This window comes from Anabrus simplex, chromosome 5, assembly GCF_040414725.1.
Source record: "Anabrus simplex isolate iqAnaSimp1 chromosome 5, ASM4041472v1, whole genome shotgun sequence".
NCBI classification, from domain to species: domain Eukaryota; kingdom Metazoa; phylum Arthropoda; class Insecta; order Orthoptera; family Tettigoniidae; genus Anabrus; species Anabrus simplex.
The window spans coordinates 101452918-101597096 of record NC_090269.1 but is presented as its reverse complement, the minus strand read 5'-3'; the positions used below and the strand labels follow the sequence as shown (position 1 = coordinate 101597096).

The following is a 144179-nucleotide window of genomic DNA, read 5'->3' as shown; positions in this document are numbered from 1 at the left end:
AGTAAGCTGTTTGCGCGTACAGTGTGCCGCTAACAAGTATAGTAGGAACGGTACGAAACCGTGATGATCGCTGTCCGTGTGACGAAGAGGTCGTGCATAGAGCCTCATATATGCCAAAACTAATTCGGCTAAATTAACATGAATAGGCACGTATTTAACTAAGTGCGTGGAGCGAGTGTATTCGATATGAACGTGAACTATTAGGAAAGTGAATGAACGGCTCATTGTCGGCATGATTAAGGGCAGTGCCACGTTAGATCAATCCCTAACGCAGTAGAGAGCTCAACTTACGTATGACTTAAGTGCAGTAATGTATGCCTGAGTTATTGTTATGTAATACGAGAGTGCTAACACATTACTAGCGTATCCAGTGACGTTTCTAAGTGAACCAGTGGAGCTTCAGGGCCAAGAGTAGCTGTCAATAAGGATAGGTAGATGAGGAGGGAATAATGTCGGGCTTCAGAGACATAACCGTCAAAGGCTGGGGGTGCTTGTATTATTGAACAAATGCAACCATATATTTAATCTGTGATGTGTAATATAAACTAACGCATTCACATGAAATAACTTCCCCTCATTTACGTAAGGAGTCTGCAAGAACGTCGGAGTGAACGAGATATCTAGCTGTCTGCCGGAATTTCGCTCTGTGTAGCAGAGAGAACGAGACATCTAGCTGCATGCCGGAATTTCGCCTGGTGAAGCAGAGATCGTCCAGAACTTCGCACGAGATCAAGCCATCATGTTCGTGATCAAAGGACTTCACATCGCTGATGGCATCATGAAGCCCGAGTAAATACATGGGTGTGCCCTCCTGTAAAGCTGTCTTCGTGGTTCCTAAAGGATGAGTGCATTTTCAGTTAGTAACTTTGAACATCGTATCCTAGTGTGAATAGGGCCCTATTGAGGTGGCTGAGTTTCTCGTTTAAGTGCTGAGGTTGACGAATTCTCTTAGCACGGTCGGCTAGTGTCTTAATCACCCCGTATTTTTGTCGTGGGTGGTGGTTGGACGTCTTCTGAAGATAGCGGTCTGTGTAGGTTGTCTTGCGGTATACTGTGTGTCCCAAGTTTAAATAGAAAGTCTTCATTACCACAATACAAGATGGCGTCAGTGAAGGATGTAAGTGAAGATAGCTCCCGGTTCTCTTGCGAAATAATCGGGAATAAATGTGGTGTAAACAAGAAGCGAGTGAAGAATGGTATCCAGTGTGAAAAGTGTTTAATTTGGTACAATTTTGAGTGTATATGTAGTGCTGGTTTTGCTAAAAATGAAGATACTTGGACTTGTGTTAGCTGTGGCGAGAGCAATTTGAATAGCGGTAGCAAACCTAGACCTACAACGGTCAACGAATCGCTGGCGTCTCATTTCTTGGAGGATGGAGGTAATGATAATGTACTTGTAATTCTCTCTTTATTGCAACAGGATTTACAAGCATTAAAAGCGGAGAATGAGATTTTAAAGGAAAAGGTACGTTTACTGGAATCGAAAGTACCGGTACCAGTAAACACTCAGAACACAGGTGGCTCCGAGAATTCTAGCGCGTGGTGTCAAGTTGCTTCAGATTCTAGGAGGAAAAGTGTACAGTTTAATGATGACAACTTTGTAATTGACACCAAAAATAGATTTTCAGCCCTGAGGGAAGTAAGCGATACGCGAATTGGCAAAGTTCGGCCTAAAATCCCACACAGTGCACCGGCGAAAGTGTCGAACATTCTTATGTTTGGTGATAGCTAGGCGAGGGGAATTGCGGAGAAAATGGTCAATGAAGATATTGCATCATCGGCAGTCATCTATCCTGGGGCCCCAATGAAGAAGGTATTGGAAAACACAGAGCAGGCGGCAAGAAATCTCGGAAGTCGTGATGCAGTAGTGATCATCGGCGGGACGAACGACGTAGCTCACAACGACGCTAAGAATGTTATTTCTGAACTTAAATGTACACTAGGTAAGCTGACTCACACTAAGATCTTTGTAGTGAACGTGCCCCACAGGCATGATTTGATTAGAGACTCGTGTGTGAACATTGAAGTGGACAAAGTTAATACAGATATGGTTAAAATTTCTAAACATTTTCGTAATACAGCAGCAGTTTCGAGAGACACTGTTACACAAAGCATGGCCTTCATCTAAACAATTCAGGTAAACGAAAGATAGCAAATATTGTTCTAGATTTTATTAATCATAAGATGTGTACTGTAAAAAAGGCAACTCCCTTGAGTTATAATACTGACCAGGAAAACTAGTAGAAAGAGCCAGCTGTACTTCAAGCTGGCTCAGCCAACTAGAAAATGAAACTCAGGAAATTAAGGAATTTCAAGTTACCCAATTGCAACAGTCAATTTTTAGGGAGGAAGGGGGTCTGAGACTGCTCTTGGTAAACTGTCAGAGTGTAGTAAATAAACAATTAAAATTCAGTACCTCGATGGAATCTTATGAGACTGATGTGGTGATAGGAATGGAATCGTGGTTGAGAGAAGGGGTGGGTAATAGAGAAGTATTTCCAGAAGGGTACACAGTCTATCGTAGAGACTGAGGAGATAAAAAGGGAGGGGGGGTGTTTATTCTGGTGAAGGAAACCTATTGTTCACATGAATGGTTTACCGATGAAAGGGATGAAATATTAGGGATAAAATTAATTTGTGATAATATGAAGGAGGTGGGAATTATAGGAACATACAGGCCTGGAAGAGAGGAGAGAGACATGGAAATCTTTGAGAAAATAATAGATTATACTCATAAAAACAATAATAATGATGTGGTAATAATTGGGGGAGATCTAAACTTGCCTGAGGTTGAATGGAATGGAGCTGCAAGTGAAGCCCATGAACAGAAACTGGCAAATAAGTTAATTTGGGAGGGAGGATTTACACAAGTAGTACAAGAACCGACTCATCTCAATAACTTACTAGATGTATTCTTGGTTAAACCATGGGAAATTGTTGATAAAACTGAGGTAATTGGAGGAATAGGTGACCATAAGGCTGTAATAATGGATGTAGGACTGGTACCAAAAAGGCTTAATAAGAGGGTCACACAAGGCAAGAAATTGTACAGAAAAACTAAAGTTGATGAATTTGGGACTTACCTTAAATCACAATTCAGTTGTTGGATAAGTGAAGGGAGTAATGTGGATACACTTTGGGCTAAATTCAAAGGAATCGTTTGGGAAGGAGAGAAGAGATTTGTACCTGTTAAGAAGGGTAAAATGACCTCAGACCCTGTTTATTATACAAGGGAAATAAGAAAATTAAAAAGAAAATGTAGAATAGTAAACAGGAAAATCAAAGAAGGTAGGGAGAGTAGAGAAAGTAGAAAACAGCTAATGAGGGAACTGAATAGAGTGAAAAAGGAAGCAAAAGAGAATTATATGAATGGCATTCTTCAAGAGCGTCATGACCACAAAGGGAAATGGAAAAAGCTGTATTCATACATCAGGAATCAAAAAGGAAAAGGAATCCAAATTCCTACAATGGTGGGAGAAGGGGGTGAACACTATTTAACAGATACTGAGAAAGCAAACCTCTTTAGTAGGGAATTTAGAGATTCAGTAGATGATTATCAGGAGCTGCATATCGAAACAGAAGTTACAGAGGGAAACAAGAAGCTTCTCGTTCACAAATGAAGATATTTTCAGAGAAATCCAACTGCATCAGCAAGGAAAAGCAGCAGGAAGTGATCAAATTACTGGGGAGGTGATAAAGACAATGGGGTGGTACATAGTGCCTTATTTTTCTCTTTGACTAGGTCATAAATAATAGTGTAATACCAAAGGAATGGAAGGAATCTATAATAATACCAATTTATAAAGGAAAGGGTGATAAAAGGAAACCAGAGAACTACAGACTAGTCAGCCTGACCAGTATAGTTTTTAAAATACTGGAGAGTTTAATATCAAAGTACATCAGAGGTATATGTGATGATAAAAATTGGTTCATGAGGAGCCAGTATGGATTTAGAAAGAAATTTTCTTGTGAGGCACAACTGGTGGGATTTCAGCAGGACATATCAGATCAGTTAGATTCAGGAGGCCAGTTAGATTGCATAGCCATAGATCTTTCCAAAGCCTTTGATAGAGTGGAACATGGAATATTATTAAAGAAATTGGAGGGAATAGGATTGGACGTAAGGGTTACACGTTGGGTAAAAACATTTCTAAATTCAAGGGTTCAGAAAGTCAAAGTAGGAATTAACGTATCGCAGGAAAAGAAAGTTTGGAAGGGAATTGCACAGGGTAGTACAATCGGTCCGTTACTTTTCTCAATATACGTAAATGATTTAGGGAACAATATAACATCAAAAATAAGATTGTATGCAGATGACACAATTGTTTATAGGGAAATAAACAACATTGAGGATTGTTCAGAATTACAAAGGGACCTTGAGAGTATCCAACAATGGGTTGAAGAGAATAATATGAAGGTTAATGGAGGCAAATCAACTGTTACAACATTTACAAACAGGAGTTTTAAAACTGAATTTGAATATACTTTGGATGGGGTAGTTATCCCAAAAGATGGCAAGTGCAAATACTTAGGTGTATGATTTGAAAGTAATTTGCACTGGAAGGGTCATATTGATGACATTGCTGGGAAAGCATACAGATCGTTACATGTCATAATGAGGCTACTTAAAGGATGCAACAAAGAATTAAAAGAGAAAAGTTACTTAAGTATGGTTCATCCATTATTGGAATATGCAAACAGTGTTTGGGATCCTCACCAAGAATACCTAATAAAAGAAATAGATAGTGTGCAGAGGAAAGCAGCAAGATTTGTAACAGGGGATTTCAGGAGAAAGAGTAGTGTGTCAGAAATGTTAAAGAAACTAGGGTGGGAAACTAAGTAAGAGAAGGGAGAAAACTAGACTTATAGATTTATATAGAGCCTATACAGGAGAAGCAGCATGGGGAGATATTCGTGAGAGGCTTCAGTTGGAAAATAATTATATCGGCAGGACTGACCACAAATATAAAATTAGAAGGAATTTTAGCAGAAGCGATTGGGGTTAATTTTCATTCATTGGGAAGGGTGTGAAGGAGTGGAACAGTTTACCAGGGGTAGTGTTTGATCCTTTTCCAAAATCTGTACAGATATTCAAGAAGAGAATAAACAGCAACAGAGAAAATAAGTGAAATGTTAGAGGGCATTCGACCAGTGCAGGTTAATGTAAATAAAAAATGTGTGTGAATAAATTAATTCCATCCCCTGGTCAAAGGAGTTTGGATAGCCAAAGTAGGGGTCTGCCTGTAGGGGTGAAGTACAGTGGGGACTTCGAGGGCCCTGGGACCGCTACGGTAGCTGTGAAAGCCCTTCAGGAACTCTGAAAAGTGGTGGTAAAAGGGGCTCTGGTTAAGACGCAGCAGGTCGTTATGCTACTTAGGTTCCAGAATGGGTAAAGAAAAGAAGAAGTAAATAAATGCAATGTAAATTTTAATCTTATACCAGTTGTACAGTATAATTTGAAGTAATTCCACGTACTGTATATCAGATGACTGTATTTGTAAGTAGTACAGGAGATATAAGTAGAATTCTGTAAACAAGGTAAATTTATTAAGGATGAGCTGTGTGTTTAATAGAAAAAATTGTTAGCGTAAATTATATAATATTGTATTATAGGAAAATTTTATTCTCTTGTTAATTTAAAATGTAGTGCTTGACAATAATGTATTTTAGTGTACCATTTGCCACCGAGGTAAACACCACATTTGCAAATAAAGAGATTTTGATTTGACATCGAGGAAAGGGAGCTTTCCCTCGTCTGTCTCCATAGTGAACTGAATTTGGTGTTAATACTATTCAGATGCTGTATTAACAAGTGTAATTGTTCCTTCCCATGGCTCCAGATCACAAAGGTGTCATCTACGAAGCGCAGCCACGCCTTAGGTTTCAGTGGTGCAGTCTGGAGTGCTGTTTCTTCAAACTTTTCCATAAAGAAATTTGCTATCACCGGACTCAGAGGACTGCCCATGGCGACACCGTCCACTTGTTCATAGAAATTGTCATTCCACAGGAAAAAGCTTGTGGTGAGGCAATGTTTGAACAAGGTGGTAACGTCCTTGGGAAAAATATCGGCGATGTGGTCAAGGTCCTCATTCACAGGTACCTTAGGAAAGAGCGAGACCACGTGAAAGCTGACTAGCAGGTCTTCGGCTTCTAACTGGATGTTATTCAGCTTTTCTATGAAGTGGCCTGAATCCCTGACGTACGAGTGTGTGCCACTAATGTAAAGCTGTAGCAAGGTGGTTAGATGTTTAGCAATATAGTTCGGTGATACAATAGCACTCATGATGGGCCGTGGAGGTACGTTGTCCTTGTATATCTTGGGTAAGACATACAGTCTCGGAGGTAGAGCTTCACTTTTGGAGGTTTCCCTTTTCATATTGTCTGGCAATGAAGAGGCCTTAATAAGGCTGTTTGTGTTACGAATAATCCGATTGGTTGGATCTTTCGGTAGTCTGCGGTAGGTCTCTGGGTCCAAAATCTCCGACATCTTCGCAGTGTAATCATTGGTAGCCATGATGACAGTGGCGTTCCCTTTATCCGCGGGAAGAATGAGTACACTTGTCCATATTCAGAGTTTTGATGGCCTTCCTCTCGAGCCGTGAGGTTGCTCTTTGGTGCTGGTGCCTTTCTCAATATCCGTTAGGCTTCGTGGTGGATTTCTTCTGCTAGGTATACACATGCATTACCAAACGCAGCATCGCCACACGATTGAAGGAACATAACAGACATGGCCGGCTGGGACAAACAGATAGATCATCAGTCGCTGAACACTCCCTGCTAGCAGGCCATGACATACAGTACAGCGACACCGAAGTACTGTCAATTACTGTGTCTTTTCACTCCCGGCTACAGAGGGAAGTCATTGGAATCCTGAAGCACACCAACAGCTTCAACCGTAAGGATGAATCTGAATGGGTAAACAAAGCCTGGTTTCCAGTCCTGAAAGCTTTAAATCCTTACGGACACGATAGCTGCAGCAGACAAAAAAAAGCAACGGGTGATCAGTTACCTGTCTCCTCCAAGGCAGGTCGATGTACACCGGGCTCCCTAACACCTCAACCTTTAGCCGAAGAACAACCAATCAGCGATCGTCCCCTCACCATGATGGACCAATAGGCGAGCAGCCTACCGTATCCTGCACTATACAGTATAATGAGGTGGAATTACAACACTTCATTCCAATGAGAGCTTCGGTGCTATCGAAGTCAGTCTAAACCCTTGACAATACCGAACGCAGTCTAGGTGAAACGTCGAGACATTCACTCGCTTCTGGACCACGGCCTACAAGCCCGGAAAACACCAACGTGATTTGTAACGCTGGCCATGAAAGCCTCAATTGCTACATAAAATAAAGATGCTAAACGCAATCATAATGTGACGGCACTATTTGTGGGGTCGTCAAATTGTTAAATTCTAAATTTGAGCAAGGAGAGAGAAATTCAGGAGTGCACTGTTTTCATGAGTGTTGTTGATCACTTGTGATTGTGATCAGTGAAACAGTGCAGTACCATTACATTCTGGTTAGCATTAGCTGTTAGCCTGCTAATGTGTGTGCAGAAATGACTGTCTTTTCTTCTTCATCCATTCCCTTCTCCAGATTCTCTCTGGGTAGAGTAGTGTACCAAAGCCCTCCACCTTACTGGATCTTTCCACCATTCCTCTTCAAGTACTTTATTGCTATTGACTCCTCTAATTGCAATACAGTCCACAACAGAGCTCCTCCATCTTATTCTAGGACGTCCCCTAGGCCTTTCCAGTCTCTGTATCCATGAATTTTCTCTTTGGTATTCTCTCTCCTGGCATTCTCATCATGTGTCCAAACCATTTTAGAATTGCTATATCAATCTCTTCTTGAAGTTTACACACTCCCACGCTTCTCCTTATTTCCTCATTTCATATTATATCTCTTCTTGTCTTTCCCTGTATGCTCCTCAAGAACCTCATTTCAGCTGCGTGTATCTTACTTTGGTTCCACTTGGTTAATGTCCAGGCTGCTGAAGCATAGGTCAGTATAGGTTTATAATAGGACGAGTATAAAACCTTCTTACACTTCATTGGCACATCTTTGTTCCATACAATGTCTCTCTCACACACTGATAGAAACTTGCAGACTGCTGTATTCTTAAATCAATTTCTCCATCCAAATTTCAATCTTGTGAATCACGCTACCGAAATATTAAAAATTTTTCACTACTCCAAGAGGTTCATTTCCTATTTTTATCAATCCCCTGAATGTTTTGTTACCTCTTGTCATGATCAAAGTCTTACTTTTCGCAGTACTAATCATCATTCCATTCATGCCATTGTTGTCTTATTACTAAAGTATTGTGGTGCTGGTCAGTAAACACTGGACCGTTTAGGTAGGGGAAGGAGATGCGGCACAGCACCGCCAGAGTAAAATGTTACTAACTGCCACCGACTTCATATTATTAACTTTATTTCTGTTTACATCATTCACATTCTTTCAGAAGTGACTAACTCAAATACAGAGCCATTTCATAACACCAGGCAATGAAACACTATACCAGAAAGCACAGTAAAGCCTTATGTCAAATCTGGAATGGATACGGCCAGTGTCAGATGTCACCACTCATACACTTTTTCAATAAACAAACAAGACACATTATACAACAACAAGACTGTTAGTAAATTTGAATACCATTACAACTTCATCTTCAAATGTAAAATTATATTTTATAACTCAAATAACACTGACATAACAGGAATTTTCTTGCCAAATAACTTCAAGGGACTTTCCAGGGCTTATTTATAGCCATATAAATGTTACAGACATTGGTAAATATAAAAAAAAAATGAATACAAGCACATTCCTGGGAAACTTAATTCCACCAAAAAGGATAAAAAGAGGCCTAAGGACACTTGACATTTCCATTTTTTAATTAACTTTGGAAGTTAAAAATTTGCACATGCCAGTTTGTTACATTAATAACAAACATATACATATATTTGCTGTGTCCATCACTTAAGAGCACATTATAAACAGCGCATAATGCTGTTTTTTTTAATTCACCCCCATGCCAATGGCAGGAATCTTAAATTCACACTTATTTTTGACCAAATGGAAGAGAAACAGATTAAAAACTATATTCTAACCTACTTTCAATACTGGTGCCTCTTCATCAATTTCATATACAGTAGTAATAAGATATAGAAGCATTTCTATTCACCCCATTTTATGGTATCAGTCTTAACTTTAAGCCTAGGCATTACATTTTAAAATCTCTCTATAGGGGCATACCCAAGAAAAGTTATATTGTAATCTGAACGTACCATTCGCTGTAAAACTATTTGCCTTGATCATATTGTTTTTGTTCTGCATTTTAAGGTAAGTGTACCAGTACTGCAATCTGAATATCAACATTCACTCGTATAGAGCCCTTATGACACTCGTGCATGCATGCACCACACACGCACAAGCACCCTCATGACCCAATGTATCCACTATACAGTGCTCTTTTCAATAAGTGTCATACTCTGGAGTTGTCAGTGGTAGTAAATCCTTTTCTAAATTCAGCCTGTTCTACTGAGAAATAAAATTTGTTCTCCAAGCCTTTGTTTTCAGTGATACGAGGTTATAATTTACTACACTGCAATATCAGGTTTTGTTTTGAAGTGACAGGAAAATATTTAACATGTATCAGAAGTGAGACCTCTGAAACAAGGTTATAATTTACTACATCACAATATCAGGTCTTGTTTTGAAGTGATAGGAAAATATTCAACATGTATCAGAAGCGAGACCTCTGAAAAAACAAGCCAAATCAGAGTTAACAGAGCCAGGGCCATCACAGGAAAAATCATTTGGGCTATCCGCACATATTAAGGAGGAAATATTCATAAAACAACATACAGTTGTTCAGCTGGTACCATCATCAAAGAAGAAATAAAGTACGTACACCACAAACTCTATACAATACGGAATATGTTGTACCCATTCACTGTTGTGTTCAGTAGTGGGTGTTTGTTGTATCTCTCTAAACTGGCCATTTTCATCAATGTAATCCTTTCTTTACACTGTTACATTTAAACTCTTAATATCTTACAAACATATTGTTTAAAATTATCTAAAATGTTCAGATGGCAATACAAAATGATGATGATGGCGTCTGTTACTAGTTCCGAAACTCTGATCCACATAATTGGTAATTCTTGTAAAATATGTACAAAAGGGTGATGAAACGTATATTTTGTATAAACCGTTAACTTCTGGATATCTACATGAGAAATGTGCTAAGGTAAATGTGACCTACTTTATGGAGGGTGATTCTTACGTTTGGGAGTGGTGTACAAAAGATCAAATTAAACATCTTGAAAACTTACTTAAAATGAAAGATGAAATAATTAATGTGCTATGTCAGGATTTAGATAAACTCTCACAAAGGTTGTCTTTTTCCAGTGTGAGTACTAGTGCTGGTGTTATCGGGACATCAAGTGAATTTGGTGACTTAACCTCCAATTGTACGGACAATGCTGTGGACAGGCAATTCGCACCGCTCACATGGAGAACACAGAAACGCAAGGGGAGGCCTAAATCCCAGCTCCAAGAAAATTCAAATGTTGTGACATTAAATTTTCCATCCTAGTTGATAGTAGTGATAAGACAGAATGTACTTCAGAAGTAAATGTACCACAATTGCAAGTAACAAATACACCGAAAAGTAAGTACCAGTAACTTAATTTTCGTTGCTGGAAATTGTAGATATAAGTGTTTTCTCAGACAGTCATGGTCAGGGTGTAGCTATGAAAATTAATAAATTAAAATTTCATGGTTACTACTTTTGTAGTAAATTTCATTATGTCAAGGTAGTAGACCTAGTTAATGTTAAGAAACTTATTCACTAACCTTTACTTGAAGAATAGGATTGTGTGGGTAGTCTGGGAAACTTTGATGTGCAAGCAAAAACAGTTACTGTAAAAAATCATTATCTTGGCCACCATTCAAACAAGTGTTAACTCCACTACATCTTGCTCTAAACTTACAAGGTTTTTGTTACAACAACAAAGTTCCAAAAACTGAAAAGGGTAAGCTGTATGTAGCTCACCTTAATATACACTCTATAAGGACATCTTTCAATGAATTGGATATATTTTGTGCTGAATCTGCTCCACATATTATATCTATTAATGAACACTGGCTTACTTTTGCTGAGCTAACTTTCCATACTCCCTGTGGATATAAATTAGGCTCAGCATACTGTAGAATAAGCCGGCCCCGTGGTGTATGGGTAGCGTGCCTGTCTCTCACCCGGAGGCCCCGGGTTCGATTACCGGCCAGGTCAGGGATTTTTAACTGGACCTGAGGGCTAGTTCGAGGTCCACTCAGCCTATGTGATTAGAATTGAGGAGCTATCTGACGGTGAGATAGCGGCCCCGGTCTAGAAAGTCAAGAATAACAGCCGAGAGGATTTGTCGTGCTGACCACATGACACCTCGTAATCTGCAGGCCTTTGGGCTGAGCAGCGGTCGCTTGGTAGGCCAAGGCCCTTCAAGGGCTGTAGTGCCATGGGGTTTGGTTTGGTTTTTATACTGTAGATTATCAGGTTATGGCGGATCCTTGATCTTCGTAAAGGAAAACATCCCTTTTCGGAAAACTGAGGCTAAAATTTCTGGGATTGACATTGATTTTTTTTAGGTATGTGCAATTAAATTTCTAAAACATAGTTTAGAATCCTTGTTCAGCTGGTACCATCATCAAAGAAGAAACAAAGTATGTACACCACAAACTCTATACAATACAGAATATGTTGTACCCATTCACTGTTGTGTTCAGTAGTGGGTGTTTGTATCTCTCTAAACTGGCCATTTTCATCAATGTAATCCTTTCTTTACAGGTTACATTTAAACTCTTAATATCTTAAAAACATATTGTTTAAAATTATCTAAAATGTTCAGATGTAAATAGTAAAGTACAATTTTTTATCCTAGGAGACTAACATCGACATTAACCACCTGACGTACTTTGACGGATCTTTCCGTCCTGGCTCTCGATTGCACTCCGGTACAAAGACGGATCTCTCCGTCCGTGTGTAGTGCTTATTTCTGGACCTGCTCCAAGCCGGTTTCCTTTGTGAAAGGATTTGATATTAGTAAGTTAACCTCTTGACAGATGGAAGCACTGTTTCATTCCATTGATGTATTCGATAAACACTTCTGTGCAGTTATTCCATGGAAAGAATAACCTGTATCTTAGGAACCTCATCGTAAGCGAAATCATGGCTGCCCCCAAGTTGAGTGACGAAGCGATTATAAGGGAATTTTTAGAAGAGTGACGTTGATATAGAAATAAGCAACGAAGAATTTAGTGGAAGTGAAAGTAGTTCGTGTTACAGTGACGTAAGCGCTGGTAGGGGTGAACAAAGTGTTGTTTTGCTGTCAAAGGTGTCACTGAATTTTAGGCTTACACCTGATGCCACACTAATGGCTTCTAATAATATTTTACACAATAGGGAATGGAACTGGGAGCATGTAAGTAATATTCCAGAGTATTATTCATGCACTGCAACTGGTGAAATAAATTGTGTTGTTCAAAGGCGCCTAGGACAATGCCCAAACGAATTGCAAGTTGTGAACGAATTTCTAACAGCAGACTTCTAACCAAAGAGACAAATGCTTATGCAAGTAAATGTTTTGTATCAACTTCTGAGGATATAAACAGGGTAATGTCATATGAAAAGGAACACCGGTTTCCTGTATCTGTGGATGAAATGAAGGGCAGATACCTTGAAGTGGTGAAGTATGATGGCAAGAAGTTCAGACCCAATCTTGTTGATTACAACTGTGGAATGTGTGGTGTTGATTCCCATGACCAGAGACTCGCATCATTCCCCTTGAAGAGGATACCAAAAAAATATACTTCTACATGCCAGACATGACACTTCTGAATTCCAATATCATTTATCACCTCCTCAACCCTGACAAGAAGCGAGTAGGCTTTACCAGCTTCCGGATCAATTTGGCCAAACAGCTGTTGGCAAGTATGACTTTGCCTGACTATCCAAAACAAGGATGCCCAAGCCCTGGGGATACACCACTGAGACTTCAGGCGAGGCACTGGGGACACGTTCCAACCAAAATACCCTCAACAGCAAAGAAAGTCACTTCATCACGGACATGCAAAATCTGTGCGACACGGGGTCTGAGGAAGGAATCTACATTTGAATGACACCAGTGCAATGTGGCACTGCACGTAGATGACTTATGATATACCATACACATGAAGACTTTACAAAGTACATCTGATAGTAGTTTGGATATTTAGTTTTGCTGTAAAGCATGCTTTTTCAGTGTTGGTGATAATATGATGTAAATGAATGAAAATAAATGGTACATCAAGGCATCAATAAATTCAATTAAATGGTATGTGAATGGGTTAAGAAAGACATACCTGTAGTCCATGAATTTGTAAATCTAAGGTCATATAATGCCCATCATATTTTTTCTCAAAATACGACAAATAATGCTTGTATTGACGTTATAACTAATAAATGGACAAAGGGGTTATAAAAACGTGTATGTCTGACCATGATATATTGTGGTTAATCATTAAATCTACAGAGTGTACCAAAACTTGACAGCAAAAATTTAGGAGTGGATTCCTCACATAAAGAAAAAAAGGCTATGACAACATTGGTCTGGAAACTTATACTTACAGAGTTATTCAAACTTTGTGACACAAATTATTGTTAGCAATTTACATGTCCTGTTTGCTGCAAAAAATATTCGAGATACCAGTTATAATTGTTACATAAGTAATCGAGTTGTGAATGAATCTAATGCGAGTCTTAAAATACCTTAGCTGTCACACACGATATCCGATCATCTTTCAGCTTAGCCATTTCCGATAACACGTCTATGGGGCTAGAAGAACTTCATCGACCAGTGAGTAATGCTTGTCTTTGTTTTGTCATGTCCAATGGGAGCCCTACACTGTAAGCTGCCACGGCAATTGAAGGTTGCTTGAAAAGGTGGTCAGATAGATGGACGAAGTGCTCTGCGTGGGGTTTCACCCCTGGACTGTTTTCTCTATCTGTGTGTGTGAGTCTCTCGTGATCAAGACAAGGAGATCGCTTGTGCTGACTCCCGGACTTTCAGGGGTACCAAACCCTATATACTTTCACAAGTTATCAGTGAACATTGGAGTAGTGTAGTATAGTATAGTATAGTATAGTGAAGTGCTAGTGCCCAAAACAGTGACGTGTTGATGTGTTCACCTGGACCACAATGTACCCCATAAGTGCTGCCACCACCACCACCACCACCACCACAGCAACTCTGGCCAATACAGACTTCATGCTATATAGCATGGCCCACTCCAGCTCAGTGATGTGTACCAACACCAACCTCACATCAGTTGCCAGTAACCCGGCACCAACTCGGGATTCCTCTCGAGAGGTACCTAAGCGACCTATCACCAGCCCTGCAAAGAATGTCACTCACAGGACGAAGATTCCAGCAACTGAACAGACACCTGCCTTCGCTGGACCAGAGATAGCATAAGAACCCAACAACCCCCACCCCCACCTACACCTAACACCATCTCCATCATTGAATGCCCCCGACCATCTCAGGAGCTCGAAGACCCATTTCCAACCCCAGAACCCTCCAGAAAGGCCCCCCCCCCCCCCCCCTCGAGACCCATTCTTCCTTACTCCTCCAACCAGCCCCTGAGTATCGCAACCCCAGGACCATTTTCACAAAATTATTACAATTCAACTTCAAGCAGGAAGACATTGTAGATATTCGCCCCACTAATAATGAGGTAATTATTAAGATTAATGGTGAGGACATGGCCCGTCGACTTACAACTCAGTCGGTGCTTCCCAACTCGGCTCAGCTTCCCCCTTAAAACCCCTCTCACCCTTCCGCATCCAAAACCCCACCCCCGCAACTCAGCCTCTTTAGTTGCATTATCCGTGGGGTAGACCACGGCATTTCTGAGGAAACTATAATCCAAGAATTAAACGCGGAGGGCATTCTGGTAAGGAAGGCCTTCCGGATCAAGAACAACTCAGGCCCAACCTACATGGTCCGAATCCTCCTCCCCATAGAGGGGTATCTATATTCAAGCATCACCACCAAGTGGAACTGTTCCGTGCCCCTGCCCCCCAAACTATTTGATGCAAGCGCTGCCTATCTTATAACAAATATGATACTGAGCACTGCACTGCCGAACATCCGGTGTGCAGCCACCGCTTGCAGTCCAACACCACCTCCCGATGCCCCAACGTCCAGCTACCCCCCTGCCCCCCAAATGCAACACCTGCGGAGAATCCCACCCCACCTACTCCTTTAAGAGCAAAATCCGCCCCCAACCACCCGAGAACAGCCCTGCACTGGTCGCCCCGCCGCCTCCACTCCCCCCCCCCCCCCTCCCAATTCAAATTCTGGCCCAAACTTTCCACTGAAGATCAACTCCCCCGTCTCATCCAAACTACATCCAATAACTTTAACCGAGCTCGTCCCACGCTCCTAATTACCTTCGACTTCCAACTGGCTTTCGACTGTGTCTAGTACCCCGCACTCCTCTTTAAACTAAGGTTCTTTGTCTTCCCCATCTCCTACATCTGCCTGATATCCTCATACCTAACCAACCGCACTACCCAAATATCCATAAACAACACACTCCCCACCCTTTCCTCTCACTCTAGGAGTCCCCCAAGGAATCGCCCCTTTCCCCGTTACTCTTTATCCTCTTCATCGATGATATCCCACAACCCCCTGCCCCCACTCAACTCCTACAGTTTGCAGATGATACAGCTACCCTGGCCCCCCTATACTCAGTCCTGCCATCCAACTTTACCTCGGCACCATCTCCTGGTGCAATCGATGGCACCAAAATATAAACCCTGAAAAAACCCAAGCCATTGTCTTCTGCCGCAACCACTCGCAACCCCGACCACCTCAATCTCAAAGTTCGGGACAGCTGCAGCCGCATCCGCACCCAACCCACCTTAAAATACCTCTGCATCCTCTTTGACCAGCACCTAACGTTTCGCCTTCACTTCCAACATCTCAAGTCCAAGACGGCCTCCCATGCCCGACTGGTGCTCCGCCTGGCCGGCACACAGTGGGGTCTCCAATCTTCCCTCCTGCTCCTCCACACATACAAGACATTTGTCCGACCTCCCATTACCTATGGACTCACCACCTGGGCAGCTGTAGCTAAATCCAACCCTAACCTCTATTGCTCCCTCCTTTCCATAGAACGACACACCGTATGCCACGCCCTGCACCTCCCATTCCGCTATCCCACCTCGGACCTCCACGACATATTCCCATTCCCCAAACTTGACTCCTACGTGCTCGCCCAATTTAGCGCACCTACCGACGAGCCCTCGACCGCGACCACCCCTCGCTAAACCACCTCCTCAATGACCCCCCTCCCCACATTTCATCCAAATACCTTTCCACTTATACTGCTCCCTGCCCCCACCCTGAGGACTGTGACCACACTACACCATCTCCCACTCTCCAACCCCACCTCACCAACCACAATGCCCCCATCCCCCCATAGTAACAATACAACACATGACACAATTGGGAGCACGCACATGCATCCTCACCACTCCTTCAATCCGATGTCCTCCTGCCCTGCGTGCAGAATCCACATCACAGCCAAATATGTGTTATTTATCTATTTATTTTATTTGATTTACCACATTGTAACAACAAAAAAACCTGTGACTATGTTATTTTATTTTTCTAACCTATAAACAATTAAGTATTAAATTTGTATTAACCAGTAATAGAAACAACCAACATCTGTATATAGCTTAATATGTAATATAATGAAACCTTATGACCACACAGTATTTATTCCTCTACCCTATCAACAATTAAGTATTAATTCTGTATCAGTCCATAAATATTGTAATAGTTTTGTTAACCTGCTATAATTTACCTCCCCAACACCAATTTAAACTGTGTACTATTCATTGTAATTGTATTGTAAATATGGTAATAGCACACTGTACTGTAATATATTGTAGTAACGATTTGTTAACCTACTAATGTACCTCCCCAACACCAATTTGAACTGGGTACTATTAATTGTAATTGTACTGTAAATACTGTAATATAGCATACTACTGTAATATATTGTAATAACATTTTGTTAACCTACTAATGTACATCTCCAATAACAATTTAAACTGTGTACTATCAACTGTAAATAATGAAGGAGAAAATAAATGAGAGGTAAATACCCCTCCCCTCCCACTTCTACAAAGTCAAGCCACACTCCCCTGCAACCTACTCCCACAACCCACCAAACCACCACAAATCTCCCGGCCAGAGAGAAGGAGTCACCTGAGTGGCCCCCCCCCCTCCCCCCCCCCCATCGAGGAGGGGAATGAAACCTCTCAATTGGAATTGGACGTCCATGGTTTTCAGTCTGTTTAACAAGCCTGGTGTGGTTTGGCAGATGGTAATGTATTGAAGGCATGTTGCTTGTATCAGGAACGATACCAAAGGCACAGACTGCTGGACCGAAAGACATCGAAGGAATCCATCGCCGCCTCTGTGAACACGGGAGTTTCGCACGTCCACCAGGAACCGGGGGACGGTCAAGCAGTACAACCACTGAGGATGAGGAAGCTGTACTCAAAGCTGTGTATGAAAGTTCTGGAATCAGCTTGTCGTGAATGACGGCTCATGACACGCCTTCCGCGTATTAACGAGAGAGCAAACGGGTTACATAAAATCAGCTTCATAGTCCGTATCGCACTTCAATAGATTGACAATTAAGTATTTATTTATTTTCCACCTAGTCGATACATCTTCAGTCAATCTTATGTTAATTTTAAGGACAATTCCTCTAAAGCATTACTTTGTCAATTTATATATTTTTCATCTAAAAAGTGTTATGTGGCTGAAGATGTTGATAATATACGAAACATGTACCACTTTTAACCATTAACTTGCCTTAAGCAATCATTGTATCGACTAGGTGGAAAATAAATAAATACTTAATTGTGAATCGAGAGCAAACGGGCTCGAATGGGATTCGAATCCGCAAACTCCAGGGTAGAAAGCCTGTGATTTGAAAAGTAGCAGGCATATAAATGCATGTATATATGAAGGGAAATTACATGAGTTTGTGTATGTTCATGACTCATAATTCATAGATAGTAATAATAATAGTACCAGGAGGTACACCCTAACACCGCGCATTTAAATCTTGCACCTAAAAGAACTCCTTTATCTACCATAGGTGAAACCAATAATACAACAAGTTAGAATTTTACTCTGAAGATGTCACCACTAAATTTTGATGTAATTTTGTTATTGTGAAGTTTCCAGTACTGTGTGAATTTCTACATGCTTTGTTTACCCTTCATCAAGAAGTTTGGACATTCTTCAACAGATGTCACTAGAAAAACTATGATCATGCACCCTGGTGCGAAGTGGATGAACTTTGATTTAAAGAAGTTTTTAAAGAAGTGAAATATGTATTATATGCATTCTTGTGTGTGATAGGAAAAGACTCAAGGACTCTTAGCAAGATTTGAAAGAGATCTAAAGGGTAAATGGTGTCCAATATTTTGTGTTTAAAATTGCACATATTACTTGTCTATATTGGTGTGTGTGAATATTCTTGGTTTTAGAAAGTAATTAATTCTCAAACTTTGCCGATCTGACTATTCGCTCCCAGAACTCTGAACCCAAGTCCCCGGCCTGTTGATAATCCTTAGGGTCACGACAGGTGGACTTTATAAAAATTTGGTGTGCTTAGTGATCGGAAATAAAGTGAATAAAACTAATTGTGTCTGATAACTGTTCCAGGTACACTGAGAAGAAGGCAATGGGAAAGGAAGTTTGAGTCGCTTGGAGGCAGAGCCAGTAAGATGATGATGCTTGTTGTTTAAAGGGGCCTAACATCGAAGGTCATCGGCCCAAAGCCAGTAAGAAAGCAGAAAGCAGACAGTAGCAGTTGTTTGGGAACAGTCGATCCAGCTCGGAGTTCAGCGATTATCCAGAGGGCGAGTCAAAAGCCAACTTATAATGGAGGGTTCAGATAGAAATGCTAGTCCTATCCCTAGTAATGCAGAACTAATGTATGATGCCAGCGGAAGTGTGCATGCCCACTTTTTATCAGTAACAGAAGCTTTAAAACTCATAGGGGCTAAATTTGACGGCTTACACAAAGAGAGATTACAAGAATTTTGTGAAAATGTTGAAATGGAGATAGGGTTAGTTAGGCCAGAAAAGCGTGAACAATTTGATAAATTTGTACTCATGAAAATTACGAAAGATTTGTACGGGCAGATATTGAAACATGGGACGACATAAAGGGAGCCTTAAAAGAATACTATTCTGAGAGACGAACTGTAGACTTCTATGCATGTCAATTATTTGCCGCTAGACAGGATAAAACAGAAACCATAGCTCAATGGGCACATAGGATTGACCGTATGGGAACCGAACTACGGAACGCGATGGTGCAGGGCAAACCATTGCTCGCCAGAGAACACCAAGCTCGGGCAGTACGTAAACTAGTGAAGGCCAGCTTTGTACAGGGCATCAGAGATGAGAATACAATCTCTCATTAAGAGCCGGGACGCACAAACATTAGAACAGGCTGTCAACATTGCCACAGAAGAGGAAACAGCAATAGTTTCCACCCAAGCTAAGCAGCAACTCATGGGTCAAGCTAGGAAACCAGCCAAAACATACACGTACTCAAACAGTCACCGCGAATGACCGGGCAAACATCCGGTAAAGTAACAAGAGGGCGAACATTAGAATGATCTGTTATAACTGTAATTGTGAGGGGCATAAAGCTAGGGACTGTAGAAAACGGAAAACTACCAAGAAAGGTCAACCTACCTGCCAGTATTGTCAAAAGGTAGGCCGTATAGAAAAGGACTGTAAAAAGAAAGCTAGGGAAAAAGAAGAGGATAAGTCGCGGGAAATTCACATTTGTGCAATAATTCGATGTTATAATTGTGGCAGGACGGGGACACAAACAGTCCCATTGCCACGAAAAACCGAAGCAATTAAAGGAAAGAAAATGCTTCTTTTGCGGACGAAAGGGTCATTTACAAAAAGCCTGTTGGTTCAAAGACCAAAAAGAGAGTAGCGCAAGAGAAAACGGAAAATCCCAACCTCGTGAGTACGCAAAAAAGGACATGAAAGGGATAAAAAGTGCATAGGCAGGCCGAAACAGTATGCGAAAGGAAAAGGTTCTCGTAATAGAGATTTAAACTAATCAGGGACCACCATAACGGGCCTAAGGATAAGTCAATGCGAAGCAAAGGCCCATGCAGGAGCGCAACTCAAAAATGCGCAGTAAAGTCGTGTAGTTCCCCGCGACGACATAGAAAGGGATCAGTCATGAAGAGAACATGACAGAACAGGTTTGATACTCGTACACGCTAAGGAACGGGACAGACCCTTCAAATTTTTTATAGATATAGGGGCCGACATTAGCCTAGTTCGGGAGAAAAGTGTACCGAGGAAAGAGATCCACTATCGTAAACCGGTAGTAGAGCTCTCAAGTGTAACTGGAAAGACTTCACGCACTCGGGGATGCGTTATATTACATATAGGGGATTCTTCCCCTGAATTTCATGTTATCGGAGATGAATTTCGACTTTCGTCAGATGGCCTAATAGGGAGAGACCTTCTGCAAGAAAGCATAATTAATAACAGAGATGGGTATGTAGAGATTTTTGATCGAAGATACTCAATGGGCTTAAGTGTACGTGAAGTATGTCAAATAAGTGTCACTAACAGGGATAATTTGAGTGCACTAGAAGGCACCGTAGAAATTGGAATACAAGGTCAGGAGAACCTGCTTTGATTCCTACTAGATACCAGAAGCGAAGTACCCCTCATAAAAAGACAGGTAGTGCCAAGAGAAGCCGTGATCGCTAGGGAACCTGCCCCCAAATTAAAGGACGTAGGTTCAGAGAAAATCTGAACCAGGGCACCGTAAGACTTCCAATAGGAAAGTCAAATGCAGACTTGCACATAGTGGGTGATGATATACAGCCCATGTATGACGGGATTATAGGCAGAAACATACTTAAAGATAGTATAATAAATTTCAAAGAGGGTCATGTCATCCTAAAGGGTGAGCAACACCATATAACAATGAAAACCGCTCAGGTCCACACAATCTGTCTCAAACCTAGAACAGAGATGATTATTGAAATAAGAACGGACAAAAGAGTGGCAGGTGTGATCGACAAGAAGGAAATTTTACCAGGGGTGTACATAGAGAGTTGTCTAACGAAGGCACATAATCACAAGGCAATAGTGAGTGCTTAATACAAGGGAAACTGAAGTAAATTTTGAGAGCCCTGTACTTCGTATACAAGAGACTGAACCTATGACAATCCCAGAATGTACTGAACAAAAGAGAGTGAACCAAGTAACACAAGTAGAGCAGGGAAACACGAAATCTTGAGAACAAAGAGTGATAGAACAATTAAGGGTTGATCATTTAGCACTTAAAGACCGAGAAGAGTTGTATGCTATCTGTGCAGCATATAATGATATTTTTCACTTAGAAGAGGATAAATTAACTTACACCGATCTGTTACAAGATGAGATCAGAGTCAGGGAAAACCAACCTCCAGTTCATGTGAGACCTTACAGACTACCTGAGGCTCAAAAGGAGGAAATTCAAAGACAGATTGACAAAATGCTACAGGACAAAATAATTGTACCCAGTAAGAGTGCATGATCCGCGCCATTACTTCTTGTCCCCAAGAAAATGGACGCTTCTGGGAAACAGAAATACAGAGTGTGCATTGATTTTAGGGCTCTGAACAAAGTGACAATACGGACAGAATTCCCGATACCTCTCATATCAGAGCTCTTAGATGCTTTAGGGAAAGCACGGTATTTTTCTACCATGGATTTGGTGTCAGGGCATCATCAGGTGCTGATAAGGCCAGAGGACCGTGAGAAGACTGCATTCTCAGCCTTAGGACGGCATTATGAGTATTTACGTACGTCGATGGGTTTGAAAGACTGGCTGAGTACTTTGATGAGGCTCATGACAACAGCCATGTCGGGCCTAAATGGTGTTAAATGTCTTATTTATATGGATGACATTTTGGTGTATGCGAGCTCCATAGAAGACCATAATCAGAGATTATGAGAAGTATTCCAAAGATTCAGGGAGCACAGGCTAAAATTACAGCCAGATAAGTGCGAATTTTTGTGAACAGAGATAGCATTCCTAGGTCATATCATTATCGAGCATGGAGTGCAACCAGATGAGCGAAAGGTTGAAGCGGTAAGGAATTTTCTTAGGGCTCAAACCACAAAACAACTGAAGGGATTTCTAGGCTTAAGTAGGTATTATCGAAGATTCATACCTGAATACTGCAAGATCACAAAACCCCTGTACGAACTCCTGAAGAACAATGTCCCTTATGTATGGACAGACAAACAGGAGGCAGCCTTTAATATTTTGAAGCAGAAGTTAACTGAGAAGCCCATATTACAGTACCCAAATTTTGAAAAGCCATTCATCCTCACTACGGATGCAAGTGGCGAAGCCCTAGGCGCTATACTATCACACGGAGAATTAGGGAAAGATTTACTGGTGGCATATGCAAGTAGAACTCTGAATAAAGCAGAGAAAAACTACTCCGTCACAGAGAAGGAACTACTTGCAGTTGTATGGGGTGTAAAGTATATCAGGCCACACTTATTCGGGAAACATTTCACAGCAGTGACAGATCACAAGCCACTGAAGTGGGTATTTAATGTGCAAGACCCGTCATCCAGGTTAATAAAATTCAGATTGAAATTAGCCGAATATGATTTAACGATGGTGTACAAGACGGGCAAAACGAACATGAATGCAGATGCATTGAGTAGAATTCCCGCTGTACCTGAAAGAATGGTACAAGTGGTGAGTTCAGAGGGAACTATTCCCCAAGGGATAGGTGAAACAGGTGAAACCGAAAGAGTAGATAATGAGTGGAATGATCTCATAGACGCAAAAGCAGAGAGGTCAAGAAAAGAATTACGAACCAAAGACTAACTCCGAGGACGCAATAGCAGAGGAGAATGAGTCCGAAGAAGGTGAATCATCTGTTAAAGAGCGAAAAGACTTAACTGAGGAGGAAAAGTTAGCAATATTGCGTGATGCCCATACATCCCTTGTAGGCGGACACCAAGGGATCACAAGAATGTTAGCACGTATCAAAGATGTTATACAGTGGCCGAATATGAAGAGGATGTAGAAACATTTGTACGCTCTTGTCCTTTGTGTCAGAAGAAGGAAATTACGGGTCCAGAGGTTAGAGCGCCCATGATTTTAACGGACACCCCTAGTCAGGTATTTGAAAAAGTAGCAATCGACTCGTAGGACCCCTGCCGGTTACAGAGAGATAAATACATACTTACCTGTCCAGACCAGCTGTCAAAATATTTGATTGCCAGTCCAATGGTCAATCAGGAAGCTGAAACGGTAGCAAAAACACTAGTAATGAATGTAATTGCCATATTCGGGATTCCAAGGAAAATTCTAACAGATATGGTAAGTAATTAAACGAGTCAAACCTTTAAAAGATTATGTAAGATTTTAAGAATTGAAAAGATCCATACAACGGCATTCAGGCCGCAATCTAAACGGGAGTATCGAACGATCATACAGCGTGATCATAGAATATTTGCGTCATTACGTATGTAAAGAGCAGAATGACTGGGATGAATATCTGCCAATGGCTACTTTTGTGTATAAAACTTCCAAACACAGTAACACAGGGTTCACACCGTATGAATTAATATTTGGGTGAAAGGCTAACATACTGGGAATTTTGCAGAGAAAACCAGAGCCCACTTATAATGAGTATCAGAATGTTATCGAAGGCCTAACCCGTAGATTACAAGAAAACCATGAGATCGCACGCAAGACTCTGATTCAGAGCAAAGAGCGAGAGAAACAAAATTATGACAGAAAACAACGGGAAATAAATTTTCAAGTAGGGGACAAGGTATTGCTACGAGATTAAACCTTGAGACGAGGGAGGTCATCAAAATTTGAACCACCATATAGAGGACCTTATGAAATAGAGCGAATTGATGGTGTAAACTGCTTGTTGAAAATCAGCAAGAAAGGCAAATTAATTAATGTGCACAAAAAACGGTTGAAACTTTGTGTAGAGGGTCAAAGTACAGACCAAAGGGTTAAAAATTGGTTCCAATCTAGGCCGCAGTAAGATGACACTTCTCTTTACTCCAACGGCGCTTTGGAAATATCGATGATTGCTGGTAGGATTAGTTTGAAATATCCTGCCAAATCAGTCCTAAATTTCATAAGAAGGTCTTAGAGATTCAAACCTGGGTAATCTAGGGGCCAAGAAATAATTGGTGGAACACATTGCGTGTTATCGTGAAACCTTTCAGAAAGGCTATGGTTTGTGAGAGCCTAACCTAGTTGTCATCCCAAACATCGGGAGTCGAACCGAAATTCTGACTCCATAGAGTGACGATAGAGGTAAACAGGGAGATATAATAATGTAAAGTGTGCATACGACAAGGTGAACAGAAAACTCCAGCTTAATTAGAAAGAAAAGTTATAATACTACTACTACTACTAACAGAAAGTGAATTTACTGAACTGAGAAATACAATATTGGGAAGCGCGAAAGAATGTTTGAACTCGACCAGTCCAAGCTAACATAACGGCACTTAGGAGATAACGAGGCATAGTAGCCTGGTACAGTTGTAAACACGGCAAGCTTCTCCGCTGCCGCTGATAACACAAAGGGTCAAACTTCGGACTTGACCACAACAGTTGCGTATACGGGAGCAAAATGATCTAATAACTAAACAGCGGTACACAAATTAAGAGTTATATGAAATATGGTGGTGGCTACACTTAATAAAACCACATACAGGATATGAACTCCAACACGGAAAATATTAATTAGGGTGATACCATGCACATACCACATGACATGATGAACATAACTTGTATTAGAAGAGTTACTATGGGTTACTATGACAGTGTTTGAAACATTTGCAATTGAAAAATTTTGCATAAATGTAGTACTCCCACAGTACGGTACAGCAGAGACTTTTCTTTACAGGTCACCCATAAGGAAACAAAGAAGACGCATACTACATTGAAGATGTATTGTATAATTTATATAGTGTTTATAGTATATTTGCCGGGAGAAGTAATGGGAGACGGAATAGATTTTCAGATAACTCATATGAAAAAACCCCAGGGATATATTTTAAAGATGAGGGAAACTTACAGTTGTCTACTACTGAGTAGAGATTGGTCACATGTCAACTTAAGTAAATTAGCAGAGGCCTACACAGTAATTAGGGAGAACATACAGAAAAAACAGGTGTTATGTTATCAGTTACAGAGTGAACTGAATTTTACCTGCCAACTCGAAGTGCAGATGGAGATTAATCATTTACAAAAAGTACAGGAATTAAGGGACACTTTGAAACAAATTACTACGAATACAGTGAAACAAGAAAAGAGAGGTCTATTTAATTTTATAGGCACATTATCAAAAACATTGTTTGGGACACTCGACAATGATGATGCCGAGATGTATCAAAATAAAATTTCAGAATTAGAGAAAGAACAGCTTTCAACACAAACTCGCGAAGGAACATCTCACTGTCACACGGTCTACATTACAGTCATTGAACAATACTTTGTATGATGTAACAGCTAATGAGCTAAAATTAAACATGAATTTAGAACAGATAAAAGTTTTTGGGAAATGAAACAAGTCAGTTAAAACTTGAGTTCACTCAGATATTGAGATTGCCGTTAACTGACATTTAATAAAGATAGAAGATCTCATTTCACAAGTGTATGATCAATATAAAGTGATATCAGATGGGATAATGTATGCACAATTAGGGATTATTAATATGCAAATGTTGAGCCCTTCTGAGATATTAAAAGCTTATAGGAAATCCCAAGATCAGTTTCCACAAGGGATGACCCTCCCATTAGAGTTCGATATGGCTCGAGATTATTTAATTTACAGGATTGTAACTGTAAATGCATTCATAAATAATATGTTAGTATATCTGGTAAAAATGCCTCTAAGTGACAAGAAAAACTTTGTTATAAAAAATAATTCCTTTCTCTATGCTAATGAAAGACGGTGATAATGTAAATATTGTAAAAGAATATGTTCATATCAGGGTAGAAAAAGACTTTGTTATTATTGATTCAGAGCAGCAGTTATATGCATATTTAAGTAGAGAACAACTGAAAGACTGCAAACAGGTAGATGAAATTCACAGTGTGTGTATATCTAGTATTGTGCTAAAATTGGTACATGGACAAAAAGACTGCATTTTAACTCTACTGAAAGGGACAACAATAATGCAAAGTGAGTGTTTAAAAAAAAAAAAAAAAACATAATTAGTCAGCTTGTATGGTTACCTGTAAGTGACAAATATTTATATTTGACTCCATCACTTACAATGATAACAGTAGTTTGTGAGGAAACGTATAATGAAAACTTGGTAAATGTAGGGATAATTACAATGTATCAACCTTGTAGCATTTACGGACCAGATAGTAAGATACGGTCTACAGGTAGTGTTAACACCACCTATAGGAAAGATATAGTTCCTGACATTTTATTAGAATATGAATGTTGTGAATATCTTAATAGTGATATAAAACAAAATGATCTACCCGAGTTAAAAGAGGTACCACTACATAGGCTGCTCACACATATAGATGATGATAAAAATGCAGGTGTAAAAATAGAGGATGTGGAAAATTTAATATTGGAAAAGGAATTGTACACAAAACAATTACATGCTGATGTCAATGTGTATAAAAGCATAGTGTGGACGATAATGGCTATTGTGGCTCTAGCAATTTTGTTAACATGTTGCAAGTGGTGGTGTTTTTCGGGAGTTTTTAAGAAAAAGCATTGGGATCATGCTACTGCCTGCTGTACTCAAATATGCTTTAAGCAGAAAATCATTAATAAGAATAGGGTTAAAGAAAGGTCATCAGATGATGACTTAGTGGTCCATTTTGAGAGACCTAGGTTGAAATAATAACATTAAGTTATTTATTAGACCACCTAATCAATACAAAATCGTCTTGGATGATTTACATAAATTGATTATTGATTAGGTGGTCTAATAAATAACTTAATGTTATTATTTCAATCTAATATCATCAATACGGACCAAAAATGATATTTATTACATGTAAAGACCTAGGTTAGCGAGTAGTTGCGCCAGTATACATGATTGAAAAGTCAATGTAGTTGCGATTGAAGAGACAGCAACAGTACAAGCACCCAGCAGCTTGAGATATAAAGAAAGGGTAGAGTTTAAAGATAATAATGCCACACAGGGGAAACATTCCACATTCAGAGAAAGTGTAAGCAAAACACGAGTGTCTGACAGAAGTGTTTGTGTCAACTGGACGCAAAGCACTTCTTTCCAGGCGGGGGAGGTGTCGTGAACGGCAGCTCACGACGCACCTTCCGCGTATTAATGAGAGAGCGAACGGGTTTCAATGGGATTCGAATCCGCGAACTCCAGGGTAGAAAGCCTGCGATTTGAAAAGTAGCAGGCATATAAAAGCATGTATATATGAAGGGAAATTACAGGAGAGTGTGTATGTTCATAACTCATAATTCATAGATGATATTATTATTACTAATAATAATAATAATAATAATAATAATAATAATAATAATAATAATAATAATAATGCCGGGTTGAGTGGCTCAGACGGTTAAGGCGCTGGCCTTCTAACCCCAACTTGGCAGGTTCGATCCTGGCTCAGTCCAGTGGTATTTGAAGGTGCTCAAATACGACAGCCTCGTGTCGGTAGATTTACTGGCACGTAAAAGAACTCCTGCGGGACTAAATTCCGGCACCTCGGCATCTCCGAACACCTTAAAACAGTAGTAAGTGGGACGCAAAGCAAATAATAATAATAATAATAATAATAATAATAATAATAATGGGAATGACAGAATATTCCAAAGGAGGATTTAGAACATACGATGTTGCGTAGAACCTCATAAGCCAAGAGCTTTGTGTCTTAATATTGTGAAACATTGTGCAAGTTAAATGCGCACTTTTTCTGAGTTGGAAATATACAGAGTCACGTGTAAAGGACATAGAAACAGTTTCCAAAGTGTTCTGGAACAATGTGTGTAATGCAACGTGACAGGGAGATTCCATGCGAAGGAACCAATCAGAGAACAGTGCAGTCGTGACGTGAACTAGTGACTTGTGGTGGTGGTATATGAATCAGTAGGAGTATTCGAGAAAGCATAGAAAGAAACTATACAACTTGGTAACTGGTAAACAACAGGGCTTTTTGACTCGCAAACCTCGAAGAGGGCTTTTCGACTCTGAAACCTCAAAGACAGCAGTTGACCGTTAGCTCGTGTCGGCCTTATCGCGCAGAGAAGTGAATAATTAGGTCAGAGAACTGTTTTAGTGCTGGTAGACTTTGTACACAGTAAAGTAATAGCAAGTCAGAGGGATATTAGGCTCAGAAAGTAAGTGTGATTCGCCAGCAAGCGATCACAAGGGTTTACCACACCGATTGTCAAAGTGGGTGTTGGAAATTAATCGCATAAGTCAGCAACTCAATCTCATTTGGGAAAGTATCGCCTCGCCAGGTAAAACAACGGATTCCAGGGATCGCTACGCAGAGATAGAAGAGAAGAAAGAAGAACGAAGACTTCAGCTGTACAAGGATCAACTATATCCTGTAGTTAAGTATTCAACCAGTGAAATATGTATTATATGCATTCTTGTGTTTGATAGGAAAAGACTCAAGGACTCTTCGCAAGATTTGAAAGAGATCTGAAGGGTAAATGGTGTCCAAGATTTTGTGTTTAAAATTGTACATATTACTTGTATATATTGGTGTGTGAATATTCTTGGTTTTAGAATATAATTAATTCTCAAACATTGCCGCTCTGACTATACGCTCCCAGAACTCCGCACCCAAGTCCTCAGCCTGTTGATAATCCTTAGGGTCACAGTAGGCTTGCAAAGGAACAGGCCACAATTGACGATCTGGAGAATTCTACGAGAAAACCTGTTGTATCCGTACCATCTGCAGCGTGTACAAGCCTTGACTCCTGCGGATTATCCTGCAGGAGCAACGTTCTGCCAGTGGTTCCTAGAACAATGTGGCATGATGCCTAACTTCGCAGATTCTGTGTTGTTCACAGATGAAGCGACTATCACAAGAGACGGATTACAGAATTTCCATAATCAACACGTGTGGAGTGATGCAAGTCCTCATGCAATCATCCCATCTTCTCATCAAAAGAGGTTCGCCATTAACATCTGGGCAGGCATTGTCGGAGATTCCTTGTTGGGACCCTACGTTCTTCCGAATAGGCTTACTGGACAGAACTATACGGCTTTCTTGCGTACTACATTGCCCGATTACTTGAAAGACATGCCACTTGCAACCCGTTGACAAATTTTTTTCATGCATGATGGTGCTCCCGTACATTTCAGTCTGTCTGCTTGCAGGTACCTGAAAACCCATTTTCCTGAGCACTGGATAAGTAGAGGAGGACCGATTGCTTGGCCACCATGCTCTCCTGACTTGAATCCCCCGGGGACTTTTATTTGTGGGGACACATTAAATCTCTCGTGTATGCGACTCGTGTTCCTGATGAAGCAACTTTACGTGAGTGCATTGTGACAACCTGTCAGGCAGTACGCACTACACCAGGCATTTTTGATCGTGTACGTAACTCCATGCGACGATGAGCGGAGGCTTGTATTCAAGCTGAAGGTCACCACTTTGAACATTTCCTCTGATACATGCTCAAAGTGTTTCAGCTGCCATTACAGATGTACGGCATAAATATACAAAAGTTTGAATAAATCTGCAAGTATACGTTTCCAGACCCATGTTGTCATAACCTTTCTTTCCTTCTCTATACAGGAGGAATCCATTCCTAAATTTTTGCCGTCAAGTTTTGGTACACCCTGTATAATAAAAATCCAACTGGATGCAGCAATAAATTAAAGAATAGGCATAAATCTAGAAAAATTAGCCTGCAAAATATCTGATTTTACATATCAACTTTGGTTAGAAAAATGGGATACTATCTATCGAGAAAATTTTAGTGTAGATGAAATGTGTGGAGAATTTTTTAACTAATTACGCTATTATTTTAATGAAACATGTCCATATAAATCTGATGAGTATGTGCGTAAGAGTTTGAAACGAAAGAAGTGGTATACATTAGAGTTAGTTCAGCTAAGGAATCAAGTCCTAATGCTTGTCACGACTGCGTGTCGCGATGCGCCCCTTTCATGTCTCAGTGTCGAGCAAACGGACTCGAGCGAGTCTCGAATCTGCGACCTCCGAGACTAAGGATATTGAGTACTGATATAGAGTTACTATGATCATGTAACAGTGGCAAGGAGTTATGTTTCAAATACTGAATAATAATTTTATTAAGTGGAAGAAAGTTATAGGTATTCAAAGCATAAGACTTCATACAAGTTTTACTTGAAGCAGGGTGGTGCAACACAAGTGAGTAACATTGCGCAATAGTCAGCTATACGGTGTCAGTGTAAATCAGAGAACGTAAAAGAAGTTCTGAACGTGTTTTGAGAAGCAAATCGAAGCAAGTATCGCGTAGATTGTTGACGCAGTGAGAAGCGAATTTGTTCAAGTGAATTCTATGACACACCCCTTCAGTTAGTGGAAGAAACTTATGAACCAATCAGACTAAAAACATCTTATTCTACGGGAGTAGAGAGGGAAAAGATTTGAGAAACATCGAACGTAAGATATAGGGAATGTCACTTCGACAAATCAGGGAAAATCTGGTTGACTGCCGTGAACGCAACGTGTGTGAGCAGCTGAGCGCCACGAGCAAGAATCTGACCAACCTTCATGATAGAAACTTGTGTGTTTGTGGCTGAGCACCACAAGGGAGATAAATTGCCTAGTTTCAGTACAAGTAATGTGTGTATGGTTGAGAAACAGAATAGTTCAGAACTTGTAGGTTATGTATTGTCCCCTTCATGTTTGGCCTACAATAAGTATTATATTGTGTATTCAAATGAAAAGTTATTATTTCATTAGTAAGGGTGATACATTTCCAGTCCTGGGTTATAGAGACGTGTCCGCATGTACGGAACCAGTTCTCACCAGCAGAGAGAAATGTATTGATTTTCAATCGACCAGTCAGCTGTGTCACATGACCCACTGGGAATGTCCAAGGCCACTGCAAGGTGAAATACGCAAGCCAAAATCTTCGAGTGAGAGTTCTTTTGAGAATGGTAATGACCTACCATGTGCAAGACGATGGCCAATGTGGAGACACACCCTCCTTGAGAAATGCTTAAAAACCTGTTTTCAGAAGAAATGCTCTCTTATCCTTAATTATTCACGCTCTACGTATGTGTTCTACTGGCTCGTACTTGCATTTTTCGGGAATTTTACGACGCAGACACTCTGTCACTGGACTCTGCAATATTTCTACTCGACGGCAGTACAAATCAACTACCTTCTTATAGTACATTAGTCAATGAGTCTGGCAGATTTTCGCAGGCTAAGTTACGTGTTATTAATCTCTAAAACTCGATGTAGTTGTGTGTGGAATATCTTCTAAAAATTTGTGTCAGTTACAGCCTTCACTGTACTAGAAGAAAGAAGAGGATTGCCACGTGGTTATTGGAGTTCGTCAAGATGTGTCAACGAACTGAAGAGGAGACCTGCAGTATTTCTACATTGGACCTCACTGCTGCGATGGTGTACTAAAATTGTCGTGTACCGACCTCCCCAGGGGCTCGAACCAGCGGACTGTCAGATGACGGCAGCTGGGATTCGCAGCCGAGATTCAATCTCAAGGTGTCAAGGGATATAAACCAATATTAGAGTAATAACCAGTAATACAGGACACCTTGTAGTATCAGAATATTTGTATGGTAATTATAGTCAGATTTAATAATTGAAAAGAAGAAGGAACATTTCAGTGAAGTCTCAAGTAGTAGAGTCAGACAGAGAATGGCGAAATGCGCCTACAATAACATGTTGACAACAAGCGGATCTTTGCTTGTTTGATATTGACAAACAGAGTTGGTATGCGAGCCAGGCGGCGCGCAGACAAAGGAGACAAAGCCAGTACAGTTGCACTCTAAGAGAGACGAAGAAACAAGAAGTGCAAAGTAGGACAGAGACAGTAGTGCTCAGAGGGCAGCATCTACTGTGACAATTAGTTGAGAATAGTAGTTGAGGGCGCCACCTACAAGGTGAGCAGCTAAGTAACGCCCGTAAGACCCAACCCTAAGGTAGTGGGAAGGGATCGACCTTTGCTTCAAGGAGAGCAGATATAACCCTAAGCCAAGATGGCGCGGGGCTCTCTCTCGACCACTAATTCGTACTCTCAAGACCAGGCTCTTTCGAGCAGTTAATCGTGTCGGTAAAATTGTACATACGTGCCGCAGTGCAGAATTTGGATATATCGCGTAGCCGAAGGGTAGGCGCGTGAAACAAGCTCTCTCTTCAGATCGACATATTCAAAATTTAAATATACTGTATATATTAGACATAGTCGTCCTGGTTAATAAAGGACAGTAAAGTTAAATTATCTTTTATTTTGGGACAGAGTCGCACCTACAATTACCTCCCTACTTTCCGCTCGGCAGGACAGGTAATACGTCAACTCCAACGGCCTGGTGACCAACCTACTAGAACGTCTCACAGGACAGGTAGGTCACGACAGGCATATAAATTTTGGTGTCAGGTAGTGCAGGGTCCCGAGTTTGATTCTCGAACAGAGCCAACTCACCGAAATAACGTGAGAGAACCGCGACTTCGTTGAAGATTTCCGTGTGAGAAAACTGCGACTTCGCAGAAGATTGTCCGAACCGTGCTACCGTGTATCTTTCGTTCGAGTACCGCGCATCGCAGAAGAGGAACATCACTACCGCAGCCTACTAAGCCAGCTCAGCAGAGGGGTAGCAGTCCAGCAGCAGACGACGCCATCCGGTGGACGACCAGCACTACAGCCGACTATTCATCCAGCCCAGCAGTGAAGCAGCATTGAAGATTTAAGGTAAGCTGAACATTATTTCAAATGGCACGACAGAATAGTTCAGTACCAGCAGACCAAGGCACTGAGATGCTTGACGAAGTGGAATCAGCAAGTATGAGTGGGCCTTTTGTAACAGTAGTAGGACATTGCCTCATTGGACGAGAGTTTGATGGCAGTCAACCAGATAGATTGCATGAGTTTATAGCAAACGTAGATGCTGCTGTTCTTATGATTAAGGGTGAAGATCAAGAGTTGTTTTTTAAGTATATTTTAACAAAGGTTACGGCCCGAGATAAATTATTGGTTAGACGTGATATATATAATTGGGAGAGAGCCAACAGAATATTATGGCCAACTAGGCACACTAGATTTGTACATGTCAAATGTTCCAAACAGCGCAGGACCCGCGAGAGACAGTCGCAAATTGGGCACATAAAATAGAAACATTGTCAGCTTCTTTTAGAGAGGCAATACTTGAACTATAGGAAGATCGCGACGCACAGTTAAAAATTACGAGAAAAATATGTGCAGCTAGTTTCATACAAGGGTTAGTCAATCCTAGAATACAAGCCAGAGTACAGTCAAAAAAGGGCATCAATTTTGAAAAGGCAGTTGCACTTACACAGCAGAAAGAAACCGTAATAATGTCAAAGAGGGCCTACAACACAAACATAGCTCAGGGTTTAGCAAGCGCAGACCAGAACACGAGCACAGTGCAGCACCAAAGTGGCATACTAAGCAAACACATGCTAGTGTTAGGATGGTCTGCTACAATTGTAACAAAGGAGGCCACATAGCAAAGAATTGTAAGAATTGTAAGGGGCTCACACTACACAGACCGCTAGTTCCAACACAGCTACAGGGGCCACAACCAGTAAATTAAAATGTCGCTATTGTGGGAAGACAGGGCATATTGAACTTGAATGTAGAAAGAAACAAAGGGATAAGGAAACAGAGGTACGAGAGAGAGTGTGCATAGTACACACACAACCAAACCCAGTGACAGATGAAAACAGAACTTGTTATCGTTGCGGACGAAAAGGGCATATACAGGTGAATTGTCGACAAGGTGCACGCACTCCGGTTATGCGAACGGATGGCCACAGGTGCTATTCTTGTGGCCAACAGGGCCATATTCAGAGAAATTGTCGAAAAGCCCAAGGCAAGTCCACGGGCAACAGAGCCATGAAAGGCCAAACTCAGGGTGATCGCATAGGGGGCAGGGCCGTAAGATACCAAGCCAACGCGAACATTATTATACGTGGTCACACCGAACCCAAGACTGTTGGTTCAGAAAGGGGGGTGGCAGTACGCACGTCACAAAGGCGGCAAACTAGAACGGGCCCGTAGCAAGGGGACAGTTACGGAGGCCCGCAGACCAAAAGGTCCCAAGAATACTGACATAGAAGGCACAGTGCTGATCCAGGTCACAAACCAAGGAAAACTGTTGATATTTTTGATAGATACTGGGTCTGATGTCATCCTAGTGAAGAGGCAATCGGTACCCAAGGAAACCCTGATTGACAGGAACGAACCAATTGAATTAATGGGTGTAAGTAAAGGGATAATTTACACCCAGGGTACTGTGCGATTTACCGTTGGAAATACAAGTCACACATTTCATGTCGTAGGGAATGACTTTCAATTGACGCAGGATGGTATAGTTGGACGAAACACCCTAACAGATAGTGTGATTAACTATAAGGAAGGTCATGTCACCATAAGAGGGAGATAATACCCTATGGGGGAGCGAGAGACAAAGGTAATCCGCCTCGAACCAAGGACACAAAAGGTCATCATAGAAGTAGATTGAAATCTACCTTTAGGAATTATTGAGAAGGAAGAGGTGATAGCAGGGGTGTACCTTGCAGGGTGCCTGACCAAATCAGAGCACAACGAAGCAGTGGTTTGCATGATGAATACCACTGAAAAGGTGACTTTACGCAGCCCATGAGTGCATAAGGTCGAGCAGAAGAGTACAGTGGCAAAAGAGAACCGACCACGCAAAAGCCCCGATCACACCGGGTGATAGACTGTCTGCGAGTTGATCACCTCACGCAGGTAGATAAAGAAGGGATATACGCCATTTGTGCTGAGTACAATGATATCTTCCATCTTGATGGAGACTACTTAACTCACACTGACGTACTACAACACGAGATCCCTACACCCCAAGATCAACCTCCAATTAATGTACGACCATATAGACTTCCCGAAGCACAGAAGGGGGAGATACAAGCTCCGATAGACAAACTGTTAAGTGATGAGATTATCACACCGAGCATATCAGGTTGGAATGCACCTTTACTTTTAATACCCAAGAAATTAGATGCCTCAGGGAAACAGAAATGGCGGGTCGTGATAGATTTTAGAAAATTGAACGAGATAACGACAGGAACCAGTTATCCCCTTCCATTAATTTCAGAACTGTTAGACGCCCTTGGCAAGGAGAAATATTTTTCGACCTTAGATCTCGCGAGTAGCTATCACCAGGTGTTGCTAAAAGCTGATGACAGGCCAAAGACGGCATTCTCTGCGCTAGGGCGCAAGTACGAATTCAGGAAGATGCCTATTGGTTTGAAAGACGTTTCAGCCACGTTTACGAGGCTGATGAACGCTGTGCTCACAGGGCTAACAGGTATAAAATGTTTGTGTTACCTGGATGATGTCATTGTGTACGGTAGCTCGATCCAGGAGTACAACGCCAAGTTAAGAGACGTATTTCGAAGGCTGAGAGAGAACACGTTGAAACTCCAGCCAGATAAGTGTGAATTCATAAGAACCGAGGTAGCGTTCCTAGGACATGTAATTACTGACGAAGGCGTCTTACCAGATCCACGTAAAGTACAGGCCATTAAGGACTTTCTGAGGCCGACCACTAGCCGCCAGATCAAGCAGTTCTGCAGACTGAGTGGGTGCTATAGGAAATTCATACCTAACTACAGTAAAATCACAAAACTAATATATCGGTTAGTGAAGAAGGACGTTCCCTTTGTATGGGGAGACGATCAGGAACAAGCGTTCCAGACATTAAAGCAAAAGTTAATTGAGAAACCTATACTACAGCATCCGGACTTTGAAAAACCTTTCGTTGTTACCACTGACGCAGGCAACGAAGCGGTTGGGGCAGTACTGTCACAAGGACCTGTTGGAAAAGACCTTCCAATTGCCTATGCAAGTAGAACACTTAATAAAGCAGAAATGAATTACAGCGTAACTGAGAAGGTATTGTTGACGATAGTGCGGGCAGTAAAATACTTCAGACCGTACTTGTTTGGGAGAAAATTTACTGCTGTGACAGACCATAAGCCGTTGAAGTGGGTCTTGAACGTGCAAGATCCGTCTTCACACCTGCTAAAGTTCAGGCTGAAGCTGGCGGAATAAGACTTCAATGTCGTACATAAGCAGGGCCAACGGAACTGCAATGCAGATGCCCTAAGTAGGAATCCCACTGAACCCAAGTGCCAAGCGTGAGTGGTTAACTCGGCTAAGCACAGGTCTCATCAGGAGATAAAAGGAGAATCTCAGACCCCAGATGAAAGTAGAGAAGAGGTATTGTCTTCAAAACCCGAGGACGCTACGGCAGAGGGACTTGAAGCAGATGATAGTGAGATTTCCGAGGACGCTAATGCAGAGGAAATTTCGCCTGAGAGTAACTCGTCTGAGGAAGGGAATGAATTAGACGAAGCCGAAAAGCTAGCTATTTTGAAAGAATGTCATGATTCTTTGATGGGAGGCCACCAGGAATAGTGCATACGTACGCTAGGGTACGCGAACGAATTCAGTGGAAGGGCATGAAAGGGGACATTGAATGACTTGTGATTTATTTTTTGAAATGTGGTTTTGATCCGGCCATATATTTATCATGTTGGACCCAGGTCATCAGCACCGTTGTTTGAGTTGATCTGACTTTTTGGAAAGTTAAACCTTTAGTAAATTTTATTTTAAATTTAAGTCGAGACGAGTTCAAAGTATCAGACACCAATGAATAAGAAGGGATTATTTCATGCGCCTGGACAAAGTTCACTGTTATTGTAAAGCTTGTAATGTTAATTTTACTCAAGGCGTCAGATGTTAAAGATTAACTTCACATGTTGTTCAGTCAAATATTAAAGGAAGTTTTGTGGAAATAATTATTGTATGAGTACAATTTGATGAAAATAAGTCTGATAGAGACATCTTTAAGTAATGTTTTCCGAATAAAATTTTTTTAAAGGTTCAGTTCAATGGATCTCATGGGTGATGAATGAGATGATGTAATGTAAGATTATCCACAAGTAGAACAACGTGATTAATATTTTTTTTGTTGTTGTAAATCTTGACGCCATAACTTATTTCAGTAACTCAAAGAATTGAGATTTTCATTTGAAGTAATGGATGTTGACATGAATGGATCTGATAATTTAAATGCGTAAGACCAGTTATGAGTCAGATAACTCATTGAGATTTGTTTTGTTTTCAATTTGTATATAATTACGGCATGCTAAGAGGAGGTCCTCCCCATATAAAATTTATTTTTTGTTGTTTCATTGAGCCAGAAGTAGGCTAATATAAATCTGTATACTAGCAGCATATTTTGACATCCAAGGGATCGGAGGAGTTAAAAGCTGTATCTAAGGGAACTGGCTGAGAAGAATTGAATTTTGAATTACCATCAAGATTTATTTAATGTTAATTTGTTAATTGCTACCGAGTGCTAATGTTAATAAACGTCAAAAACCTGTTGATTGAATCTTTTTGTATTCTTGTCGCTAGTCCTCGTCTCTTTCCCTGCCTTCAAAAATAAGCAAAGCCAAACAGCAAACGGTCCACCCTTGACACACTCGCTCTCCAGATAAGCATGCCAGGAATGAAGGGGACAGGTAAAAATGGCGGCCAAATTTAGGGGCCCGATATTGGCTTTCCCGATGTAAGGAACTAGATGGTTTCCATTTTGAATGGCTTATTAGCTTTCCTAGTTGTGGAATTTAACAAGGACTCGATCTTGTAGTGTCCTATGTTGGACATGAGCATGATGCGGCGACAAATTAATTTTGTACAGGTTATTTTCATGACATTTACAGTATTTGCCCAAATTTTTGTGGGTAACAGCACATGTTAAGTTAGAGTAGGGCTGTGTTGAATTGTCCAGAAACAAAAATCTTGATGAAGAATAGGGAAATTTTATTTGCAGGCGATATTGTGCTGAAGTTAAAATTTAGACAGTCTAGTACCATTGCAATTTAATTTATATCTTCTCCTAAGGTTGCGAACTTTATCCACATGTATTTGATGAATTGGATCTCCGAAAATCTGCATTCCGCTCGTTATTTTCCCATTGTTAGAACTGCCATTTGTGTGATATAGTAATTATGGAGGATTTACGGAATTTTTGGGCGGACATGGAACGTCGAAGCCATGAGGAGATGCCTAACCGACAGGCCAGCTTAGAAGGAAAATTTAGTGAAACCAAAGCTAGTTTAAAGCAGGAACTTAGTGAAAACCAAGCTTGTTTAGAAGGAAAACTTAACGAAAACCAAGGTAGTGTAGAACAGGAACTTAATGAAAATCAAAATAGTTTAAAGCAGGAATTAAAATACGGTTTAAGGAAGGAATTAAACTGAAATCAGGCTAAGTTGAAACAGGACCTCAAAAGTGCTTTAGAGGAAGTTCAGACTCGGACTGATGAGAATATAGGAAAACTTCACACGGATGTGAAATTATTTAATGGGAAACTTGCCTCAGTTCAGAGCAAACTAGTATCCATAAAATAAAAGTTTTTCAACCTTAAAGGCGAGATTCAGGAAGGTATTATCAAATCCATGTCGACCATGTCGAACGAGTTTAGTGAAAGACTGGCAAATGTGCAGGCAGGCACTTTGCAAGGGCTGGATAAATATAAGGATGAGGTCGAGAAAAACTTTCAGAATATCGAAGGGAAAATTGACGGTAATACGACAGACCTCGCGGCTACTAAATCAGCCTGGGAAAAGAAATTTACTGGTATTTATGAGACTATCAAGCAAGTAGAAAAGGGAGTCATAGCCGAGATTAAGGTGTCTCAAGTCACTACTTTTGAGCGATTGGAATATTTTTATGAATCGATAGAAGGAAACCAGGAAGATCTCAAGGTCTTGAAAACCACGCTTACTCAGGAGATAGAGAAAGTCATAGCTGATTCAGAAGCTTGTAGACAGGAACTCAAAGGAGGAATTCAGGACCTTGCTCAGGAATCAAAATGCTGAAACTTCAGGGTGAAAGTAATAATCTTGTTACTGCTACCCTGCTTGAGAAGCAAGGCCAGCTAGAGAAACAAATGTCTGGGGAAATCATATCTTCTACTCCTAGACAAGATGCTAGACCAAATGCTGTCAACCCTGTTAATAACACCAACCCATTTCTGAACCCTGAAAACAGCGGATCGAATCCAATAAACACCACGGGTCAGACGCAGGTAGTAAATATCATTAGACTGCACGGAGACCAACCGAAGAAATTTAATAACGTAAAGGGAGTTACTCCTAAAAGTTTTATTAATGAGCTCCAAGATTATTTCAGGGACGTAAAAATTCCGCCAGAGCGTCAGTTGCATGTCACGGAACGATACCTGGAAAACTCCGTTCTTACGTGGTTCACTGCATTCAAATATGCATCTGACGACTTTGAGGGATTTAAGCGAGCCTTCCTCGAAAAATATTGGAACTCAGACGTTCAGAATAATTTAAAGACTGAACTCTATGCTAAGATATATGCCTCATCTACTCCGACACGGTTTTCTGAGTTTTTTCGCTGATCAATTACAGAAACTCAGAGCTGGATACACCCCCGCTGCAACCAGAGCTCGTCAAAGTGATAGAGAGACAATTACCAGCTGAGATCCAGAGGATTATGACTGCCTCTAATGTTCAGTCAGCAATCCAAGCTGAGGCTATCCTCAGACAGCTGGATATGACATCGAAAAAACAACCTAGGCGTAACATCAACCCAGAACAACAAGTTTTTCAGGCTACTGCGATGAGGTCGGATGAAAGAACTCCAAATAACCAAGGGAGAAACTGGAACTGAGCTCTGGAAGGAAGGTCACCGCGGGATCGTTCTCCCAGATCGAGATTCAGAAACGGAGGAAGTTGGGATTATTCCAACAGAAATAATAGACGGAGACCCTACGACAATGATCGAAGAAGATGGAGGAGAGAAACAGATACTCGCCAAGCAGAGGGAAGGAAGAGAGACTGGACATGAAGAAAGGGAGAAGTATCTTCAGGAACTACAAAAATCCGCGCAAGAAAAAGATAAATGAGGCGCACCATACTCGAACAAGAAACCAATCCAGATATCATTGTAGCCGAAAGTCTAGAGTACCAGGAGGCTAAACAGAAGGAAAGAAGAAGAGATCTTAGCAATGAGGGGCACGACCAAGGTGCCTTAAAAAAAAAAAAAAAAAAAAAAAAAAAAGAACTAGTTGGAGAATTCTAGCATTTTGAATAAACCTGAAGGCCAGGAATGGATAGTAGTTCAGATAGATTCATGGATGACTAAATCGGATCTACTAGAAGAAAATCCAAATTTAAATGAAAATTCTATTAAAACATTACCAATAATTTTGGCCAGAATGTGCAATTTAAAATTTAAATGTTTGACAGACACTGGGTCTACCATTAGTGTAATATCCACTTCATTTCTGAACAATCTTAAGGACAGGCATAATATTCCTATTATTCCGGTGTCGCATGTCAAGATTAAAGGAATTATTCCAGACAAAACCGTCACATGTAGACAGCAGACATTCCTTGATGTAGAGATCGAGAATACTAAGTTCTCGTGTATTTCTCGCCATGTCTAACAAAGTTTAACATAATCTTAGGAGCTGATTTCTTGACATACCACGCCAATATCGCGTAGATTGTTGACGCAGTGAGAAGCGAATTTATTTGAGTGAATTCTATGAAACACTCCTTCGGTTAGTGGGAGAAACTCATGAACCAATCAGACTTAAAAAACATCTTATTCTACGGGAGTAGAGAGGGAAAAGATTCGAGAAACATCAAACGTAAGATATAGGGAATGACACTTCGACAAATCAGGGAGAATCTGGTTGACTGCCGTGAAAGGAACGTGAGTGAGCAGCTGAGCGCTATGAACAAGAATATGACCAACCATCGTGATAGCAACTTGTGTTTGTGGCTGAGTGCCACAAGGGAGATAAACTGCCTAATTTCAGTACAAGTAATGTGTGTGTGGTTGAGAAACAGAACAGTTCAGAACTTGTAGGTTATATACATAGCAGTGAGCCGCAGCATCGCTTTAGTGTGGCTTAGCAAACAGTCTAGAAACTGTAACGAGTTCCGCGAGGCAGTGAGGGAAACACTGTATAGCATAATTACCAGGTTGCTGATGCAAAGACTTGAGTTGCAAGAACACAAACATCAAACTATTTGACAGGAAGGCTGAGTGTCATGAGAGCCTTTCCTATCAGTAAACCTAACCTAGTGGTCAGAACTGTTTGGGAGAAAGACTAATCTGGTCAACGACGGAGTATGAGGGTGTTGTATTAGAATCCTGGAGCTACTCGTCCACGTGAGCCAAACATCGCAACATTCAATGAGACTACGGTATCATGGGCGCAGAGAAAAATTCAAGAGAAAAGACGCCGAAGATTGAATGAAGAAATCTTCAACCCAAAAGCTAAGTACTGTAACTATCAAGCTTGTATGGAATGATCTTATTGTATTAGGGAATGCAATGTAACTGGTTAATCAAAGACTTGAAAAGGACTATCTAACCAAGAGTTAAACACACATTTGTACAAAGGGTTTTATGTTTCTTAATTGTGTTTATGTAATGTACATCTTTCTATTCAATACAAGTGAAGGGAAGAGTGTGAGTGTGAAAAGGTAATCTTGTTATTTTAAGATCAAGCTCCCGAAAATCTGAACCCAAAGTCCTCAGCCTGCCGAGTCCTTAGGATCACGACATGCTTAGAAACATGAAAATTGCATGCACTGCCTTGGTAGACCTCAGTAAAGCATTCGATAGTATTCCACATAATATAATTGATAAACTGAAATGATATGGTCTGGATGGTACGGAACTTGTTTTCTTTGAATCATATTTGAAGAATAGAATGCAAATGGTGGTTGTCGGTGACAGAAGGTCAGAACTTAAAGAAACGAAGGTTGGAATCCCTCAGGGTTCGATCTTAGGTCCACTTTTGTTTGTGATATTTATTAAGGATTTACCACATTATATGGGCAATAACACTATTCTTTTTGTATATGACAACTTATTTGGAATTGACATTTAAATTCTGCTCAGTCAATTATTGATGATATGTTAAATAGGTCCAATGTGTGGTTTCAAGCCAATAGTTTAACAGTAAATGAAGAAAAACTGGAAAATATTGAATTTAGCCTTAAAAATTCCACTGTTGAATGTAAATCTGTGAGACTTGGGAGTATATTTAGACAGCAAACTTTCTTGGGTAGCACATGTAAATAATTTAACTGTTAAGATATTTAGAGGTCATTTTCCCTTATGTAAATTAAAAACATGTGTCTGTGTCAATCATCATATGATTGTTACAGCATACTTTGCCTTTTTCCATTCCCAACTTCAGTATGGCATTAGGCTTTGGAGGCAACAGTCCTGGTGCAAAAAAAAAAAAGCAATTAGAATGTTAATGGGATTAAATAAGAGAGATAGCTGTGTAAATGCATTTTGCAAATTGCATATAATGACTGTACTTAGCATATATATAGTAATCTGTTATATGTCAAAGAAAACTTGCAATGTTATAAAAACCATTTGGAAATACATGAATGTAATACCAGAAGTCGCTCCGAGTTAGATTTACCTACATTTAGATTAAGCAAATATATTGCAAATATAAGTGGCTATTTATATAAGTTTTTAAATAAACTTCCAAATATTCTCGTGGAAGCTTCAATAAATAAATTTAAAACTACCCTTAAAACATGGGTTTATGATATAGATGATTTCTTTAATTTATATTTTGGTGATCTTAAAGTGATTATGTGAAATGATTACTTTGCACATGTGAGCTTAATGATGAAGTATATTGAAATTATGTTACTTAATGACTAATAATCTTGAATCTGTGTTTTATCATCTTGCAATTATAAACGCACCCCCGCCCCCATCGGCCAATCCTGGCTACGCTACTGTCTCTACATGACTTACATTACCACAAGCAAATTATTTTTCTGACACTATATTACAATCATAGACACTTCATTTACAAAATACTCCATTTGAAAACCACTTCTTATAAACTGATTTCTAAACACACATTGTCGAGGCACCTTCAGTCACAAGTCACCAGTTCCAAGGTCTTCCTACCCAGCCAGGTCCTTCACAATATCTTGCAGCAGCATTCAACCTGCACAAAAATAAATTATAAATTACAATGAACATTTAAATAATATTCATTACATACATAATTAAACAACAGTTAAGGCAGAATCATTTTGTGTCCAAAATAGTATGAAACTCATGGTTAAACACACATTGAGTTGTATCTGAAGTGCTTAATGCAGTTTTCATAATCCTGTCATTCAGATTCATCCTTGAGCAGATCCCTTTGCGTTATTTCACAGGAGTAGGCTGTGTGCCAACACCAGGCTTCAGACTCTCCCCAATCTCATCATCACACAATTAAGAGAGATCATCTATGGACATCAACTAAAAGCAGAGGCGGCGACTGCACCCCCCCCTTCCCTCGTTTGTGGAGAAAACACTATATTTTTATTCCATTTAACTGCCTAGACTAGGAATTATAGAAATCATTTAAAAAGGCAATTCGTACAAGCCCTGTTTTATCAGCTAATTCATTCTTTCATTTTCATTAATTATTAACAAACACAGATACTTCTTGTTGTCTGTCTAAATTTTTTTGCCCTCCCCCTCACTCCTAATTCCCTATCGCCACTACTTACCAAAAGGATCTGCACTACGCTTCTTCAGAGGCCACATGACGACCGTAATCCTTTTACTTTACATTCATTTCAGTATTACTTTTCTAAATCCGTTATTTTGTCACTTCATCACACATACAGTACAAAAATATGGTCTACATTCTCCATGATAACAAAACAGACTGACCTTACAATATCAACTTCAACATGTGAAAATGGATAACAAACCTCAACAGGTAATTCTGGAACACTTTTACAATGTTAATGTCCCTAGATTTTAAACATGACAGGTATACATATTATCCCAATGAACACCTAAATGACACAAATTTAAGCTGATTAAACACAAACCACCAATGATCCAATATAACACTTATACACCTCAACAATTTATTTCAACTGCTTAAGATAAGACAGTTATACAGAGATTTTAGAAAGTATCATGAGCACCACCTACTTTTATCCTACTCTGAAGCTTACCAGATCGATCATCAATCAACTCCCTGCTCCATCTCCAAACCATCCATGTCAAAAATCCTCACATCTCGTATTATAACAATGAATTTTAGGAATGGAAAATTGTCACTGGTGGTGAGTTGATAGTCGGTAGAATCATTTTTGACTTAACAAAAGAAACTAGGGAACTAACATTTTTTGAAGAATTCGACTAAATTTTTGTTGCTGTAAAAATTATGTAAAAATTTGTGTGTTTTATTTTTGATGAAGTTGTATTTTAAAGTATTTTCAGGACTCGCTGAAGAGAGAATTATTTTCTTAATCATTGACATTGATATTGATATTGGAGATCTCCGGTAATATGTTTTTTTTGTAACCCATTTTTTGTATCACCCTGTAGTGTCACGTGGAGGCTTCGATCACGAAATCGCCGAGTTTCGCAATCGAAATCTCTAGAATGAATTTCCCACATTACCATATTTGGTGCTATAATTCTATTGGTGAAAATAACACTAATTGGTATTGGTCAAACTTCAGATCGAAACATAGGTAGCTTCCCTGATTGGCTGTTTGAGTATTTCCCAATTTCCGGCTTTTTGGCTCCTTAGCAAGAGCAAGGCTCTGTTCAGCCTCTTTGTTTTTCGTACGTCGTAATGATCTGACGCACCTTATAAGGTGGTCCGCTCACCGGCTCCAGCCATCCCGGGGTAAGCATGTTTTCAATTTTCAAGTGTTAACTTGAACTGTAAATTCATTCGTTCGGAGTTTGCCTTAGACCCTGGTTTTCACCGCTTTTGATTTGTAATGCCGTAGTTCGTCAACTAGGTATACCCTTTATTTTGGAGGCAATTCATTTTATTAATCTTTTGTGAATATGTAAACTAATTTTTTTCCTTCTGAGTTGCCTCCAGTAATTCCGTATCAATTTAGTGCACACCTGTTGAGCTTTGCGTCCCTCACTGATGTGTATTAGGAGAGGACTGTTTCTCTATAGGCCTCTGCGCTAAATTTAATTTCTGCTGTTCCCTTCCCTTGTAACATTTTTCAACTTGCCTTATATGATGTTTGTAATTAGGTCATTGTTCCCTTTAAATTTTCACTGTAAATTTCAACATCGAAATTATGCTCACTTATTTAAATGTCATTGTAACTTTGTGTAAATATTCACTTTCCTGAGAGAAACATTGATAGGAACCTCGTGGTTCGAATTGATTTTTTTAAAAATAATGTTATCTAACCTTGTGCACGTCATACCTTGATTCAATTGTATATGTTAAATAAATTAGACAAAGGGTTAATGTTCTCACGTTTCTTTTCCTATAATGTCGCGTAAGGTCTCATCCTCTAGGGTTTCCCGGCCTGCTTCCCATACTTCCTTTCTCAAGTTGTCATGTTGGTTATCCTGCGAAGCCACGTGTTTGTAAAAGGTAAAATGTTTTCCTGTTTTATCATCGGCTGATGTCGCTCTGTAAGGTTTGTTATTTTGCATTATCAAATAATTACGTGTTTTAAATGTATCTTGTATTATGTGCTTCCTTCTGTTTAAAGGGGGGGGTGATATCTGTTAGTTGAGGCGTGGTTGTAGAAGAAAGAGATGCGAGAGCAATAACCCTTGTCTAACCTAAAATAATCGGGTATCATCTCCTAACATAATTTCTTGTTAACATGTCTCGTGTTGTCCCTGTTCCGTCCCATTTGAGGAAGGAGGAATTAGTTTACGAACTTCGTATTCGTAAATTGGATTCGACAGGAAAGGTTAGGGATGATGCGAGCTTGTTAAAGCAATCTCTTAACGAAACTATAGCAGTACCCAACCTATCAACAGACGAAGTGTGTGCATCTTTGACCCTTGTTAAAGGTAAATTTACTGAATTCGAAGCTATTCTTTTGTCCTTTTGTTCCTCTAAACCGTCTGATGCTCAGTTAACACGTGTGAAAGCCCAAGTCCAGCATTACGTGGATAGGATTCGCGACCTGTTAACTCTTAATTCATCCATAAATGGGCGACAGGAATGCGAGTTGTTATTAAAATTTTCCGGCATTTTCGATAAAATTGTAGACTTGATAGAAGGCAATGAGTCGTCTAGCTCCAGTTCTGTAGTTAATGTGTCAGCTCCACCTGAAACTTGTAACAGTGAAAATATCTCGGTATCTACTGCTTCACAATTTATTTATTTATTTTTTTTGCTAGGGGGCTTTACGTCGCACCGACACAGATAGGTCTTATGGCGATGATCTTCACAATTTAGTAATGTGGTAACTTGTAATAATGTTCCCCTGCAATCTTCTGTTACATTTACAAATGCTTCTCTGCCTGTGAATAATGCCTGTGATGGTTCCTTTACACAAGTTGGTACGTCTACCGTTCCTACGAGAAATGTTAATTCTGTGTCCTTACCTCAGCCTTCGGTTTGCAACCCAAGTTGTTTCTCTTCCTGTTGTGCAAAGATAACCTCATGTCCAAGTGTCACCTGTAGCAAATACTTCGGTAGTGTCACAAATGTGCGAAAATGTTTCGCAGATGCTAATATCTGTGCCAGTTTCGATGCAATCTAACTGTAGTCCTAACCTCACTCTTAGTACACCCACCCTTTCCCAGGGACGATCAAGTCAGGATTTCTATACAACTGTGATGCCTTCTATTAATCAATCCAGTCCTGTTCAGGTACCTACTATGCTTGCTGTTTCTCAAATGTTTGCTAATTTTCCTCATCCGTTAACCGCTCTATTTAAGGGCTTATCTAAGTTCACCGCTAATTCAATCGAAGAGATTCTTACATTTCTACGTTTCTTGGTTGAATTTAAAGATCAGTGTGTTGTATATGTTTTAAGTAGTGATAATTTCTTCCAAGTGTTATATCCTCATGTATCTGGAGCTCTTTCTGAACATATCATAAGAGCTATTTCTGAAAAGTGGACAGTTGACCAATTTCACGCACATGTGCTTGAGTTTTTTATTCCTTTGTCTTCCTTGGTGCAAAAGCACTATTTTCGTGTACAGCATTTGAATGAAACATTGTCTGAATACATGCAGGACATTAAATTCAATGCCAGGATTTTTATGCTCAACTATTCTGAGTCTCAGATGGTTGCTAACATTGTCGAAGGTCTTGCACAAAATTATCGATCGTATCTTGCTCTGTCACCACGACCTGCTACGTTCGCTCAGTTGGAAGCTATCACCGTTTCGGCTGAAGGCATTAGGTATGCCGACCAGTTACGCGTTGCGTTAGCCCCTCCTCCTATGAGCATGTCTTCTCAAGTAACTAGTACCATTTCTACTTCTTCCAAACCATGTCATTCACGTGCTTGCTATAGTTGCGGTTCCACTGATCATTTTTCAAAGGAATTGTCCTAAGATTGAGCCCTTAGGCAATGCAAATCCTAATGTGAGTAGAGTTTCTTCCTCCTCTAATTCTTGTAGTTACTGTGGGTCAAATAGACACTTTTCTAGACAATGTCCTTGCAACTCTTCCGGTTCTGGGCGTTCTGGTAATGGCAATGCCAGATGACTAGCCGCCAATTCTTGTGCCAAACCTTATAGTGTACCTTCTTGTTTCGTCTGTTATGGCTGTCAGATGACGATGTACCCCATCCTGTAATTAATAAGTCTCGGTCTGACCCTACTATCAATTTTCCACAATCTTGTATTTCTGCTATTCCTTCATGTAAATTACCTTACATATGCCTAGAAGTGAATAATGAACCTGTTTGTGCTTTAGTTGATTCTGGAAGTAGCCTGACCTTGATGAGCGAAGATTTGTATAATTCTGTAAAATCTGTTTGTAAGTTCCCTTCTTTAAAACCGGTGTCTTTAACCTGCCATACGGCTAACTCTAATTCATTGAATGTGATTGGAAGTCTGGATGTCAAAATTAGAATATGTAATTTCACTTGGAAAATGCCTGTGCTTGTGGCAAAGATTTATCTTGTCCTTTCATTCTCGGTGCAAATTTTATTGCCAAAATTGGTATTGTTTTGGATCTTCAATATAATGAATTCCAGTTTAAATTTTCTGTTAGGATCTTTAAATTGTGTAACCGTTCTCCTACCCTTCCTTATCTGTGTTAGTGCTGTCTCTGAGGACACAAGTGAAACAAAAGCTTTTGACTTTAATCATTTGCCTGATGACCAGGCCAACCAACTTAGGAATCTTTGTGATAAATTTCCTGATGTGTTCACCGACAAGTTAGGGGTGACCAATGTTTTGGAATATAAAATTGAAGTTACTGATAATGTACCTGTTCGTTCTCCTCCATATCGATTGTCGCCTCCCAAGATGAAAGCTTAAGGCTATCATCGACCAATTGCTTGCTGATGGTGTAATATGTTCTTCTAAATCTGCGTACTCTTCTCGCATATTTCTTGTCCCTAAACCACAGGGTGGTTTTCGGCCTGTAGTGGATTATAGAATGTTGAATAAGCAAGTTGTGCTTCAATCTGTTCCTCTTCCTGACTTACACTCTTGCTTCTCTTGGTTTGCTAATGCCAAAATTTTTACCACCTTTGATTTGAATCAGGCGTATTATCAGATACCTCTTGCTGAGGAATCCAAGCATCTCACGGCTTTTGCCACTGACTGGAACCTCTATGAATTTGAGCGCGTACCGTTCGGACTGGCAACGGGAGCCGCTGTTTTGACTCGGCTGTTGGATAACGTGTTGTCAGACATTAAATTCAAATTCGTTTATAATTATCTCGATGATTTAGTAATTTTTAGCGAAACTTTTGAAGAACATCTCGTTCATCTCAATGAAGTCCTTAAAAGACTCCGTAAAGCAGGACTGACCCTTAAGGCTAGCAAGGTTACTTTTGCGCAGCCCCAGATGTCCTTCTTAGGACATATTGTGTCTGAAAAAGGTGTCTCGGTTGATCAATCTCGTACTGCAGCGATTCAAAATTTCCCAACACCTAAAGATGTTAAAGCTGTAGCTAGGTTTCTTGGCATGGTCAATTTCTTCCGTCAATTCATCCCTAATTTTGCAGAAAGAGCAGCTCCATTGAATGCCTTAAGGAGGAAGGATGCTAAATTTGAATGGGGTGATGCTCAACTTGAAGCTTTCTATGATTTGAAATCTGCTTTATGTAACGCTCCTGTGCTGGCGATGTCAGATTTTTCTAAACGTTTCAGTCTCCAGACCGATGCCTCATCTACTGGTATCTCTGGTATGCTCCTTCAGGAATTTGAAGATGGACGCCGTCCAATTTCTTATGCTTCCCGTAGTCTCAATCCTGCTGAACGCAATTATTCGATCTATGAATTAGAAGCCTTAGCTGTTGTCTTCTCCTTGGAAAGGTTCAGAATGTACCTCGAACACCTCCCATTTGATCTTGAAACTGATAATCAGGCGCTGAGGTGGGTACCGGCCAGGCCAAGGAGGACTGGTCGCCTTGCGCGTTGGGCAGTACACATCTCAGCTTTTCAATTTGAAGCTCGTCACATTCGTGGAACTCAAAATGTTGTTGCTGACAGTCTTAGTAGGATGTTCTACCCGGGCAGTTCTCATCCTCAATCAGAGCCTGCAGATCCCTCCCCTGAACAAGTTTCGGCCTTTGTTAATGCTGTGTTGACCAATTCCCCTTTCCTTTTCAAAGATATTTCTAAACATCAGGAAGACGACCCTGAATTGAAAGTTATTGACAGAATTAAGTCCGGTGAGCATGTCAAATTAAAAGAAATAAGTTTCATAATGATAGATCCGTATTGAACTGTGATTACAATAGAGTAAAATAATATATTATTATTGGTCCACCTTTTCAATACAAAATGAAAATTACATAGGGACTAGTTTCGACCTAGTAATAGGTCATCATCAGCCTGAAGTAAATTAAAGCGTAAATATCGAAGAAAAACATAAACAATGTAAACACAAGTACAGTCTTTTTAAAGGTACATACCGTGTGGGAATTTGAGTAGAGATATATTAAAAATAATAACTCTTCCAATTGACGAAGCACTGAGCGGAAGTTATGTAAAGTTCGGTGCGCCGTATATTATAAAAGACCACTGTGCACTAAATGATGTAATAAAGAAGAAAAGTAGGTTGAATGCTGGCTTCTTCTTAGCTGTTGTATATTCGAAGAAGATTACGTCGTATTTTATAAGGTATTGAAAGACGTCAAAATACATGGATGTTGGAAAGGCTCTTCATTTTTTGGAACAAGGCAATTGTTGCGCGAGGAGGCTTAGGAAACCAGAGAAGCGCTATATTATGTTAAAAAATAGAGATCCTTAAAAAAGTTCCGTGCGTCGTATAAATTGTGGAAATGGAAATCGAAAAAACTTGGTTCTTAAGCGATAATGTTGTTCATTCAGAGATCAATTGAAAATAAAGAATCGTAACATTGTCTTCTCAAGATGTTTATAAAGTAGAATTAATAGACGATGCGAAGTATGATACTAGGAGAAAGCTCTTCTGCTTCTGGAATCTTGAAGGACGATGGATGTTTCACGAGGTGGAATAACATATGGAGTTAAATAAAGGTGGATATAAATTCGCAGTTCAATGCGGACCATAAATTTGATTCTGAATAAAAGACAGTAAGATTTATTTTTTTTTTTAGCTGAAGAGAGAAACGGAGGTAGGTAAGGATCAAAGGAAAATTTATTTGAGGAGGTGAAGGAAGGAAAATAAAGCTATGAGATTTTTTTTTAAGGTGGGGCTGAGGGATGTGGGAATATGGAAGAATGATTAAGAAAAGTAGTAAAAATAGAATGAACAATCGGACCTTTAATATTAGGTTTTGATTGTCTGAAAAGTTGAATTAGCAGGTCAAAAAGAATGTTTGATTTATCGGAAATGTCATTGAGATTGAAATTGGGATTGAAATATTGGTCTAAATTTATAAAGCAATTCTCTGTTATGTTAAGGAGGGGTCCTTTATTCATAATTTTGAGAATTGTCATATCTTGTTTAATGTCGGTAAATTTATGATTATAATCATTCATGTGTTGACCAACTGCAGAAAATTTATTGCGTTTTTGGGCATTGACATGTTCAAGGTATCGTATTTTAAAGCTTCTTCCTGTTTGTCCGATATAAGAAGAATTGCAGCTGTTGCATTTGAATCTATATACACCAGATTTTGAAAAAGGATCAGTTCTATTAATAGATGATGAGTTGTGTAAGACATTCCTTCCTTCACCTCCTCAAAAATTTTCCTTTGATCCTTACCTACCTCCGTTTCTCTCTTCAGCTAAAAAAAAAAAAAATAAATCTTACTGTCTTTTATTCAGAATCAAATTTATGGTCCGCATTGAACTGCGAATTTATATCCACCTTTATTTAACTCCATATATGTTATTCCACCTCGTGAAACATCCATCGTCCTTCAAGATTCCAGAAGCAGAAGAGCTTTCTCCTAGTATCATACTTCGCATCGTCTATTAATTCTACTTTATAAACATCTTGAGAAGACAATGTTACGATTCTTTATTTTCAATTGATCTCTGAATGAACAACATTATCGCTTAAGAACCAAGTTTTTTCGATTTCCATTTCCACAATTTATACGACGCACGGAACTGTTTTAAGGATCTCTATTTTTTAACATAATATAGCGCTTCTCTGGTTTCCTAAGCCTCCTCGCGCAACAATTGCCTTGTTCCAAAAAATGAAGAGCCTTTCCAACATCCATGTATTTTGACGTCTTTCAATACCTTATAAAATACGACGTAATCTTCTTCGAATATACAACAGCTAAGAAGAAGCCAGCATTCAACCTACTCTTCTTCTTTATTACATCATTTAGTGCACAGTGGTCTTTTATAATATACGGCGCACCGAACTTTACATAACTTCCGCTCAGTGCTTCGTCAATTGGAAGAGTTATTTTTAATATATCTCTACTCAAATTCCCACATGGTATGTACCTTTAAAAAGACTGTACTTGTGTTTACATTGTTTATGTTTTTCTTCGATATTTACGCTTCAATTTACTTCAGGCTGATGATGACCTATTACTAGGTCGAAACTAGTCCCTATGTAATTTTCATTTTGTATTGAAAAGGTGGACCAATAATAATATATTATTTTACTCTATTGTGAGCATGTCAAACCCTATGTCATTAAGAATGGTGTTTTGTGTTGTCCTGCTCGTGGTCGCAGAGACCCCAAAATTGTTGTTCCAGCTAATTTAGTTCCTGCTCTTTTCAAATATTTTCATGAATCCCCTGTTGGTGGACACCTCGGTGTATTCAAGACTAGAGAGAAAATCCATAAACACTTCATTTGGAAATCTATGGATGGTGAAATCCGCACCATGGTTAAATCTTGTAAAACCTGTAACATTAGTAAACCCGCCCCCAATACCCGCCTTGGTCTGTTGTCATCTGAGCAAGCTTCTCGCGTTTTACGTGGCTGTTTCCTACTCGCATGGCTAATGCTAATACTACTATTTCTTGCTTGAAACAGATTTTTGCTTCATTTGGACCCTGTCAATTTCTGGTGAGTGACAATGCTAGAGCGTTTACATCTGTGCAATTCCATAATTTCTGTTTTGACCTATTTATTTCTCATGTGACTACCGCCCCTTATTATCCCAGGCCTAATTATGCTGAGAGAGTCAATCGAAATCCAAGATCTGCTCTTATTGCCTATCATTCTTCTGACCATTCTAAGTGGGATTCGTCACTTAATTGGTTATCATTTGCTTTCAACACTGCCGTTCATGAAAGTCACAAGCAGACTCCTGCTTCATTGATGCTAGCGTTCACCCCCAATTCACCGTCAATTAACGATCTTCTACCTGATGTCGCTAATCCAGAAACGATTCGTGCTGCTTGGCATCATGCGCGTAAGAATTTGAAAGTATATTACGCTACAGTTCAACGTAACTATAATCACGGGCGAAGACCACACAATCTGTCTGTGGGTGACCAGGTTTATGTAAAGACTCATACTGTGAGTAGTGCTGTGGAGCATGTTATTAGTACGTTGGCCCCCAGATTTCGAGGTCCCTGCACGATATTGAAATTTTTAACACCTGTATCATTGCTAGTCAGCGATCCTGAAAAGAAAAGGATCAGTAGAGTCCATTTGTCGCAGGTCAAGATCCCCTAGTTATGAGATGATGCTCTAGTATCTATTAGTAATTTAAGGAAAATAGTTGTAAGCAAATTTTGGGGTGTATATCCGGCCGGATACTTTGGCAAGTCTAGAGGTTATTTAAGATTTTAGTTGTAATAAGTATGGTCATTTGAGTTCATATTAGGTAGATTTTAGTGTGTTCTTTAGGTTAAGGTTTTCATTCATTGTCATAACTAGGGATTCCTTGTAAAAATTTCTGGTATTAAGGTAAACTCCGATAAACCTTCCTAATTTTATTTGGTCTCTTATGTTTGATAAATTTTTAATACATGCTTGCCCTGGGAGGGTTTGGAATTCCCAAAGATTTGGGGCGAGGGTATCTTCCTCGCATGAATATTCAGTTCCTATTATTATTATAGTAATAGTTGTTAATATATAAAAAAAAACACCCTTAAGTCTACGTTTCTCTTCTGCATAGCCGAGGTTATGCCTTTTCCCGTATTTCTTCCTTTTCTGCTGTGGTTGATCTCTGTTCTAGTGATCACTATGACCTGGTCCAGACAGGGAACCTGTCGTGCTTGTTGGAAGGGACATTATAAACTCCTGACCTGTTTGCATTCAACCTGGGAGTGCATTGTCACAGAATTCCTGGTGGTGGCAGTTGTCCAGTACTGCGCCATGCCTTACTATATGTTCACTGTGAGTTCACTATGCGAGTGAACTATATGAAGCGTCATTGGAGACCCTGGTTGGACTGAAAAGGGAAACCATGTTGGCAGGCGCGCGATATCAGCGATCCTATGGACAGCAATACCTGTGGTCGAGCTTAGGAAATTCTGCTTACAAGATACTTGTAAAAGTTGCATCAAGATGTGGTTTATACGCGTTGGTATCAGTGTGTGTTCACAAAATTCAGACCGCCAATTAAAATCACCAGTTAATGTAACAACTTTTTTAAAAAAATATTTATTATCGAGCTGAGCTCGAGTTTCGGCAGTGGAGGACGTCACCGGCAGCGAGTTGATAGTTGGCGGAATCATTTTTGACTTGACAAAAGAAACTAAGGAACTAACATTTTTTGAAGAATTCGACTAAATTTTTGTTGCTGTAAAAATTATGTAAAAATTTGTGTGTTTTATTTTTGATGAAGTTGTATTTTAAAGTATTTTCAGGACTCACTGAAGAGACAATTATTTTCTTAATCATTGACATTGATATTGATATTGGAGATCTCCAGTAATGTGTTTTTTTGTAACCCATTTTTTGTATCACCCTGTAGTTCTACGTGGAGGCTTCGATCACGAAATTGCCGAGTTTCGCAATCGAAATCTCTAGAATGAATTTCCCACATTACCATATTTGGTGCTATAATTCTATTGGTGAAAATAACACTAATTGGTATTGGTCAAACTTCGGATCGAAACATAGGTAGCTTCCCTGATTGGCTGTTTGAGTATTTCCCAATTTCCGGCTTTTTGGCTCCTTAGCACCTTGTAAGGCTCCAGCCATCCCGGGGTAAGCATGTTTTCAATTTTCAAGTGTTAAACTGTAAATTCATTCGTTCGGAGTTTGCCTTAGACCCTGGTTATCACCGCTTTTGATTTGTAATGCCGTAGTTCGTCAACTAGGCATACCCTTTATTTTGGAGGCAATTCATTTTATTAATCTTTAGTGAATATGTAAACTTTAATTTTTTTTCTTCCGAGTTGCCTCCAGTAATTCCGTATCAATTTAGTGCACACCTGTTGAGCTTTGCGTCCCTCACTGATGTGTATTAGGAGAGGACTGTTTCTCTATAGGCCTCTGCGCTAAATTTAATTTCTGTTGTTCCCTTCCCTTGTAACATTTTTCAACTTGCCTTATATGATGTTTGCAATTAGGTCATTGTTCCCTTTAAATTTTCATTGTAAATTTCAACATCGAAATTATGCTCACTTATTTAAATGTCATTGTAACTGTGTAAATATTCACTTTCCTGAGAGAAACATTGATAGGAACCTCGTGGTTCGATTTGATTTTTTTAAAATTAATAATGTTATCTAACCTTGTGCACGTCATACCTTGATTCAATTGTATATGTTAAATAAGACAAAGGGTTAATGTTCTCAAGTTTCTTTTCCTACAACGTCGCGTAAGGTCTCGTCCTCTAGGGTTTCCCGGCCTGCTTCCCATACTTCCTTTCTCAAGTTGTCATGTTGGTTATCCTGCGAAGCCACGTGTTTGTAAAAGGTAAAATGTTTTCCTGTTTGATCATCGGCTGATGTCGCTCTGTAAGGTTTGTTATTTTGCATTATCAAATAATTACGTGTTTTAAATGCATCTTGTATTATGTGCTTCCTTCTGTTTAAAGGGGGGGTTACAAAAAGTATATTTCAAGCACTGCTCTCTTTGGATTCACATGAACATCAGAAGTTTCATAAGGCAGTGATGGCTCAAGAAAGCTGTGAATAGTTACATAGGGCCCCAGAATCAGTCACTAAAATAATACAAAAGAAGGCAGGCCAGGAATAATATTTCTCATGAACTAACTTACAAAAGATTTGCCAGTAACAATCCCTGGACAAGCCAATTGGAATGCCAAACAACAAAGAAATAGATATGACTGACCTTGCAGTTTCAATATCATTATAATCGAAGAAATATGGTGAGGAAGTCTCTCTTCCCCATCCTTTAGAGATTGCAAACCAAATCCTTCAACAGTTTCCAATACAGGGAGTATAATTCAAGACTCTGTAGTAAAACAGAGAAGCAGTGACAAAGCGCAGTGCCTGTGAAGGTGAGTGGACGTAGTCTTCTCAGAGAAGCAGCGTGATTTGGCTATAGGAACTAAATGGAACTGAACTTGGCTACAAACAAACGAGTAAATGAAAATGAACTTGCCAGTATTTACAGAAGATGTTCAAAGTTATCTCCTTGAGCTGCAATGCAAGCGTCCCATCTTGTTGAGTTTCTGAAGCACACTTTGCAGTTTGTGGACACTGATGGAATGCACAGTGTTCCCAATTTTGATTTTTAATTCTACTGCAGTTCAAAGATTCCTGTAAATTTTTCCCTTGACACTTCCCCACAGATAAGTTACAGGTGCTTAATAAGGTGAACAAGGGTGCCATAAGCCTTTACTTATGATATCATCAAACACTTCCTGCAACCATCGTATAGAGCTACGCACCTGCCGTATACGTCGTCACACCATCCTGCTGGAAACAGCCTTACTTTTAATCTTCTTCAGTTCAGCAAAAAATTGTTTGAGAATGTTGTGAATATAACAGACTGAAGAAATCATGTCCTGAAAAAATATTGGACCAATAATTCATCAGACACTAATAGCACACCATACACCAATCCTCGACTGTAAAATGTGGACTGTATACCAGATCCTATTGCTCTGTGCATTGACATAACCACTCAAATACAACCATGTTTCGTTGCTCGAAAAAAAAAGAAAAAAAGAAAAAAGAACGTATGGCTCCACGATACCATCGCTAATTAGCTAATTGCAAAATCTTATTCTTGCAACAAAATCTATAGGCTGTGTGTTAAGGACTGAATGAGTCTGGTAAGATCTAGTTGCTTTACGTCGCACCGACTCAGATAGGTCCTATGGCGACGATGGGACAGGAAATGGCTAGGAGTGGGAAGGAATCGACTGTGGCCTTAATTAAGGTACAGCCCCAGCATTTGCCTGGTGTGAAAATGGGAAACCACGGAAAACCATTTTCAGGGCTGCCGATAGTGGGGTTCGAACCTACTATCTCCCGAATACCGGATACTGGCCGCAATTAAGCGACTGCAGCTATAGAGCTCGGTCTCTGGTAAGATCGTAACTGTTCTAATTTTATTGCATTTCGTGCTGACAAATGTGAAATCACTTTCCCGAGCTACTCCCTGAAGTAACTTATGCGGATTGACTTGTAGTCTTGCCTGTATATCTTCTAACCTGTCCACTGTTTTTTCTTATCACTTATAGGATCAGTACTGTAGGTGTAGAAGGTCAGATTATATCTATTGCTAAAAATCTCAAAAAAGAAATATTCATACAATACCTGAGCCTCCGTGGCTCAGGCGGCAGCACGCCGGCTCTCACCGCTGGGTTCCCTGGTTCAAATCCCGGTCACTCCATGTGAGATTTATGATGGACCAAGCAGAGGAGGGACAGGTTATTCTCTGGGTACTCCAGTTTTCCCTGTCATATTTCATTTCAGCAGCACACTCCAATATTTCATTTCAACTGTCATTCATTAATCATTGCCCCAGAGGAGTGCAACAGGCTATAGTAGCCAGCACAATTCCTACCCTCGCCGCTAGATGGGGGCTTCATTCATTCCATTCCTGACGCAGTCGAATGACTGGAAACACACTGTGGATTTGTTTTGTACAAAAGCTAAGAGTAATAGTTATAATTAGGGACTGGATGTTTATGACCTAAAAGTTTTAGAAATATGCAAGCATTTATGTATTAAAATATGACAAATATTACTTAAAAGTTTTTTGGTCACATTTTCGAAATCGACAAAATCTTGCCGCTGTTTAAATCAACAATATATTGAAAATATACTTTTAACATCTAGAACATTCAATAGTAATAAATAGGTAATAATATTATTATGTTTTGAATTTAATTACTCAGTCCAGAGGCAACTCTTGACTCTGCACAGAATGAAATAAAAGTCACATTATGATGGGCGATCAGAAAGAATTACAATAGCAAATTACATATATTTTAAACATTTCAAATGGGAACGGTATTCGATTTTCTAGCAACAGTGATCTGCAATGGGAGAAAGACTGCTCAACATTGCAGGATGTTATTGGACCTTATTTCAAATGCATCAAATCATTAGAGTTCAATTGAGGCTCACTATAATGTTGCTTTTTATGCATCTGTCTTTCTTTACAGCTTATCCTCCTAATTTACACAAATATTTATTTCCAATAAAGATAATTGTAAGAAATTGTAGACAACAATTAAGAGACGTAAAAAAATCTGTATTGGAGACGACTGAAAGCAGGTATGCGGAAATGGAATAAAAAGAAAAAAAATGACAAAAACATGAACATTCACAGGGAAATATGACCCATAATATGAGAAATTACAGGACATTGACAAAAAAAAAAAAACCTGCTAAAAGAGCCAAAATATGACTATAAGACCCGTGAAAATTGCATAATTTTAGTCGCCATAGTTAATTCATGCTTAAATGTATTTTCCATAGAAATAATATAAAGAAAGAAATAGGACAATCAAACATCCAGGCCCTAGTTATAATAAAAAATTCAAAAAACAAAATCATTCAAAAAGTCTAGCCTAGTTAAAGAAGACAAACCCAAAAATGAATATGCATATTTCGCTTTTAATAATACCAGCACTACCAAGTTACCAATTTATTGAAAAGATGTAATCTTAAAATAGCATTTAAAACATCTAACAATAATTCTTTTATTTTTTGTAACTCTACATCTGTTATCAAATCCATTAAATATAATCATCCAGGTATTCCTAGATTGAAATGTACCAACTGTGAAGCTAGCTACATTTGCCAAACAGCCAGAAGTTTTCAATACACGTTACACTGAACAAACGAACGCAATAAAACATGATTTTCTGGAATAAGGCAACACATGGCCGACTACACACAACTTCTGATATAGATGTTGATTCCCATAGGGAATCTGAAATATTTGTCCTGAATGAGTAAATTTATAATACCAATATAAATGGTCCGTTATTGGACATTATAAACTTTCCTGCTAACTCATTCTTGGTTGCCAGCATTTCGCCCTCGTGTGCTGCCAAGCAGGCATCAATTTTTGCTGATGAGACAAAGTCTCTTAGTGCATTGGCACTGCCGGTGGCTCCAGTTAGCCTACGCAGTAGCCTCCACGGTATGCACTAGCCAGCGTATTGGTAGGTGTGCTAGGTACCAACTGATGAGCCCACCCTAGCACACGAGGGCGAAACGCTGGCAACCAAGAATGAGTTAGCAGGAAAGTTTATAATGTCCAATAACGGACCATTTATATTGGTATTACACACAACTTCTCCAATATTGAACAAGATCTGAAAACCCTAAAAAATTACACCAAAAGGTACTCTGCTGAATATCACTGAGGAATATTTCATACACCTGGACCAATATGCTAATCGTAACTGTAACCTTAATGAAATAACCGAAAGGAAAAACATTTTATACAGTGCAACCATCCCATTAATTACTGAGTTTTATTCCCGTAAGATTGTCAATCAACACCGAAAACACTTACTCCAATCCCTTCAGCCCCTCCCTTCCTGCACTGATGATGACTATGCTTGTTGTTTAAAGGGGCCTCACACTAGGTCATCGGCCCCTAATGGTACGAAATGAGAAAATGAAATTACAAATTAAAAGTCCTAAAATCCTCTACTGACCAGAATTCAAAACGTGAGGACTAAGAATGAATGGATGGATATGAATTTTAAACAATCAGTGGATCGGACCCGCAATGTCTCGCATTCACAGAAACCGACGTAAAATAATAGTATTACTGACCAAGAGACTGCATCTATAGCATAATACTGAATCGATGATGCTTTTAATCTAAAGGGGTCCAAAATCCAAGTCATCGGCCCCTCATAATCGTACTTATCGCTAAGAAAGTAGAACCATGGTATTTGTCACGTTGCAGTACTAATCAAAAGTAGTGTAGACTCGCGGTATTCCACACATTATGGTACGACTCACAGGTACTGAAATTCGCACATGTAATACAGACCTATGGTGCTTCGCAGATTGCGGCGCCATTTACAGGCAACGCAAACCTATGGTGTTCGTCACGTAAGTGTACTAAGCACAGGGACTCGCACTATCCCGTGGTGTTCCTCATATAGTGGGTACTAATCATAGGCAAGCCAGAACCATGGTGTCACTCATATAGTAGTACTAATCACAGGTACTGTAAAAGCTGACAATGTACTCTTTCGCTACTAATAACAAACCTATTTGGTACCTAACATAGTGGTACTACGTGCAAGTAGAAGCGACCCATGGTGTTCCCCACGTGGTGGTACTAATCACAAGTAGTGTCATGGTTCTAATACAATCATCCCTTGGTTGCCCCTTTGAGCCCCATCTTACGACAGGCAGGGGATACCGTGGGTGTATTATTTGTCTGCGTCCCCCACCCACAGGGGTCCTTCCTGTACTTCAAGCAATAGCTCGCCATAGGTGGGCGAGAGATGGCACACTGTATCTCCAACAAGACTACAAGAAGCAAAGCCCATAAGGACTGAGTTAAGTCTCTAAGCTAATATTCACTACCTTTCATTCACATTTGACACTGCATTCTCTAATACTATTCTTTCTTCAGACATCACATATTGTACTTCACTGCAATAGAAATAATCTGACTTTCTACAATGCACATCCATATGAGGCATAACAACCAATCACAAGGTCCAAGGATGTTCCCCCTTAGTCAAACTAAACAGCAATACAACATCCTTGTATCTCACATGTAATCAAATGGTGCCAGCAAGTTTTAATGACCCTATTATATTATAACATTTTAAGACAACAGCAGTAAAACTGAACTGTGATATTTAACTAGAAAAACATCAAGATAAGAATAGTGATATTTGACAGAACTATAATATTTTAGAGATTAATATGATATAGTAGAAGTCCATTATAGCAAGAATTCATAACGGCAAAATATTTACTCACTATAGCGATTTGTCGTTATATCCGATTTTTCGGGGGGGGGGGGGGGGAGGCATACGCCTTAAAAGCGGTACGAAATGGCAATTTTTTTCAAAACTTGTTTTCGCAGATTTCCATACTACAGCTTACTTGTTAGTATTTTTTCATTTTCCGAGACAGTGTGAACGCGTATGTTCAATTTGATTCTGAAAAATTGTAGAGCGATTTTTTTTTTCCCCCCCCCTATAAATTTACATGGGAATAGCATTTCCGAAGTTTAACCAGATGCAAGAAAATAGAGTGAACCTCATTAGGACAATTTCTTGCATAGCAGGTTGTAAATCCGTAGTTCCGATTCACATCGTATTAAATCTATACAAAAATACTTCACTAATCGCGTCACAAATTTTCACTATTACCTCTTAATAGGATCACATTTTTCCTAATCCTGAAAATGTTCTTTGCCATCCCTTGTGAAAGGAACAAGATTTCCAATATAGATTAGAGCCACCCCCTCAACAGGAGGCCGGTCGGAGAAAGTTGGGCGAAAACGAGAAATGGTCTTGAATTCTTGAGCTATACAGAGTAAATTACACCTTCGAGAAGCAAGGCAAGTTCAGTTTTGCTCTCTGATTTTTACTAACATTGCTGAATAGCCCATTTTTTTTTTCTGCTAGGGGCTTTACATCGCACCGACACAGATAGGTCTTATGGCGACGATGGGATAGGAAAGGCCTAGGAGTTGGAAGGAAGCGGCCGTGGCCTTAATTGAGGTACAGCCCCAGCATTTGCCTGGTGTGAAAATGGAAAACCACAGAAAACCATCTTCAGGGCTGCCGATAGTGGGATTCGAACCTACTATCTCCCGGATGCAAGCTCACAGCCGCGCGCCTCTACGCGCCGGCCGCTGAATAGCCCAGAGAGCCTGTTTGTGCTTGTATTTCACATTCGATTCAGAAGTCAGAAAGTTATTCTGTGCTGAGTGATACAGTGAAGGGTAGCAAATATTTTTCGCGTTACCTACGTACGGATTAGGAACATAATCGTGTGAAGTTGACTAGTGTTGTGCATATTTGTGTAGCCCAGTTACGGATACTAGAAAAATCGTGATCTCACTTACTAATGAAGACAAAATTAAAATCTAGGAAGTGGGCAAGCATCTTTAAATGGTGGCACGTATGTTGAAATGCACACCTTCGAGTTTTGACTCTAGTCTATTGAAGCGTTGTTGCATTCGAGATGACAGTCAAAGTAATCCTCTTGCACATGGCCGAGTTTAACTTCCAAATAATTCACGGTCGAAGAGTGTGACCAGAAAACAATGGTTAATAAACCACTGGTTCAAAATATAAGGCTTCAAGCTGACATTTGTTTTACAAAAAGTGTCTGTGATCTGCAAATAATCCTGATACTTTTATGGGCCCCAGTGCAAATGTTTTTATATTTGTTGTCTGGTATTTTCATCTTAATCTGTTTACCCTCCAGGGATGGCTTTTCCCCGACTCAGTGAGGGATACCACCTCTACCGCCTCAACAGCAGTGTCGTGAGACTTTGGGTCGGGTGATACAAAAGGGGAAGAGGACCAGTACCTCACCCAGGCGGCCTCACCTGCTATGCTGAACAGGGGCCTTGTGGAGGGATGGGAAGACTGGAAGGGATAGACAAGGAAGGAAGAGGGAAGGAAGCGGCCATGCCGTACCACCTGAGCATTTGCCTGGAGGGGAAGCGGAAAACCACTTTGAGAATGCCTGAGGAGGGAATCAAACCCCTCTCTGCTCAGATGACCTCCCGAGGCCGAGTGAACCCTGTTCAAGCCCTCGTACCACTTTTCAAATTTTATGGCAGAGCCAGGAATCGAACCCAGGCCTCCGGGGGTGGCGGCTAATCACACTAACCACTACACCACACAGGTTGACTTGTCTGGCATTTTACACACTGTTATTTAACAAGCCCCAGTGGGAAAGGTTTTTATATTTATTCTCTCATATTTTTCACGAAGTAAAACGCACACATGTCGGAAAAGGACAAAAAACATAAAAGTCTTTACATATTCGTGTTTGATAGTTCTGATTCATGTATTCAATAGTACGTTTTCTCGTTTAACAAATTTTCTTTCCTAGTTCCTTGCAGAAACGTAACAAGATTTCACTGAATAAGCTAACCTTTGAAATGAGTCGTCCACTCTGCATCGTATTTTGAGGTGTATCACATTCTTACTTAATTTCAGTACAAAGCATTTAAATTAATCGATCGTTCACTTCATTCAATCTTTATTTCTAATGAGTTAACTACTGTTATCGGCCACGTAATTCACGCATTTAAAATACGGAAACGATGTTCTCTTTCATTTTCGAAATATGTTTACAGAACTCCAGTCGAGTATTACTAATAGACTCCGACATCCCCCTCCGAGTTTGAATGTCGACGAGAAGGTTCACTAGTGCACACAGCGCAAAAACTATACCGAAGATTATTGATCACATTCAATATAATTGTTGAAGTGCATCGATATCGATAACTGAAAAAAAAACACATGCTAAATTGCTCGTAATAATGAATGCATCAGTAATATAGTTCTCGCTGTAACTGAAGGATAATACATAGTTTAATATAGGAATTTTCAAGGGACAGAAAAAAGCTGTGGTAACAACCGAGTTCCGCTATATGACGTACTCGCTATAGCGGACTTCTACTGTATATCCATCTGAAGATGGCCTATAAAGCCGAAACTAGTACAGTAATGTATTTTTAAAATACAAATATATAAATATTTGTGAATGTACATCATTTTAAGTGGAAACATCCAACCCTTATAATTGTGAAATGCTGTATCTTTCATAACTTTCATACAATGAAGAATATGAACACACAGGATAGAAAGGTTACCATGACATAACTCTAAACACTTATTCATTAATGTACTTCAATTGCCTGGAAAGTCATATTCATAGATCTGTACTGTAGTCTGTTTCTTTTTTACAATCTCCTTTATGTCGCAGCAACATGGAGACGATGGGATAAGATAAGGCTAAGAGTGGAAAGGAAGCGGCTGTGGCATTACGGTACATTCCCCAGCATTCGCCCGGTGGGAAAAAAAACACATTAAGGTCTGCCAACAGAGAGTTTCGAACCCATTATCCCCCGAATGACGGCTCATGGCTGTGTGCCAATAACCGCACGGCCAACTTGCTCGGTCATAGTCTGTTTCATCTGCCATATACACAAAGGAAATGAACATGTGCCCGTAGTTTTTCCTGAAGGTCGGGGACATAGCCAAGGGGGGAGTGGGGGTGTTACTAGGGGAAATTTTACAAAAGAAGAAAATAGACTGACAAACAAACTAAATAAACATTCAGAGTCAAATGTAGAACCAACAAATCTCTCTAATTTATTTTCTAAGAAGCCACAAAAGTTGGAGTTTAGACTGTAAGCAGAACATACCATTCACTGTAAAACTGTTGACCTTGATTGTATTGTTCTTGTTCAGTATTTTAACCCATTAGTGCATTAAGTTATTTTTTTGTTTTATATTTCAATTTATCTACACATTTCCACTCTTAATTCCAGAAACATGGTCAATCAATCAATCAATCAATCAATCACTACCGATCTGCATTTAGGGCGGTCACCCAGGTGGCAGATTCCCTATCTGTTGTTTTCCTAGCCTTTTCTTAAATGATTGCAAAGAAATTTTAAATTTATTGAACATCTTCCTTGGTAAGTTATTCCAATCCCTAACTCCCCTTCCTATAAATGAATATTTGCCCCAATTTGTCCTCTTGAATTCCAACTTTAACTTCATATTGTGATCTTTCCTACTTTTTTTTTTTTTTTTTTTTTGCTAGTTGCCTTACGTCGCACCGACACAGATAGATCTTATGGCGACTAAGGGACAGGAAATGGCTACGAGTGGGAAGGAAGTGGCTGTGGCCTTAAGTGAGGTACAGCCCCAGCATTTGCCTGGTATGAAAATGGGAAACCACGGAAAACCATCTTCAGGGCTGCCGATAGTGGGGTTCGAACCTACTATCTCCCGAATACTGGATGCTGGCCGCACTTAAGCGACTGCAGCTATCAGGCTCGGTTTTCCTACTTTTAAAGACACCAACCAAACTTATTCGTCTACTGATGTCCTCTCACGCCATCTCTCCACTGTCAGCTCGGAACATACCACTTATCAGATACCACTTAGTCGAGCAGCTCGTCTCCTTTCTCCCAATTCTTCCCAGCCCAAACTTTGCAACATTTTTGTAATGCTACTCTTTTGTCGGAAATCGCCCAGAACAAATCGAACTGCTTTTCTTTGGAATTTTTTCCCGTTCCTGAATCAAGTAATCCTGTTATGGGTCCCATACACTGGAACCATACTCTAGTTGGGGTCTCACCAGAGACAAATATGCTCTCTCCTTTACATCCTTACTACAACCCAACAATCAGGAAGTTCATACACGTGATAGTTTTATTTACACAAGGAAGATAGGAAAACTTAAAAGGGTCCACCTTTTCCACCTTTTCAATAAGTTTTCCTATCTTCCATTCTCAGTTCAATACGGACAAAAATGAAATTCTTAGATTTAAATTATTTACACAAGCCGTCCGATATATCGGACGCTATGCACTCAGGTCAGTACAACACTAGTTACTCAGCATTATATTGTACAATAATGCTGCAAGCTAGGTAGTGTTAGAGAGTTGGATTATCTTATCCAATTTACACTGTAAAGTAGATCTACAATTTCCACTGAAGTTTTATCACAATACTGTATACGCTATTTACGGTTAAGTATTTACTGATTATGATATCCACAGAAGCATTTCAGGTGAAGTCCAAATTGGTCAAGCTTATCCCCTCTTCGGATGCCACTATAGGACTAACAGCTTTCACTGCGGTACAGACACTTTGCATATTTTTTTTACGCTGGACCACCTTGATGCACCGCTTATCCCTGTCTCTTTGTAGTTTGTACCAGCAGTGTAAACAATGTCATTACGGTACAGTGCACCAGCAACGCACCATCAAAACTCCTGCAATCGTATGATCCCTTTCTTCTTTCTCCCATCCGCCTTACATTGAACGGGGCACTTCTCTATCTGGTTTTCTAGAAATGTCCCTGTTGCACTTATTCCCTTTGAAGCCAGATGTCTTACAAATTTCAGGAATGTAAAGTAGTTGTCAAAGAATATCAAATGCCCTATGTTTGATTCAGTTCCACCTGCATCAGTGAGAGGTAGGACTTCACTTCCTCCAAGTCCAAATTATTTCAGCCTTTCATTTTACATTGCTGTACACACTTGGGAAGGCGAAAAGGTATCCTACAGCCACTGGCAGAGAAAGAAGTCTGGCGGAATTTCACTATTTTGCACATCATCTGATGGGGGGAAGGGGGGAAGGGGGGGAGACAGGAAAACAGTAAGTCACCAAGTGAGATGTAGACTGATCTTGTCCACTTTGGAGTTGCTTCTTTTGTGTTACAATTTGACCTACTAACATTTTTGAATATTCTATCAAGGATATCTGAAACAGGGATACTGGCCCGATCTTATGTATGACCATTTTCGTATGACATTCCTTTTGCACAATTTTTTTTTTTTTTTTTAAGTTCCATCTAGCCTTCCCTTTTTCATATTTCTTTTTTTTCAAGTAACTTGCCCTTTGTATTTACTTAGAAGTAGGTTTTTACCAAGTAATTTAGATTACCCTCCTACTCATCTGTAGGTTTTACCAAGTAATTTAGATTACTCTCGTACTCATCTGTCATTATCATCAACCATTTCACACCCGTCGTCAGGTTTGATGTGCTGCTCCTTTCCAAATGTCTATTTTTCCTCCAAAACTTCCAATATTTCACTCACCATCAAACTAGTAAGGGAATGCAAATGTCTGAGTCAGTAGCACTCCCTGTGCATAGCATCCGATTTTCAGGACAGCTATATTTAGGCTACAGGCATTTGTCACGTCAATAATAAGACGTAACTGACATCTTTGAGTGTCAGCAGATTCATAGGACTGACAACAATATGGCCCATACCAAAGTTTACAATTATTGGAAATATTTGTTAATCTATATATATAAAATAAGACTTTTGTCTGTACATTGTTCAGAATTTGAAAAGAATGGTATTCCTGTATCAGTCATGTCCACATTAACAAAGAATTGCACTTTGTACTTTTCCATAATTTATGTCTGTATGTCTGTACGTATGTACACGCATCACAAGAAAACAGCTAAAGAGAATTTAATGGAAATCGGTATGTGAAGTCAGGGGATGAGCCACTACAAACTACGCTATAAATAATTTTATTCACGCTGAGTGAAGTGGTAATTTAGGGGAAGGCCTAAAATTTAATTCTCAAATATTTATATTATTAGTGGTCCTATCAATAAAATACTACATAACGAAAGTTATACAGAATTAAATTTCCGACCATTTATGTCATATACATTTTTACCATACCGGCTATGATAACAGATATTTATGAATTTGTATTTTTGTTGCCAAGTCCATTCTACCTTGATGGCTGACGGACGTGCGTGAGATCAGCTCCTCAGTCAAAGTGAATTAGCAGGTGTTATTTCCTAGTAACATATATCAAACGTTGTGTTAAAGTGTGCAAACATAGTTTGAAAGTGTTTAAAGTAAAAGTGTCTCCCTGTTGTGGTCATATTTTTATCAGTTCATTAAAATATTCCATTGTAAAACAAGATGACCAGGAGTAACAAGCGCAACAGCAAGGAAGCTAACGGTAGTGCCAACCTCGTGGAAGAGACCGTCACGAGGATCCTGAATGAGACTCTCAGCTCGGGTAAGTTTCTGGACAGAATTATAGAGGCGATATCGGAGCGAGTGACCACACTTGTCGTTAAGGAACTAGAGAAATCTCTCCAGTTCAATGCTGAACTTGTAGCGGATTTAAAGAAGAAACTTGAGTGTCGGGACAAGGAAATCCAGGCACTTAGGTCAGAATTCGAAGCTAGAAGCGACTCTCTCGAACAATATAGTAGGAGAAATAACCTTAGAATCTTTGGAGTGCAGGAGAGCTCACAAGAAAATACTGACGAACTTGCTGTAAACGTCTTCAGAGATATAGGTGTGAATATAAACATCAATGATATTGATAGAAGTCACCGTGTTGGGCCTAAATCAGTAGGGAAAACTCGGCCTATCATTGTCAAGTTTACTTCCTATCGTACACGACAAGAAGTATTCCGTAACAAAAGGAGACTAAAAGGCACTCATGTTACCATCCGCGAAGATCTCACGTCCGTTAGACTCTCCATACTGAAGGCTGCCATTCACCGTTTCCATGTAGCGAACTGTTGGACTGCAGACGGCGATATCATCATTAAGAAACCCGATGGGGGCAAAGTGCGCATTAACCGGCTGTGTGACTTACCGGAGGATAGAGATAGCAACTAAACGGACAATTCACTTGACTGTTCTGATCTCTATTTACTATATTTCATTTTATTTAAATACCACCTTAGTGTAATTTAATTAGATTAGCTCACTGTACTTAGATTATTTCATTCACATAATTATTAATTTTTCATAAGGTAATTAGATTAGCTCACTTTAGTTAGATTATCTCATTCGCATAATTATTACTTTTTCATAAGGTGGCAACGAGCACTAATGGGTTACTCTCCTCTGACAGTACCGGACATTCCTTCCCAGCCACAATCCCGTTCAAGGCCTCACTCACCCCTCCACTCTCCACAAACAGAACACGACCTTGTGACAACTGTCCACTGACCCCTCCTGGAATTACCCCCCTTCCTTCTCACTCAACTAGAGACCTGCTACTAGCTAAAGTTTCCTCTTTCCCGAAAGGTCTCCATATAGCCCATCTAAATGTACATTCATTGTCTGCCCATTTCCACGAACTTCAAGAACTTGTCCCGGACGTATTTGATGTTTGCCTTCTCACTGAAACCTGGCTTCATGATCTGATCCCTTCGAAGACTTTCAACATACCTGGCTACTGTTTACTTCGGAACGACAGAGCTGGAAAGAGGGGAGGAGGTGTAGCAGCGATAGTCAAAACCAGTTTAAAGCCTACGATAATTGCATGTTCAGATAGCGAATACAATAGAAGACCGGAGTTCCTGCTCTTGGAAATAATCGTAGCCCATCAGAAATGTGCTGTCTGTGTGGTGTACAAGCCACCTGCGATTGGACATTTGGAGGACGTAGAAAATGCTTTGTTACGCGTACTCCCGCAATATGAACATGTAATTGTCATGGGCGACTTTAACACAGACACCGGAAACAACAATGCCGAATGTCGGCAGCTTTTAAACACGACTACATCTTGCGATATGAGCATTTTGCAAACACTCCCTACTCACCACACCGCCACGTCACACACGACAATCGACTTAATGATTGTCAAGAATACAGACAAAGTACTACAACACGGACAGACATCTGTACCAGGAATTTCAGCTCATGACCTAATATACATATCCTACTCCTTAAAGACCCGAAAGACAAAACCAAGGACTATTACATTCAGAGATCTCTCTAAAATTGACTACAGTATGTTCACTGAAGACGCACTAGATGTTCCATGGCACCATATACTAACAGTTGACGACATTGACGTTAAAGTAAACATATTTAACGAATATCTGACAGCGCTCTATGATGGACACGCCCCGCCGAAAACAGTACGGGTAACGCGAGCCCCAGCACCGTGGCTAAACTTAGAGCTAAAGGAGTTAATGGCAAGACGAGATGCCGCACATAGAAAGTTTAAGCGACAACCGACACAAGACAATTTTGACGCATTTAAACGGCTACGAAATAAAACATCGCAGTCAGTACGCAACGCTAGAATTAGACATGCACATACCCTGCTAAATAAAAATACTAGACCTGCTATGGCTTGGAAAGAACTAAGACACATGGGAATAGGTAAACAAAGAGACGACCATCCTATTGACGTATCCCTCGACTCCCTCAATACATATTTTACCACTCCCGGACATACCATTGACAGAGAAAGGAAACATAGAACACTATACAGCAATTACAACTCCCCTGCACCTGACAGAGAAAAATTCTACTTTTCACATGTGACACCCTCGCAAGTTAAACAAGCCATATTTAGAATAAAATCGAAGTCCAAAGGGATAGACAACATAGAAATAGAACTTATTAAGACAATAACTGACAATTTTACCTACTATAACTCACATATTTAACCACTCACTAATGACTGGCACGTATCCCTCCTTATGGAAATCTGCCGTTGTCGTCCCGCTCGCTAAAAAATCACCGCCTGAAGACGTAACTGACTATAGACCTGTGAGCATATTATCGGTCCTTTCAAAAGCCCTAGAATTCATTGTACACCAACAAGTCTCCAACTACTTGCAAATACACGATATTCTTGACGAACACCAGTCTGGTTTTCGACGTAACCACAGCACTACTACTGCACTACTTAAGGTTACAGACGACATTCGCAATGCGATGGACAAAAGACAAGTTACCATACTAGCTCTTCTTGATTTCTCTAAAGCTTTCGACTCTGTTGACATAGACATACTACTTTCCAAACTATTTAAACTCCAGTTCTCGACAAACAGTCTTCAGTGGATGAATTCATACCTCCGTGGTCGTCTGCAGTGTGTAAGAAACAACAACAATGAATATTCATCCTGGCGATCCGTAGAGGTTGGTGTTCCACAGGGGTCTGTCCTAGGTCCGCTTCTATTTTCTGTCTATATAAATTATATTACGTCGTCGGTAAACAGCTGCAGACACCACATGTACGCTGACGATATACAATTATACTTGCACTGTGAACCGGAAAGACTAACCGACGAAATTAAAAATTTCAATAGAGACTTACAAGAAATCTGTAACTGGACTGACATGCATGGACTTAGATTAAATAACGTAAAATCTCAAGCTATAATAATTTCACATCCTCGGCTTTGTTCAATAACTATAAGCAAATTCACTTTACCAAAACTTTACCTACAAAATTCACCCATTAATTTCAGTGAATCTGTCAAAGATCTCGGCGTTATGATAGACGAACATCTTTCTTGGAAGCAGCAGGTTACCAGCATCTCCAGGAAAGTATTTGCGACACTCAACTCACTTAGAAGATTCCGCAACATATTTTCTCGAATATTAAAAGAACGCCTTATTTGCACTCTGGTATTGCCTCACTTCGACTACTGTGACGCCGTGTACAACGACCTGACTACTACTCTTAACGACAAACTACAACGCGCGCAAAACGCCTGTGTTCGCTATATATGTGACCTACGTTACTTTGACCATGTTACACCTGCCTACGATGAACTCGGTTGGCTAAAACTCAAACAGCGCCGTAATCTTCATGCTTTATGCCTTCTTCGTCGAATACTCTCCTCATGCTCACCTCCCTACTTGTACAGTCAATTTCATCACCTCTCATCCAATCACAGTTTTGGAACACGGTCAAAATCTGATACACTCTTATCTATTCCACCTCACCGCACCACACGATACACAAACTCATTTGTTATTTCTTCGGCACGACAATGGAATGCACTGCCCGTCTCTGTCAGAGGAGCTTCGCCTGCTAGTTTTAGGCAACTTTGTCACCGCTACCTACTAAGTAATGCTATGGAGATATTGTAGATTTAACCTCCCTCAAACTAGAGACTTTATATAATCCCACTGTTATTACTAAGGATAATAGAAATTAGCTAATCATGTCATAATTGTGTAAATAATCATCATCATCATCATCATCATCATCTTCATCATTCTCCTATTTTTTTCCTTTTTTAATCATAATATTGTATTGTTTAGTAGTTGCAAGATATTTCAATTGTAAGTGTACTTATTTCAATTTTGCACATGTAAAAACTGTCTTTTCTGGTTAGATGGAAGAGAGGGCCTAATGGCCTTAATCTTGCCAGACAAAATAAATCTATTGTATTGTATTGTATATCAATGCCGAGCCACGAGAAAATTGGTTAACAGTATTTAATGAAAATCGGTATATAGAGTTGGAGAATAAGAAACCACAATGTGAGCTACAATTTTATTCACCATGAATGAAAATGTATTTTAGGGGAAGGCACCTAAAATTTAATTTTTATATACCTATGTTATTGGTCGTATCGAAAAGTACTACATAGCAAAAGTTACAGAGAATAAAATTTCCAATCATTTATATTTTATTCAGTTTTACCGTACCGACTATGATAAGAGTGGTATTGAAGAGTCGAAAGAAAACTAAGTGTGAAGGCCTACAACATCGAAAGCACATAACATTGCACCCGCCCATGCAGCGGTCAGTGCCAAGTTATCCCGGTAGCTCTTGATTTCTTCTCAGGGTATTCCATTTTCCGCTCATAAAATCTGTGATTTTATATATAGTTATTTTACGTGGTTTCGGACGAGAATCAGTAGGCTGGGATACGCGTCACGGGAATACCTACACACACAAGTACGAACCTGTGGGCCGATAACTTCAAAGGAATCTCTTACCGCTTGTAGAACTAATCAATTGCTTATATCTACAAAACTTATTAACAAACTTACAAACTAGCCGTTACCCAAACAGAAATTAAGACACAGTCACTTACAAAAGAAAAATATAAGATTATTTATTGAATAAATAATGTTCGATGTAAAATAAGTGAAATCTGGGTAGTATTATTCGAGTAATATTTAAACATGAAGAATTAAGAGTCAGCGCTGGCTCAAATAAAATAAAATAATTAAGGCTTAAAATATTTACATTCTTTCCTAATTAGTGTTCAAAATTCATATTAATATATATCTCAATATTCGTAGCCATGTTCCGAAAAGTATTTCATTTTCTCCAAATATATTCAAGAGATCACTGAGCAATCACGGAATCAATAAAAACACACATTGTGAATATTGTCACATTAATTATTTAAATTATTCTCACAACATTTAAGTAATCTCGCTGAGATAAAATGATCGGTTTGCTAACTTAAAACGTAGTAAAATTAAATGGGAAAAAGTCAGATTGCAAATGTGAATCTGCTCGTATTTTCACGTAATTATTTCCCAAACAATCACTTGCGTGAGTATTTAATTGTAAAAGTGTTCTCCAACTTTCCATTCATAAATTATAATCACTCATAGATCTGAACTCTGATTATTTGGTCACATATTTCGAGTACGCACAAGTAACAACTTACAGGCTAAGACAATACCTCCCTAAAGCCTACGACATATGGCTCCTAACTAACCATTATCATATTCTACATATTTAAAATACTCCAATTGCATTACTGCATGAAAAGAAATAAACATCTATCTAACTATTCAAGTAGTTTCCAATCCACACACTCCTCTATCAACGGCTCAATGTGCTCTAGCAATATGCTCTTTCTCAATATTTCATATGTATACGAGCTACTCAACTCGTATGGATAGTATAGAATGAAATTATTACGTATTATACTGTAACGTCACCACACTAAAGAATATCCGATGTATACTAAGTCATGAGTCTAGTGAACTGTATATTAAAGTACTCTCATATACTCAGTACCCATTATTCACCAAAGTCAGACATAAATATAACTGTCACGATACACAATTCTACCATAATACATGTCTATCTTACCTTAAAATGGTCATCTACGCGATGTTCATACTTTGATATATTCTTCCCAATATGGCACAGAAACTCACTTTGTAATTCTAATACAACGTTATCTCGTCGAATAGCAATTCTTACACTTTCCGTAGAACATAAACAAACCTCTATGCATCACTATTCCTCAATATACTCCAATACATAATCAGATTTCAACGCCATTCCAAACCTATTTTAACATAACACCGGCTTACATATAGCCATTACTCCCAAAACTATATGCTAAACATTCTAGAATTGCCTTGTAAAATAGGCAGTTAATAACCTTTATCTTAAAAAAACAGTAGTACGAGTTCAATGCCCTCTTTCTATGAAGAAAGGAATACTTAACTTGACAATATTCATCGTATCGCGCAGGTAATTCGTGACGTAATCTATGTACAGGTAAGCGAGATTAATCGAAACTTCACTAGTAAATTAGACTCATAGCTACTAGGTCTTCACAAGTAACACTTTCTTTTATCCAAACTAGTTTCCACTGTATGTACGCAAGTGCGGTAGCCTGTATATGTCATAATAGCATTCTAATTCTACACTTCCATCTTATCTTATAGCCTTAAATATCTCACACATCACTTCATATTTCACACGCGTTCTTAAATAATTCATAAATATCACCAAATATTCAGCACATGCCGAGTTAGATTGAGGGTGCAGATTACAAGAAACTACTCTACTAAAGAAATTTATGGACTTAGCTCGTCAGTTGTTACGTTTGGTCTGGTTGTTGCTCCATTCCTCGGTTGCAGTTAGACCCTCCGACCGGATCTGGATCTCTGGTTGGATTGCATGTTCATGGTCATCAGCTGGTCACATGGCTCGCCGGTCCACTCCTTATCGTCCGGTATTTTGGCTGGCCGGTGCTCATCCACGTCATCATGTCCACTGGTTGGCCGGTCCAATCATCCTCAGCTGGTCATCTGGCTCGACGGTGCATATCCCCAGTTCAGTCCATCATGTTGATTTAGCAGATAGTCATCATTTCGAATCTGTAGACAACGAAGAAAATTCCTTTTGCGGAGCAATCAGTCATGATATATTCCATATTTCTATTATTTATAGTAATCGTCGAAGTTTTCTTTGATTGGAAAAATTTCTCCGTAAATAGTTATTAACTTTACTGCCACAGTAGTAACTATCTTCTCATATGAAATAATCAATATTGTAAAATGGTGAGTTCCTTTTCCTTCAATCGTAGAGTGGCTGCTCACGAATCCAAGTCCGACGTATCTCACCACAAATTAATTATTTATATAATTTTTCGCCTCTTTTCTTAGCATACACCGGTGAATAATTTAATCGTATGCTATCGCCGATTGTAAATAGTTAATATTCTCCTCAGTAGTTAAGAATATTCTTCAAATATGTAGCTTCGCTCGTAACTGCGTCTTGCTTCTCCGAATGCAATTTTTTGAGTATATTCTTAAACAATCCTTCCGCTGCTATATTTTTTTTAAAACAATTCAAAATGAGCCTCTACTGTTCTGGAGTGTCTTCCAAAATAATCCGTTCCATGACGTACGTAGCCTTCTATACGCTGTATTAATATGAAGTTCATTGCCTTAGTAGATCGCATGGGCCATACCTTCCTACGCCGCCATTTTGAAACTGGTCTACGAGATGCGAACGGGCACAACATTGATCAACAATAACATTACATTGACCATTGTTTATTGTGATGTTCTTTGTCTCTTATGCTGCTGCTCAACTCCGATAGATGGGATTACTGCTGCGTACCGAGTATAACAGCCTGCCTGAATATTGGCGGAAAATAGCTGGGGAGTTAGATAACTTTCTTTTTTAGCATGCCATTCCTCTGGTTCATACACTTTCTGATACTGCTGGTACGCAACACACTGGTTCATCATAGTATTCCAGCTATTCGATCCCTACTTTGATATGCTGTTTTGAATGAGCAGTGTGCACACTTAAGGCAGAGGCTCGCTTAGCAGCATGACCTGGTCTAGAATTACAAATTAGGCCTATTCCAAATTATAGCACCACAATTCACTAAATAACTCAAAATTCAACCCTGAAAAGAGCTGTTTCTTAAGAAAAGCTTCTTCCTCTTTACTTTTATTAAATTCTACATTCATTTTATTGCATATTAGCAGTGAAGAGGGTTTTTTTCCTCTGGCTTGGAGGAAAAATTTGCCTCCTAGTCAGATGGCTTATTCTGCCACCAGTGTAGTGAATTGAGATTTTCCGACTCATCAGGTACCATGGGCGGTGCTGAAGTGCTGCAGCACATTGCCTATTTGAAAATAATTTACTGTAATAATATCTGCAATCAAATACAGTGCATTGAAAAAGTCAGCCAAAGAATAGGAAATTATTCAACTCGTCTCACAACCAGGCAACTAATATAGTCGTGTGCTCCACACCGGGTGGCTGTGCTGGACTGTGCAATCACAGCTCAGGGAGAATTTCTAAGCTTTTTGCCAGAAAGCAGAAACTCTGTCTTTTGCTCATACATGCCAAACTTTTCTGATAGGCTGTGGAAACAACAGCCAAGACCAGCAAGATATCACAGAGAGGCAGCACTAGTCACACTTGCATTACGACCGAAATGAGAACGTGGCAGGTGACACCCTCTTGACTCAGCGGTAGTATTCAAGAGGGAATCGTTCAAAGCAAACGGGAAAACAAAATAATGTAGAGCTGTTCCCGCCAGGTCCTTTAATAGATTCACAATTAAGTATTTATTATTTTCCACCTAGTCGATACAATGATTGCTTAAGGCAATTTAATGGTTAAAAGTGGTACATGTTTCGTATTTTATCAACATCTTCAGCCACATAACACTGTTTAGATGAAAAATATATAAAACTGACAAAGTAAATCGATGAACTATAAAACTTGTACATTTTATGTTGTCAAAATAAGGACATGATATTGTAATTTTCTTTAATAAAAATGCCTAGTTTATAAATGACACTATAAAAACATAACGTGTAATTTTGCATTACGACATTGCTGGTTTTATTTCAATGGTTTTGGTAACATTGGGAAGTTCTGTTTTTGCACGTTCGCACCAAGTGTTTGAGTTCGTGAATATTTTGCCATTGCAGATGTTATTGTGTTTTTAATTATATAGTTTTATTGTGAGGAATGCCTATATGTGTTGGGGTTGTTTGCGTGTTTGTTCAGAGTAGAAAACTCAGAGGGGAGCCTCTTGAAAACTGCGTATCGGTACGTTTCTCAATATTGTTAATTTCTGGAGGGGGGATGGGTTACAGCACACAACTGTATTTTTGTACCAGCCGCCACTGTCAGGTACTCCTAGGAAAGAGATTAGTAAAAGGACAGTTTTTGCCTTGGGATTCTCCACTATTCGACAACCCCCACAAGCCCGCCGAAAAAACACGAAGAGTGTTCACGAATCATGGCTGCCTGCAGCTTGGTCATTTCAGCTCTGGAACTTTGGTCGGTTAGATCAGCAGCGTAGTACTGTTCGTTGAAAGTGAGAAAATGTGTGGTTTTTCATTTGATCGAGTATTTCATATGAAAGCATTGCTTTTAATTGCGTCATTGTAATGACCTATGTTCATTTCAGTTGGGAAAACCACTGACAGTCTTTCTGAGGATGTAAAAAGGCAGGTGGAGAGCGAGTGTCTACCATTATAATGAAAACTCCCCAACCTGACTGACTGATGGTAGACAAGCGGATCTATCATTACAATGAAAATTCCCTAACCCAGTCTCCATATGAGAAAATACATTTGGTGACTTCCCCGTCATGTTTCTAGTGTAACGTTAAGAGCTATGCAATTTAATACAATCTTGCTCGCAACGTATACAATGCCTAACCTAGAATTCTGTATATAATGTAGAATTCTGGAGCGAAGCACAGGTACATCAGCTAGTTCATAAAGAAAAATCTTGACTGTTGCACAACACTCTGTGCTATCTTGCCGCCATGCTCCCAATAAGTGTAATTCAACAATGAATGGTAAGGATAAATGATGTATTTTTGGCTCTTGTTAGCTACAGCCTTTCTGAAGCACAAGAAAGTATCGCGGGCTTGAAACTACGCATAAATATCACACAATTTTATTTTTTTACAATGTCCAATTTTTTGGACGCTATGCACTAATGGATTAATGTAAGATTTTCTAGTGTACTGCAATCTGAATATCAACATTATTCACTTATATCAGTGTTCTTATAATAAGTCTTGCCTGTGCGCACCACACAAATACATTCATTGTGTTGTATCATTTGTAACTGTCCCCTCACCTCCCAATCAGCCGATCCTGGCTACGCTACTGCAAACACGTGTACAGGATTTCTTTTCACATAGAAATGAATGCACTGTTTACCCAAATGTCAATCAATTAAAAGTTACTTACTATAGGAATACTGTGTATATCCAGCTCACTCCAAGTCCACTTTATCAATCTTGTTCCCACCTCCAACTTCACAAAGGCTCCACTTCCCGCACGTATTTCGACTCCACATCAGGCTCTCCATAACCAACAGTCATAAGCAATTGAAAATGATGAAGCCATCCTAGAAATAAGTCATCAGCAACAATTCCATCACCAATAAAATTGACATATCAAAGTATACATTAAACTAGAGCACAAATTACAACTTCATACTGCATACGTGAAATTTACGTACACATTTTTTTTTAAAGATTAAAATTACTATGTACCATGTTTTACAAGTTATGCTACCATGAAATAATCATCGTCCTCCTCCTCCTAGTCCCTATTCATTCCAGATGTGGGCAATCATCTTGGCTGTGTCTTCTCTGTTGTGAGCTGCTTGGAGTAACTCCGCCGATGTCTTGACAGTCCAGTTTGAGGTTTTTCAACCAGGAGATTCGTCTCCTGCCAACACCTCTCTTTCCAGGTATCTTTCCTTGCAGGATTTCTTGCAGTAGATTTTACCTGCTTCTGTTTCTCATGATGTGAGTGAGGTATTGTAGCTTTCTCATTTTCACAGTGGTCAGTACTTCCTTATCTTTTCTCATTCTTTGAAAGATCTCTGCATTTGTGACATGATCTCTCCATAACACTCTTAGCATCTTTCGGTATAGCCACATCTCAAAGGCCTCCAATATTTTACTGAGTGACTTTGTTAAAGTTGCTGTTTCAATGTCGTTAAGCCCCACTCACAATGCAAACAAACTTAAAATTACCATTAACTTAGTTTAACTGTGAATGCGTAAAATTAAGGGATTGCAAACTCCAAGCTCTTGCAGTTAATTTTATGTCAAGTTTAAGAACCAGCCAATCAGAGCAGATGTAAACATTGTATTTTGTTCGCGATATAATGACTTCTTTTGATGAAACACGTTTAATTCTCTTTCAAAACAATTCTTGTTTGTATGATAAAATGAAAAGGAATTATGAAGATACTGTACCGAAAGGGAATACGTGGAAATAAATATCCTGTAGCTATGAAATTGCACAGTAAATGGCGGGAGACAAGCTCGCAGCGCTGACGACCGGGTGAGTGAATCCCTGTCAAAGATAAAACAGTGTCCCTGTATATTTCTTAACATTATGACAGATTACTAGTTTACAAAAACGATATTGTATCAAAACATCTCAACGGAGTGTGATAGCTAGACGCATATAGTCCTCTCCGTGTAAGGACGTACCCTAAGGGTGCAACCTTACCCTTTCTCCCCTGTAATATTAAGATATTGATTTATAGTTACTTTTCTTGCTGTTGGGTCTTTTTCAGTGTCGGTAACCATACAGTTTAGGGACCCTTCTTGCCGATACGACGTCTTACATTTACCGTTAATCTGGCACGTTGGCAACGTTCAATCACTGCTCTAGCGTGAAGTGCGTGTTGCCACCGCATCGCCGTTAAAGTCACTAGTGATACATTTGCGAGAATATTTAAAGCATATTTTCTTTTTCTGTGGGATTGTAAATCTATTTGGCTAATACCAGGTAAGTAGGATTGTGGCATGTTCGGATAATGCATTTAATAACATAGTTTGTGTGAAATGATGAATGTGCTCAAATACGTCAGTCTCATGTCTAGATCTACCGGTACATGAAATAACTCTTGCGGGACGAAATTTTGGCAGTAGAACTTATAACATTATTATTTTCAAATCCGCAGTGAACTTGAAAGCTGACCTAAATTCCGTTCACGGAGCTTGGCACATTAGTATTCCTATATGTTTCCTGATAAGCTTCAAGGTATAACCAGCCTGCAGGCTGAAAATATGCCCAATAATCTCTCTCCTTACTGGTTACCGGTATTGAAGAGAGAAGGAAATATTCGCGCAAAAGAAAGGGAAGTCATTGGATGTCTGGAACTTTCGAAAATCACACTGCAAAGACTTATTAAATAAATTGCATCGTTTAACACGCCCCTCTTTTCAAGAATATGGTTATAGTACGCCTACTGCATATCAAAATAAAGACAGATAATTTAAGTGAGAAAGTGTGTTTATTTCCTTAATTCCTCATTGAGGAGATATTCATAATTATCTTGATTTATTTCATCTTATCTGTTATCATTTACTAGGGTAGGGAAACATTCATTATCGGTGTTTACATTGAGGTTAGTTCGTTATGGTTATGTCTGATGATTTTAATATGTAACCAGGCAGGTTGGCAGCAGTGATCAGCCATTACAAAAAAGAGAAAAGAAGAGCATTGGGCGGCGATATTTACTTTCTGGGGTATTTCCTTACGTGGCAATTACATTAGATGTCGGAAAAGGAGACCTCACACTTCTTAGAAAAAGGGACACAAATCATACGATAATGTCAAACAGTTCTGATTTCATCCACATGTACAAAACAAACTGATGATCATTTCTTGCAGTAGACCACCGACCTCACCCTGAGATAACCTCTGATTCTAAGGATGAACCCATTTTCTGCACCACTGTTTACTTCGCATTTTCAGGTACATAGTTCCCAGGAACAAAGCAAGAGATGTCTGGAGTAATATGATTTCTGCTACCACATTGTTCGATTCCATCGAGGTATTAGAATATTAAACTGCTAAGATAGCCTGAAACCCGACTTCCATGATAACATGGCAGTGGTTCGATTGGCTGCTGTGTACTCTTTACGTTCCTCCATTGTGAATACCACAAATTTTACGTTAATTTTATGGTTACATTACGTCATTAAGTTTATGGTTACATTTGCATTGTGAACGGGGCCTAATAGAGAAAAAAAAAATATATAGCAACGAAGGAATCACATTTTTGTAACTAGTGTTAAGTCATGACTTTTAAACAGTTTTTCCATTTTGTTGAACACAGTGCAGGACTTCACTTCAACCGAATTATCCCATCGATCATTAATGATGGTGCTGAGAAGTATTTTCAGACTCCTTCAAGAGGTTTAAGGTCAATTACTAGAAGACATGCAGGGATAAATTTTTTACTTTATGACCATAACTTTGGTTTTCTTTATATTTATGTCAAGACCGCATTCATGGCTACTGAATGCTACTCTTTCAACGAGATTTTGTAAACTTTCTAAACCATCTGCAAAAATTACAGTGTCATCTGCATATTGAATGTTGTTTATCCATTATCCATTTAAAAGCACTCCCATTTGTATATCATCCAGTGCTTCCCTGAAAATATATTCTGAACAGATTTTAAATAGCAATGGAGACCTTATAAAAGCCTGTTGTACACACCGCTGGATATGTACGTCTTCCGTATTTTCCTCTCGCAGTCTAACAGAAGCAGTCTGATTCCAGTATAAGTTGAAAATGATTCTTAGATCCTTATCATCTAGACCAATACTTCTTAATATTTCAATCATCTTGTGATGTTTCACTATTAAAGGCCTTCTGATAGTCAATAAAACAGGCATAAATATCACAATATATGTCTATACATCGCTGAAATAGTACCTGAACGTTAAGTAGAGCTTCCCGTGCGCCAACTGCATTTCAGAAATCAAACTGTGTAGGTGAAATTTGATCTTCGCAGAGTTTGTACAAGAGTAATCTCAAAAATAAAGTCTACTTTTTTATAAATACAGAACTCTGTTCATGTGGCTGTTGGTCACAATATTGTGGAGAGCGTTTCCCACGTTCGCATATAAACATGCACATGCCACACTGAGGCACTCGGTCTTGACTTGGCAGCCGTTGAGAATGGAGCTCCCGTTGGATGTTACTGCCAAGTGCGAAGTGTGCACAGTTATTCGGTTTTTGAGCGCAAAAGGTATTGAACCGATTGAAATCCATCACCAACTGACTGAAGTGTATGGCGAGTCATGCATGAATGTCAAAAATGTTCGTAAGTGGTGTAGAGAGTTTGCAGCCAGTCGGACTGAAATTCGCGACGAACAAAGGAGTAGGAGAACGTCAATTTCCATCGAGACAGTCTTGAAGGTTGAGCAAATCATGCGTGAAGATCGGCGGATCACCCTGGATGATCTCTGCACTTTGGTTCCCGAGGTTTCCCGAAGCACCGCTCACAGAATTTTAACAGAAAAGTTGAAATACCGGAAGGTGTGCACAAGATGTGTGCCACGCATGCTGACTGAAGACCACACACGGCAACGAATTCATTCTTCCCGCGGATTTCTTCAACGCTTTGAAGCCGAACAGGACAACGTTTTGGACTCAATTGTCACGGGTGACGGAACCTGGGCATTCCACTCTACACCCGAGACCAAGCAACAATCACGCCAGTGGCACCATCCCTCTTTGCCAAAGCCGCGGAAATTCAAGCACAAACTGTCTGCCGGTAAAGTCATGACAACTGTGTTTTGGGATCGAAAAGGCATATTGATGGTTGACTTTATACCTGCTGGGACCACAATTAATGCCATCAGGTTCTGTGTGACCCTGGAACAAAACACAGACTGGCAATTCAGAACCAGAGAAGAGGAATGTCTAGCAAGGGCGTAAACATTCTCCATGACAATGCTTGCCTGCACGTCGCCTGGCAAACCGTTGCTCTCCTGCAACAGTTTCAGTGGAACCTTCACTCACCCACCGTATAGTCCCGACCTGGCACCCAGTGACTATCACTTGTTCCTAAGTTGAAAGAACATTTGGCTACAAAGCGATTCGGCACCGACAATGAGATGAAAGATGTTCACAATTAGCTGAACAGCATGGCAGCGAGCTGGTATGACGAGCATATAAAAACTGTCACAGCGTCTACAAAAATGCATTGACTGAAATGGTGATTATGTAGAAAAATAGCCAAATGTTCAAGCTGTAAAATGATGTAAACCATTGTAGAAATGAACAGGTCTATGTATTTATAAAGAAATAGGAGACCTCCTTTTTGGGATTACCTTAGTATATTCATCTTCGTCTTCATGACCTTCACCTTTGTCTGACCTTAGAAAAAGTTTCAACAAATGACTCGTAAGGCTTATCATTTTGAAATCGCCATATAACTTAGCTCCGGTGGTTTTAGGTAATGCAATAAATTCTGATTTTAGCCACTCATAAGTAATGTTGCCAGATCAAAGATGTCATTGAACATTACAGTCAGCCACTTCACATTGTCCTGATTAAAAAGTTTTAAAAATTCTGCACTGATGTTTTCTCGGCCTGAGGCTTTACTATCTTTAATTACCTTTATTGCTGTTCATACTTCCTCTACTAGAATGCTTGGTCCTGTTTCACAGTTTAGCTGTCCAGAAACAGTTGTTCTATATATCCCTTCTATGTACGTTTAGTTTCTTCTAAATCGACTATGACTTTTCCTTCACTGTCTACCAGCTTGTTGGCTGTCCTTGTTTTGAATTTTCCTGTCAGCTCCCTAACTTTACGATGAATGTTGAAACAGTCATGTTTTAGTTGTCACGCTTCAATTTTATAACATTTTCCTTAGCTTCTCTTATTTTATTTCTGATCTCTTTATTAATGTGTTTATATTCTCAGTGTTACGATTTGCTATTGTCCTCCTCTCCATTAATTTAAGGATCTCAGTCATCCAGGTCTTCTTTTTAACAAAATTTGTTTGCAGATGTTTTATCTTTAATTCCATTGTGTATTTTAATTTTTCAATTTTCACTTCAGTGCACAAATCATTCGGTACAGTGCTTAGTACATTATTTAGTTGTAGTTCAACTTGATCTCTTGTGGAGGGTAATCGCTTTCTTTAAAGTTTTCTTCAACCTAATTTTAAAAACACCAACTAAAGAATTATGGTCTGAGTAAATACCAGCACCAGGGTATGTTTTCACTGAAGTAAAACTGTTCCTGTACCTTTGGTTTACCAGGATATAGTCAATCTGGTTTTTTTTTTTTTTGTTTTTTTTTTTTGCTAGGGGCTTTACATCGCACCGACACAGATAGGTCTTATGGCGACGATGGGATAGGAAAGGCCTAGGAGTTGGAAGGAAGCGGCCGTGGCCTTAATTAAGGTACAGCCCCAGCATTTGCCTGGTGTGAAAATCTGGTTTCTAACAATATGTTCAGGTGAGTCTCTCCGAGACTTCCAAGTATACAGACGTCTGGGTGGAAGGGTAAATAATGTATTTGTTATCACAAATCCATGTTCTCCAACAAATGTACTATGCTGTTCCCCTTTCATTTCTTTCACCAAGACCATACAGGGTTATGAAGTCACCTTCAGAATCTCTCCCAATTTTTGCGTTGAAATCCCCATTATGACTGAGACCATGTTTTGATAATTTTTCAAGACATCTCCAATCTGGGAGTATAGTTCTGCTACTTCGTCACTCATCTGTAGTTGGAGCATACACCTGGATGACATTCACTTGTGCAGGTCTGGCATTTATTTGAACTAACATGAGTCTCTGAGATTGGAACAAAATTAGTAACACACACTGCAACTGATTTAGATACTATAAACTCCACACCAAGCTGGAACTGTCCATCAGATGTTCCGGAATAATAAACTCTGTGTTCATCAATGTTACAATAATCTGATCCCGGCCATCGCATTTCACTCGTGCCCATGATCTTGATCCCCATGAAATACTGAAGTTTATTATTATATTAAACAAATAGTTATGGTTTTTAATTAAAGTGCTCCATAAGTTCTGGAGTATATATAATTAGATGTTGGTACATTTGAGATTAACAGACCCACAAACTACTGGACCGATTTTGCTGAAAATTTCACAATTTGTTCTTATTACTTCTGAGAGGGTTTATGAAGTGGTTTGAATGAAATCGGATAGGTAGTTTTATGAGTAATTTTATTAAAATGCAAAGCTGCACCAAGATTGGATCGACTTCTTATAGATTATAAATGGTCTGTTATTGGACATTATAAATTTTCCAGCTAACTGATTCCTGGTTGCCAGTGTTTCGCCCTCGTGTGCTAGGTTGGGCTCATCAGTTGGTACCTAGCACACCTACCAAGACGCTGGCTAGTGCATACCGTGAAGGCCACTGCGTAGGCTACTTGAAGCCACCGGCAGTGCCAATGCACTATGAGAGACCTTGTCTCTTTACTAAAAATTGATGCCTGCTTGTCGCTAGGCAACAGCAGCTTACACTATATCATGATAGTCACGTAATATATATATGTACATAGGTGGATGGGAACACGCCGCATGTTTATAAAGGTACCTTTCTTGATAGAAAGTTAATTCTTATGCCTGTTATTTGGAAGTAGCAATCCAACATGCCGTGATCGAGAGGTACTTTCATGACACTATGAATTTTTTATCCCTTATGGGTGGGGGTTGAGGGGGGGATATAAAAATAATAGAAAATAGTGTTGAATCCATAACTTTCACGGTTGCTGAGATGAACAGTGACATTCTGGATTTGTTTACATCCTAGTTCCCCTTTTGGAGCAGGGGTGAGTGAAATATAAAAGTACTTGAAAATAGTGTCGAATCCATAGTTATTGCAGTCGCTGAGATGAATAGCGACACTTTGAAATTTTTTTAAAGTCCAAGTTCAGCCCCCTTTGTGGAGGGGGTTAGGAGAGAGTAAGATATAAAATAAACTGAAATAGTGTCGAATCCAAAATTTTACGGGTCACTGAGATGAACAGTGACACTCTGGATTTTTTAAGTCCAAGTACAGCTTCGTTTGACATAGGGGTGGGAAAAAGTGAAAAAAAAAATAAAATGACAAAAATGACCGAGACTATGGATGTATGTTTGTATTTTCCAGCATAGCTGACAAATAAATTTGGTACAAATATTACTTACTATTTGTGAAAAATGCTGTTGGGACAAGACACAGCTAGACCCTTTCACCCTCCAAGGCAGGGAGTGAAATATACACCAAAAAAAATGACTGGAGCAATTTATACCAAACTTTGTACATGTGACTTACTATCCAGAGACTAACCGCGTGGAGATTAGACACCAGTAGCACCCTTGCACGGGAGAGGAGCCATCAGGTATAAAATATGGAAATAGCGTCGAATCCACCCTTTCTTTGATATGGTAGCCGTTTCTCAGGTTCCCTCTCTGGAATCGAACACTGATTTCCCGTTATCCGTTACAACCATGTTAGGCGCAGAACCTACCATCGACAGATGATAAAGGTACGTTTATGCTGCAGCTTCGCTGCTGGCAGAGGGATGCTCACCCTAGCACCTCGCTGCTGACCATAGCCAGGCTGCTCGCCATGGAGCTTTTACCCTGCAGCAGTACCGTTGCTCAAGCTGCTGTCAACTCTCAGTTGTAGTCAAAATTCAAAACAGTGGAACTGATAGTTAAGGCTCTATTTTGCGTAATGTGATTATAGATAGAGAGGGGCTGAACACAAACTATGAAGACGTACTTCCAAGTGTTAGGGGGCATATTATATGTACGTACATGAGGGCTCACCCTTTTTCTCTAGACCTTCCATATTTCCGTACAGAAATGTGGTAAATAAATAACACTAATACCAATGCCCCGTCAAGGGGTAACAACACAGCTCCAGCTGAAGCTTTTGAACTGTGGTATAAATTCAGAGGTTTTTTAATGAGCAAGTCACAGTTTTGTTGACTAGTGTATCTTATAATAATTTGGTGTGTTGAATGTGTAATAAAAATGTAAAATAACTCGCCTGGATTTTTCAGTGCTTTTCTACTGTGGCAATAGACTGAAGTTACAAATGCTTCATTTCGTAATTTAATAGTGTACTTTTGAACAATGTAAAATGAGGGGTTATGGAGTATCTCATTTTGACTTTAGTTAGGTCTCCTAAACAAAATGTATTTACGGTTTGAAAAAATAACTGTCGTACTTTCCATGAAAAACGAGGTACTTCATATAAATTAGGCCTACTTGCATGTAATGACAGAAATCTCCTAAATATCAAGAATAAAAAAATAAAAATACAAAGTTGACAAAACTGTTCCACATTCTTTTGCCAATTCATTCCATACTTTGATGATGCTTGTAGTTTAAGGCAGGCTAACATCTAAGTCATCGGCCCTGATGTTACAAGATGACATGAAATAGATTATAAGTTATCATTAACCCACTGACTAAAATTAGAAAAATGATAAGTATGAGGAAAATTATTATGAATTTAAAATAAAAAGTGGATCTAATTTGTAATGCCTTATTTTCCTCTAAAATTAAAAAAGAGTAAAATGTAATAAAATTGAATAAGGCACTGACATAGAAGTAAAGTGACATATTTAATTCAAATTAAACATATACAAAGACAGTCAACAGGCCACTATCCCTCAAAACTGAGAACAAGGTCTACTGGCCGCTCATCATCTCGTAACTCCATTTATCCCACTTGAACCTCTGAGACAATATGATGATCTGCATGCCTCTGGTTCCAAGTCACATTTCGTTCGAAGACAGTTTTAGATAGCAAGTGATCACAGAACATCTGTACAGAGTGTGAAGAGAGAAAGATTGGGAGAGCGGGTGACCTTGAAAGAACCAATCACAGTCCATGTTACATGATAGCCAGTGATGTGCCAGGCTCAAAAACAAACATGTTTGAGTGTAGCGATAAGCCGAGCTCCAGGGTAAAAACACCGATTGAGATCCATTGGTTTGTTTCATCATCGCCTAACATCAAGCAGCAAGGCTTGGCGATGTGCCAGAACGAAGCTGGAGCATAAACGTACCCTAAGGCAGACATTTAAAAGATGCGTCACCAGTACGAGGACTATGCGATCAGCCCAAAGTTATTCAGAGTCACCAAGGCAAACGGACCGGACGAGCCGACCAACTGATTTTGATCTAATAAAAGCGTCCCTTCCACTTTTGGTTGGGAGTCTGTTTGCATGCATTAGCTCTAGAATTACCACAGTTAACGAAGTCAAGTGGTATGATCTAAGGAACCATAACTGATTTAATGGTCTATTCGCGGTTTCACCTTAATTTGGCTTGCACCGAGACATTCATGGCTTATAAAAAATAAAAAGACCAAAATGACTGAGATCATGGATATATTTGTGTATATTCCAGCAAAGCTGTCACCTAAATTTGGCGCAAATATTACTATGTGTAAAAAAATACGGTGGGGACAACACACCCCTAGAAACTTTAGGGGAAGTGGTGAAATTCAAATATAAATAAAAATGACCAATAATGGTGCCAAATCCACAGTTTTCAGGACTACTGGGACGACCTGAATCAAACTTGGTACACTTATGACTAACAAGAGACTAACCGCGTGGGAACATTGGCACTCCTAGTACCCTTAGGGGTGTGGAATATAAAAATAATCAAAAATAATGTCTAATCCATATTTTTCGGCATCGCTGAAATGAACAGTGATGCTCCAAATGTCGTTTAAGTCCAAGCTGAGCCTCAGTCAGCAGGGGCGTGAGATAGGGTGAAGAAATGAAAATGTCAAAATGACAGATTATGGATGTTTATGTTCCAGCACAGGTGTCAACTAACCTTGGTAAAAAATATTACCTACTATCTGGAAAAAAATATACTGTGGGGGCAAGACATCCCAGGAAACACTAGAGAAGGGGGCGAAATATAATTATAACTAAAAACAACTATATTAGTGTTGAATCCATACTTCCCTGGACGTACATCCTGACTTCTGTTGCCTTCCAACTGGTACCAGATACAGGTTATAAGAATAATGCAATGTTGTCCATCATAATGCTTAGTGAAAAATTCTCTAACCCATGGGTAAATAATGGAAATATCTATTATTATGACTTGTGAGGTGTGGCTATGAAGTTGTCTACATCTATTATTATTATTATTATTATTATTATTATTACCGTAGTTATGTCCAGACTATCTATATATATAAAATAAGAGTTTTGTCTGTACATTGCTTAGAATTTAAAAAGAATAGTATTTCTGTATTGGTCATGTCCATAGTAACTAGGAAATGCACTTTTTAATTTTCCGTAATTCGTCTGTACACGCATCACAAGAAAACGGCTCAAAAGAATTTAATGAAAATTGGTATGTAAAGTCCGGGAAGAAGTCGCTAAAATCTAGGCCATAAATTATCTTAATCACGCTGAGAGAAATGGTAGCGCTACATAGAGCTATAAAACAACCCAATGCTATTCATTTACAGCATTACAACGATGGCAGGAAACAATACAGAGAAAACGTGAAAAGGGCAAAAGAAGAATTCAAAAAACGTGAACAGAAGATGATAGAAGAAGCAACAGAGAAGTGGTACAAGGTACTTAACACAAAACAGCCTCATTTCCCGAAAGATATACCAATGAATGAATGGGAAGACCATTTTAAAAAAGTCCTTCAAGCACGTGAAACACGGCCAAAAGCGATAAATGATATGGAAATGCATTTTGAACCTTTCACTCGAACAGAAATAGATAAAGCAATTGAGAACACTCAGAACAATAAAGCATGTGGACCAGATGGAATTTACTATGAACATATAAAAAGCACGGCACCATACTTTTTAGACTTGTGGAAGGACATCTTTAACGAATGCCTGAAACAAGGTACAGTGCCAAAAATCTGGCGGCAAGCCACACTGAAGCTGGTGTATAAAGGTAAAGGAGATATTGAAGATCCGAATGCATACAGGGGCATAGCATTAGAATGTACAGCCTTCAAAATCCTAACGAGTCTCCTGAATAACCGCCTATACAAAATGATAGAGGAATTCATCCCTGAAGAGCAGTTCGATTTCACCAAGGGAAAATCGACTTTATACGCTGTGAAATGTCTTGTGGACGAAATTGAGGAAGCCTTGAGGAATCCGAGAGGAAAGCTCCATGTGACTTTCGTGGACTATACCAAGGCATTTGACCTCATAAGCAGAACCATAATAATAGGAAAGCTGGTAGGGTACATAAGGGAAAATTACATCACAAGAATTATTAGGAATATTCTTGGGGATAACCTGGTACAGATAGACAACAGTGTTGACCGATCCAGACCGCTAGAACAGAAAAATGGCGTGCTACAAGGAGATCCACTTAGCTCATTATTGTTCAATATAGCCACGTCAGATATCACCAAATACATCAAAGTGGACGTCAAAATACTGATCTATGCTGACGATATGGCTCTTCTGTCACCTGAGATAACAAAACTTCAAGAAGCCTTCGACCAACTGGAAAAGTGGGCCACCAGAAATGAACTTCAACTTAATGAAAAGAAAACCGTGACAATGACGTTCAGGAAAGGAGGCAGACCAGCAGCCAATGACAAGATCACATACAAGAACGAGCCACAATCAATTGTCTCTTACTTTAAATACCTAGGGATCACCTTGCAGACATATGGTACTGTTTTCACGATACATGTCCAAGAAAGAACAACAGCTGCAACCTTAGCCATGACTGATATAAAAAACCTTTCAAAGATCTCGCTGGCAACCGCAATGGCAATATTCAAATTGAAAATTACCCCCGTGATAATATATGGTATGGCATTAATTTGGGAGTATCTTACCAAAAGCAATCTAGCAGATATAGAAAAAGTGAAAGCCAAATTCTTAAAAAAAAAAGCTTTATGTGTATCAAAGTACACCCGATCGCGCCTGGTATATGTGCTGGCAAGAGAAACTTTTTCATAGAAGATCTCCGCCTACAACTGCAACTACCCTGTACACCGGCATACGAAAATTTGCTGATTGACCTTCAGAGAAAAAGGGAAGAAATATGGCTGGATTTCTACTCTACAGACGCTATGTTAAACAGCGAATGGAAAAAGCCTGGTTATCAGCTTAGACATGTAATGACGCGATTTGCTGTTCATGGATTTCACCACCGGTTATGCAGCAGAACCAACTACCATGAACCCAACGATTCACAGTGCTTCTGCAAATTGTGTGGCAAGGGCTGTGAAAGGTACCACACAATGTCATGCAGGAAAAGATTGGTGTTACTGACTAAATTCTGCCTCGATGAAAATGAGAGCTAAAATTATTTTCTTTGCACATTGTGCGAATCTTTACTATTAAATAAAATATATTACTAGTGGTCCTATCTTAGTGAAAATCGGTATGCGAAGTCCGGGAATAAGTCGCTATAATCTGAGCCATAAATAATTTTATTCACACTGAGTGAAATGGTAGTTTAGGGGAAGTCCTAAAATTGAATTCTCAAATGTTTGTGTTATTATAGTTCCTATCGACAAATACTACATAACTAAAGTTATACCGTATAGTATTAAATTTCCGATCAGTTATGTCTTATACATTTTTACCGTACCGGCTATGATAAAAGATCATTAATGAATTTGGATTTTTGTTGCTACATCCATATCAGCACCGGGTCACGAGAAAATGGGAACAGAATTTAATAAAAATCGGTATGTAAAGTTGGAGAATAAGGAACTACAGTCAACGCTATAAATAATTGTATAAGATGCCCTAATATCAAAGAGACGAAAGAAAACTAAATGGGAAGACCTACAATACAGAAAGTTCATAATATTGATCAACAATAACATTACATTGACCACTGTTTGTTGTGTCTCTGTTGCCACTCATCTCCGATAGCTGTACAGGTTTTTTTAAATGTGCTTTACGTCGCGCCGACACAGATAGTCTTATGGCGATGATGTGATAGGAAAGGGCTAGATGTGGGACGGAAGCCGCCCTGGCCTTAACTTACGGTACAGCCCCAGCATTTGCATTGTGTGAAAATGGGAGACCACAGAAAACCATCTTCAGGGCTGTCGTCAGTGAGCAGGCCCCGATTTCAAGTAGTTAGCACCCTGGGCAAGCAATATTTAGCCGCCCGCCCCTCTGCTCGTTTTCCTGTTCCTCTAAAAATAATTGTTTACAAATTAAATATTACAGTTTTCAAGATTATGAGTTTTAAAACAGCACATTATCCAAACACAGTTCTCATAATTAAACTTATCAAAGCAAATAAAGATAACAGCCAAATAAGAATGAGGCTGTTTTTATTTTTATTTAAAAACCCTTTGGTTCAGTCTGATAGTTTGTAAACAATTTTAGAAATAAGATACTTTTTCTTTGTAAAATGTAAATATATAGATTAAATTCAGGTTTTAAAGTTAGAATAGTTTAAAGTGTTTTATATAGTCTAATAAAATAACTGGAATAATTTGTGGAATGTAAAAGTAATTTGAATGTAATGAATTTAAGACGTAATTCACGCAGTCCATAATTACTCGATCCGCCGGCCGCCGCCCCTCAGAAACTGGCGCCATGGCCAAATGCCCAGTCCGCCCATTTGTAAATCGGGGCCTGTCAGTGAGGTTCGAACCCACTACGACCTGAATACAAGCTCTCAGCTGCGCGCTGCTAACCGCACAACCAACTCGCCCGGTCGTACCAAGTATAACAGCCTGCCTGAATATTGTCGAGAAGTAGCTGGGCAGTTAAGATTACTTTCTTTTCTTAACATGCCATTCCTATGGTTCATACATTTTATGATACTACTGGTACGTAACAAACTGGTTCATCATAGCATTCGAACTATTCAATCCCTACTCTGAGGCACTGATTGGAATGAGCAGTGTGCATGTATAACGGAACAATGGCAGACGAGTTTTCACGGCTGTCTGCAGCCTGGTTATTCTAGCACTGGACTTTGGACTGTTAGATCGGCACTGTAGAACTGTTCGTTAAAAGTGAGAAAATTTGCTGTTTTTCATTTGATCGAGTATTTTATATGGGTTACCGTATGTGAACGAATCTGATCAACGAAATGTTACTATAATATTTGTCCCAAATGGAAGATAATTGCTTTTACTCAAATTAAGTCTAAAATCTGACGTAAATTAACAAATACTGTCGTTACTAGAGAAATCTCAGAAATATGTATACGTACTTACGCGCTGTAGACAGCAGTAAACACGATTCCATTATGTGCATTCCGCTGCTAGTGCTAGCCGTCTTTTGTTTCTTTTTTGAGGTCCAGGGCTGGCACCGAAGAATGGGAGTACTATATCTGAATTCTCATTCTCTTTGTCCTACGTCTAGCGCGGGCAGTTCAAACAGCAAAATGGAGGTCAGCAGCTTTCAGGAAGTTATCGCATTCTTCAACGAGGCAAATGACCGTGTTATAGAAAGCTAAAGACCTAAAGCTTTTGCCGAAGGACCAACCAAGTAGAAGGCTACTGGTCGCGACTGAAACGATATGTCAGAAGCATGGGAGTAATGAATCCAAACTGCTCCCAGAGAATATTGACCAGTTCATATGGCTGGAACTGTATGGAAAATCAACTAAGGACGCATTCAACAACTTGGTGCTTCACATTACAGAGAAATATCGCAAGTACCAAAAAAATATTTTTGTTGAAAGAAAAAGGGCATGATCCCCGAACCAATAAATCATTTAATGGATCTGGTAGGGCACAAGTCCACAACTCGCCGTAACGAGATATAGCATGTTCTTTTCTTCAAAATATCCATCCTTTTTTCTTCCACACATTTCTAATACCAATATAAATGGTCCGTTATTGGACATTATAAATTTTCCAGCTAGCTCATTCTTGGTTGCCAGCGTTTCGCCCTCGTGTGCTAGGGTGGGCTCATCAGTTGGTACCTAGCACACCTACCAATACGCTGGCTAGTGCATACCGTGGAGGCCACTGCGTAGGCTAACTGAAGCCACCGGCAGTGCCAATGCACTAAGAGACTTTGTCTCATCACTAAAAATTGATGCCTGCTTGGCCATCAGATGATATAGATGTTGATTCCCATAGGGATCCAACCATTTCCAAATTCATATTTTGCAATTTTTTTTATCACGTTAGACTCATCTACAACCTTTCAAAAATTCAGTGAGAAAGTCCATTGAACAACCATTAAAAAAAAAATAAAAAAAACTGTAAGCGGTAATCTCTCAGTATTTCAGTTTGCTAGTCCACATAATTCTTCTAATGTACATAGGCCATAGCTTTTTATCGCCAATTATTTTTTGCATATCGCGATATAATTGAGGAAATGATGCCATATTTTCTTTTTTCTTCCTTTGCGGCACTACCGTGAAGTGACAAATGAAGTGGCAGCGCTTCAAATTACATTGAATGAGAAAAATCAATAAAACGAAACCAAAGAACTTCAGTGAGTAAAGACATCACACACGACAGAAACAACAGAAATAGTAGTTGTAAGGCAGTACAGTATGTATTCCCTACAAATAAAATATTTCGTATTATTTCTTAATTTACCTCAGATTTTAGCCTTTATTTGAGTAAAAGCAATTATCTTCCATTTGGAACAAACACTGCGGCGACATTTCGTGGATCACGTTTGTTCAGATAACCTGTTCTATGATAACATTGCTTTTAATCGCTAAATTCCTACTGACGTTTTTGTAATGGCCTAAGTTGACTTCAGGTAGGAAAACAATAAAGGCAGTCTTTCTGAGAATCCCGTAGCGAAGTACGGGTACATCAGCTAGTTTGGTATAATTGCGATCGTATTATTTGTGAGGTTATGTCATGAAACATCTGCTGATGAGCTTATTTAATGTAAGAACACGTAATTAATAATATATAATTTATTATTACCTTATATATGATGTATAATCCAGTGCAATGTTGTGCAACACACTGTAATAAGTCCAGAACAGCTCAATGTGCGATTGGGTTACGTGAACGAATCTCCCCCAACCCCACTCCAATGGCACTACAGCCCTTGAGGGGCCTTGGCCTACCAAGCGACCGCTGCTCAGCCCGACGGCCTGCAGATTAAGAGATATCATGTGGTCAGCACGACGAATCCTCTCGGCCGTTATTCTTGGCTTTCTAGACCGGGCCCGCTATCTCACCGGCAGATAGCTCTTCAATTCTAATCACAGAGGCTGAGTGGACCTCAAAACCAGCCCTCAGGTCCAGGTAAAAATCCCTGACCTGGTGGAGAATCGAACCCGGGGCCTCCAGGTAAGGGGCAGGCACGCTACCCCTACACCACAGGGCCGGCACGTGAATGAATTGCATCCACGAAATTTCACTGTAATTTTTGTCTCAAATGGAAGATAATTGTTTATACTAAGAAAGTGAAAAATCTGCAGTAAATTACAGTAGTATGAAATAATTTGCCGGTGCTAGTTTTGACGAAACAGTGTGGACAGGACGGTTGCGATGCCCAAGGATCCGATCTTTGCAAGGATCATGTAAGAGAAATGCTAAGAGGAGAAATGCGATGCCAAGGTCTGTCCAGGGAGGTCAACTCACGAATGCTACTTATGGAGCCGCCATAATGGATCTTTAAACGAGCGAAACCAAAGGCAAGTGTATTCGAAATTAGAGGATTTCAGTACCGCACAATGAAATAAAAACAAAATACCAACTATTTTTTCATACAGAATTTAATTGAGCATCTACTGTTCATATATATATATAACTGTACAACACTTAAATGACATGAATACATTCACAGCTATTTGAATAGGAAGATAATTATCAGAGCCTGATTTTTTTTGAGAAACAAGAAACTAAAGAAAAGCTCATGTCCTACTCTTTCACTTCTTTACAACCTGGTCTAACTGTGTTTCTTATTAATATCATCTCAATCAATCAATCAATCTATACTGATCTGCATTTAGGGCAGTCGCCCAGGTGGCAGATTCCCTATCTGTTGTTTTCCTAGCCTTTTCCTAAATGATTTCAAAGAAATTGGAAATTTATTGAACGTCTCCCTTGGTAAGTTATTCCAATCCCTAACTCCCCTTCCTATAAATGAATATTTGCCCCAGTTTGTCCTCTTGAATTCCAACTTAATCTTCATATTGTGATCTTTCCTACTTTTATAAACGCCACTCAAACTTATTCGTCTACTAATGTCATTCCACGCCATCTCTCCGCTGACAGCTCGGAACATACCGCTTATTGCAGGTTATAAACTTCAGTTTCCTTGTCCGTATTGAAGATCTACTTGTGATACAATTCCTTTAGTTTTGCCAACTGCCACCTTTTCAATACAATACAAATATTGAAAAGGTGGCAATTGGCAAAACTAAAGGAATTGTATCACATACCACTTAGTCGAGCAGCTCTTCTTTCTCTCAATTCTTCCCAGCCCAAACTTTGCAACATTTTTGTAACGCTACTCTTTTGTCGGAAATCACCCAGAACAAATCGAGCTGCTTTTCTTTGGATTTTTTCCAATTCTTGAATCAGGTAATCCTGGTGAGGGTCCGATACACTGGAACCATACTCTAGTTGGGGTCTTACCAGAGATTTATATGCTCTCTCCTTTACATCCTTACTACAATCCCTAAACACCCTCATAACCATGTGCGCAGAAATCTGTACCCTTTATTTACAATCCCATTTATGTGATTACCCCAATGAAGATCTTTCCTTATATTAACACCTAGATACTTACAATGATCCCCAACAGGAATTTTCACCCCATCAAAACTGAGAGGACTTTTTCTATTTGTGAAACTCGCAACCTGACTTTTAACCCCGTTCATCAACATACCATTGCCTGCTGTCCATCTCACAACATCATCGAGGTCACGTTGATTGACAGAAACATAGAAATCTGTACAGTACCTGTGTCATATTATGATTACCGGAACTTACAGTACTAAAAGACAGTTGTAGTAAATTACCTTCAGCGTTTTCTTTATTAAGGAAGAAATTACCGATACTGTGTTTCTAAAAGGTTATCCCAGTATGTTGACAAACACTGAATGCCTCTTGAGTTGAGTGCATTAAATTATGTATGGTAACTTGTTATCCATTCATGTGGTAATTTCTTTGCGTTCTAAGACGAAAGTACTCTGCACATATGCAACAAGAGTGATGTTCTTAGCTACTCTTAACTAGTTTATTGATAACCCATGCAGCTATATAGTACATTTTAAATGGAAGTACAACTTGGCAACCATCCTCTATTAACACTGATCAGAAGAAAACAAATGAAAGGGGCCCAACACTTCGAAAAATGAAGGTATCGGCCAAATAAAGATGAAGGCCACAAAGTGCGTGATATGAACAATTTCCTAGGCCTCGAATGCGCTAATGCCGTCGCGATCGGAAAAGAGCAAGTGTTGACCAGGGGAGGTCGGATGGGATAGAAAAAGTGAGAGCTTGACACTAGTGAAAGCAATGTCAAGACTCAGCTAAGGGCCTCGTGATCACAACCCAGAATAGATTTCCCCCCTGTGGGTGGGGGCAGTAGGATTAAACTCATGGTATCCCCTGCATGTCAATAAGGGGCAACTGTAAGGGACCTCAGGAGCTCCTAAGTTGGGAGCGTAGGTTGGCAACCACGGGGCTCTTAGCCGAGTCCTAACAGTGCTTCCACCTACTTCTGTCAGGCTCCTCACTTTCATCTATCCTATCCGACCTCCCTTGGTCAACTCTAGTTCTAAATCAATCAATCACCACTGATCTGCATTTAGGACAGTCACCCAGGTGACAGATTCCCTATCTATTTCTTTTACCTACTCTTTTCTTAAACAATTGCAAAGAATTTGGAAATTCTAACTGCAATAATAATAATAATAATAATAATAATAATAATAATAATAATAATAATAATAATAATAATAATAATAATTTCATGTGGCTATTTCTAGCCGAGTGCAGCCCTTGTAAGGCAAACCCTCCGATGAGGATGGGCGGCGTCTGCCATGTGTAGGTAACTGCGTGTTATTGTGTTGGAGGATAGTGTTATGTGTGGTGTGAGAGTTGCAGGTGTGTTGACAACAGCACAAACACCCAGCCCCTGGGCCATCGGTATTAACCAGTGAAGGTTAAAATCGCCGACCCGGCCGGGAATCGAACCCGGGACCCTCTGAACCGAAGGCCAGTACGCTGACCATTTGGCCAACGAGTCGAACAATTCTAACTGCTCTTCCTATAAACAAATATTCACCCTAATTTGTCCTCTTGAATTCCAACTTTATCTTCATACTGTGATCTTTCCTACTTTTTAAAAACACCACTCAAACTTGTTCGTTTATTAATGTCATTCCATGCCATCTCTCCACTGACAGCTCAGAACGTACCATTTAGTTGAGCAGCTCTTTTCCTTTTTCCCCCAAGTTTTTCCAGCCGAAAATTTGGAAATTTTTTCTAATGCTACTCTTAATTATTGTAGACAAATGAGGTAATCCACCTAATCAATACAATACAAAATTAGTACTTAAATTTATTTTAATCAAGATACTAGTTTCGGCCTATTTATAGTAGGCCATCATCAGCCACGAGATCATAAAAATCTTAAATCTATTTTTGTTTAGGCTACCTTCATTTCGAAGTGTTGGATCCCTTCACTCTTTTCTCTCTTATTAGTGGTAATAGAGGGTGGTTGCCCAGTTGTAATTCCTCCTAAAACAATAACCACCACCACTACTACCAGAATCGATTGTGCAGTAAGGCTTCAGTGAAAAGTAAAATCTGACTTCCTCTAACAACTACGTCATTATATATGAGGAGAACCTTATAAATACTAATGGGTTACTGTAATGCCCAGCTAGGAGTAAATACTACTGGATATGAAGGAATTTTGGGGCCTTTCAGATATGGAACAAGGAACACAGGAGAGCTTCTACTTGATTTGTACTTGAGGAAAAACTTACTGATAAATACATGGTTCCAGAAGAAATAAAGTCATAACATAAAACGGTTCAGCTGGGATGCCAGCTATAAGTCTGTAGCAGATTGCCTGAGGTGTGAAGAATAAATGCGAGATGTGAAAGCTGTTCCTAGTGAATGTCTTAATAGTGACCATAAGCTTCTGGTGGCTGACCTGACAGGAATCCAAGTGCAGAAGACAGAGACCAGGAAGAGAATACCAAGGATTAAAGACTGGAAGCTGAAGGAAGAGGACTAAACAGAAGTGCCAAGTGATCAAAAGCAAGTTACCAATGTCAGTGTCCAGCTGTAGTGATGTGGAATGGAATTATTTTAAAACTAGTTTCATTGGTAGTGCAGAAGAAGTGTGCAGAAGTATGTGCAGGAAAGTAATGAATAACAGAATGTCCTGGTGAAATGACAGAGTGAAAGAGGTGATGAAAAAACGAAATAAGATCAAGAAAGTGAGGGATGTTGAAAGAGCCAGAAATAGTGAGAGAAGGAAACAGAGATGAGATAATACATAAGCTAGACCGAGAATACCAATGAGAACTCAGTAAGTAATGAAATCTTTGAATGTTGTCCACCGATTCATTGTTAACTGTAAGACTCCTGAACGTATCTTAAAAGTGCCTAAATCCAGTTACATCACCATTGAAGGTTGGCAGTTTTTTGGTACTGTTAGGGAGCTTAATTGCCTTCTTAGTTTTATTTAAACAAGTGTGACTGTCACTAAAACGAGAACTAGTGGGGCCAGGAGCTTCAGTAGTCAATGTGATGAAGTTATTCATTTTTGCTTCTGTGTCGAAATACATGGTTTCAAAGTGATCTCTGTCTTCGGCATGCTGTTGGAAATCCTCAAATATTTCTAGCCGAGATTTGAGCAGTTTCAAATTTGTCACGAATAATAGGCAGTTCGTTCAAATGAACTACAATGGCCTGATTATTTGAATCAGTTTGAAATTCTTGTACAAATTTCGCGAGACCCGTGAGACTGGCTTTTGCTACTACACGAGTAGTGACTAATTTCTTCCTGCTATATCCATGCTGACAGATAAGGACCATAGAAGAGGAATGCACAAGAACAATAATTAGGAAAGCTGGGGTCAATACACAGGTGAGGATAACTTGAACATAACAATATTAGGCAAGAAAGGATTGGTTGTTGCCAGTCTCACTAGACTGCTAGAGGTCTTCTCTGACATTAAATTTGAATCTCTTTACCATTATTTAGATTTTGTTATTTCCTCAGAGACTTTAGAAGAGCATCGAGCTCATCTAGAGGAAGCACTCAAAAACCTTTGTAAAGCAGATTTGATGGATAAGCTATCAAAAGTATCCTTTGCTAAACCATCGATGTCTTTCTTGGGGCACATAGCCCCCCCTCCCACCCTCTGATGGATTTTCGGTAGATCAATCTAGAACTCATGCTATTAATAATTTCAAGCCTCCCAAAGATGGTGAAGGTTCATCGGTATGGTGAAAATTTTCAGAAAATTTATTTCAAACTTCGCTAACCGGGCAGCACCCCTGAATCTTCTTCGCAGGAAAGGTGTCATTCGAATGGGGTCCTTCTCAATAAGCCGCTTGCGAGGATCTCAAATTAACCCTCTGCAATGCCCATCTTGGCAATGCTGAATTTTTCCAGCAAGTTCATAGTGCAGACCGACGCATTTTCATCCGCTGTTGCTGCAGTTCTTCTACAGGAATCTGAACTCTGAAGGCGTCCCATCGCCTATGAGTCTCGTACCTTGTCACCTCAAGAGGTGAAATATTCCATATATGAACTTTAGGGATTTGCTGTGCTTTTTGTGTTGGAAAAATTCCAACTTTATCTAGAGCATGTCAAGTTTGAACTAGAGACCAATAAACAGGCTCTAAGTTGAGTGCTTGCTAGGCATTGACGTACTGGGCAAATTGCTCGCTGGGCAATTCGAATATCTGCATTGCAGTTTGAGGTGAGGCACATTCGCAGCTCTGAGAATGTGGTTGCAGATGGGTTAAGTAGGATACTTTCTAGTGATCCCATAAGTCGTTCTGATTCCAAGGAAGGCCCACCGCCTTCTCTCCCCACACCTTCTGGTATAAGCGCCATCTTTACTGACACCCGTACGTTATACCATGATATTGCTAAATACCAATGTGAAGATCCGGTGCTGGCTCCCATCATTGACACACTTTCTTCTGGGGACCACGTTGTCCCTTATGTGCTGAGGAATGGGGTCCTATATTGCCCATCAAGGCACGATCAAAAGATGAAAATTGTTCCATCCATTCTAGTACCTATGATCTTCAAATATAACCATGAGACCCTAGTAGGGGCGCATCTGGGCATTTTAAAACCAGACAGAAAATAAGGGAGCTGTTCATCTGGAAGGCCATGGATGGCAAAATTACAGAATTGTTTAAGGCATGTAAAACTTGTCTGATTGCCAAGCCCCCATTATCTACCAAAGTAGGGCTGTTTTCACACCAAGCTTCTCGCCCATGGAGCGATTATACACTGATTATGTAGGACCCTTCCCTCAATTAAAAGGGAATGGCAATAAATTCTTCCTGTGTGTGTGCGTGCGTGTGTGGATGGTTTTACCCAATTTTAATGGCTGTTTCCTGCTAGGCTTGCCACTGCACAAACAAAACAAACTATTTCTTGCCTCAATTCTATATTTGCATCATTTGAACAATGTCAGTATATTGTTTCCGATAATGCTAAGACTCTTGCTTTCAACCTATTTCGTAAGATCTGTTTCAATCTATTTCAGACATTGCAACTTCTGCCTATTACCCTCACAACCACGTCTCACTGAGCGGGTTAATCAAAATTTTCAATCACCACTTATTGCCTTCCATCATGAAGACCATTCTCGTTGGGATACTTCCTTGCATTGGTAATCTTTGGCTTTTAAATTGGCCATTCTTGAGTCCCACAAGTTTGCCAATTTCTCGTATGTTCAAATTCGTTCAAAAACTTCATTGTCTAATTTGTGATCTGTCAATGAGCTCTCACCAGAGACAATAGATTAGATCTAGAGAATATCCAGGATCTATGGAGGAAAACTAGGAATAATCTTAAAGCCTCTCATAAGAGAGTAAAAATGACATGACTGTGGACGAAAACCCACCAATTTGAAAGTTGAGAGATCAGGTCATGGTTAAAAATTTTGTTCCTGCAGGCAAGCTTGCTCCCATGATCTACACACTATGTACCACCTTGTATGACAGTTACTTTGGCCACAAAATTTACATGTTACAGTGCCCAACATTACACCTGAGGCCACGAGATGTCAACCTGGGAGAGATGCCAGCATGGGGTTTGGGCCCGCCTCGTTCCGACTATGACCCCAAACACCACCACCTTTGGGCCTGTCATCGTGGGAAGATGCTGGGATGCAGTACTCAACCTCCCACTCAATCCTTGGGTGGGACCTTACTCTTTGGTCTTGGCCTCTCATCACCCTCACTGTATTAGTAGGATGGTATCTCAAGACACCCAAGGAGTCCGAGCACCTCATCCGGACATTGGCAAGGGTGGCCCCTCCAGCCGTCAACCCTCGGCACTACAGTCCAGACCTGTACCACTTCCGTGCTGTTATCAGGAAAACTCATCAAAAAACCGAAACTAACAAAGAATGGACTCTTAAACAAGATATACTGCAGAATGCCAATGTATTCCTAAACATCAATCTTTACTAAGGTACTTCAAGATTTCAAAACTGTCCACTCCACTGTAAAACCTTAGGGGGTTGAGGTCTACCAGGTGTACACCTTCCCCGGCTATTTAAACTGCGTGCCTTCTCTATGGCCATCTATGCCAACACACCAACTTTATACTCCCAAAAACATTATTTTTCAAGGGTGAGATGGCTCCGTCATCTAGGTACTCATGACATCTCATAGACTAAAAATAAACTAATAGCGTAGGAAATTTCATTTTTGTTAGTGGAATACATTTTTCTGGAGATTTTTTTTTTTGAATGTACCGAAGTTGTCAATACTTCAGCTGGTTCCTCCTCTATTGTAATCTACTTGTCTTGTAAATATGTTTGCAAGCCAATCAATCCTGGGATTGTATGGGAATTCAGCCTATCAGCAAAGTGTAGTTCAATTTAATCTGTAACCTTACCTTACGGAACTACTGTACATAAGCCGAGCACTTTAGGGCCGTCTTGTCTGAATTGCTCCAGTGCCTGAGAGTACGACTTGATGGAGGCCTAGGGAGGCAGGGGCGCAGCCTGCTTGAAGATCCAGTGATACAAGGCAATGGCAGAATTTACCTGAACATGCGATAGCGCCTGTGGATAGTTTGAGGGGAAGGTTTCACCAGTTAAAAAATGTAATTTTGTAATTTGGTGGTTTAAATGTAGGATTTTTGGCAAAGTCTTAGGACTAGTTCTATTCCCTACTGGGGAATATGTAATGTAAGGGAACACGAGTGGTGACCCTCTGCCATTTCCCATTCAACTTTTCAATTGTGTTACAAAGTTTTCAACCTCTAAATTTTAAAAATTTTGTGTTCGCTCTAAATGTTCCTCCTTTAGTCACCCTTTTTAGTACGGGATTAGTCTGTCACTGGGCCTTACGCCCACCTAGGTTTCCAGAAATTTCTATAAGGAGTGCTGGTGTTTTGCCTCCTTGTCTTTTGTTCATGGCCTGTTATGTGCAACTTTTTCATTTTACTCTTAAGGCTGTGTAGTATGGGTAATTACGCCCTTGTTTATTCTGCATTATTCTTATGATAACTGTGTCTTCGTTTTGGTTCTCTTTGGGAATAGTGATCACTATTATTGTGGAGCAATTAATAAGCCCACCTTGGGGCAACTGTGTAAGAACAATTTGAAATGGGCTCACCCAATGGGTCACCTAGTGTAATTTAAGTGTGTCATAAGAAACTGATTGCCTCTTTGAGGCTAGACTGTTGTATCTTGGAGCTCAGACTCTGCTGAAGTGTACCTGCTCGGAGCAAACCTTGCTTTTTAAAAATATTGTACCTGTCAGCAGCAATTATGCTCTTTTCTATGTAATTTAATGATTAGGTATTTATCCCAAGGTTCTTTTACCTGATTCAGGACGTCCAAGTCCAAGATATCGTTACAGCTGACGAGCTTGTTATTAATCTTTTCATTTGTTCTATGTTATTCTATGTCCCACCTCTCAGTCTTAAGAAAGGAAAGAAATAAAATTTCCAAATTTCTTATGCTAAAAGTTGCTCTAAGTAATCCCTTGTCCAGCCATTCAATCCAGGCATTTCTTATTCCTCTGTGAACCACGGAAACCCCAGATCATAAATGATAGAAATACTTCACCTCTCCAGAAATTTAGGCCTATTTTTTAGTTTATACAAAGAGATGCAGGCTGGTGATTTACCTGAACTGTGAAAAGGAAGACTGTGGCGCAAGGAGTGAGAGGTTGGACTATGCACAGCCCAATATTTTCAGGAATACCATACCAAGACAAACTATTCCTAAATAGGTAAAGTTTGTATTTCAAATGTAATTGTGTTTATTTGTGGATTATTTAGCCACATTAAATCATCCATTTTTATTGTTTGAGCAGATTTACTGGCATAACTTGAATGTAAAAAGTTTTTTCTGTACATTTAAAAAATGTTTTTACAAGACTAGTATAATTAAATTACTTTAGATAAGTACTTCCTGATTAACATCTTCATTTTGGATGTGTGACACCTTCACATGATACAAAAATCATGTATGTGCAAAACTGTTGTGAAATAAAGTATTAAATTTCATGAAAAAGACAGTTCACTGTCAGGGTCCATGTTAAAATATGGTAGTATTGAAAGTGTTAAGCTTTTTATCCACCTTGTTGAAATATGCATTGATTTGTTCACAGGAGGCATGTACCCATATCTTTCCTCTTGCATTTTCTGTTGAGTTTGAAAGGTTTACCATCTCATTGCTGTACTTGTCTACTCTACATGCTAGAGTGGTGAGAAGAGAGGACTTCATTAATTTAAAAAAATTTTAAGGATTGATTTATTCATAGGAGGCATGCACCCATATTCTTTCCTCTTGCATTTTCTGTTGAGTTTGAAAGGTTTACAATCTCATTGCTGTACCTGTCTACTCTATGCTAGAGTGGTGAGAAGAGAGGACTTCATTAATTTAAAAAAATTAAAGGATTTAAACAAAAATAAATTACTACCCATAGTTTCAGCAAGCCATCCAGCACGGAATTTTTCCAATAACGCTTACAAGAACACAGGATCCAACAGACTTTCGGACAGAGGAAAGAAAGCTGGCTCAGAAAGAAAATGGAGTACTGGAAGAGGAGTAAACAGAAGGCCCAAGTGATCCCCAGTTGTTCCAGATCTGACTTAACTGATCCGCTTGTTCCTGGATTCCTTCCCTTTACCTACCACAGCGAAGATCCTGTTGGCAAGTGTGCAGGGGTTCATGTGGGTTAGGTGCCCATAGAAGACCAGGCGCCTTTTTCACGAGACTCGGTGGTGAAGAGAAGAGATTGTTTTACTACTGCATTAGAGTGCGCGAGTTTGAGGTTCTTGGAGAGGTATACTGATGCGTAGATGCTTCTGCAGGACTGATAGGTCCTCTCAAACTTGATGCACCTGGTGTCTATGGATAGGTTCCCACTCTGGTTTGCTGAAATCCACTCTCATAGGTACTTGAATGCTGGGACCTTTCTGATGGGGTGTCTTCTAATAGTATTGTGGAAGGGGCTTCCTTGATATTAGTCATGAATTCAGTCTTCCTGATGTTTATCTTCAAGCCAGCCCTAGCTGCTACAATATGAAGACTCAGTAGGTGGTGGGTAGCCTCCTCTATACTGTTAGTATGATGAGATCGTCAGCAAGGGCTAGGCATGAGACATTAACACACTGAAAACTGACTTTACTAAGAGATCCACTTGTTCCTGGATACCTTCCCTCTACCTGCCACAGCAAAGGCTGTGGAAGTAAGGAGAAATTGAAGGAACTTACTAGAAAATTGAATCTAGCAAAGAAGGCAGCTAAGGATAACATGATGGCAAGCATAATGGGCAGTCATACAAGTTTTAGTGAAAAAAGGAAGGGTATGTATAGGTATTTTAAGGCAGAAACAGGTTCCAAGAAGGACATTCCAGGAATAATTAATGAACAAGGGGAGTGTGTATGTGAGGATCTTCAAAAGGCAGAAGTATTCAGTCAGCAGTATGTAAAGATTGTTGGTTACAAGGCTAATGTCGAGATAGAGGAGGAGACTAAGGCCCAAGAAGTAAAATTTACATATGATAACAATGACATTTACAATAAGTTACGAAAGTTGAAAACTAGAAAAGCGGCTGGAATTGATCAGATTTCTGGGGATATACTAAAGACAATGGGTTGGGATATAGCACCATATCTGAAGTACTTATTTGATTATTGTTTGGTCAGAGGAGCTATACCAGATGAATGGAGAGTTGCTATTGAAGCCCCTGTATATAAAGGAAAGGGTGATAGACATAAAGCTGAAAATTACAGGCCAGTAAGTTTGACGTGCATTGTATGTAAGCTTTGGGAAGGCATTCTTTCTGATTATATTAGACATGTTCGTGAAATTAATAACTGGTTCGATAGAAGGCAATTCGGTTTTAGGAAAGGTTATTCCACTGAAGCTCAACTTGTAGGATTCCAGCAAGATATAGCAGATATCTTGGATTCTGGAGGTCAAATGGACTGTATCGTGATTGACCTGTCTAAAGCATTTGATAGGGTGGATCATGGGAGATAACTGGCAAAAATGAGTGCAATTGGACTAGACAAAAGAGTGACTGAATGGGTTGCTATATTTCTAGAAAATAGATCTCAGAGAATTAGAGTAGGTGAAGCTTTATCTGACCCTGTAATAATTAAGAGGGGAATTCTACAAGGCAGTATTATTGGACCTTTATGTTTTCTTATATATATCAATGATATGAGTAAAGGAACAAGTGAAGCAATCCTGACTTTACATCTGATCTTAGAGGATCGAATCAAGAAGGACAAGCCCACGTACATGGCATTCGTAGATCTAGAAAAGTCATTCGATAATGTTGATTGGACCAGGCTATTTATGATTCTGAAGATGATAGGGATCAGATACCGAGAACGAAGAATTATCTACAACCTGTATAAAAATCAGTCTGCAGTGATAAGAATCGAGGGCTTTGAAAAAGAAGCAGCAATCCAGAAAGGAGTGAGGCAAGGCTGCAGTTTGTCCCCTCTCCTTTTCAATGTTTACATAGAACAGGCAGTAAAGGAAATCAAAGAGAAATTTGGAAAGGGAATCACAGTCCAAGGAGAGGAAATCAAAACCTTGAGATTTGCCGATGATATTGTTATTTTATCTGAGACTGCAGAAGATCTCGAGAAGTTGCTGAATGGTATGGATGAAGTTTTAGGTAAGGAGTACAAGATGAAAATAAATAAGTCCAAAACAAAAGTAATGGAGTGCAGTCGAACGAAGGCAGGTGATGTAGGAAATATTAGATTAGGAAATGAAGTCTTAAAGGAAGTAGATGAATATTGTTACTTGGGTAGTAAAATAACCAACGATGGCAGAAGTAAGGAGGACATAAAATGCAGACTAGCACAAGCCAGGAAGAATTTTCTTAAGAAAAGAAATTTGCTCACTTGAAACATTGATATCGGAATTAGAAAGATGTTTCTGAAGACTTTTTTTGTGGAGCGTGGCATTGTATGGAAGTGAAACATGGACGATAACTAGCTCAGAAAGAAAGAGAATAGAAGCTTTTGAAATGTGGTGTTACAGAAGAATGCTGAAGGTGAGATGGATAGATCGAATCACGAATGAAGAGATACTGAATCGAATTGGTGAGAGGAGATCGATTTGGCTACATTTGACGAGAAGAAGAGATAGAATGATAGGACACATCTTAAGACACCCAGGACTTGTTCAGTTGGTTTTTGAAGGAAGTGTAGGTGGCAAGACCAAGGGGTAGACCAAGGTATGAATATGACAAACAGATTAGAGCAGATGTAGGATGCAATAGTTACGTAGAAATGAAAAGGTTAGCACAGGATAGGCATGGAGAGCTGCATCAAACCAGTCTATGGACTGATGACTCAACAACAACATGAGTAAAGGAGTGGAATCGGAGGTAAGGCTTTTTGCAGATGATGTTATTCTCTATAGAGCGATAAATAAGTTACAAGATTGTGAGCAACTGCAACGTGACCTTGAAAATGTTGTGAGATGGACAGCAGGCAATGTATGTTGATAAACGGGGTTAAAAGTTAGGCTGTGAGTTTCACAAATAGGAAAAGTCCTCTCAGTTTTAATTACTGCGTTGATGGGGTGAAAGTTCCTTTTGGGGATCATTGTAAGTATCTAGGTGTTAATATAAGGAAAGATCCTCATTGGGGTAATCACATAAATGATTGTAAATAAAGGGTACAGATCTCTGCACATGGTTATGAGGGTGTTTAGGGGTTGTAGTAAGGATGTAAAGGAGAGGGCATATAAGTCTCTGGTAAGACCCCAACTAGAGTATGGTTCCAGTGTATGGGACCCCTCACCAGGATTACCTGATTCAAGAACTGGAAAAAATCCAAAGAAAAGCAGCTCAATTTGTTCTGGGTGATTTCCGACAAAAGAGTAGCGTTACAAAAATGTTGCAAAGTTTGGGTTGGAAAGGATTGAGAGAAAGAAGAAGAGCTGCCGAATAAGTTTGAATGGCGTTTATAAAAGTAGGAAAGATCACAATATGAAGATAAAGTTGGAATTCAAGAGGACAAACTGGGGCAAATATTCATTTATAGGAAGGGGAGTTAGGGATTGGAATAACTTACCAAGGGAGACGTTCAATAAATTTCCAATTTCTTTGAAATCATTTAAGAAAAGGCTAGGAAAGCAACAGATAGGGAATCTGCCACCTGGTTGACTGCCCTAAATGCAGATCAGTATTGATTGATTGATCCTGTTGGCAAGTCTGCAGGGGTTCATGTGGGTTCATGAGCATTTTAACGGTTTTCATATTTTTATACAAAAAAATAACTGATAACATTACCTACAGCCATAAACTTATTATGGATTCAGCAACGTTTAAGCTATGCATGCATACCTTGTTTTTCAAAACTGGAACAAAACTACAAACTTTTATAGATTAATTAAAAATCTGTTTTATCTATTTTCAATTTTTTTCAAATGTTCACTATGCATATTAAAAACATGAAATGTTATGTAGTCTGACACCATGATACATTTATGAAACAACATACATACTAATCACTGAGAAATGAAAAAAATACATTAATTGTGGAAATAGGCTCTGGCTCTAGTTGTCGGCCGCGCAAGACCCTGCGCCCTTGAAGCCGCTTCGACAGTACCAACTTAGTATTATAATGGAATTAGGTTCTGATTATGTGCTACTACTTGGTTTTCATGTTTGTTTTTCTTTACGTCGCACCGACACAGATAGGTGTTACGGTGACGATGGGATAGGAAAGGCCTAGGAATGGGAAGGAAGCAGCCGTAGCCTTAATTAAGGTACAGCCCTAGCATTTCCCTGGTGTGAAAATGGGAAACCACAGAAAACCATCTTTAGGCTGCCAACAGTGGGATTCTAACCCACTATCTCTCAGATGCAAGCTCACAGCTGCGCGTCCCTAACCGCACGGCCAACTCTCCCGGTGGTTTAAAAAAAAATTGAACTACCAGCATTGCGGAATGTGTTCCAGCACTCTGCTAACGTTTGTAGTATGCTGAAGCGGATATATATAAGCACTAGAAATCAACGCTGTTCCTCCACGGAACATTACCATCGACATACGGCGTACGTCACTCATCTTCAAGGTGTTAAGGTTGTCTTTCTTGTACCCTAGCTTCAGTCCTGTTCCTGGTACGAAGGTGGTTTGAAAAGTCCGTGCAAAGTCCAAGAGATGGCACCACCGGCGCGTATCGAGGTCATGTTTAGTTAGTAGCATCTCTTGAATGAACGCACACCAATTTTCAGCCATATTGGTCTATTTCTTTGTGTTTGGCATTCGTGTGAATCAAGTAAGTTGAGTGATTTTCAAGAAATGGACGAGAAAGAATTTCGTGTGGTTATTAAACATTACTTTATGACAGGCAAAATGCCTCAAGAGACTAATGAGAAGCTTTATAAACATTATGGTGACTCTGCACCTTCGATTAGAACAGTTTATAAGTTGTTTCAAAATTTTCGGACTGCCCAAATGGCCACAAGCAACGCTGAACGTTCTGGAAGGCCTGTGGAGGTTACGAATCCAGAAATCATTGATCAAATCCATGATATGGTGATGGATGACAGAAGATTTAAGGTGTGTGAAATTGTTAGTGCTGTGGGCATCTCAACTGAATGGGTACATAATATTTTGCATAAACATTTGGACATGAGAAAGCTATTTGCAAGATGGGTGCCTCGATTGCTCACGCTTGACCAAAAACGGAATCGTGTGAAGTGTTGCAAGGATTGCAGCTGTTTCAGAAGAATCTGGATGACTAAGCGTTTGTCACTGTGGATGAAACATGGATACATTACTATACTCCTGAGATCAAACAACAATCTAAACAATGGGTTACCAAGGGGGAATCTGCACCAAAAAAGGCGAAGACTGTTCCTTCAGCCGGAAAGGTTATGGCGACTGTCTTTTGGGGTTCGCAAGGGATAATCCTCATCGACTATCTGGAAAAGGGTAAAACTATTACAGGTGCATATTATTCATTGTTACTGGACAGTTTGAAAACTGAGCTGCAAGAAAAATGCCCGCGATTGTCGCGCAAGAAAGTCCTTTTCCATCACGACAATGCACCAACACACACCTCAGCAGTTGTGGTCACAAAATTAATGGAAATAGGATTCCAACTCATTTCACATCCCCCCTATTCTCCAGACTTGGCTCCCTTGGACTACTATTTGTTCCCCAATTTGAAGAAATGGCTGGCGGGACAAAGATTTTATTCAAATGAGGAGGTGATTGCAAATACTAATGGATATTTTGCAGATTTGGACAAATCCTATTATTCGGAAGGGATCAACAAACTAGAACATCGTTGGACGAAGTGTATAAGCCTAACAGGAGGCTATGTTGAAAAATAAAAAAGGTTTACCTCAAACACGTAAGTAGTTTTTATTTTTGCACGGACTTTTCAAACGCCCCTCGTAATAAAGTAAAACATTTCATTCTATTTTAATTAAGATTTTTTCCAGGTATGATTTCTGTTACTGTATGTTTTCCTTTTCAGGCAGTTTCTATATTTATTAATTCAAAATTAGTTTTGACAGCAAAATTACCAGGGCTTCCTCAATCTTTCTTAACAATTAATTACATTATTATTTTCTCTCTTTGTTCGTATCAGCCTTGTAAGGACCAAGTTATTTCAGCTGTCTTCTCTGGGCTTTGATCTTCGTCCTGTGCTCACTTCATTCGTTGCTAGTGTTGCTCTTTTCTGTCCTCCATCCACGTCTTTCCTGCCTTTAACTTTGGCCTTCCTTGAAAATATTGGTGATCTTAGTTTTCTCCTGAGTGGGTTAGGTTCTTTTATATCTTTGTGAGTGATCCCCATCTCCTGTAGGTCCCTTTCCACCTCCTTGAACCAAGTTGGCTGGGTCTTATCTTTAAAACAGGTAAAGATCTGGTTTGATAATTGTGGGGTTTCATTCTTAGCAAGTGGCCATAAAATGCAATTCTCCTTCTCCCCTTAACATCAGAGATCTTCTGGACATGAGTATACAGCTCATGATTATGCTGACATCTATATTTATCATTGTCTTTAATTGGGCCAAGAAATTTCCCTAAGATCTTTCTTTCTTTCTTTCTTTAATTTCCAATTTTTCTATCCGGTCTTTCTTGTTCATAGCTAGACATTCTGCTGCATACAAAGCCTCTGGTCTTATGACAGTGCAGTAATGTCAGTTTTGCGTTCAAGGATATGGACATTTTGTTGTAAATGTCTTTGGTCGGTTGATAAGCCATTACCATTTTATTCATACGCGACGTGAAAGCTTTTTCAGAGATGTTTGGTTCTATCCACTTGCCAAGATATTTAAACTTATCTGTCCATTTGACTGCCCTTGGTTTACGTTTAGCTCACATGTTGCTGGCTTGATGTTAGTTATGAATTTGGTTTTCTCCAAAGATATCTGGAGGCCTGCTTTCTCTGCCTGTGTCTTGAGGTGATTAATTTGCTTTGCAGCCATGTCTAAAGAATCAGTGAAAATTGCTAGATCATCTGCAAAAGGTAGACAATCAATTGAAAGTTTCATGTTCTTGTAACCCAATCTCACACTATTTTGAAGCCCATCATTGTTAATTTTTTTGCGCCACTCACGGATGACTTTTTCAAGGACGCAATTGAAGAGCAGGGACGAGAGCCCATCTCCCTGCCTAACTCCTGTCTATCTTGAAAGTGTCTGAAATTTCTCCTCTGAAGTTAACTCTGGGGGTTGGGTTAGCTAGGGTCCATTTGAGGATTGCCCTGGTTTTGTTATCCAAGCCAAATTCCTTTAGGACTTTAATAAGAGTGATTCTATCAATCGAGAGGCCACCTTGAAGTCAACAAAGGTCACCACAAATTTGTTGTTCCTTAGTGTCAGATATGAGGGGATACATTTTAGATTCATAATTTGCTTGGCACATGAGCGCTCTTTTGTGAACCCTGCTTGGTACTCTTCCAGTTGTGGAGCAAGTTGTTTTGTCCTAATCTGCAGAGCTTTTGAGGGAATTTTATAAGATACCAATAGGAGGGGAATTCCACAGTAATTGTTAACATCCATTTTGTCTCCTTTCTTATGCAGTGGGTGAATCAAGGCAGAGGTCCAGCCATGTAGAAGTTTCTCAGTTTCCCAAATCTTGTTGTTGTCAGTCAATTTATCAATCATTTTGTTACCAGCATGCTTCCACAATTCAGCAGTTAAGAGTCCTCCCTGGTGCCTTATTTTTCTTAAGCGACCGGATAATCTGTTTCATTTCTTCTTTCATTGGAGGGGATGAATATGGGTGGACGTGTTTCATGTTATCTTCAAAAGAGAAAGTGGATACTATAATTTCACAATTGATAAGAAATTCAATGTACTCTGCTAGAATCTGGCAGTTATCCTTGTCATTGTAAGCTAGTTTCCCATCCAAGTTTTTGAACTGTAAGCTTGTGAGATTATACTTGTTTAGACTGCATTTGAAGGTTCTGTATAAGTCCCATGTGTTCCTCTGGAAGTCTTGTTTAATGTGTGTTAGTTGATTCTTGTTTTAGATTGCAAATAGTTTTTGCCACACATTGTCTCTCATTCACGAAGTTTTCCCAGTTATCTTGGTTCTTTTCGAAACTCCATTTTTGCTAGGAGAGTTGTCTTTGTCTTACCACTGAGTCACATTCATCATTCCACCAAGCATTCTTCTTTGATTTCATCAGTGTGACTGTTTACTTTGCTGTTGTAACCAAGGTCTGTTGCAGCTCTTCCTAGTTCTGGGGATTCAGAGATTCTAATTTCTTTGTAAATTCAGGACATGAGCATAGTGTTTCAGTATTAAATCAACTGAAAGTGAAATGGCGTTTGGCTTTTAATGTTGGGAGATCCCAGGAGGGGTTCGGCTTGCCAGGTGCAGGTCTTTCTTTGATTCGACTCCCGTAGGCAACCTGCGCGTCGTGATGAGGATGAAATGATGATGAAGACAACACATACACCCAGCTCCTGTGCCAGGGAAATTAATCAATGATGGTTAAAATTTCCAACCCTGCCAGGAATCAAACCTGGGACCCTTGTGATCAAAAGCCAGCACACTAACCATTTAGCCATGGAGCCGGACATCAAATCAACTGATCTTCAAGTTGTGACGGTATTTATGGTACTTAACCTCCCAAGTAAACCCTTTGGACTGGCTCCTGTACTCCTAGAAATTTGTGTCAATGAACCTTGTGAAAGAACATTATTGTTTCACATTTAATGTGAAATTTCTCACCGTTCTTGTCTGATCTCAATTACCCTATCTTGTCGCGCTGTGAAGTGCAACACTCTGGCAACTAAGCTTTTAAATTATCGTGTCCGTACGATGGGTTCTGCGCTTGTGCTTGCGGCAAGGGCAAGCCCGCTACGCGGCACGAGGACGCCGTGAATTCGAAGTGAATCACCATGGAAAGAAGACGTGTGTGTTGGACCGGCGATATGGTTTGGGGCAGTAGCTTCGATAATGGATAAAACCAGGCCCATGTGGGCATTTGCTGCCCTCTAAAACTTGAAGCTGGTCTCGATTAATTTCAGATTGGTGCACGAGCAGTTAAACTGCATTTTAAATTAGACTTGAAGCCTGGTTGATTAAGGTAACTGTAGCTCGCGGCATGTCTTCCCTGTTCATGGATTAAAAACTGTAAGTTACCCTTTTTTTAAAAATCTAAGAACTGAAAAATTTCAATGAAAATCTCGGTCAGAAGTGGCAAAAGTGATCTCTACCCGAAATAATAATAATAATAATAAACTCCGATCGGCGTAATGACTGCATGTTTTAGTAGGAAAGTACAGCGCGGACTAAAACCAAAATTTATTTTAAGTATAACTATGATTTCATCTGAAAATTTTTTTTCTGGAAATTTATGTAAATGGACAGCTACTGCAAGGTTCTGTTTGAAATTTAGTTTTGAGGTTTGGTTTTTGGGTTAATTATTCATTCTTATTTTGCCTTTTCTGGCTCTTATTAATTTATTTCTTTCCTTTGGGGTTTTTCTGTGTCTGTTTTGTACTTGGGGACACGCTTTATTGTTGTTGCCCTTGGCAACGGGGTTTTGTTGATGGCATTGGATTTTTAATCAGGGCGTGGTGTCTTTGTGGTACATTCCTTAATGTGGATGTGATTGATTTTCGTGTGTTCTAAGTGTAAAGTCTACTTATATTTATTTCGCCAGTTATTTTTCCGGGTTCTGTAAAATTTGAAATGTGGTTTTGTGTGTTTTGGTGGGATTATGTACTATCCCTTGCGAAGGTTTGCCGCCCAGTAAGAGTTATATTGTGGTGAATTTTACTACAACCTAGGCCTAACTTTTCTAGATTTTTAGTTTAATAATTTTAGAGTAGGCAACCAGTTGAGTAGATAAGCTTTAATTCTTGTTTCATTAGTTTTCTTATCGAGGTCAGCATTCTATTTTCTTTCAAAACCTATTTATTGAATTTGAATTTTGTTGTCCTTTTAAATTAATGTCATTCTGAAACTATTAATTTTATAAACTAAGTTAATTGGTTTTTCATTTGTTGATTTTGAGCATTCCACTACTAGAAGACTTTTCATAGTCTATTAGTGTTATCCACAGAGTTTAAATAATATTTCAAGACCTTTAATTTCAATTTAAATTTATTTTCTCCTTTAATTTTGCAATATATTTATTTTCTTGAAATAAGGTGAATTAAAGTTATTTATTTTCTTACTAATGGTGGATTTTCATTTCACTAAATCAATGAAGCACTGTCACTGTTTCTTATTTAATTTCTGACCGCAGACTCTTTCTGCTTCCCTCCTACTGCCAAGGTAAGTGTTCTTTTCCTCTTATTAGGTGATTCTTGTGTGGTGTTTGTTTTCGTTCTGCCCGTTTATGGTGTTTGCTTTATCTCCCCTTTTGGGGGTGGACACGCTACTAACCTTCACTCCTGGGGGACTCTCTCAGGGATGTAAGGTTATAAACCCATCATCCGTTGGTTGTTTCTGGACCTTGTGGATGGTGTCGGGTTTGAAAGTGGACCTCACTGGTGTTTCTCGGAATCAGTTTAACTGATTTTAGATAGATAGTGATCCGAACTAGATTGGCATTCCTTAGAATCTTCACACTCTGTACCTCTCTTTGAGCTTTACGGGTGACTGCGACATGGTCACCTTGAAACTCCCCGAGATTGGGATTCGGAATAGTCTTTCTGAGCAGGTGTTTGAAAGCTGTAGGTTTCATAACCACCTTGAAGGCCTTACATAGTTCTACGAGCCTCTCTCCATTGCAGTTTGTTCTCTGGTGTGCTGGATAGTTTCTGATAATGTTTTGGAACTTTCTCTTTACCCAGCTGTGCACTGAAATCCTCAAGAAGTATCTTATAGAGAACATCTTCAAGATCTTCCCAGAATTTATCTGTTCCTTCTGGGTCTCTTATTCGCTTGACTAATTGGCGCATGAACATTCACAATAGTGTAAACTTCGATCAATTTGAAACTCCCCGAGATTGGGATTTGGAGATGTCCAAGTTTTCTGTGCTGCGGAAGGAGAGTGTTGAAACTCGGCTACTAGGTGAAGTGAAGTTAATGACTGAAACAAATCTTCCTACTGGCTTTGAAACCTGTGCCATGGTGGGGAACTGTATTTAGAATGCTTACCAGCTTTTCCTTTAAAAATTCCGTAACCCTCTGACTCAAAGACTTCATCAGTTAATCTTGTTTCTTGAATAGCTGCTATCAATATCTGATGGTGGGATAAAGTATCAGTTGTTTCAATTTGCCAATCTTCCAAAGGGTATTTTTGTTAAAGGTAACAAAGAAATTCTGGCATTTGTGTTGGATCTTTCCTAGAGTCTCCGATACCTCTATTCATGTCTGTGCAGATTCCGCAGAATCCGAAGGCCTGCATGCTTCGCTCATAGCAAAGATGGATTGGGTACCATCTGGGGTAGTAGCTTCTGCTGAACTTTCCTCCATGCCTTACACAGTTTAAAAGCTGCAGATTGAGGTCAGTGATATTTCACACTGACCAAAATACTACGAAGGTTGTTAGCCTTGGAGAGCCTCGCAATATTTTCTGGCTAAGAGCAGGAATTTCCTCCTACTCTAACTAGTTGTGGTTTTCCCCACCAATACTCAGGTGCCCGATTGCAGTGGTTACCCACTGGGGGTCGTCACATCCCTATTATTGTTATTATTATTATTATTATTATTATTATTATTATTATTATTATTTTTTTTTTTTTTTTTATTTTTTTTTACATCGTTATGCCCTACTCAGGAGCATGGTTGAACTAGCTTAGCTGATGTGCTGGCCGTCTTTTCCTCCCAAAATCTCTTCATCCTCTCGCTGAGCTTCTTCCTTCGTTCTTCTGTCCAAGTTATAGCAGCTCTGGTGTTGGGTTTGTCTTCAAAGTGGTGATTGTCGATTTTGGTTCTGAATTTACATCTGACCTGTACAATGTCTTCTGAAATGTTGATTTTCTGGAGATCTATTTCAATTTCATGAAGCCAGCTGTTCTTGGTTTTAGACGAAAGGGCCAGGTGGAGAATTCTTTTAGTTAGTCTGTTAGTGTTCATTCTGATAATGTGTCCATAAAATTTCAATCGTCTTTTCCGAAAAGTGTGAGAAATTTTTTCAGAATGACATATCTCCTGGGATGATTTTTTCCTCCATATTCCATCTATACAAACTGGGCTAAAAACTTTTACGTAAAATTTTCCTTTCTTGTTTCTCAATATCTTTGGTTAAAGATCCGCCACCAATGATTAAGGTTTCTGAGGCATATAACGCTTCAGGTTTGATCACTGTATTATAGTGTCTAAGTTTTGCATTCCGAGATATTGATTTTTTTATTATACCTGTTCCAAGTGATCCTATATGCTTTCTGTAATTTGGAAATTCTTTCTTTATTTGCTTCGCAGTTTAAACCAGAGGGCTGAATAATTTCTCCCAAATATTTAAATTGGTTCACTTGAACAATTTTGCCGAATTTAGTTATCATAGGTTGGCCATCTAAGTATCGTGAGGCTCCTTCCATGTACTGAGTTTTCTCATACGAAATTTGAAGTCCTGTTTTGATGGCAATTTCATTTATTATTATTATTATTATTATTATTATTCAAAGTAACTTGCATGTCAAGTTTAAGTACCCTTATGCAATAACACATGCTATACCATATTGCATAGGAATGTCATAAAACACAGGTTCCTATAGTACAGCATTTTCAATATGATATTTTTCTTGCTTTTTCTTCCCACAAACTACTTTTAGTTTTTGGAGACATCAAAGTGCCACAATTTTGTCCCCCAGGTTTCTTTAAGATGCCACTAAATCTACTGACCTGAGGCTGATTTATTTGAGCACCTTCAAATACCACCAGTGAGAGCTAGGATTAAACCTGCCAACTTCAGCTCAGAAAACCAGCAGTCTACCACCTGGGCAACTTAGCCCAGTGTAGGCAATTTTCAGATATAACCGTGAGCACTGGTTTGACCATCCCCCATCTCACAGCCACAATATTTGTAGCCTGTGAATGAAATGATGAAGCCTCAATATCTAGAAATGTTTTATTACGACAGCAGAAAATGCACCCCAACATCCAGTACATGTGGGCAACATTTCCAGTACATCATATATACCTCTCTCTGCATACATCTACATGTTTAAGAAGTAATAAACAAAGCTCAATAAGATTGTACAAATTCCCTCCAATTTCAAAAACAGTCTGGGGCTTCTTTCACAAGCATTACATAAAATCATATACAGAGGAATATAAGTTTATGCCCTCACCTGCTTGGCTCTAAGTTCCTTGCCCGAATTTCTAAATAGATGGTATTGCTTGATCAGCTCACCACCACAGTGATTCTCAGTATGAGCATCAATGGCAGGCACTGCAAAGAAATACATCACAATTATTGCATTCAGCTTCCTCACATTGTTACTATACTAAATCACCCCCATCTTCTAAACTGTGGTGCAATTTCTCTCCTTTTCATGCCATAATGTACCCTTGCTTAGAATGTGGATCATACTTAACAACAAAGACAACAACAATAATAATAATAATAATTCCTTTACGGCCCACTAAAAACTTTTATGGTTTAGATAATGATTCCCATACGGAGCCTGAAATATTTGTCCCGAATGAGTAAATTTATAATACCAATACAGTTGGTCTGTTATTGGACATTATAAATTTTGCTAAGTTGGGCTCATCAATTGGTAAACAGCACACCTACCAAGACACATGGCTAGTGCATACCGTGGAGGCCACTGTGTAGACTACTTGGAGCCACCAGCAGTGCCAGTGCACTATGAGACTCATTTTCAAAAATTGGTGCCTGCCTGGCCATCAGATGATGCAGATGTTTATTCCCATAGTGAACCTGAAATATTTATACCAATATAGTTAGTTGGACATTATAAATCTTCCAGCTAACTTATTCCTGGTTGCCAGAGTTTCACCCCAGTGTGTTAAGTTGGGCCTGCAATGGCACTGGCAGTGGCTCCAAGTAGCCTATGCAGTGGCCTCAATGGTATGCACTAGCCATGCATCTTGGTAGGTGTGCTATTTACCAACTGATGAGCCCAACTTAGCACACTGGGGCAAAACGCTGGCAACCAGGAACGAATTAGCTGGAAAATATATAATGTCCAATAACGGACCAACTATATTGGTATTATAAATTTACTCATTTGGCACAAATATTTCAGGTTCCCTATGGGAATCAACATCCGTATCATCTGATGAACAGGCAGGCATCAATTTTTGAAAACGAGACAAAGTCTCTCATAGTGAATTGGCACTGCCGGTGGATCCAGGTAGCCTATGCAGTGGCCTCCATGGTATGCACTAGCCATGAGTCATGGTAGGTGTGCTATTTACCTACTGGTAAGCCCAATTTAGCACCCTGGGGCAAAACACTGGCAACCAGGAATTAGTTAGCTAGAAAATTTATGATGTCCAATAATGGAACAACTATATTGGTACTTTTACAGTTTTTGGAGATGCTGAGGTTCCAGAATTTAGTCCCGCAGTAGTTCTTTTACATGCCAGTAAATCTACAGACATGAAGCTGACGTATTTGAGCCCCTTCAAATACCACCGGACTGAACCAGGATTGAACCTACCAAGTTGGGGTCAGAAGGCCAGTGCCTCAACCAGATGAGCCACTCAGCCCGGTACTTAACACTTCTAATCCTACGGATGTAAATATATGTTCATTCCACCTAAGCTTAAGTGCACATTTACACTGCAAACTTAAAAACTGTGAGTGAATTTTAATGTTGGCATTATCATTGTTTTATGACTTTAGCCATAAATTTTGAATCTCCTGACTTTTAGATAAATTGCATCTTAAACAAAGGATATCTATTTCAAATTTCCTTTTAAAATGTTTGTGGTTGGATGACTCATGCCTAAATAAAATCTATCCCTGGCTAAACAAAAACACAGTTATATATGAGGAAATAAGGAGATAAAGATAATTTTTATGTAGTTGACATTTTTCAGTTGCTATGGATAAACCACAAACAGCGGTGTGAAATGCAAATAACAAGGAACTGAAATTTAAGCTGCAATTTATTTTTCAGGCAGTGATACAGACAGAGGTGCCAACTATTATGGATTTCACCTCACGATTACGGAATTACGGTCACAGGGGAAATTATTATGGAAAAGCTGACATTATCAAGAGAAAATTTTCTACGGAAACAAGAAAAGGAAAAAGACTCGAAAGGATTGAACATTTCTCCTAAATTGTCCTCGTTTCAATGCTTGTGAGTTAGCAACGATACTTATTCGATCGTAAGTTCTTTTCACTACCCATAAGCGTTGTAAAATTCATTGTGAATGAAGGAGCTCAGGCGCTGATCTTCTCCACTATAAATCCCTCAGTAATTTTGTATTTTCTGTGTTTAGTGTACCTGACAGTTGACAGAGAGATTGAGAAAGAAGTGAGGCCTACATTAAACACATCTGCACTGGAATTGCTTGTGGTTCAGAAGACGAAAATATTATCATAGTGGGAAGGATGCTTCAAGAAAAGCTACATTGAAAAGCAGCTGCTGCATGAGAAACAAGCTACAAGGAATGTTTTATCACAGAACTAACAGGTTTTGTGCAAATGGCACTGTGTAATATTATATACTTTCGAACAGATTGCTAGGGGGAAGGATAAAAGGGGTGTCATTATTGAGAATGGAAGTGCATGCTTTGAACTTGACTCAAAATTTTTCTTGCGGGCGGAGGGCGATTACTGATAATCCACTTCAAAGGTTAGCACCTCTGTACAGAGCTAAATGACATCATAAATCCAGAAAGAAATTACCATGGAACTGGGATTGATGAATGAATCAGATGAAGATGAAGTGCCAGATCACATATTTACAAGCAGCTGTGTGAAGCCATGGATGTGTTCACTCTTGCACTAGTTGCATATATACAGGAGAAATCTGTTCAGTGTGATGGGCAACCCTACTAGCCTAGATAAAATAATTATTACATGATTTTACAGAAAATGGGAACTAAACTATTATCAGTTAACCCTATTCAGTATTACTGTGTTTATATTTTATTACATAGGTTAGGCCCTATTCTTTATTTTGACTACCCTAAAATAGATTTCTGTAAAATGTAAAACAGCTAAAAATTAACAAATTCTATTAGGTCAACAGTGGCATTAGATTAAATAAATATGTCTATGTTAGGATTTCTTGTCAATTTTTCTTTCTAGAATTTTCTCCTATTTGATTCATGGACACTCCTGATAATCTGGAAACGATAAATAAGGTTATTTGTAATTTCACCTATCCCATAATAGTATAAATAGATATTTCAGTTCTCTATTATTTATGTTTCTGGACTGAAGGAAATGAAATACAAAGGAAAGAAATTACAAAACACTGATTTTTATATTTTAGCATGTAACTTATTTTTATATTTAAATTGCTTGTCAAGATGAGAAAAAGAAACAGTTTTATGTACTGAATGTTAATGAATAAAAACCTGTTTCTTCAAAAAATCAGATATGGCCAGAACCAGGGAATATTTGACATAAATAAGGCCAGGATTCAAAGACCAAGAATATGACATTATCTATACTTAATATTATAAAGAGGAAAAATTTGTATATTTGTTTGTAACGGATAGACTCAAAATCTAATGAACCGATTTTAAAAATTACTTCACCTATCGAAAGCTAAATTGCCAGTGAGTAACATGGGCTGTATTTTATTTTCAAAACCATTCGGGGGGGGGGGGGGGGCACGGTGGGAGATATGAAAATAATACTAGGCTAATATAGGCGAAATATCAAATTTGTCGTACAAGGACAAGACAAAGCTCAATTTAAGCCCCTTGATGCAAAGAACAAAACTCGGTAAGCCCTATGGGCCCGAAAACTATGTTTTAAGGCCCTAAAACCAACTGTTATGGAGATATTGGCACCACACTACCCCTGCTCTAGGAATTGGATAAAGAAATGAACTGCCGTAACCACGGCAACATCAGCTCCAATATTCTTATAGCAGTGAGATTATCTACAATATATCACAAAAATCTAACATGTTACAGACATGAAAATTGGTATTTGGAATCTCCTTTAAAAATAAATTTCTTTTCAGAAAATTCACTTAAGGGGTGAGGGTGGGGTTAGGTGAAAAGAAGTGAGGAAGGAGTTGAATTCTGTATATGAGGATACATAGATCTCAGAAACTGAAGATGTTACAGACGTTAAAACTGGTACTTGGAATCTCTTTTAGAAATAAATGAACACACTTTTTTTTTGAAAATCAACTCAAGGGGGTGAAATAATAAAAAAGTGGGGGAATTTTTTAAAATGAGTATATTCTTCTTCTACTGCTTTTCCCACACCTATGGGGACGCAGGAGCGAACTGTGTCGCACATGTGGATTTGACCCTGTTTTACGGCTGGATGCCCTTCCTGATGCTAACCTTGTGTGCAGAGATGTAATTACTATTGCGTGTTCCTGCTGTGGTTGGTAATGTGGTGTGTTGAGTGAATATGAAGAGAAGAGTGTTGGGACCAACACAAACAAGCTGTCCCCGAGCCAGATGAATTAATCACACGCGATTAAAATCCCCGACCCAGCCCGGAATCGGACCCGGAACCCTGTGAACTGAAGCTATCAATGCTGACCAATCAGCCAAGGATTGGGACAGTTTTTTAAAATACTACTACTGCTATTTGCTTTACGTCCCACTAACTACTTTTTCGGTCTTCGGAGATGCCGAGGTGCCGGAATTTAGTCCCGCAGGAGTTCTTTTACGTGCCAGTAAATCTACCGACACGAGGCTGACGTATTTGAGCACCTTCAAATACCACCGGACTGAGCCAGGATCGAACCTGCCAAGTTGGGGTCAGAAGGCCAGCGCCTCAACCGTCTGAGCCACTCAGCCCGGCTGTTTTTTTTAAAATGGGTATATTTACAGTATAGCTCAAACTTAACATGTTACAGACATGAAAACTGGTATTTGTAATCCCCTTTAAAAATAAAGAAATGCATACTTTTTGTTTTCGGAAAATCAGCTTAAGCTGGAGATTGAAAATAAGTGAAGAAGGAGTTTAATTATCTTTATGAGGATACTTATATCTCAAAAACTAAGATGTTACAGACGTGAAAATCGGTATTTGGAATCTTCTTTAGAAATAAAGAAACCCTTTATTTTGACTTAAAAAGAGGACTGTTTCTCACATGTAGAGTTTCATGTCGCATGTTCCAAATTTAGCTCTGCCAGTAGCCTGGTCATCTTAGCCCCAAAAGGCAATGCCACAAACGTGGTTTACAAAGACGTTCTGCGGTAAATGAAATGCAATTTTTCGGCTAGTTTTTATACTTTAGGGATTTTCATATAATATCTTAGTGTAGTGCCGAGGAGTAATTAACTTTTATCAACTTACCAAATCCTCACGAGTGAAGCCGTAGGTAACAGCTAGTTCTTATACAAAATAATATAGATACATAAGGAAAATTTCAGAGATATCCAAAATGCTTCATGAACAGTAACCCATGACAAATTCATTTCTTAACTAGGATCCATAAAATATTTTTGTTTATAGAAGAAACACTATACTGAAAGAAATATAGAAGTGTGTGTCCAACCCTTGTCCTGTTTCTCTACTGGGTCCAGTATGAAGCGAGATGAATCTTCGTAGAGAGTTTTTATGACCGGGTGCCCTTCTGGACATTAACCTCAGAGGAGTGAGATGAAATGAATGACTTGGTATGATAGTAGGAAAGGGGAGGGTGAAAGCTGATGCCAGAACATAGCCTATTCCTGTCGTATAGCACCAACGGGTCTGCATAAGGCTTTACGTCCCCATCCAATGGACGAATCACCATCAACAGTGTCATATGCCCACACTCCATATGAGAACTGAAGAGGTTTGAAATTTAATCCATGCTTTTGGCACGCAATTTAGTGATTAGAAATTTTATACCACCACCTCTCTTACCCCACTGGCCAACATTCTGATTATGAAAATTTTTCCAGCCAACAGCACTCAAACCAGCTAACCATGGTGTCAGACCATTTATAGACTTCATGCCTTAATGATGATGGCCATACAGGAGAAATATAAAGGTATCTTCTGCAAATGGTTTAATAGGATTTTCATGATTATTGCAATAGTTCTCCAAAAGCGAGTTAAAGTTTAAATTTCCAAGATTCATTTATTCTGTCTTCCCATTTTCTACGTTTATCCTGGTTTCTCCTTAAACATTTCATATGAAGACTAAAGATCTGTCAAGATGGCCCCTCAGCATGTGTTGAAGCCCATCATCCTGGCAAGCAGAAATAGCTCATGGAGGCCAAAATGAAATGACTGCAAAACTGGGATATTTGAAGACAACAATGTAAGAAGATGTGGAGATTTCTTCATCCTTTTGTATTTATATTAACCTGATGGGTTCATTTTTCCTTCCCATTTCCTATGTTTATCCACACGAAAGATCTGTCAGTCAGTCATCAATCACCACTGATCTGCATTTGCTCAGGTGAGAGATTCCCTATCTGTTGCTTACCTAGTTTTATCCTTAAATAATTGCAAAGAAATTGGAAATTTATCCCTAACTCCTCTTTCTATAAACAAATCTTTGTCCTAATTTGTCCTCTTGATTATTATGATGATGCTTTTTGTTTAAAGGGGCCTAACATCTAGGTCATCGGCCCTTAATGGAACGAAATGAGACTAAATGTAATGACAATTTAAAAGTCCAAAATCATCCACTGATCAGAATTCAAAATGTGGTGATGATGAATGCATGGATGAATATAAATTTAAGACAATCAGTGGATCCGACCCGCAATGCCCCACCTTCCTAGAAACTATCTAAAAACAATAGTATTACTGACCAAGGGACTGCTTCTAAAGCACATTCTTGAAACAATGATGCTTGATGTCTAAATGGGTCCAAAATCCAGGTCAAAGGCCCCTCATAATGCTACTTATCACTAGTAAAGTAGAACCATGCTATTTGTCATATTGCGGTACTAATCAGAACTAGCGTATACTCACTGTGTTCCACACATTATGGTATTACTCACAAGTATCGCATGTCACAGGTAACGCAGACCTATGGTGTTTCTCACATAGGTGAATTAATCATGGGTGCCGGTATTCCTGTGGTGTTCCTCACATCACATAGTGGGTACTAAATGCAGGCAACGCAGACCCACGGTGTCGTTCATATAGAGGTACCGATCACAGGTACTGCAAACCCACAGTGACGCCACTCTCTGCTGCTTCTAATTACAACCCTGATGTGTACCTAACATAGTGGTACTACTCGCAAGTAAAGGCGACCCATGGTGTTCCCTGCATGATTGTACTAATCACAAGTAGTTTCATGGATGGTTCTAATACAATCATCCCTTTGTTGCCCCTTTTAGTCATCTCTTATGACAATCAGGGGATACTGTGCATGTATTCTTCATCTGCATCTCCCACCCACAGGGGGTTTGTCCTCTTGAATTCCAACTTAATGTTACTGGCTTTATGTCCCACTAACTACTGGTATGGTTTATGAGATAATTCCGATTATCTATATATTGCGATCTTTCCTACTTTTAAAGACACCACTCAAACTATTTGTCTACTAATGTCATAACATACCAACTCCATTGACAGCTCAGAACATACCACTTAGTCGAGCAGCTCGTCTTTCTCCCAAGTTTTCTCAGCCTAAACTTTGCAGTATTTTTGTAATGCTACTCTCTTGTTGGGTATCACCCAGAACAAATCAAGCTGCTTTTCTTTGGACTGTTTTCAGTTCTTAAATCAAGTAATCCTGGTGAGAGTCGCTCTCCTATACATCCTTACTACAGCCCCTAAATACCCTCATAACCATATGTAGAGAGATCTGTGCCCTTTATTTACAATCTTTTATCTGACTACCCCAATGAAGATCGTTCCTTATATTAACACCTAGGTATATACAGTGATCTCCATAAGGAAATTTCACCCCATCAATGCAGTAATTAAAACTGAGGACTTTTCCTATTAGTGAAACTCACAACCTGACGTAACCCCAGTTATCCTACCATTGCATGCTGTCGATCTCAGAGTATTGTCAAGGTCTTTTTGCAGTTGCTCACAATCTTTTAACTTATTTATTACACTATACAAAATAGCATCATTTGCATAAAGCATTATCTCTGATGCCAGTTCTTTACTCATCATTTATATAGGAAAACAAAGATCCAATAATACCACCTTGAGGAATTCCCTTCTTTAATGATTACGGGAATAGATATATTCACCTACTCTAACTCTCTGAGTTCTATTTTCTAGAAACATAACCACACATTCACACTGTCTAGACCAATATTGTACTCCAGTGGCATATGCTGGGATCAAGACTTGGGCTACCACTAGACTTAGGTTACCCCTTTTCGATGGTTGATTTAGTGAACATCAAGCCTTCAGCGTTTTGAGCCGCAGCCAAAAGCTAACGGAGAATCCTGCTGTGTTCTGAAGGCTGCTTCACAAGCTACTGCCCTGGCCTCTGCTACTGCCAATGCTCAACCCCTGATCAGTGGATATGGTAGCCTAAGGTTTAGCAAATTAAAGTCTGCCTTTGTGGCTAAATGGAAAGGATGCTTGCCTTTGGTCTGATGGCCCTGGATCAATTTTTAGAATCAAGCCCCTCATACTGTTAATTCCCCTGGCTTGGAGACTGGGTGTTTATGTCATCTTCACCATGCATTTTATCGTCATTAGGTCTCCACGAAGCCTATACAGATGCCATGCACCATTATTATTATTATTATTATTATTATTATTATTATTATTATTATTATTATTATTTAAAGATGTTGAATTTTACAGCAGTTGTACTCATCATTCACTGGTTAATTAGCTTCCTCGGGAGATCAGTGGTGGTGTCCGACCCATGCTCACGGGTTCAATACCGACCAACAAAAGAACCTGAAATATTGCATTCCATTTTAGCAGATCTACCTATAAAAAGAAAACTACATTGCCCCTATAACAGCAGCCCTGCAGTGTCTTCCTATAAGGATGTAGAAGTAAATGGAAGTGAAATACCAGTACTCTGTTATCTATGAGGTGAGGAAGTTCATACGATGAGTAATGCATGGTTGATAGTTAGCAGTGGCGATCTGACAGACCGAAGCCTAGCACACCTCTCTCTCCTGGTCCCCGATCCTATGCGATATACAGCAGCAACCCACAGGCAGTGAGTAGAGGAGTGAGGGACGAAAGCCTGGGCTGCGATATAAGTCTCCGATGCCTATCTGTCAGAAATACATGCGGCGTTTTTTCTTACTGCTTTCAAGTTTTGAAAATGGAACGATGTGCCAGATGCTTACATTATGTGCTTTAGACTTCCATCATTCTCAGCCGAGATTTGGGCTTCAGCTTCAGTGGAACAATATTTCCTAAACCCAAAATGGCTCCTCATTGAGTGTTGAAGCCCACCCTCCTGATGAAGCTGGGAAACAAACAATCTGATCAGGGGCTGAGAAGAAATGGATGTAGGAGGACGGATTGATGAGGAAAGAACCAAATTGTCTTTTCTGTCAAACCTTCTTTGGTCAACTCCCCTTTTTACCCTGATGCTATTAACTTTGCATGAAGTAAATTACAGGATTAAAGGCCTGTATTGACAGTACTCAGTAGCGGCGATTGGAAGTGGGGGGGAAAAAAATTGTACAGACAAAAACTACCCGGGTTTGTGGGATATAGCGAGTGGGAGGTGTATATACATCAAAACTGAAAAAAAAATGCTATGAAACTGAAAGTTTTTAATATTCTCTGAGCGAATTTCGACAGTCAAGAGAGGGGTAAAGATTGACAGTTTACCAATTTAAGTGCAGTAATAATAGCTTTTTGATATTTTATTGAATACTATGCAATAAAACTTTCACCAAAGGAACAATATTACATATGTATTGCAATTAAATAGAACTGCAGCATGATTATACAATTAAAAATCAGTATTTGACTACATACTATGAAACTAACATACAAAATTAACTAAAGAATTTGGGTTTAATACCCTTCAACCTCTTGCTTAATGTATTTACCCATATTAACTTACATTAATTCTAAACAGTTGTGTGCCTTTATATTTCAATCCGAACCTCTAAGATATCCTTGCGCTATTCGACCCCTTTTAATGTGGAGAGTCAGAAGACTGCCGGACAAGCACTAAAATTTTCGTCCATACCAAATGTTACATTATAACCAGTTGGAAAAAAAAGGGGGGTGCAACCTTGGCCAAAAAATAAAAAATACCCCTGCTACTGTTCCTCACAGCATATGCAAAGTCTCCACTACTTCCTGTGGTGATATACGAATCGGTTCAGTCGCGACGAGTGACGTTTTGTGCGTGTTTCCGCTAATAATTTTGTTAATAATTAAAGAAAATAAAGGAAAGAATTAGCTGGTAAAACAACAGGACTTGTACAAATCGCTGGTTTTTAAATAATTCATAGCCTATAATTCCTAGTTTCAGCCGGCTAAAATGCAGTAAAAAAATGTTATGATTTCTCTACCAAGTAGCGCGGCGACTGCTGCCCTCCCCCCCGACCCCTAATCATCGCTACCGATAGTACTCGAGTATATTTTTCAAATATTTGAGAGAAATTCCACCCTTTCAATACTTACTATAAATAATGTATTTGCTTGTTAAAATACAATTAAATATAGTGGGACATGTTTTGTTCCTTCGTCTGGGACATCTTCAGCCTTTTATTACCCAAATAACTTTGCCAGACCTAGTTTCATTTTTACATCCTTCCAAAGCCTTTTTCTTTCTTTCGCCGATGGCAACCTCAATCTCCGAATATAGAAAATCTTCCATTTTTCGTCTAATTTTTGTCAGGAAAGAATGGTCACCATTTCCCTTTTAAAAATAATCACCACCACTACCGGTTGTAAGACCGTATATTTTTCCTGGTGGTTTAACATCGTACTAACACGTCAAAGGTTTCGGCAACACTAGGACGTGAAAGAGCCAGGACTGGCAACATAGTGGCCGTGGTCTTAAGGGTGCAACCCAGCATTTGCCTGGTGTGAAAATGGGAAATCACGGAAAATCATGTTCAGGGCTGCTGACTGGGATTCGAACCCACCCTGTCCCAAATGCAAGTTCACGGCTAAGCGACTATCCACACTGCCAACTCGCTCGGTGGTGTAAATGCAAATATAATAATAAATGTTACGTCCCACAAACTGCTTTTACGGTTTGCCGAAATGCCGGAATCTTTGGTCCCGCAGGAGTTTTTACGTTCCAGTAAATCTACTGACATGAGGCCGACTTATTTGAGCACCTTCAAATACCACCGGACTGAGCCATGATCAAACCTGTTAAGTTGGGGCCAGAAGACCAGCGCTCTACCGTCCGAGCTACTCAACCCGGCAAATGTAAATATTAGTTTATGTACAAATTGACAAACAGGTATGTGTGTCAACCACAATGCTAACAGCAGAGCGATATGGGTATTGATGTTATGCGCACATATCCGGAGGGCTGAAGACAGGAACACATTACTCACACAACACAATTGTATCAAGTGTTACTATAGGCGTAAGTATCTGCGACTAAATTACTTATATTACGGAGATCTCAAATCTGTGAAAATTTAGGACAGTTCCTTCCGGAAAATTAACTAAAGAATTTGGGTTTAATACCCTACAACCTCTTGCCTAATGTATTTACCCACATTAACTTACATTAATTCTAAATAGGTGTGTGCCTTTATATTTCAATCCGAACCTCTAAGATATCCTTGCGCTATTTGACCCCTTTTAACATGGAGTCAGAAGACTGCCGGACAAGCACTAACATTTTCGCCCATACCAAATGTTACGGTACATTATAACCAGTTGGAAAAAAAAAAAAAAAAGGTGGGGGGGGGGGGGGGAGAGGAGAGGAAAAGATGGAATGTCTCCGTATATTTCAATTTGTAACCGTCCAGCTCCATGGTTAACGTGCTGGCCTTTGGTCACAGGGGTGCCGGGTTAGATTCCCGGCAGGGTCGGGAATTTTAACCATCATTGGTTAATTTCGCTGGTACAGGTGCTGGGTTTATGTTTCGTATTCATCACCATTTCATCCTCATCTCGAAGCGCAGGTCGCCTACAGGTGAAAATCAAAAGGCCTGCACCTGGTGAGCCGAACATGTTCTCGAACACTCCCGGCACTAAAAGCCATAAGCCATTTCATTTTATTTCATTTCATTTCATTTGTAACCAACACTATAGCAACTCCTTTGCGAACGTGCTTCATATTCACTGTAGGAATAGACGTAGATGCACGAGCCTATTTTACATCCGCCACTATAATCATTGCGGTCCCTTATTATTCCTTCAATCCTTATGTTATTACCTACCTACTTGAGGTTTCAATTATAGTTACGGTAGTATGGTTTATTTTAACTGGCAACGTTAGGAAAACGTGTCGCTGCCTTACACTTAACCAGTGAAATACACAATCAACATAAAATAAAAACATTAGCATATTGAATAAATGAAAACAGAGTCTGAAACAAATTACTATGTTATCTTACGTACATAAAATATTATAATACACAATATAAATGAACATTTGCTTACAATAATATAATACCTAAGTTACGAAGAAATTAAAGTCCAATGAATTACAACATAAATAAACCTATTATTTACAATTAATTTGTCCAATTCCAAAAAAAAAAAAAAAAATCACACTGACGAATGTTACAGTTTCTATGTCATTACTGTGGGCGAAAACATTACAAGATGGGGATCGGGATAACTCGTTTACATGCAGGATTCGGATCGATCTGAGTACACTTCCCATACTGAAAACACCATGTAAACAGGGACTCTGTTCGGATTGAGACTCAAGGTCGATACGGTAACATCTGGGATCGTATCGTACTCGGTTCGAATCGAGTTCCACGTAAACGCGGTTCGTACTGAAATCGTAATGAAAACGACTGCGCAGACAGTCCATGTTTGTTCTGACGAAATAATTATCATCAAAGTTCGCTCCAAATAACAAATATAACAAGCCGGTAAATATATTTACCTGTATAAAAGATCAACAACTGCAATCATATTATAAGACGGCCAGCCCTTGCGATTAACAAACTCACTATAACCTTCTGTTGGTGGTAAAATTGAAACGTGCGTTCCATCTATTCCACCAATTACATATGGAATACCACACATAGCCTACTTTCAAAACTGAAAGTTATCTCCTGGGCTTCTACTGCATTTGGCGTTTTTAAATTCTAAGTGGTGATATCGATTTTACTACAATTCTGCATCGTTCGTATACGTCGACGTTGCCTGGCAGATTCAATACGATACTCAAACAGCCTACCACATGTAAATGGTGATCGTACTCAATACGGTAAGTGTACTCAAATCGATCTCAATCCCCATGTAAACGTACCTTGTGCAGGTAACCACAGCTGAGTAATCAAGTACAAGAAGAAGACGATGGTGACGATGCTTGTTTAAAGGGACCTAACATCTAGGTCATCGGCCCCTAATGGTACGAAATGTTATGACAATTTAAAAATCCATAATCCTCCACTGACCAGAATTCGAAAACGTGAGGACGAAGAATGAATGGATGGACATGAAGTTAAAACTATCAGTGGATCCGACCCGCAATGCCCCACATTCCCCGAAACTAGCGTTAAACAATAGCATTACTAACCAAAGGACTGCTTCTAAAGCACAAACTGAATCTATGAGGCTTGTAGTCGAAACATGTCCAAAATCCAGGTAATCGGCCCCTCATAATGGTACTTATCGCTAGGAAAATAGAACCATGCTATTTGTCATGTTGCGGTACTAATCGAAAGTAGCGTAGACTCGCGGTATTCCACACATTGTGGTACTACTCACAGGAAATGAAATTCGCACATGTAACACAGACCTATGGTGTTTCGCACACTTCGGTGCTATTTACAGACAACGCAAACCTATGGCGTTCCTCACGTAAGTGGTTTAACCACAAGGACCCGCACTATCCCATGGTGTTCCTCACATAGTGGGCACTAAGAATAGGCAAGGCAGAACCGTGGTGTTGCTCATATAGGGGTACGAATCACAGGTACTCTAAAAGCCGGCAACACACTCTTTTGCTACTGTTCACAAACCTATTGTGTACCTAACATAATGGTACTACGCCCAAGTAAAAGCGACCCATGGTGTTCCCTGCGTGATGATACTAATTCGATCATCCCTTGGTTGCCCCTTTTAGCCGCCTCTTACAACAGGCAGGGGATATCGTGGATGTATTCTTCCGTTTGCGTCCCCCACCCACAGGAGGTTGTGTGTTCGGTCAGCGAGAAGTATTTTATTTCCCTCAAGTCCGCCCTATCCGCCACCTGGGACGCGCCACGTGGGATTATCACCTCTCCCCCTGCTACGCCAGCGTAGTAGGTTCGTGGAGAAGATGAAGACAAACTGTCGCACTACAAGCTCGTCTCGTGGAGATATTTTGAGCACGTACGGTACTTTTAAATCTTCCGTGGTTTGATATCCTTCTGATCTCCTGCGGAAGAAGTTCCATTCACCGTTGGCCTCAACGGTGAAGGAACTATTGTAGTCGAGGATTTATGCTTAGGAATAGCGAGCAATGTTGAGTTCAGCGCTCTGGTGTTTTTATCATGGTGTTCAGAAAGGCTATAAAATCGTTCGTACTGGTACAAGAAAGTTGGGGATTGTAAGATAAGGATTCGGTGCAATGAAGTCAGGGTACGCAGCGTGCGTCTGTCTTCAAGGCGTAGCCATCCGAGGTCGACGTAAGACTTAACATGATCTGAAAATTTCAAATTAAATATAAACCTTACACAGGCATTCTGTGCACGTTGTAGTTTATCTCGAAGTTCGGCTTCGCGCGGTTTTTTTTTTTTTTTTTTTTTTTTTGCTATTTGTTTTACGTCGCACCGACACAGACAGGTCTTATGGCGACGATCTTTCGCGTCTTTGAAAACTACGTCACAATAATCGAATATTGGAAGAACAAGGGTTTCGACTAGTTTCTTCTTCAAACTGAACGGGAAAGTAAATTTGGAATTGTTTAAAGTGTGCACCATAGCACACTCACAGATATTGTCTGATCTGTCCACGAGATGTACTGGTCAATGATTACTCCCAGATTTTGTTACTCTCTTTCAGAAGGGCAAAGGTTGGTTTTGAAGTCGTACGTCAGGGATGGACATGCTGTAATTACTGCAGGGGTGAGACATGACTAAAATAAAATTCGTCTCTACTTACGGGTGGTGTTTTGTAATTTGCACTCAAAAGATTTTCTTTTGCTTCTTCGTTTAATTGTACATGGGAGAATACGACGTGATCATTCAGTTCATCAAGATATATCTCCAAATCGTCTACCTTGTCCGGTTTATTTAGTCCAAATTGGCGGATTGACTTCCATAAAGTAGCGGGTCTTACGTTAGGTTTCATAAGGTTATGGGCGTGCCTCAGTCGAGCGTTTCTTACAGTCTGAGTCGTTTTATTAAGTAGTCGTTTGTAATAGATAACGGTTTCCTATGTCGGGTAATGTTTATATTTCCTATGAGCTGCATCCCGTCCGCCTCTGTGGTGTAGTGGTTTGTGTGACTACCTGCCACCCACGGAGGCCCAGGTTCGATTCCCGGCTCTGCCACGAAATTTGAAAAGTGGTACGAGGGCTGGAACGGGGTCCACTCAGCCTAGGGAGGTCAACTGAGTAGAGGAGGGTTCGATTCCCTCCTCAGCCATCCTCGAAGTGGTTTTCCCTGGTTTCCCACTTCTCCAGGCAAATGCCGGGATGGTACCTAACTTAAGGCCCTTCCCTACGTCTTCCTTGTTTATCCCTTCGAATCTTCCCATCCCCTGACAAGGCCCCTGTTCAGCATAGCAGGTGAGGCCGCCTGGGCGAGGTACTGGTCATTCTCCCCAGTTGTATCCCCGACCCAAAGTACCATGCTCCAGGACACTGTCCTTGAGGCGGTAGAGGTGGGATCCCTCGCTGAGTCCGAGGGAAAAACCAATCCTGGAGGGTAAACATTGCTGCAATATGATTTAAACACGGGGAGAGTCTTTTACAGACGCGTGCTGTTCGTAGAGGGGCGTGTTTGTTATTAAAAGTGGTTATTATGTCGTCATTATTAGTTTTATGAGTCAACTCCTGCCACGGCATCGAAAAAGCGTCTTCCAATCATGTTTCGTTGTCAATACGGCTATAGTCCCCGTAAGTCACGTACTAAGGTTTATGTTTGGGACATTGTCTACATACTGTATATGCAAATATTCAGTAGTGTTTATGTACACATACAGTACATGTGGGAATGGAGGCACTTCCGAGTATGTGGGGCTTGCCCCTTTTCCATCTACCACCCTTAATTGTACATGTACAATTTAAGGAAATTAATAATAATAATAATAATAATAATTGGCGTATGACGTAAGACGTATGAAATTCTACGGGCATTTAGCATGAATGGATGACTCACGATTGACCAAGAAAACCGTTTTCGTTATCAATGGAAAACGACAAACCAAAGTGCGCTGGCTAGTAGATACCCAAAAAGATCTCGCAGAAGTAAACATTGACCCGATGGAAACTACAAGGGCTTCATATAGACAAAGGATCAACACCCACAAGTTTGCGCCCAAGAAACCGACGGCAAGAAATTTGAAAATAAAAAACGCGTGGAACCAAGAAAGACGACATGCCCATAGTGAAAGGATGAGAAAGTGTTGGGAAAATAAGATCAAGAATGCCCATGCTAAATAATGGTTCTACGTGCTCCTTAGAGGGCCTAACGCATATATATATATATAATGAAATGAAAATCCACAGCCTGTTTCCAGTCATTCGACCGGGTCAGGAATGGAATGAATGAAGCCCCCATCTAGCGGCGAGGACAGGAAATATGCCGGCTGCCGAAGCCTGTCGCACTCCTCTGCGGCAATGATAAATGACTGACAGATGAAATGAAATGATATTGGAGAGAGTTGCTGGAATGAAAGATGACAGGGAAAACCGGAATTCCCGGAGAAAAACCTGTCCCGCCTCCGCTTTGTCCAGCACAAATCTCACACTGAGTGATTGGGATTTGAACCACGGTATCCAGCGGTGAGAGACCGGCGCGCTGCCGCCTGAGCCATGGAGGCTCCCTATAATAATAATAATAATAATAATAATAATAATAATAATAATAATAATTGTAGTGCGTTAGTCATAAAGGTAATGTCGTGGACTGACAATCCGGGAACATATGTCTGGCCGTGGTATAATAGCCTACTCTGTCAGGGTTGTTCGTTACTTTTGTATTAAAGTCTCCCATCATAAAATGTTCGTACATAGGTAACAGTCTAATAAGATCAGTCTCTAAGTTATTGAGACGGCGAGCTTTGGGCGGTTTGTATACAACACCTACCAACATGGGCGCCCGCAAGGGGGGGGGGGCAAGGGGGGGCACTTGCCTCCCCCTGGAATTCTAAAGATGTTGATGTTCAATTGCTTAATATCATACCAGATTATTTCATAAACTGAAATTACTGACAGTCATCTAGCATATGTTATAACTGGAAGTTTCTGTAAACAATTTAATGTTGCTGACGTTATATTGGTTTTTATATTCAAGAAAATTGTTAATGTGCCCCCCCCCCCCCCCCTGGAAAAGATCCTGCGGGCGCCCATGCCTACCAACACTTCACGGTAGAGACATGTATCTCTACGAACATGTACTCTGGTTTTCGCTCATACTATCCACCTCCGTAGCTTAACGGTTAGCACTATTAGCTGCCGTCTTCTGTGGCCCGGGTTCGATTCCCGGTACTGCCAGAAATTTTAAAAACGCAGAAGGGCTGGTATGTGGTTGAAATGGTACATGCATTGGGGGTGTGCCTGAAAAGAGCTGCACCACCTCGGGATGAGGATACGAGTTTACTGTCCGGCTCCATAATTGGTTAATTTCCCTTCATCATTTCATCCTCATCACGACGCGCAGGTCGCCAACGGAAGTCAAATCAAAAGACCTGCATCTGGCGAGCCGAACTTGTCCTCGGACGCTCCCGGCACTGAAAGCCATACCGGTACGCCATTTCAATTCGCTCATACTCTTGAGGCGACCGACAGATAATTTGAGGTTTCAGGCGCGAAGAGACCCCAGTTAATTCCAGATTATTAGCCTGATGTTTTGACTTTCAACCAACTTTCACTGCATAACATAATATTAAAGGACAGGGGGATGAAAATCGTTTTTAGTTCATCTATAAAGTTTGAGAAACTAAACTCTGGGCATCAAGATGACATTGTGTGAACTGCGCTTTTATGTCTATATTTAGGGCTGACTGGAGAATGTGTGTTGTAGCTTCAAGGGGTGCGGTTCGGGTCAATGGACTAGCAAGTATACGGGTTCAAGGGATGGGCGGGGAAGAGGAAGTGTGACAAGGGAAAGTATTGCTATGGTCAGAAGGATTGCTGCTTGTGGTATGTATTGCCAATTGCTAAAATGAAACTAACTAGTACTAGAACATAGCATGCGACTACATCCAATGAATACTCAGCAATTAACGTATTATAGATAGTTAAATTGTCAATAATGATAATAATAATAATAATAATAATAATAATAATAATAATAATAATAATAATAATAATAATAATACATGACAGTTTATAACTTTCTAACACTAATACTAATCAAAAGGAAAACGGAAGAGGTCGAAAACTTAGAATGAAAATCAAGACTACCGTCAGGATCGGAAAATAAGTGTTGAAATAAGGAACGTCAGACAGGAAATATGAAAGAGGAGCCTAACGCAAGTAAGTGGAAGCAGTACCAGACTTAGCTAGGAGACCCGTGGTCGCCAACACACGTACCAGTAGTACTATGGGTCAACTTGTACGACAATCAGGGGATACCGTGGATGTATTTTATCGCCCTCGCCCACAGGAAGTAATGAGCCGGGATCGAATCCAACGTGGGCTCAGATGCCCAGGGCTTGTGGTGTCAACCACTCACAGCCCGGCACAACATGAGTTCATTAGGCCCACCCTAGCACAACAGTCCGAAAGTAAGTACTGCAAAGATGAGTTGGGTCTACCCAAATCAGTGGCAAATGACAAAACAGGGATTTCCATGGACGATCATTAGATTCGATTGATAGGTCAGTAGCGAATGAGATCAATTATAGCCTACAGTTTTTGATAGACTACCGTACCGGTACTGAATAAATTTATCTTGCGTGGAGACGGCAAAAATGAATAATTTTACAAAGTCAGATCCGTTTGAGTCCACCTCTGTGGTGTAGTGGTTAGCGTGATTAGCTGCCACCCCCGGAGGCCCGGATTCGATTCCCGGCTCTATCACGAAATTTGAAAAGTGGTACGAGGACTGGAACGGGGTCCACTCATCCTCGGAAAGTCAAATGAGTAGAGGTGGGTTCGATTCCCACCTCAGCCGTCCTGGAAATGGTTTACCACTTCTCCAGGCAAATGCCGGGATGGTACCTAACTTAAGGCCACAGCCGCTTCCTTCCCTCTTCCTTGTCTATCCCTTCCAATCTTCCTATCCCCCCGTAAGGCCCTTGTTCAGCATAGCAGGTGAGGCCGCCTGGGCGAGGTACTGCTCATTCTCCCCAGTTGTATCCCCTGACCCAATGTCTCACGTTCCGGGACACTGGATCCCTCGCTGAGTCCGAGGGAAAAAACAACCCTAGAGGGTAAACTGATAAGAAAGATCCGTTTGAACAAATTTGCGGCCTGATGACATTCAAAGAGACAACATTCGTCTCACAGTAACAACGTGCGCCATACATGCTGAGGACTGGTACGTTCAAACATTACCTTAAAATGATACATTTAACGTTTTTGACACATTGACTATAGAGTACAACTAAATAGGATACTGGTAACAAGTATTACATAACCATTTGCATACTTCGCACGGCAAGTTAATAACTTCATTCATTCCAAAACTATGCAAGATGTTAGCAATTTTTCACTACTGGTATGTCAGTTCTAAGTCTGTAGAAGAACCACGTATGCATCATTACGGACCTAGAAGTGATACACTGCATGAATAACAGTCTCCTAATAAGCATAATTGAAGGAAATATGCGCCGTCAAATAAGACAATGACAATACTACAATTTATCATTTGTTTTGCATTTCGAGGAAACATACGAATTCTTTCAACCAGAACAAATACAGAGTACAGGTGAACCCTCATTCATTTTTGAATCAATGTTCTATCACAGTCGTTTCTTCCAAGCACGAATCCTTTCAATAGCTGTACGTTTCTACAGAGGGCTCTGGTTCGATTACGCGTCTTCAACTTTTAGACACATACATTCAAGCTGCTGCTTCGTTATCATTCCCGAAGTTGGTTAGCAGCAGTTCTCCGCTCACGTTTTTCCGCCTCTTCATTTCTTCGTAGTCCTTGTATCCCACATCTTTCAAAAACTCTTCCATACAGCGCACAGTCGTGGTCTTCCCGCACATCATTCCCCATTCACGTATCCCTCTACTGTTTTAGGAGCTCTTCAGGTCTCACTAGCCCAGTAAATTGCAGTTTTCTGTTTACATGTTCATAGGCTTCTCATTTCATCTACTTATTCCCCTAAAATCTTCATTTGTAATTGTATCGGTCCATTTAATGTTCAACATTCACCTGTAGTCCGGCTCCATGGCTAAATGGTTAGCGTGATGCAGGGTGCGAAATCGCGGGGGGGGGGAGGGTTCGCCTCCCACCGATGATTTTATCTCAAAGGTTCCCCCCACTATAATTGTCCAGAGGGGGATTCTTTCATTATAAAACGAGGAAAATGTAACATGTATGACTGAAATAAATGTCTTTTACTGTGCATATTTTCATAAAAACCAACAATAATACACATAAGATAGAAATAATAGGGTGACTGCCAGACCTTGTGAAATAAAACAACGTAGCGGCGGAAACTCCGCACATGCAGCCTATTCATGTTTCACTCTGGCAAGTCCATCTGAAACCCGGGAATAATCTTCCATCGAACATCATTCTTGTTATAACAACAGAATTCAAACAAAAACATTTTTAATTTACATTTTTAAGGGAAGGGGTAATTTACTTAGAAAAATAGTTAAACCTTACAATCCTCCTGCACCCCCCCTCCCCCACCATTTTTTCCGATTTTGCACCCTGGCGTGATGGCCTTTGGTCACAGGGGTTCCGGGTTCGATTCCTGGCAGGGTCGGGAATTTTAACCATCATTGGTTAATTTCGCTGACATGGGGGCTGGGTGTATGTGTTGTCTTCATCACCATTTCATCCTCATCACGAAGCGCAGGTCGCCTACGGGAATCAAATCAAAAGACCTGCACCTGGCGAGCCGAACATGTCCTCGGACACTTCTGGCACTAAAAGTAATATGCCATTTCATTCATCCGTACTAGCCAATAGCGGCGATTGTGGAGAAGTTACGTTTTTATTCAATTTTAGCCGCATGAAGCTAGGAATTATATTTTTTTAAAAGCAATTTATACAAACCCTGTTGTCTTATCACCCAATTATTTCCTTCAGTTTAATTATTAAAAATACTTCGCGAAAATACGCACAAAATGTCATTTGTCGCGGCTAACCGATTCGTAAAGCGCCACAGCAAGTAGCATGTGCTGTAACTGGGAGCACAAGTATACACACACTTTTTTATAATCTACTTTATCTCCCACCGGCACAGATAGGTCTTACAGCGACGATGGGGTAGGAGATTGCTAGGAGCGGAAATGAAGCGACCGTGGCTTTAAGGTACAGCCCCAGCATTTGCCTGATGTGAAAATGGGAAATCATATTCAGCGCAGCCGACAGTGGGATTCGAACCCACTATCTCCGAAATGCAAGCTGATAGCTACGTGGTCCAAACCGCTCAGCTACTTGCTTGGTCGGGGGTATATTTTTGGCAAGGTCATGGGCACTGAGGTATGATTCACTCGCTTGCCGCGCACATTCGTCAGTCTGGTAAATCTATTCAGGCAATGTGTGTGTAATTCTATCTAGTGTCCTACTTTCTTAGTGTGTAGTAAAATATTAAATTACTTTTTAATTGTATAATCACACCGTACTTCCACTTAATTATAATACACGTGTTTCCTTTGGTGAAAGTCTTATTGTACTTATAGTATTGAATTAAAATCTCTGACAAAAGAAAAAAACCTATTATTAGCGCACTCAAGTTTGTAGACTTTCAGCCTTTACTTTTGTCGAAATTCGCTCAGAGCATAAAAATATTACCATTTTTGTACCCATTTCTTTCAATTTTGATGTCTCCCCCTTCCCCTCCGCTATAAACTAGAAATTTATATACCCCCCTACCCCCACACTTGTTTTCCAATCGCCGCCACTGCGTACAACGAAGTCTCGGACCAATTCAGTTTCCTCTTCTTCAGCCCCTCCAGTCCATGTGCACGGTGATATAAGGTTACACTACATTGCGTACAGCATACTTTTATAAATTATCTAATATTAGCACTGCTACTTTGGGAGGGATCTTGTTAAATGCACTTTTGCTTTGGCAATCCTATTTCTACTTCGTCCATCCCTAGTAATCAACTCTCTTTCTAGGTTAAGTCCACTTGTTCATTGCCATAATTCATTCGCACTTCACTGAAAATCATATTCCAAATATTATGCCTCCTGGGAAATTATGATATTTGTTCCAAAACTTCACACAAATTCCTATAACAATCACGTTTATAAATCAACTCGTACAAAAGTGAACAGAGAACTCTAAACCTTTAGCAAGCATCGTGCAAAATAAACTTTACCCATTCGGTAAGTAGAACGTGTTAAGTTGCAAGATTCCATAAGGCCAAGCACGTGCGACAAGTGCTGTACGGTACCGTGAACTATTGAGGTGCCGATTTACAACCAACAACTGCCTGACCTTGTATAATGTTGAGTCTATTCTTACCTTTCGGTAACATAGGCCTCTAGCAATGTATATTTCCTCATTTTAACATAAACGCGTCACTTATTAGAAGGGGGGACGAGCGCGTAAGTTACACTGGATAAATTGGACCTCCAACCGAAAATCCAACATGAAGGCAAATTTCGTACCTAACTCACTTTGCGATAATCATTGCAAGTTTATGCTTTCAAGATGGTTTCGACAGACTATTGAATTCTCCCATTTCAGGTTTATTGCAGTAAATAAAAACGCAATCACTCCCCATTCATGTGACTACAGAGCAATGCTATTGGCTGAATGCTGTGAAAATACAAGAGTAAGCTACATATTTCACACTACCACGAAACCTACAATTTTCAAGATTTACAAAAAAATTAGGTTTCATAATGGAATTTTCTACTTAAACGACATATGTTACTATTAAAGGATTCCTTCTCAGGTAATTAAACAACCATTTCTCATTGAAAGAAAGAAACAGATCTCTCTTCAAAGTCGCAGCTGAACATAACTTCTTCCAAGATCTCGAAACTTCCCAATCTTACACACCTACACAATTTTGCACTTTTAGACATCTAGATATAAGTTTAATACCGACAACGCCAAAACTTACATTCTTATACTTAACAACCTTTCTTTATTAGTAGAACGTGTTAAACATTCCGTTCAGAAAAAAGCTATTCTATTCCTAATCGGTTAGAACTACGGACAAAAAATACTTATATTAATTCCAGCATTAAATTCTAGTACTGAATACTTTCTTTCATACAATACACACTACATTATTCTGAAGTGCCCATTATTCTATATTATGCTGTATGCCACCTCTTCCATTGAATCCCAATCATTTAGGCTACCAATACTGCACGTCCACGAAGTATATACTTAACCATTCAAATCTGAATAGCATCCATTTCTTACGAAATATTGTCTATCTATATTAACAGAAGTTTACATACCAATTCTTACTCGCACCAATAGCCTCGGCAGCAGCGTACGTTCTATTACAGGCCACAGTTTCACGTGTTGAATGAGACACATGACGGACGAGCAGTATAGAAGTCAGCTATCCGGGTCCGAATCACGGAACACCAAAAGGTCTGCAGACAGCGGATGAAAAATAAGGACTCTAGAACAAGTATTCCGCTGTAGAGCTGAGAACTAAGCAGTTGCTCCTATGATTGCAATCGGTAGTGCGATTGCAGCGCTACATCCGGTATTCTGCGGTAGTAAACTGTTGCTCATGAACCCATTCGGTGCTCCGGAGGGTGAGCGGAGGACAGAGAAACAGTACTGCGTGCGTGTGTGTGTGTGTGTTCCATCAGTGGTGCAGAGCGCACCTTCTCGCGACATGGTAAATGCTATTTTGTACGCATGAAGAAGGCGAATATGAAAATATGTACATTCTCATTTATCGTTAGTGTTTAATTTGTCAATATTTAACAATTTGCTTTACATCGCGCCGTCTTATGGCGACGATGGGTTAGGAACAGCCTAGGAGTGGGAGGAAAGTGACAGTGGCCTTGATTAAGATACAGTCCCAGCATTTTTCTGGAGTGAAAACGGAAAACCACGAAAAACGATCTTCAGGGCAGCCGACAGTGGGGTTCGAACCCACTATCTCCCGAACGCAAACCGACAGCTACATGACCCAAACCGCGCAACCACTCGCTCAGTCTGTAGATTACTAAAACTCTGATTAAAATGCCAAGAAAGCTGTCTGGTGCCTGGCATTTGTTGCCGTACGTAAACACATCCGCGAAATGTAAACTGTGTAGTAAGTTTTATTCCACAGTGGTTAAATATCTAAACCAATGGACCATGTGGAAAAGGTCCCCACAACGAGAATATTGAAGGCTCTTTGCCTGTATTCGTGGCAACTGATGAGCAAACTTTGTGAAATGTTGAGGATGAACTGTTTAAAACGTTTGTAAGTAAATTAAACCCTCGATACGAACCTCCATCACATCGCACTTTGTCAGATGTAAGTGATAAAAGTGCGTCAGCCCGGTACAGCATGTAACAAACTTCCAATCAGTTCTTACTCTTCAGTAATAAATGAGCTATAATTCATGTAAGAGTATACATGTATACAAAGGGCACTAGGAAAGTTTTGCAATGTGAGTGAACGCTTTAGACTTTTTCAAAATAATTTCCACCACACTTCTCCATACGTCGAAACCAGTCACTGAACCAACTCTGCCACTTTTCTTCGGTTACTTTTTCAGTTACATTTTCACACTCTTGATCCCATGCTGCCAGAAGCTCCTTGTCGGATGCAAAACGCCGCCCTTTCAGCATCATCTTCACTTCTGGGAAGAGTGCGAAGTCACATGGGGCAAGATCAGGACTGTATGGAGGGTGATTAAGCACAGTCCACCCTGATCTGGCAAGAAAATCCATTGTTACATTAGCACTATGTGCTGGAGCATTGTCGTGATGCAAGAGCCAAGTGTTGAGCCGTGACCTTGGACGGAGCTGCTTGAGAGCCTGGATGACCTGAGGCAGACAAGTCTCACTGTACCACTTCGCAGTAACTGTCCTTTGTGTTTCTAGCACAACCCGAGTCAGGATGCCCCGTTTAGTGAAGAATACTGCAATCATCCTTTTCTTCACTAACCTTGACTTTCGTACAGTCACAGGAGTACCCTCATCTTCAAACAGCCACACCTCGTTCTGGAATTTTGTTGGGACATCTTAATAATAAAGCCAAGTTTCGTCACCTGTAACGATGCTATTGACGTTACGCGAAGTCCCATTTTCAAACATTTCTCGGCACCGTTTCACTCGATATGTCCTTTGTTCCTCAGAAAGTGAAAATTGTTGCCCGATGTGGACAGTCTTTCCCCAGCACAAGAGTCATTTCCTCCAGGCACTGGTCAACAGTTAATCCACGAGCAAAATTGTAGTGGATAATAGCGCGATATTCACCTTTTAGACCACACTGACATCTTAACTTGCTTTCAATCCCACTGCTTGGTAACAACTGGTGTGAAGGTCGCGCCTTGCTGTCTTCTAGACCGGTTTTCATCCGTCACCATAACAGGGGTGTCCAGCCAACCGTTTTTGCGTTTGCAAAACTTTCCTAGTGCCCTTTCTATAATACATGTTTACATGAAATGGAATAAAATTATTACTTAAACTTTGTTACTATCACTGTTATTGTAAATGCATTTCCAGTGTATAATATATAGAAATATTAGATCTACATTTTTCTTTCCACCTGAATCTATTGCAAACTGAATTTCAGCACATCAAAATATTTTATTCATAGCGTAACAAATAATGCGGCAATCTAGATACGGCCGCAGCATTTGAATGACATACATAAGAATTAGTAGTAAAAACTAAATTGTAATTCCACCCAAGATCACCATTACAAACATGCCCACATTAACGCAATCGGCCAATAACATATGTCACATTCCTTTATTGCCTATTGGAAATATGCATGCAATCTGTACGAAATATTCAGATTTTAGGAAGTTCTTTTAAACTGGTTCGGGAT

The 144179-nt window shown here is 39.7% G+C and overlaps 1 long non-coding RNA gene across 4 annotated transcripts; it reads right to left on the bottom strand.

Annotated features, from left to right (window-relative positions):
• Positions 1-40595: 40595 nt before the first annotated feature.
• Positions 40596-143644, bottom strand: LOC136874654 (uncharacterized). 4 transcript variants are annotated; one of them, XR_010860269.2, is made up of 4 exons: positions 143603-143644; positions 118035-118135; positions 78118-78277; positions 40596-43416 (listed from the first exon to the last, which is right to left on the bottom strand). It is a non-coding gene; the product is annotated as an uncharacterized lncRNA (long non-coding RNA). The 4 variants fall into 4 exon arrangements; XR_010860267.2 differs by lacking the exon at positions 143603-143644 and adding an exon at positions 141631-141857; XR_010860270.2 differs by lacking the exons at positions 118035-118135; positions 143603-143644 and adding an exon at positions 92895-93010.
• Positions 143645-144179: the final 535 nt, after the last annotated feature.